Source organism: Podarcis pityusensis (genome assembly GCF_964106645.2).
Source record: "Podarcis pityusensis genome assembly, chromosome: 17".
In the NCBI taxonomy this organism is placed as follows: Eukaryota; Metazoa; Chordata; class Lepidosauria; order Squamata; family Lacertidae; genus Podarcis; species Podarcis pityusensis.
In genome coordinates this window covers 33,942,296-34,085,392 of record NC_138042.1, presented here as the reverse complement: position 1 = coordinate 34,085,392, position 143,097 = coordinate 33,942,296, and the positions used below count along the sequence as shown (strand labels likewise).

The 143,097-nt window shown below is 45.6% G+C and overlaps 2 protein-coding genes and 3 long non-coding RNA genes across 15 annotated transcripts; 4 read left to right on the top strand and 1 right to left on the bottom strand.

Annotated features, from left to right (window-relative positions):
• Window positions 1-37,939: 37,939 nt before the first annotated feature.
• MFHAS1 (multifunctional ROCO family signaling regulator 1) lies at window positions 37,940-91,120 on the top strand. The gene is made up of 4 exons (XM_080986698.1): window positions 37,940-41,570; window positions 80,686-80,962; window positions 82,742-83,148; window positions 88,014-91,120. Exons 1-2 carry the CDS (start codon window positions 38,252-38,254, stop codon window positions 80,814-80,816), a joined length of 3,450 nt encoding a protein of 1,149 aa, XP_080842824.1. The 5' UTR covers window positions 37,940-38,251; the 3' UTR covers window positions 80,817-80,962; window positions 82,742-83,148; window positions 88,014-91,120.
• LOC308466305 lies at window positions 52,853-59,928 on the bottom strand. Of its 3 annotated transcripts, none has more exons than XR_013980704.1 (3): window positions 56,989-59,907; window positions 54,761-56,871; window positions 52,853-53,276 (listed from the first exon to the last, which is right to left on the bottom strand). It is a non-coding gene; the product is annotated as an uncharacterized lncRNA (long non-coding RNA). The 3 variants fall into 3 exon arrangements; XR_013980705.1 differs by having other exon boundaries at window positions 52,853-55,100; window positions 55,193-56,871; XR_013980703.1 differs by having other exon boundaries at window positions 52,853-56,871; window positions 56,989-59,928.
• Window positions 91,121-95,770: 4,650 nt separating the features above from the next.
• LOC308466106 lies at window positions 95,771-99,680 on the top strand. The gene is made up of 3 exons (XR_013980671.1): window positions 95,771-96,441; window positions 97,166-97,220; window positions 99,442-99,680. It is a non-coding gene; the product is annotated as an uncharacterized lncRNA (long non-coding RNA).
• A 1,089-nt stretch (window positions 99,681-100,769) lies between these two features.
• ERI1 (exoribonuclease 1) lies at window positions 100,770-111,113 on the top strand. Of its 4 annotated transcripts, none has more exons than XM_080986989.1 (7): window positions 100,770-100,962; window positions 103,981-104,155; window positions 105,717-105,927; window positions 106,891-106,974; window positions 107,861-107,970; window positions 108,926-109,040; window positions 109,902-111,113. In XM_080986989.1, exons 2-7 carry the CDS (start codon window positions 104,031-104,033, stop codon window positions 110,139-110,141), a joined length of 885 nt encoding a protein of 294 aa, XP_080843115.1. In that variant the 5' UTR covers window positions 100,770-100,962; window positions 103,981-104,030; the 3' UTR covers window positions 110,142-111,113. The 4 variants fall into 4 exon arrangements, with proteins under 4 accessions (XP_080843115.1, XP_080843113.1, XP_080843112.1 ...); XM_080986987.1 differs by lacking the exon at window positions 100,770-100,962 and adding an exon at window positions 101,071-101,194; XM_080986986.1 differs by lacking the exon at window positions 100,770-100,962 and adding an exon at window positions 101,219-101,426.
• Window positions 111,114-135,374: 24,261 nt separating this feature from the next.
• LOC308466304 lies at window positions 135,375-140,182 on the top strand. Of its 6 annotated transcripts, none has more exons than XR_013980697.1 (6): window positions 135,375-135,441; window positions 136,972-137,183; window positions 137,320-137,388; window positions 137,471-138,315; window positions 138,758-138,823; window positions 139,361-140,182. It is a non-coding gene; the product is annotated as an uncharacterized lncRNA (long non-coding RNA). The 6 variants fall into 6 exon arrangements; XR_013980699.1 differs by having other exon boundaries at window positions 135,383-135,441; window positions 136,972-137,040; window positions 137,119-137,183; window positions 137,320-138,315; XR_013980701.1 differs by lacking the exon at window positions 135,375-135,441 and adding an exon at window positions 135,521-135,536 and having other exon boundaries at window positions 136,972-137,040; window positions 137,119-137,183; window positions 137,320-138,315.
• Window positions 140,183-143,097: the final 2,915 nt, after the last annotated feature.

The window sequence follows — 143,097 nt, the reverse complement described above, 5'->3', positions numbered from 1 at the left end:
AAGTTCTTGTGTGGAACACTCCTAGAGTGCCGCTGTGAAAGGGTGCGTCTGAACGCTGACCTCCGTACAGTTTTTCAGTAACTGTTTGAAGCAAGCTTGTTCATGTTATACTGATGAAAAGCCCACGCTTCAGTGACTTACACTAAGATGAGGTTGATGTAACAGAATTCCTGACTGAGAGTTCTCAAGATGCACGTTGATGTGATCTGGTTCTGGGAAGCTGCCCTGTCGTCATTCAGGGCCAACTGAGGTCGTGTAACATGAACTTTTGTATAACACAAGCAACAAGGGGTGCTATTTCAGGTTTAAGGGGAAGATGGGAAAGATAGCCGCCTGAAGCCAGGAGAGCAAGACCCTCCTGGCTTCAGGGATAGCCGCCTAAAGCCGAGCTCCTGCTGCGCTCCGGAGGCTTCGTGTTGCTTTGGCTGAAGCCAGGAGAGCAAGAGGGATCGGTGCGCACCGATCCCTCTTGCTTTCCTGGCTTCGCTGAGGGGGCGCTGCGCAGAGAGTGAGATAATTTTTTTTCTTGTTCTCCCCCTCTAAAACTAGGTGCGTCCTATGGTCGGGTGCGTCCTATAGAGCGAAAAATACGGTATTTCAGCATGTTTAATGTTGAAAGGTCTGTGAATGTATTTATTCAACTTACCAGTCCCCAAGCCCAGGCATTTCTACTTGGGTCACATTGATTTCCATGGGACTTACTCCCAGCTAAATGGGTCAGATTGCAGCCCTAATCTCCATCTGATGGGGGAGAGAAGGCAGCTGCTTATCCTCCACAGTTTTCTCTGTTCTTCCCTACTCTCTTGTCCTGCCACTGTGGGTTAGATTGAAAAGCAGAGACACAAACATCCACTCATGCTCTTGCCACGCTTCTTGAGTTTTGTGATGTAGTCAGTGAAACCTAGTGAGTACACAGAGAACTGCTCAGTATTTTGCATTCTTAACACCTCCAGAGGCTCACCACCACTTCCTCCTTTCCGTGTTGGGCATCCTGGAAGGTAAAGGAAATGCTAAGGTACAGGTGGTGGAGAGTGCTTTGGGCACTTTTTCCTTCCTAGACTGGCTCAGGAAACTCTTTGCATATGCGCTTCCGAGGGGGAATGTTCCTAGCCAGAGATGGAAGCAGAGTCTTCCCCTAAGAGAAGCATTTTTGCAAGAGAAGCATTGGCTGTGCTCAAAAAGCGAGCCCCATACAATCAGTGGTGTCTGTGGTCAGATAAAAGCAAAAAAGGGCCGGACTCCTACCACTTTAACAATGGTATAGAAGGGGGAGTTTCAGCAGGTGTAGTTTGTCAAGCAAGCAACACCTGCTGAAAAATCCCGTTTTTGTGTTTTTTAAAAAATCTGGCCTCTCTACTAGGAGATGGCCCATGAGCGAGACTTCCACTGAGCTTCAACACATCCAGAAATGTCATCTGTTGCTTGCAATGCCTGCAGGAGAGAGCAAGTTCTTAACTAGGAAACTGCAGCTGTGCAGTTTCTCAAGAAGAGAACTAAGGCAATGAGGAAGGAGGAGCTGCCTGAAAGCTGACTATTCTGTGATTCCACACAAGTTGATATAGTACTGAGTGCAGAATTGTAGCAAGCTGTGAATCTCAGCTTTGTCTCCCTCTACCCACCCCACAAAAATAATTAAGGAAAAGTAAGCATTATTTCCTATCCATTGTAGCGATGCAAGTAGACATCTCTGACATGCTTTGAAGCCTATCAAAGCATCAGAAGCAGAAACTGTGGCTGAGTATCTTGCACGTTGCCCTAGGGCGGAGTTCTGGGTGGTGTACTCCCTGCCCCCCCCTTGCTCTCCTCCTTGAGTAGGAGTAAAATAATGTATATGTAAATATACAGGCAAAATTTTAACAATGCAGATCTTTTCCCTTTGCATAATTTATAGACACTGCTAAGTTTTGGTTTGCATGGGATTTTGTTTTGTCATGGGGCAGAATTTTAATGGGGAGTGGAACCCCTGGGGCTACTCAAAAGCTGAGTTTGCAAGGGAAGGAATTAGAGCAGTAGCAAGAGCTCACTCCAGCTGCAGGCCTATACACACACTTACCTGGGGGTAAGTTCCATTGACTACAACTACCATCATCAGACTATAAGCCATGTTGATTAGAGCTGATGAGAGTTGGAGTTGATCAACAGGCTGCCCATCTCTGCCCTAAACCATGCATTGTGCCTTGTCAGGTGTTTGATAACCCTCTTGATTTATTTTGTTTTGTAATCTCAAGCAGATTGCAAAAATAGATTTATTGTGTCGCTGATGGCCTGCCATATTAGAAGTGTGTTAGTCAGTTAGGTGGGTCACAAATTCTGCAGGGATCTGACCGTCTTTTTCTCTTGTGCATAGGATGACACTCGAAGTCTGGGAATGAAATAGTAACCCAGTTTGTACTCATTCCATTGGCTGAGCAATGACTTTGTTACCGTAATCCCTTGATTAAACTTGGCTCTGCACAGTAATCTTACGCCACAAACTTGGCTGGCTTCAGCTTTCTACATTTCTTCTGCATTCGGAGCCAGCTTAGTTCCTGGTACAGGCCTGCAATGATCTACAGTAATACTGGAGAGTTATATAATCATCTCAGAAATCTATACTGCATTTCCTTCGTGCCAGGGAAACTTTGGATGCTGATTGGTTGAGTCAGAGAGATGCTGAGGAATGTCCATTAACATTCCAAGTTCCAGCTTGATCAAGGAACAAAGCTTGACAGCAACAAAATGTTCCCAGCCTGGCTTCTGTGAGAAGGAATATATCAGTCTGAGTTGGATTAAAACTTAACACATAGGCTCTGTATAGGCTCTGTAGATGGAGGATCTGCGGGGGTGGGTAGCTAAGCCCACTTCAGAGCTGAATAAGAGATGACCAGAAGTACAAAACCTGGTGGGCTAAAAGCACAGAGGTAGAGCAGTGGAAGGAGGGGAAGAGCGAGTGGTGTATATAAGAAACCTGAAGGAAGACCCTGAGTTTGAAACCTCCCAATACCCATTGTATTACTTGAGAATTGCTTCTCTTGTTTTCTTCACATTCTGAAAATAGGAGTGTAATGCTGAGTTTAGTAAGATCCTGATTGTGCAGGCACGTTTAACATGTAAAGGTAAAGGGACCCCTGACCATTAGGTCCAGTTGTGACCGACTCTGGGGTTGCTGCACTCATCTCGCTTTATTGGCCAGGGGAGCCGGCGTACAGCTTCCGGGTCATGTGGCCAGCATGACTAAGCTGCTTCTGGCGAACCAGAGCAGCGCATGGAAACGGCGTTTACCTTCCCGCCAGAGTGGTACCTATTTATCTACTTGCACTGCGTGCTTTTGAACTGCTAGGTTGGCAGGAGCAGGGACCGAGCAACAGGAGCTCACCCCATCGCGGGGATTTGAACCGCCGACCTTCTGATCGGCAAGTCCTAGGCTCTGTGGTTTAACCCACAGCGCCGCCCGCGTCCCTTACTTGTAAAATGTAGCTGCAAGTGATTTCATTCATAGAAATCATTGGCTTAGTTCACACATGTAAACTGCCCTGTGAGTACGCCCTGCACACACACAAAAATCTGGGCACTATATTTTAGCCTTCACAGAGCTACAATTTCTACCACCCTTAACAAATCACAGTTCCCTGGACTTAGTGGGATGCGTGTGTCTGCGTGCTTTAAATGTTTGGTGTGTACACCACCATTAAACCAGAGCGTCCTGTAACTCTCCAACTCAAAAGAAATTATCTTGCCACCTTTCCACTCAGCTGCTGAACTGAACACAGCTAAGTTTTGCCTAACAATTTCAAACTGTATTATTTTAATTAGAAAGTCATTGTTCCTTGGCCTGACCTCAGTAGTTATGGTCAACATTTTCCCCCTCTTATTTCAGGCTTCTAATATTGTTCAACTGCAACATGTTCTCTAACCTCAGTGTGCCATTCGTTTTACCAAAGGCAAATTACACCCGATTCCTTCATTCGATTCCCCAGCTGGCTTCCCTTCTAGACTTTGCATTGTCCTTTTATCTCTCTCCAAATTCTTTCCAATTTGTCAATGTCTGCCTTGAATTGAGGCATCACTGGAATTATGTTCAATAGTACAATGAAGCATTTATTACAGATATTGTTCTGTGTTTGGCTCGCTTCATCACTGTGAATGGGTGGTCAGGGCCTTTGACAAAAGAAATTTGATGCTTATTTAATGGGTCTAGATGCCCACCCGCCCGGTGGACAATTAACCTGATGGGTAGAGTCTTGGATGTGTGCACTGCTGGGCATGTGTGTGAGAAGCAGCAATTTTGCAAATTTAAATGGACAGAGAGGGAAAAGGAAAGAGGAGGAGGAAGGAGAAGAGGTATGGGGACATAGGAGGGAGGAAGAAGGGCTTCTAACTGACTTAGCTGAAACTGCTAGTGTTGCATTTCTGAAGAGCTGTCTTTAGACCTTCAGCTCTGGGGAAATGGGGAATCCACAACAAGTTACAACATTAAACAATCTTTGGGATTTGGCCTGTACATCATCCAAAACCACTTAGAGTTCCCTGCATGGCTTTTTGTTTTGGGGTTTCACAAAAGCCTCGGTACAAGTTGGTCAGCAGGTTTAGTCTTCGTGGAGCCCTTCGGTTTCTCTTTGGTCTCCCGTCTGGCTGTGGATCAGAGGCTCCAAACTCACACTCCAGTGCCAAATCAGTCTCCGAAGCTGCACAAAGGGCCTCAAGACGCGATTCCAGGATCAGATCTGATTTGCCACTGGCACACCACGGATCCCCTTTTTTTACTCTTTCTGTCCCTGGGCCAGCCTCCTTCCTCCCCTGCCCCAAACTGCAAATTCAAGTCCTGCCACAAGTCTTTGTTTGGGGGCACTTTTTTCAGGAGCAGCTGGCCCACAATATCACCTGGGTTCAGGAAACCTGACTGTGCAGGGAGGCTGGTAAGTGTGTCCAACCAAGCACGCTCAGAATCCCCCTTCCAACTTTCCTGCCCAATGCAGGAAAGTCAGGGTGGAGGAGGCAGGGGTGGCACATGACATATGATCCCATAGGCCCTCCACGGATTTGAATTTAAAATGCTTAAAGAAGGCTAAAACCTCCCATTGAATTAGATTCATAGAATAGAACCATAGAATTGTAGAGTTGGAAGGGATCCCAAGGGTCATCTAGCCCAACCCCCTAAAATGCAGGAATCTAAACTAAAGCATCCATAAAACTCCAAACTCTGCTTTGCAGGCAAGTATTTCTCCACTTGAGATTCTTATTGTTCTGCCTGAGGTACAGGTCTCTGAAATGGATAGAGAATGGTGGAAGTGGTGAAGAAGTTTGGGGACGCGGGTGGCGCTGTGGGTTAAACCACAGAGCCTAGGACTTGCCAGTCAGAAGGTCGGCGGTTCGAATCCCCGCGACGGGGTGAGCTTCTGTTGCTCGGTCCCTGCTCCTGCCAACCTAGCAGTTCGAAAGCACGTCAAAGTGCAAGTAGATAAATAGGTACCACTCCAGCAGGAAGGTAAATGGCGTTTCCGTGCGCTCTGGTTTCCGTCACAATGTCCCGTTGCGCCAGAAGCGGCTTAGTCATGCTGGCCACATGACCTGGAAGCTGTCTGCGGACAAACACCGGCTCCCTCGGCCAACAAAGCGGTCACGACTGGACCTAACGATCAGGGGTCCCTTTACCTTTACCTGTTTCTCCACTTGAGATTCTTATTGTTCTGCCTGAGGTACAGGCCTCTGAAATAGATAGAGAATGGTGGAAGTGGTGAAGAAGTTTGTGGATGAGGCAGGGTACAGAAAAGAATGTGTCTCACCCACCTCTCTCTTTCCTTTGCTCCTAGTTAATAACACCCCACTCCACCCCGCTCTGTGTTGTCACGGACACCATCTGGAGCTGAAAACCCATCCAGTTTGCAACAGGATTAAATAAATGCTTTAATTTTTATCTCTTTATTAAGTGTGCAGTGTTTTTAGCTTGCACTTATAAATGTTCCCTTCTCCCTGTGGGAATGACAAAATACAAGACAGAGTGGGTCAGCTGTGGAAAGGGATGAACAAAGTAATCTCAAAGCTGTTTAATCTCATCTATAGACATCAGTCAAAACAGCTGGGCTCCCCTACCCCTCCAAACCTGGTGCTTTGGTTTTATTAGGCCATGCTGTGTTTTTTTTGCAAAGAATCAACGCAACAGCCCTGAGGTCATTTTACTGGTGGATCTGCAATTTCAGTGGCAAAACACATCACCAATTTTAGCAGTCCTTTGAAAGCCCTGGACAAAGTATAGATGGGAATAGCTTGGCTGAACTCCATAATAATGAGACACTGCAAGAAATGAGATCATCAGTCCCAGTTTAGAAGAGAGTGAGAGCACACCACAACTCTTATTGTCGCCCTTGGCATGTCGTGGGCTGGAAAAAAGAGAGGTGGTTTCGTGGGTGGGTTGTTGTTGTTCTGGTGTTTTGAATAGGCCAAATGAGGTGGTTGAATTCAGGCTGCTGGAGGGCAGGGGGTATCACAGCAGCTGGCACCGGCCCTGCTTGCTCGTTACTGGCCTTGGCTGTCTTACCTAGTTATAGTCTCCGAGTGCGTTGCAGACATTTCATTAGGAAAAGCCCCTCCCCAAACAAGCAGGCAGAGTTGCAGGCAGCCCAGGCCATGAACTCCAGCAGTCACCGCATGGGCACATGCATTGGTCATGTGACTCGCACTGGTGCTGCCCGGCCACTGCTGCATTGCAGCGTTTGTTCAAACAAGCAGCAAGCATGTAGCATTAGTAACTGCCCACATGACGCTGGATTTGTGCACTGGAAAAGGCTGGCTTCTGAAAGGCAGTATATGCTGTGCAAAGTGAGCACATCTCTCTAAATTATTATGCATAGTTGATTCTGATAGAGGGAGAGGATGTAGGCCCCCCCCCTTAATAATCTTTTGCAGCTTCTCCTTCGGCTGCTGCGGTTTTAGCAGATGTCACAAACACACATACTTCCAAGCATGGGTTTGCAACCTCGAGAGCCAGAAACACTCTTTTGAAAAAGGAAAACAGCTTTCTAAAGTTGTCAGGTTCTAAAATCTGCTCTTTGGGTGAGAGGGAGAGAAGGAAGGGGAAAGCGGGGGAAAGTGTGCACTTAGAATTTTAGTGTGAGACCCAGTTTGTTACTCAGATTGGCTGAAACTGTGATTCTGGAACTGGTACAGTGTGTACCGGGGCTGCATACATTCTTAAATCTCTGCAAATCTGATGCCGGATTAGCAGCTGTGCTATCCATTCGTAAGAGAGTACAGTGGTACCTCGGGATGCGAATGGGATCCGTTCCAGAGCCCCGTTCACATCCCGAACAGAACGTAAGACGCAACAGCGTGTCTGCGCCTGCGTGGGTCACGTTTTGCCGCTTCCACGCATGCGCGTGACGTCATTTTGAACATCTGCGCATGCGCGAGCAGCGAAACCCGGAAGTAACTCTCTCCGTTACTTCCGGGTTGCTGCAGAGCGCAACTCGAACGCACTCAACCTGAAGCACATTCAACTCGAGGTATGACTGTACTTTGCCTCCACACACTATCCTCTGATTGTATATTTGCAAATTAAACAAAACAAAAGAAACCCTCCATGAATCTCTGCTGGAATCTCTCGCTACTTGGGAAACTAAGGAGTGGCTAATGTTTAATTGGAAATAACTTCCTCTGCTTTCAATGAGGCTGACTCCCAGTGAAGCATGCATGGGATTTCAGGTTAGCACTTTGCCCTTCAGCTTGTTATTTGCTTGATTCTTCATTCATTGATTTCTGTGCAACTTATTTCCAAGTATGCTTAGGACTGCAGCCTGAAAAAGGTAAGACTAGAATCCTGTGGATACTAACATGGGTTTAATCCCAGTGAACACAGTGAAACTTACTTTCAAGTACCGTATTTTTCGCTCTATAAGACGCACTTTTCACCCTCCAAAAATTAAGGGGAAATGTGTGTGCGTCTTATGGAGCAAATGCAGGCTCCATGGCTTCAGCGAAAGCAACGCAAAGCCTCCAGAGCGCAGCGGGAGCTCCCGCACCGATCCCTCTTCCTCTCCTGACTTCGCTGGAGAGCCGCTGCGCAGCTTTCCCTCTCTGCACAGTGCCCCTTCAGCGAAGCGAGAGGATAAATGGAAGGGGTTCCGCTTCTCCTGCCGCTTCGCTGAAGGGGCGCTGCGCAGAGAGGGAGAGATTTTTTTTTTCTTGTTCTCCCCCTCTAAAACTAGGTGCATCTTATGGTCGGGTGTGTCGTATAGAGCGAAAAATATGGTAAACATACAGTATATTGACTCAGATTGTTAAGCGAGGGCTTCTTCCATGTTGATGCAGCGTCCGTCCAGGTTAAAGAGAACCACACAACAATATTGGCACACAAAAGGGGTGGGTGGGAGGGAGTTAGGCTTTCAAACCTCAATAGCAGCCCCCCCCCTTGCACACACACATGCATATAGCCATGGGGGGCAGGGGGGCAGCTGCCCCCCAAATCAAATAAATAAATAAAAATACTTAACTGACAAATCATGTCTCAGATAGCTTGGTTCTGCCCTCCCCAAACAAAAGTCCTGCCCGCCCCACATAAATCTTGGCTACGCCCATGCACACACACATACAATACCGCATAACATTCTGCTTTGAGAGAACTGATGGGGTTTTTCAAGGGCATTTTGTCGTGTGGCATGTGGATCAGCTGTTTAAAGGGGAAAGAAAATTTCAAAAAAATCTCTCCAGGCATATCTAATCCAATACACCCTGCGTAGCTGAAACAAAACAGCTGGTTTCAAGGTAGGAGAAGCTGCTGACTAACGGTCTTTGTCAATTCGATTGACCGCCCTAGTGTGAAGTGAGCAACATCACTGATTTTTTTATGGATGCTGCCCAGAAATTTGTCCTGCTCTTACCTCATTTCTTTTCAAACATGCAAATGCGATTTTGTGACAAGGTTGCTCACATCAACCATATAGTAATCTATGCCTGCATACGCACTGTGCCTTTAAAGCACCTTCAAAGCCCTCCTCAAAGAATTCTGGGTAGTGTAGTTTCTGGGAATTGTCACTCTGCCCATTCTTTGAGGTGGAGGAAGGGCTTTGAAGGGATAGTGTGTGCACAGCCTAAGTCCCATATGTTTATCGTAGTTGGTTAAATGCGATTGTGCAATCTGTGTGGTGAAATGTGCTGTTGAGATGGAATCCTTAATTGGAAGTTCTTAATTAAGCAAGCCGGAAGTAGAGCTGAAACATATCTACGTGACAAATCTACATGGAAATTTGTCCACCCAAAAACTTGCAGGTGGAAACGATATTGAAAATCAGGCCCCTCATAACCATCCTGATACCATCATGAGGACAAATAATCATGAATGTGCAATGAAAAAGACATCTGGAGAGGTCCCCTCTTTCTCCAAAATCTGTCACTCTTTAGCAGGACAAAAAAAGCAGAATCTGTTGTTGTTGTTTAGTCGTTTAGTCATGTCCGACTCTTCGTGACCCCCTGGACCAGAGCACACCAGGCACTCCTGTCTTCCACTGTCTCCCGCAGTTTGGTCAAACTCATGTTCGTAGCTTCGACAACACTGTCCAACCATCTTGTCCTCTGTCATCCCCTTCTCCTTGTGCCCTCCATCTTTCCCAACACCAGGGTCTTTTCCAGGGAGTCTTCTCTTCTCAAGAGGCGGCCAAAGTATTGGAGTCTCAGCTTCAGGATCTGTCCTTCCAGTGAGCACTCAGGGCTGATTTCCTTCAGAATGGAGAGGTTTGATCTTCTTGCAGTCCATGGGACTCTCAAGAGTCTCCTCCAACACCATAATTCAAAAGCATCAATTCTTCGGCGATCAGCCTTCTTTATGGTCCAGCTTTCACTTCCATACATCACACATCACTCTGTCACTCTTTAGCAGGACAAAAAAAGCAGAACCTAGAACTGTACAAAGGTGCAGACGAGGGTTGGTCTTCATTCTCAGTGACTCAGGTTGAGTTCTAGGAGATAAGCAAGACTCGGGGAATGACTGTTATTCATTGCTGTCAGAGGGCAAATCCTGATTCTTGCAACTGATGCATGGATAACGGGGGTGGGGGGTGGGCTGGGGGCTGGGCAGGAATCATATCAAACACTCGCACCAGTTGTGTTCCTAATTCCTACCCTCAGACCGTAATCAGTTTAGAGAAATAGAAGGCAGGGACAGATTTGGAAAAAGGAACTTTGTCTTCACCGCATGCTCTTGCCTGACGTAACGGTCTCAACAGTGGAAGGCAGGGTGGGGAGTAGGGCAGAAGAGGCAATGAAAGGAAATGGAGTTTCGAAGGGCTCTGATGGTATACCTCTGATGGTATACCTTTGAAAGCACATTTTTCCTCTCAAAGAATTCTAGGGACGGTAGCTTGTTAAGGGTTGCTGAAAATCGTAACACTGAGGGATAAACTACAGTGCCCAGAATTCTTTAAGGGAAAGGTTGTGTTTTGATTGTGTTTCAAAGATACAAGGTGTACACAGCCTCTTTCTCCATCCTTCGCATATCCTGTGAAACTTGATAAATCTTTAAAAGGTAAAGGGACCCCTGACCATTAGGTCCAGTCGTGGCCGACCCTGGAGTTGTGGCGCTCATCTCGCTTTACTGGCCGAGGGAGCCGGCGTACAGCTTCCAGGTCATGTGGCCAGCATGACTAAGCCACTTCTGGCGAACCAGAGCAGCACACGGAAACACCGTTTACCTTCCCGCTGGAGTGGTACCTATTTATCTACTTGCACTTTGATGTGCTTTCGAACTGCTAGGTTGGCAGGAGCAGGGACCGAGCAACGGGAGCTTACCCCGTCGCGAGGATTCGAACCGCCGACCTTCTGATCGGCAAGTCCTAGGCTCTGTGGTTTAACCCACAGCGCCACCTGCGTCCCTAAAAAAAAAAAGATTTATCTAAAGAGAAATCTTTAGCAAGTGATAAATTCAGGAATGTATCAATCTAAGCAACATTTGCCTTATTTGATCCTGGCTTTTATTCACCACTGACTTGTTTATATTTGCCAATAAAGCCTCTGACAGTTTAATTTTATTTTTCTTTGAGAAGAATTCTCATTTCAAGATATGGGATCCCATCACTGAAACTTTCCTCAAACCACACAGTTTGTAGTTCTCACTTGAACGTGCCATTTGCAAAACGTGATGCTGCACTTACGAGTTGTTTTGGCTTTCGGCTTTCATTTCAATATTTTATGGAATCAATTTGATATGATGCCAAACTCATTCTTGCTATAGGCTCATTAATATCATATTGACCCTGGGAAGAGTCTTCCAGTGTCTTCAAGTGCCAGAGATTGAGATTGTCCTGGAACAATTTGGAACTGTTTGGCAAAGACCAGTAATGAGCACAGGGTAAGACTTGCCATTCATGGCGGTCTTGTGAAATAGTTTGCACCTCACTTGGTTCAGTGCAGTGGATTGAACTGCCCGTGTCTGAATCTCCAAGTAAAGAACTCTAAAGAGAAAGAATGCAAGAAGTTTGGTAGACATGGGCTGTAGTTGGCTTTTTCACATGAACTCGGGTGCACTAGCTCAAGTCCTCTCTTCCAGGCAAATATTTATTAATACGGGAATCTTTCCACTGCTACATTCCAGCCATGATGGTTGTGATATATTTCTGAAGTTATTTTTACATTTCCATTCATTATAGTCTGCTTGGGAAATTGTGTGCTTGTGTGTTTTAAGGGCACATCACAAAATTAAGACTCAGTAGTGGCTGGTGTGGTTGGGTGAGTGAGTGAACCAGTTTGCGAACGTTCTTTGGAACCAGAACATTTGACGTGGCTTCCACGGCTTCCAATTGGCTGCAGGAGTTGCCAATCGGAAGCTGCACTTTGGTTTCCAAACATTTTGGAAGTCGAATGGACTTCTGGAACGGATTCCATTCGACTTCCAAGGTACGAATGTACTTGTTTATATATATATATATATATATATATATATATATATATATATATATATAGACACACACACACACACACACACACACACACTGTCTGATCAGCTTGTACAGTGGTACCTCGGGTTACATACGCTTCAGGTTACAGACTCCGCTAACCCAGAAATAGTGCTTCAGGTTAAGAACTTTGCTTCAGGATGAGAACAGAAATCGTGCTCCGGTGGCATGGCGGCAGCAAGAGGCCCCATTAGCTAAAGTGGTGCTTCAGGTTAAGAACAGTTTCAAGTTAAGTACGGACCTCTGGAACAAATTAAGTACTTAACCCGAGGTACCACTGTATATGCAAAAAGCACTATGAGGATACTGCCATTACATAGCTCAGTTTCTACATGACACTGGAGGCTTCTGTTGCTGTTCTTTCTTTTTTAAGAGAGGCAATAAAGTTCTTGCGCAGTGTCCTGGATGGGCTGTCCACTCTAAGGCTTCCTTCCATGGCAGGTACCATAATGCTCCAGTGCTTTCTCCATACTAGGGGAACTGTCCCTATGAATTGCTGCTTCCTGACCATTTTTCTGAATCAGGAAATGGGAGCATAAAACAATATTTAATGGGTCCCCCCGTATGTTTAGTCCAAGGGCGTCTGTGCTCTCCGGAGAGCCGCTTCAGTTTTGTCCAGCAAGGGGATGGCCAAACTGACAGAGGAAATCATTTATTGCTGTAGATATCTGTAGGCTGCAATTACAGAACTGCTTTCCGTTTTGCTTTTGGCCAAAGTTTTTTTTTCTTCCTCCAAGTTCCAAGAGCCAGTCACGGAATCCGGTTTAAACTCACCACCCAAGTGACTGATTAATCATATCTCAGCAGCAAGCGAAGTTATAACAGAATGCTTTTCAGGCAACACCCAGCTGAACTAGACTAAACCGGAGGAACTGTTTAAATATTAGCCATCAGTGGTGTTGCAAGCGGCAACATGCCCAGAAATGCGTAGCGACTGCCTCTGGGACAAACGTATATAGGAGTGAAGTTTTATCTATCTGAAACACAGTGGTTACTCTGTGAGGTCTCAGCTGGCCACCCACTATGCGTCATATGCAGAGTGTCACCTTAATTTCAATCTGAAAACTGATCTCAAGAGTGGCTAAAGCTACAGGAGGTGCTATAGCTACAACTGTGGCATCAGTCAATCTTAGAGAGCATTGGACATCTAAGGCGGATGGCAGTTGTAGCAACTTAAGTACAGTATTGAGTCTGAACCAGTGGCACAGCGTGGGGGGACCCACGGGCAGTTGCTCCTGATGCAAAATTGTTAAAGGTAAAGGTACCCCTGCCCGTACGGGCCAGTCTTGCCAGACTCTAGGGTTGTGCGCTCATCTCACTCTATAGGCCGGGAGCCAGCGCTGTCCGCAGACACTTCCAGGTCATGTGGCCAGCGTGACGAAGCTGCTCTGGTGAGCCGACACCAGCGCAGCACACGGAAACGCCGTTTACCTTCCCGCTATAAAGCGGTACCTATTTATCTACTTGCACTTAAGGGTGCTTTCGAACTGCTAGGTGGGCAGGCACTGGGACCGAACGACGGGAGCGCACCCCGCCGCGGGGATTCGAACCGCCGACCATGCGATCAGCAAGTCCTAGGCGCTGAGGTTTTACCCACAGCGCCACCCGCGTCCCTATGCAAAATTGTTAGGGGCGCAATATTTCAACACCCGGTGCTGCCTCAACGCAACTGCACGCTGGGCTCCATTGAAACGGCTTCTCCATGCAAACCAGGAAGTGACCTCTCCAGACAACAAAATTACTCATCTTTTCTTATCTCTGCAGTTGCCATCTCCTGGGTGATCCAGACGCCTTTAGGCAGTTGAATGTGTGTGTGTACTCTGTTTCCCTCACTCCTGCTTCCCCCCCCCACCTGTGCAGCCCCAGACGCTGGCAACCCATGCTACACCACTGGTCTGAACACATGTTCAGTGCTCTGGAAACGTACTTCAGAATGTGTGTACCGCTTTGAGCACACTTAAAATGTAATGCCTTCCTTTGCTCTTAGTTCAAAGGGGCAGTCAGGTCACTCAGTAAGCCAAATGTAATGCTTTATGGTGTCTTTGCATTCTGATTCTTTACATAAAAAGGGTAAAGGGACCCCTGACCATTAGGTCCAGTCGCAGATGACTCTGGAGTTGGGGTGCTCATCTCACTTTATTGGCCGAGGGAGCCGGCGTACAACTTCCAGGTCATGTAGCCAGCATGACTAAGCCACTTCTGGCGAACCAGAGCAGCGCACGGAAACGCCGTTTACCTTCCCACTGGAGCGGTACCTATTTATCTACTTGCACTGGCGTGCTTTCGAACTGCTTGGTTGGCAGGAGCAGGGACCGAGCAATGGGAGCTCACCCCTTTGCGGGGATTCGAACCGCCAACCTTCTGATCGATAAGTCCTAGGCTCTGTAGTTCAGACCACAGTGCCACCCGCGTCCCTATTCTTTTCATAGGACTCTTTACATAGGATTCTTTACATAGGACCCTAAATATCTCCCCGCACACAAGTTTTTTCTCCTTTTAACAGGTGTTTGTTGGGAACTGAGCCCACCTTAACCTGGCCTCTGAGGTCGAGTTCCGCTCTGAGCTGCAATATCAAAGAAGCTCAGTGGTGTCTCTGCTTGACATGAAGAAACTGAAACTGAGTTCCTTGAAGGAAGAGTTGGATAGAAATGTAATGAATACCTAAGACCAGGGGTCAGCAACCTAAGGCCCATGGGCCAGAAGTGGCCTGCAGAGGTCGTTTGACTGGCCCACAAGCCGCCCCCTGAACCAAGCTGCCTGCTTGCACACTGCACTAAATCAGCGCAGCGCGGGGACTCACTTCTGCGGCACCAGAAATCGCATCTGCGCACAGACACTGAAAATCATGGGCACCGATCTGAGCCAGGCAAGATAAACCTTGCTGACCCCTGCCTAAGACCATAATCCTGGGCACACTCACTTGGGAAAAATGTCCCACTGAAATGAATAAACATTCATAGGATTGGCTGTAAGTCAACCTGGCTGTGAGAATCAACTTCTGCCTTTAGTCTCAGGACTGGATTCACATGCAATAATCCTTTTTCAGCTGGCGTGGAATGTTTCTCAGCGTGCCCTGGCCCTGGGCTACATCACTCCCCTGGCTTGGGCTTTAACGGTTATTTCCCAACTCAGTGCATACTTGCAGCACTTAAAATAACTGCCAACTGAAACTCCTGCCTTAACTACACCTTAGTGTGCTTGAGAGAAAAGGCTCACTGCACTACCGCTACATCCCCACTTCAAGGAAACAAGGAAATTATGGTGTTAATTGGTTGAATGAAGAAACAGTTCTGCTAAATATGCTGAGGGGGCAGGGAATAAATAGCCGCAAATCTAGACTTACTGTTCTGATTATAGTTGACTTTCTCATAGTACAGTGGTACCTCAGGTTAAGTACTTAATTCGTTCCGGAGGTCCGTTCTTAACCTGAAACTGTTCTTAACCTGAAGCACCACTTTAGCTAATGGGGCCTCCCACTGCCGCCGCACGATTTCTGTTCTTATCCTGAGGTAAAGTTCTTAACCCAAGGTACTATTTCTGGGTTAGCAGAGTCTGTAACCTGAAGTGTATGTAACCCGAGGTACCACTGTATTGATTTGCAGAGGAGGCCCTATCGTGAGATAACGACCTCAAGTGGTAGAGTTTGGGCACCATAACAGGCATTGTTGGCAGATGACGACATATGTTGCACTGGAAGACACACAGGTGAATGAACCTTTGATGTTGTGTTTTTGTGTGAATGTCTACTGCTCGTTACAACCTCCCTCCCTCGTGTGTGTATTTGTACCTGCAACTCAGGGCAATAATTCATTCAGTTTGATGCAACAGTAGTCACTAACCGCCATTTATCAATGAATTGTATTAAAATTATTATTTAAATACTGAACAAGATAATAAATCTACCGGCTGACTCAGTGCCTTCCATGCATATGGTGCTTTAATGAGAGGTGAAGCTGAGACTCCAATACTTTGGCCACCTCATGAGAAGAGAAGGCTCCCTGGAAAAGACCCTGATGTTGGGAAAGATGGAGGGCACAAGGAGAAGGGGACACAGAGGACGAGATGGTTGGACAGCGTTCTCGAAGCTACCAGCATGAGTTTGACCAAACTGCAGGAGGCAGTGGAAGACAGGAGTGCCTGGCCTACTCTGGTCCATGGGGTCACGAAGAGTCAGACACGACTAAACAACAACAACAACAAGGTGCGTGTGTTTGTGTGTCCTGAGGAACTTCTGAGCTGAATTGCCACAGTGGGTGAAAACAGGAGGAAAGGAAATGGGGGGGGGGGGAGTAAGACAGGATGAACAGGAAAAAATACAATTCAATCTGTACTTAAGTTGGGCATGAGGACGAAAGGATTTTTCTTATGGGCTTTGCTTTTGCTGCAGATAGCAAGAGAATAATGTGCTTCCCAGGCATTTCCCCAAGAATCTCTTCCATTCCTGTCTTCACGAAAAGGGGAACGCTTTGTGGTATTTATGTGTTCTGTGGAAGCACTCACCTACTTTTGCGTTTCAGAGAGGCATGAATAATATATACACAACTGTCTCAGTTCAGCAGCACTCAGCAGACTCCCAAGGGGACGGGGAGAAGAGAGGAAATCCTACCGGTGTACTGCAGCAAACTGTTTGCTCATTAGGCAGGGAAAGAGAGGAGGGAGAGAGGAGGAGGGATAAAGAGATCCGTTTATATCAGTGTGTGAGCCATTCATCGTAACAACTCTTGGGTGCATTTGCAAGCTCAGATCACACTGATGATTATTTGCGTTGGAGTTGTTACTGAGGCAGCCGTTCCCATGTCCCCCTGCCAAATCCATCCTCACTCAGGATTGAGAGAGCTGTGTTAATTAAAACCACTCCCAGCCTAGGGGCCGAGGTCTGTTCGGCCCACCTCCCAATAAAATATTTGAGGGGGCCGTCGCACCCTCCCAAGTTGATGGGCGTTGCCAGTCAAACGGTGTGCATGTGCAGTGTCATGTGATCAGTTACCTGGGCTCCCCAATATTTTATTCAAGTTGGCACCCCTGCTCCCAGCTGATGCTAGGAATAGGAAAAAATAGAATAATAATAATAATAATAATAATAATAATAATAATAATAATAATAATTTATTATTTATACCCCGCCCATCTGGCTGAGTTTCCCCAGCCACTCTGGGCGGCTCCCAATCAAGTGTTAAAAACAGTACAGCGTTAAATATTAAAAACTTCCCTGAACAGGGCTGCCTGCAGATGTCTTTTAAAGATAGGATAGCTGCTTATTTCCTTCACATCTAAAGGGAGGGTGTTCCACAGGGTGGGCGCCACTACCGAGAAGGCCCTCTGTCTGGTTCCCTGTAACCTCACTTCTCGCAGTGAGGGAACCGCCAGAAGGCCCTCGGTGCTGGATCTCAGTGTCCGGGCTGAACGATGGGGGTGGAGATACTCATTCAGGTATACAGGACTGAGGCCGTTTAGGGCTTTAAAGGTCAGCACCAACACTTTGAATTGTGCTTTGGAATTGTTTCTTTGTAGCCAGCCACAGCTTTCTTTCTTTCTTTCTTTCTTTCTTTCTTTCTTTCTTTCTTTCTCTTTTTCCCCCAACTGAAAGCAGATGGACACCATACCAAATTGGGCAGACGAGTTGCATAGATGCATTTGTTTTCGTCTTTAAAGTACCACAACATTCTCTGCTGTTTTTCTTCAACACAACTATGCCTCCGCATTTTGACTTCAAGACTACAGCCAGAAAACGTGTTGCTCCTTAGGGCTTGCTAAGGATTGCCCCAGTGGAGCGCCAGCCTTGCAGTGCAAATGAGTTGGCATAAGTGACCAGCCTACCATCTTGGTGATTTAAATATGCTGCATAAATGTCATATGAGCAAACCAAATGAATAAACTCAAGAGTTGTATCCAACTAAAGCCCCACTTGCACTGTACACTTAAAGCAGTATCATACCATTATAGTCAAGGGATGCGGGTGGCGCTGTGGGTTAAACCACAGAGCCTAGGACTTGCCGATCAGAAGGTCGGCAGTTCGAATCCCCGTGACGGGGTGAGCTCCCGTTGCTCGGTCCCTGCTCCTGCCAACCTAGCAGTTTGAAAGCACGTCAATGTGCAAGTAGATAAATAGGTACCGCTCTGGCGGGAAGGTAAACAGTGTTTCCGTGCGCTGCTCTGGTTTGCCAGAAGCGGCTTAGTCATGCTGGCCACATGACCCGGAAGCTGCACGCCAGCTTCCTCGGCCAATAAAGCAAGATGAGTGCCGCAACCCCAGAGTCGGTCACGACTGGACCTAATGGTCAGGGGTCCCTTTATCTTTACCTTTACCATTATAGTCATGGCTTCCCTCAAGGAATCGTGGGAACTGTAGTTGGTCAAGGCTTCCAAGAGTTGTTGGCATCCTCCTGTCTCCAGAAACAATGGAGTGCACCTCCAGGGGTGAAGTCACACAGCTGCGCTAGCGGGACCGAAGTGATGCCCTCTCTATCATCTAGGTCATGGAAACGCCAGGGCAAATAGCTCAGTCAGCTGAGCATGAGACTCTTAATCTCTGAGTTGTGGTTTTGAGCCTCACATTGGGCAAAAGATTCCTGACTTGCAGGGGGTTGGACTAGATGACCCTCAGGGTCCCTTCCAACTCTGCAATCCTAAAATTCTATTAATGATGCCATTGTGGCTACTCCTAGTGCAGGTCTTCTGCTGATGGGACTCATTAAGTGATACCTGCCCTGTGCCTTCAAAGCACATTGTTTCCCTCAAGGAATTCTGGGCACTGTAGTTTGTTAAGGGTTATAATCATAGAGTTGGAAGGGACCACAAGGGTGATCTAGTCCAACCGCTTGCAATGCAGGGAATTTTTTTGGAGGAATATGTTTTGAACATCTGTAAATGTATAGTGCGTACAGAGTGAAAACACTCGTTTCATTCCAAAATTGAAAGCTCATTGCAGATTGATTTTTTTATTCCCCTGCAGTGTGTCCATTTGAAAACAGTTGTCGGCAGTCCTGACAATTTGCGTGTGGGTGTGCACATCCACATCTGCCCAATGATGTTGTGAGTGGGTGTAGATCAAGATTACAAGCACCACTTCCTTCTTCGTTCACTTGGACCATGTGCAGGGAGGGAAACATGTGGATATCCTAAAGAAGAGGAGGGTTTTCAAACACATAACAAGTAGGCACATCCAACCTCATGAATAGCAGAATCTGGAAACACTCTAAATTGAAAGCAGCATGTTGGGGATGAGCATGAATGATTCCAGATTGGGAAAATCTACATCTTTTGTAGATTTTAAGAACCTTTTAATGAGGGTGAAAGAGGAGAGCGCAAAATATGGTCTGAAGCTCAACATCAAAAAAACGAAGATCATGGCCACTGGGCCCATCACCTGCTGGCAAATAGAAGGGGAAGAAATGGAGGCAGTGAGAGATTTTACTTTCTTGGGCTCCATGATCACTGCAGATGGTGACAGCAGTCATAAAATTAAAAGACGCCTGCTTCTTGGGAGAAAAGCAATGACAAACCTAGACAACATCTCAAAAAGCAGAGACATCACCTTGCCAACAAAGGTCCGTGTACTTAAAGCCATGGTTTTCCCAGTAGTGATGTATGGAAGTGAGAGCTGGACCATAAAGAAGGCTGATAGCGAAGAATTGATGCTTTGAATTATGGTGCTGGAGGAGACTCATGAGAGTCCCATGGACTGCAAGAAGATCAAACCTCTCCATTTTTAAGGAAATCAGCCCTGAGTGCTCACTGGAAGGACAGATCGTGAAGCTGAGGCTCCAATACTTTGGCCACCTTGTGAGAAGAGAAGACTCCCTGGAAAAGACCCTGATGTTGGGAAAGATGGAGGGCACAAGGAGAAGGGGACGACAGAGGACGAGATGGTTGGACAGTGTTCCCGAAGCTACCAGCATGAGTTTGACCAAACTGCGGGAGGCAGTGGAAGACAGGAGTGCCTGGCGTGCTCTGGTCCAGGGGGTCACGAAGATTCGGACACGACTAAACGACTAAACAACAACAACATATTTTGTGCTACAGATGGGTTGGCTGCATACCCACCAAGTCTGAATGGAAAAGCTGGGCTGTTGAAGGCCGTATGTCAGCAATGCTATACTTTACATTTTAAACCAATACGCTAGGATGAATTGCAGAGGACAGTGTTCCTTAATAGTAGAACAGAAGAAGGCATTCTGATTGGTAAAGCTTGCTATGTAGGGGAGAGAAAATCTGTTCAACTATTAAAAGGCACAGGACTCAAGACAACTTTTTCTTGCGGTAACTCCTACCAAACAAGCAGGAGGCACGACTTGTGGCTTTAAAATGCATTCACTGGTCAAGTTCAAACCTTTTCCCAGTCAGCATAACCTGAACTGCAGTGATCTCTGAAAGCAAACAGAATGTCCATATAGGGCTTTGCTTTCAATCATCACTGCTAATTATGTTGAGGCCTTCAGTTCCAAGAAGGGGGACTAGCTTAAATCATATCTTCCTTTTCATCACTTCTAAATCTGTTCCTTGAACCACTCAGGCATATTCTCTGAGAATATCGCTTGCTTGACTAAAATAAGAGTGCTTATGGGGGCAGGCAGGAGAGACGGTTGGTCAATGGCGTCCTTCAAACCTTTCCCATCCACCAACCAGGTATTATATTTCAACAAAGCAATTTTCAAGGGAAAGAGAGCCAGTATGCTACAGACAGGAGCAATGATTTAAAATCACCCACCACTTTTTCTTTTTAAGCCAACTTTTTTTAAAAACAAGCACCCAGTCTTCATTCATTCTATCATAGAATGTTCTCTATACATAGGAGTGAGAAGCAACTGCTGTCCTTTCCAACTGTACCCCAGATTACTTTTCCAACTGTATAGCCCATTTACTTTGCTCCATAGAATTCAATGGGCAACACTGAGATCCAAGCCAGCCCCTCTTCCCATAGTCTTTCCCTTATTCTCCTGTGCAGGTGATGTTCCTGTAGTTTGTAATCCATGAGATTTAGGTGGATTTCAAATTCAGTTCCCTTGTATTTCCAGAATGTTTTAATTTTGAATGAAAATACTCATTTCCCATCAAAGCCCTGAAGTGACCCCCGTCAAAAATAAAGACATTTGCACCCACTGTATAAATGCTGATAGGGACTTTTTTATGTGTCATTACGACAGGTGGTGGAAGGAGCGAGCTGCATTCCAGTGAGTGAGCCTGTCCCTGGCTATAGTACTGGTTTTAGCCCTCTCACTGGTCAGAGCTGAAGGAGTTAAGGGGCAGAGGGATTAGGAGAGGGAGGCTGGGAAGATGAAACAGGTTTGAAAAGGCAACTGAAACCAGCTTAGGTTAGATGCTTTTGAAAACTATTGGAATTTTTTTTAGAGTAAATGAAGGGATTTCACTCTGCTGAAATTCATCATTTACAACTTTAAAAAGGGACACAGGTAATTTTAACCTGTGATCTCTTTCGTGGTTGATTTCAAATACTGCACACATATATCTTAATCAGGTATCTGTCCCTAAAAGGTGTTAGGAGAGGCATTAAATTTCAGATTAAAAGGAAACTGAAGGTAAATAGAAGATCAAAGAAGACTTAATCCTAATAACACAGGGACAGTAAATTGTAGACAGATGATGGACCTTGAGAAAGTCCCCCCAAAAAGAGTTTAGCCAAGCAAAATTTAAATTGAAAACTCAGAAAAATACCAAGATGGAGATTTTAAAGAGAATCAAGAAAATCAAAAATACTTAAATGGAAAAGCCAAGAGAAAATGAAGATAAATGAAGGATGAAAAGTGGAAGTACATGAAAGGGCACATGAATATGACGTTTGCTTAAAGAAGAGGGAAGATGAGTATGGAAAATAGAAGGCATTTCTTTTAAAAGGCAACCAGAGAAGTCATTTCATGAAGGGAAAGTTGGGGGTTTTTGTTACTGAAGCTGAAAATGTGCAGGTGGGGGAAAAAGAAAGAAGACAAGGAGAGGACAAAGCCATTCCTTCTAATTTCATGTGGGCTCAGGTTGCCTTGTAAGGAGAGAAAGGCAGGTAAGTTAAAAACTTGCTGAAAAGGCAAATAAAGCATTTTGAGGATGAACCTGCTGATGGCGACTGGAAAGTGACTGCTCAGGGACATGGCAAGTCCAGGATCCTGGGGGAAAGTGCTTTCTTCAAAGGAAGTTCCTGAGAGTGGCTAGAGTGCTGGATTAGGACCTGGGAGACTCGAGTTCAAATCCTCACTCTGCCATGAAGCACTCTATCTCTCAGCCTTACCTACCTCACAGGTTGTTGTGAGGATCCAATGAGGAAGCAGACTAGAACATCAACTCCACTAAGCCTTTCCAGCAGAACCGGCAAGATTACGAAAAGATATGGGAAATGGAGCTCAAAAGGTAACTATGGAACAGGCCAGGCAAGATCACCCCTGATGCATAACGTGGTTCTCTGGTGGTAATCACCAAGGTTTTTGGATTTTATTTTATTTTTGCTAAGCATCTTCTAGGAGCAGCTATTTAGCACAAAGCTCAGACAACACAAAGTGTTGACTCTAAATAATAATAACAAAAAAACTTGGTTCCTCCAGGACTGAAAGTAATATATTTAAAATATCCATTTTAAAACCAGATCTAGCAGTCAGCTTCCTTTGCCAGTAACTTCCCACCTGGAAACTAGCGCTGCAGTTGAAGGAAGGTAACTATTAAATACTCTTGACTTTTCAGAGGTAGCAAAAGGCGCAAATCTCTAACAAGTAAACTTGAAATGCTACATCATAATTAATGTAACAGTGCAGTTATATGCATTCTGATTGAAGGGCTTCTAGGTGAATATCCCGTGTTTGGCTGGAGAGAAAATCTCTTTTCCACTAGGTAAGTCTCTCTTGCTTTGCTGGGAAGGAAATTTACCGTATTTTTCGCTCTGTAAGACGGACTTTTCCCCTCCTAAAAAGTAAGGGGAAATGTGTGTGCATCCTATGGAGCGAATGCAGGCTGCACAGCTTTCGCTGAAGCCAGGGGAGCAAGAGGGATTGGTGCGCACCTGTCAGAGTTGCTTCCAGATCCTAGCTCACAGAGGATCACGCTAGCCAGCGATCATTAAATAAAAGTCTTTATTGAGTTACAGTTTCCATTCTCAAGCTGCTGCGTGCAACCCTACGTCTAATGGTTAGATCGGCGAAGCTCCTTCTGAGTCTCCGCCCCTTGTACACCAACTTAATATCCTAGCCTTGCTCCACCTTTTCCGCCTGACTGTTCTTCTCTGGGTCCCTCTGCCCCCCGGGGTCTCTTCCTTCCGGGATTCCTCTGACGCTGACGCTGACCCCCCTGACTCTTCTCCCTCCTTTCGGCGGGCTTTAGGACCTGGCTCCCTTTCCGGGCTGCCTACTGCGCCACCTTCCTGTGCATTTGAACTTGTCGCGCGCGCCCAACCTTCCACCTTCCGTCTGACCGTTTCTTCGCTCCCCGATGGAGGTGTGGCCACTCCTGACTCGTGCCCTCCCCCCTGTTGTGAGCTGCCAGCGCTTGATCCCTGGCGCCCTTCCTCTTCCCTGCTCTCTGGCGGTGACGCTGGTCCCGATTTCCAACTGCTCCCCTCTGAGTCCCCTCTGGCTCTATCTTCCTGGGGTGTCCCCCTAGGCTCCCCCCTTGCCCTGGCCACTGGTGCTCCTTTCTGTGAATCTTCTGATTCACTGGAAAGACTCGGAGATCTCGGGTCGTCGTCATCACTCATCTTTTCTTCTGCCTCCTCCCCCTCGCTCTCTGTTTCCTCCCTTGCCCTTGCCTCTGCTCCTGAACCCCTGACATCCATCCCCCCCTCGAAGCCCCCTCTTCCCCCCTCCCCTCCTTCCGGTGCGGGATCTGGGTGCTGCTGTGTCAGGGGGACGAATGTCGGATACAGTTCGCTTCCCGTGGCGGGCCGCCATCCGAAGTCTTCCGGTTCTTCCTCCCTGCTCTCGTTGACGACGGTCACCTCCGCTTCCATCTCTGTGCCGCCGTGCTCGAAACCCGGGTCGTCCCCGAAAACGTCCATGTCCATCTCTCCCTCGTTGCCTTCTGGAGACGTTGCTCGTCCTGGACCCTCCAGCCACCTTCTGCGGAACTGCTCCTCTGGTCGATCATCCCACCAATACGAGGGTTCTGAAGCAGATCCCGAGGGTGACCCCTCCGGGGAACGGGCGTCTCGTGTCGGTTCCTCGTCCGAGTCGAACCCCCGGAACGTGCTGGCTGAAAGCGTGGGCGTGAAAAGCCAGTCGTCGAAAAAGTCTGCTGGCATTGGCCTGTGTGGGAAGAGGGCATGAAACTCTTCTTTGAGCAGAGGTTCGTCTAAAGCGTAGCCCGGCACCCAGCTGTTGGCACTGGCCGGGGTGCCCTCCTTGGCGAGAAGGTATTCTACCCCCTCTTCCCCCCATCTGGAGTCCAAAATCTCCGTGACTTCGTTGATGCGCTCCTCCTGTGCCACTCCCCCTTGCCCGGTTCTCTCTCGGAGCGGACCCGGTGCCGTTCCTGGTTCCTGAAACCTGTGAGGTGCCTTGTAGGGAGTGAGCACCGATCTGTGGAACACCGGATGCATTCTGGAACCCTCCGGAAGAGCCAGCCTGAAAGCCACCGGGTTGACCTGTTCTTCGACTTGGTAGGGCCCCAGTTGTTTATGCCCTAGTTTCTTCTTCGCCAACGACCTGGCCGGCACTGCGTGGGCTGCTAACCAGACCCAGTCTCCCACATGGATCTCTTCGCCAACCCTTCTGTGTTTGTCCGCTTGTACCTTGTATGCGTGTTTAGCCAGCTCCAGGTGCCGCCGCAGCTGATCGTGGACCTCCTGCAACTCCGACGCGAACGCATCTGCTGTCTGCGGCTCCCCCTCCCCCATTCTTTCCAGTCCCGGGAAGGTTCTGGGGTGCCTCCCGTTGTTGGCGAAGAACGGCGTGACCCCCGTGGACACGTGCTTCGTGTTGTTGTAGGCGAACTCGGCGAGAGGCAGGTAATCCACCCACGTCGCAGGCTGTTGATTCGCATAACATCTCAGGTACTGCTGCATGATGGCATTGACCCGCTCCGCTTGCCCGTTGGTCTGCGGGTGTCTAGCCGACGCCAGGTTGATCTTGACGTTCAGGAAGCCCATCAGCCTCTGCCAGAAGTTCGAGATGAACTGTCGCCCTCGGTCGGACAGAATAGACCGCGGCAGACCGTGAACCTTGAACACGTGGTCTATGAACAGTTTGGCGGTTTGTTCCGCCGTGGCCACCTTCGCACACGGAATGAAATGTGCCATCTTGGAGAACAAGTCCACCACCACCAGCACAGCCGTCTTGCCCCTCGAGCTGGGCAGATCCGTGACAAAGTCCAGGGCCACTCTCTCCCATGGTTCGAACGGAGTTTGCAGCGGTTCCAGCAGTCCGGCCGGCGGTCTGTGCACTGGTTTGGCCCTCTGGCAGGTGTCACACCTCGCCACGTAGTCCGCGACTTCCCCTCTCATTCCGGGCCACCAGAAGTCTCTGGCTACTAATTCCACCGTCTTCTCCTTGCCAAAGTGCCCGGCAGTGGGCGCGTCGTGCAGCTGCTGCAGTACCTTGGCGCGAAGTTCGTCTCCCGGCACGTAGATGGCCCCTTTACGGATGAGCAAACCATCTCGCAGCTGGAACTCGTCGGTCGCTGCCGTGCCCCTGTGCACCTCTGCCATCTTTGCTTGCGCGAAGGAGTCATCCTGCAACGCTCGTCGCACCGCATCCAGGTCAACTGTTGCCGCCGCGCACGCCCACACTGTCGGTGCGAAGATGTGCATGGCGGCCGCTGGCGTTGCCTCCTCCAGATACTGTGGCTTACGGGAGAGAGCATCCGCCATGATGTTGGTGTCCCCCGGGACATATTCTATTCGGAAGTCGAAATTCGCAAAGAACTCAGCCCAACGTATCTGCCTCTGGTTCAGGAACTGTGCCGTGCGCCAGTGCTCTAGATTCTTGTGGTCCGTGCAGACCTGCACCGTGTGCTTGGCGCCGATCAGGAAGTGCCTCCACGCTTTGAACGCTGCATGAATGGCCAGCAACTCCCTGTCCCAGATGGTGTAGTTCTGTTCGGACTTGCTGAGCTTCCTTGAGTAAAACGCTCCCGGCCTCCAAACCCCCTGCGGGTCTTTCTGCAGCAGGACTGCTCCCACGGCTCTGTCTGAAGCGTCTGTCTCCACCCTCATCGGCCTGCTGGGGTTGACATGAAGCAGCTGCTCTTCCGACGCGAAGAGACGCTTGAGTGCCTGAAAGGACTGCTCCGCCTGCTCTGTCCAGATGAACTTCTTTTTCTTGGAGCTGAGCGTGTCCGTGATGGCCGCTGTCTGCATCGCAAAGCCTTTGATAAACTTGCGATAGAAGTTCGCGAAGCCGACAAACCGTTGGACCTCCTTCCGGTTGCGTGGGCTTTTCCAATCCAACACTGCTCGGACCTTGGCGCTGTCCATGGCGAGCCCTTTATCAGACAACTTGTAGCCCAGGAAATCCACCTCCGTCACGTCGAATTGGCACTTCTCCAGCTTGGCGTAAAGCCTATGTTGCTGTAGCCTGCTCAGCACTTCCTTGACGTGTCTGTCATGCTCCTGCTGCGATTCCGAAAAGATCAGGATGTCATCCAAGAAACAGACGCACGTCTTGTAGAGGAGCCCCGCCAACACGTGATGCATGAAAGCTTGAAAAACGTGGGAGCCATTTTGCAATCCAAAAGGCATAACTCTATATTCGTAGGTGCCCAGGGGCGTGAACATGGCTGTCTTCCACTCATCTCCTTCCCGCATGCGAATGAGGTTGTATGCCCCTCGCAGGTCCAACTTGGTGAACACTCTGCCCTTCCGTACCTTTGCGAGGAGGTCGTCGATTCGGGGCATGGGGAAGTCCGATGGCTTGGTCACACTGTTCAAGATGCGAAAGTCCACTACAAGTCTTTTTTGGGGCGTGTCCCTCTTCTTAACAAAGAATACCGGACTGCCCCCCGCTGCCTTGGACTCTCGGATGAAACCGCGCTCCAAATTATGATCTATGAACTCTTTGAGTTCCTGCAGTTCGTCCTCAGACATAGAATACAGCTTCCCTTTGGGCAGCGCCGCCCCCGGCAGCAGGTCAATTTTGCAGTCATATGGTCTGTGGGGGGGTAGCCTGTCTGCCTCCTTCTCGCAGAAAACCTCCAAAAATTCTGCGTACTTGTGGGGAACCGCTTGCAGCGTGCCTAGCTGCAGCTGTGACTCCTCTTCCTCTCCTTCCTGCCTGGGCACGATGCAGTGTTCAGCGCAAAAGGAAGAGCCGAAGGTCAGCTGCCTCTGGTACCAAGCCAGCGTCGGGCTGTGCTTGTCCAGCCAACTCATGCCCAATACAATGGGCGTGTCCGATAGTTGAGTGACATTGAAGCTGATGATTTCCCTGTGATTCCCAAGTCGCATCACCATTGGTGGCGTCTGCTTCACCACTTGCCCCCCTAGCAGCTCCCTGCCATCCACCGTGACAACCTGCAGGGGCAGCGTGGCAGGCAGCAACTGTATAGCGTGCCGGTCGACAAAGTCCTGCCCTATAAAGTCCGCATTGCTTCCGGAGTCAATGGTGATTGGCACGTCCATGGTGATTCCATTGGGCAGCTGGAGCGACGCGGTGAGCCTCACTACCGGTTTGGGCGGGAGGGGGTCCATGGGCTGTAAAATCTCTGGGGACTGCTTCACTGACACGTCTGGCTGGGCCCCAGTGCCTCTTCCAACCAGACTCCGTCGTTTCCCTGCTGTGGTTGTCCTTGCTGCGTTGCTGCAGTTACCATTGCTGAGGCTGCAGTGTGCTTGTGGAGCCTCTGGGGACACTCTTTCGCCATATGCTGTGGATCATCGCAGATGTAACACTTCCTGTTCCCTCTAGGAGGCTTCGCTTTCACTGCTGCCGGTGCTAGGGCTCTGGCTGCTGACTGAGCCCTTGCACCTCCAACCTCCATAGGTTCCGCTCCTCCTCCTGGCGGAGGCGTGGATTGCGCACGCGCTGCTTCTCTGGGAAGGAAGGAGGAGCCCCTGGCTGGTTCGCGCCCTCCACGCCCTTCGCCACTGCTCCACGGACGTCCTTCCAGCCGCACCCCCACCGCCAGCGCCCTCTGAACGATCTCCTGCGTGGTCCGGGGTCTCTCCCCCCTCGCAATTTCATCTTTAACCGAGCCGTGCAATCCCTCCCAAAACAGGTCTCTTACAGGAGCCGAATCTCTGTCCCATTCCAGAGCACTGACCAAAGCGAAAAAGCGGGCATGGTACTGCCTTACGCTGGCCCTCCCTTGCTTCAGTCCATGTATCTGCTGCCGAGCAAGATCCACGTCAATGCTTGACAAAAAGCACCCATCCATCGCTTTAATAAAGGCATCCGCGTTTTGGAGCGCCGGATCCTTATCTCTCCACAAATTGCGCAGCCATGCTTTAGCATCTCCATGCAAATGGGACATGATGAATCCCACCTTCTCTTGCTCATCTCTAAAGTCTTTGTTCAGCAGTTGCAGTGCACACATTACATCTGCTCTAAAGTTGGGGTACTGTTGCAAATTCCCATCGAAGTGAGAGACCAAACCGCCTGTTCGTCTCCCCAACCCAATCCCCTCCAGTTTGGGTGTCAGTTGCCCTTGCTTCGTAAGCACTTCCAACCTGACCTGGAGATCCCTGTAGGCGGCAGCTGCGTCCTCCTCTCTCTTCCTGGATGCAAGAGCCTCGGCATTCAGGCGCGACACTGCTTCTCTGAGTTCCACTATCTGCTGTTCGGCCGTCATGTTGTCTGCCGTTCGTGAGCTCGCTAGTAGGCACCCGCTTTCTCTCCTCTCCGCGAGGCTGTAGATGCCCACAATTCATGAGAAGGAGCTTACTGTCAGAGTTGCTTCCAGATCCTAGCTCACAGAGGATCACGCTAGCCAGCGATCATTAAATAAAAGTCTTTATTGAGTTACAGTTTCCATTCTCAAGCTGCTGCGTGCAACCCTACGTCTAATGGTTAGATCGGCGAAGCTCCTTCTGAGTCTCCGCCCCTTGTACACCAACTTAATATCCTAGCCTTGCTCCACCTTTTCCGCCTGACTGTTCTTCTCTGGGTCCCTCTGCCCCCCGGGGTCTCTTCCTTCCGGGATTCCTCTGACGCTGACGCTGACCCCCCTGACTCTTCTCCCTCCTTTCGGCGGGCTTTAGGACCTGGCTCCCTTTCCGGGCTGCCTACTGCGCCACCTTCCTGTGCATTTGAACTTGTCGCGCGCGCCCAACCTTCCACCTTCCGTCTGACCGTTTCTTCGCTCCCCGATGGAGGTGTGGCCACTCCTGACTCGTGCCCTCCCCCCTGTTGTGAGCTGCCAGCGCTTGATCCCTGGCGCCCTTCCTCTTCCCTGCTCTCTGGCGGTGACGCTGGTCCCGATTTCCAACTGCTCCCCTCTGAGTCCCCTCTGGCTCTATCTTCCTGGGGTGTCCCCCTAGGCTCCCCCCTTGCCCTGGCCACTGGTGCTCCTTTCTGTGAATCTTCTGATTCACTGGAAAGACTCGGAGATCTCGGGTCGTCGTCATCACTCATCTTTTCTTCTGCCTCCTCCCCCTCGCTCTCTGTTTCCTCCCTTGCCCTTGCCTCTGCTCCTGAACCCCTGACAGCACCGATCCCTCTTGCTCTCTTGCCTTCAGGGATAGCCGCCCGAAGTCTCTTGAGCGCAGCGGGAGCGCTCCCACTGTGCTCAGGAGGCTTCGTGTTGCTTTCGCTGAAGCCAGGAGAGCAAGAAGGATCGATCCCTCTTGCACTTCTGGCTTCGCTTCGCTGGAGAGCCGCTACGCAGCTTTCCCTCTCTGAGTAGCGCCCCTTCAGCAAAGCGGGAGGAGAAATGGAAGGGGTCCCGCTTCTCCTGCTGCTTTGCTGGAGAGGCGCTGCGCAGAGAGGCAGAGAACATTTTTTTTCTTGTTCTCCTCCTCTAGAACAAGGTGCATCTTATGGTCCGGTGCGTCTTATAGGGCAAAAAATACGATATATTGTCTTCCTTCTGCAACTCTTTGTGCAAAGAATTTTTCAGGTCACAGGAGAAGGACGATCACACCGCCATGAACTCACTGGAGAAAAGGTAGGTTACTGATGTAATAATACATAAAATATACAAGTTCCTAAGGAGCTTGCACTTGGCAACATTGGTCATTCAGTCATTTTTTTCAGATGAGCTGGGAACTGAAGACGCCAGGTGGCCGCCATTCCTGTTTCCAAGGGAACTTCTACTGTCGAGATGTCACTGCAGAGAAGGCCTTTTCCTGTGTCAGTCCACAGTGAGGTACACTTGCGGGTGGGACAACACTCTTTCTTTTGTTCCAGATCTTCTGATTTACAGACGCCGCAGAGTTCACTGTGTCTGAGGCAGAGCTGTTTTGTTAACTCCCAGGATGCAATGTGAGTAAGAGCTCTCGATACATCAAGTAAAAACCTCCAGCAGTGTATTATTGAGAGAAATATGCATTTTGATTGCGTGGCTTTAGGTAACCTGCTGTTTTTGTTTCTCTGTTTCTGTAGGAGAGAGAAAAGGGGCTGAAGACCCCGGTCTCTTCCAGGTGCGAATCATCGACACCCTCTCTTTACACTTGTGTCTGAAGAGCCCACAACACTCAGGTGAAGCCACCTCTTCCTGCAGAGTCACAGAGGTCATGGTGGACGTATTTTACAAACAAACAAACAAACAAAAACTGAGGAAAATACCAAAATGGAGATTTTAAAGAGAATCAAGAAAATTGAAAATACTTAACTGGAAAAGCCAAGAGAAAATGAAGATGAAGGAAGGAAGGGGGGAATCCAATTTTGCTTACATTTCAAACTAAGGAGACTTTGGATGAACAGAAGGAGCACATGAAAGGGTACATGGATATGAAGTCCGCTTAAAGAAGAGGGAAAATGAGTAGGAAAAATAGCAGGTTTAAAAGGCAACTAGAGAAGTCATTTCATGAACGGAAAGTTGGGGTTTTTTGTTGCTGAGGCTAGAAATGTGGATGTCGAGAGAAAAAAAGCAAAGAAGACAAGGAGAGGACAAAGCCATTCCTTCTAATTTCATGTGGGCTCAGGTTGCCTTGTAAGGAGAGAAAGGCAGGTAAGTTAAAAACTTGCTGAAAAGGCAAATAAAGCATTTTGAGGATGAACCTGCTGATGGCGACTGGAGAGTGGCTGCTCAGGGACATGGCAAGTCCAGGATCCTGGGGGAAAGTGCTTTCTCCAAAGGAAGTTCCTGAGAGTGGCTAGAGTGCTGGATTAGGACCTGGGAGACTCGAGTTCAAATCCTCACTCTGCCATGAAGCGCTCTATCTCTCAGCCTAACCTACCTCACAGGGTTGTTGTCAGGATCAGACGAGGAAGCAGACTAGAACATCAACTCCACTAAGCCTTTCCAGCAGAACCGGCAAGATTTTGAAAAGATATGGGAAATGGAGCTCAAAAGGCAACTATGGAACAGGCCAGGCAAAATTATCCCTCATGCGTAACATGGCTCTCTGGTGGTAATAACCAAGGTTTTTATTTTATTTTTGCTAAGCATCTTCTAAAGGTAAAGGTACCCCTGCCCATACGGGCCAGTCGTGTCCGACTCTAGGGTTGTGCGCCCATCTCACTTAAGAGGCCGGGGGCCAGCGCTGTCCGGAGACACTTCCGGGTCACGTGGCCAGTGTGACGAAGCTGCTCTGGCGAGCCAGCACCAGCGCAGCACACGGAGACACCATTTACCTTCCCGCTATAAAGCGCTACCTATTTATCTACTTGCACTTAAGCGTGCTTTTGAACTGCTAGGTGGGCAGGAGCTGGGACCGAAAGACGGGAGCTCACCCCGCCGCGGGGATTCGAACCGCCGACCATGCAATTGGCAAGCCCTAGGCACTGAGGTTTTACCCACAGCGCCACCCGCGTCCGACGCATCTTCTAGGAACAGCTATTTGGCACATAGCTCAGACAACACAAAGCGTTGACTTTAGACAAAGAAAAATTTGGATCCTCCATCACTGAAGGTGATACCAGTTTACCAAAATACCAATTTTAAAACCAGGTCTAGCAGTCAGCTTCCTTTGCCAGTGACTTCCTACCTGGAAGCTAGTGCTGCAGTTGAAGGAAGGTAACTATTAAATACTTTGGACTTTTCAGAGGTGGCGACAGGTGCAAAAGTATTCTGATTTAAGGGCTTCTAGGTGAGTATCTCGTGCTTGGCTGGAGAGAAAATCTGTTTTCCACCTGCAATTCTTGTGCTGAGACACTTTAAGGTCACAGTGAGAGGGATCATCACAGCAGCTTGGGCGCATTGGAGGAAATGTACAATATAAATGGAATAATACATACAAACCAAGGCAGCCAAGGAGTTTATATGGAGCGATTTTGGTCATTTAATGATTTTTTTTAATAGAAGAGCTAAGCAAGTTCCACGTGGTTGCCACCTGAGCTTCCAGCAGGAAGAACCTTATTCAGTCAGGACACAGTACAGATCCTTTCCTGTGTCACTGCCAACTGAGGTCTATCTGCTGGTGGGAAAACTCTGACTTATTCTTTTGCTCCAGCTCTTGCTTTTTACACCCCTCCAAGAACTCCATGTATCTAAAGCAGTTGATGCAACGTGAGCTCAGTTCTTGATACATCAAGGAGAACCCTGCAGTAGATGTTTGAGGGGCACCTGAATTTGACTGTCCAACATTAGGTAATCTGCTGTTTTTCCCAACTACTCGGTGATCTTTTTCAGTGCAATGCTTTTGTACTGGTCTCTCCTTTTTAATCTCTTCACCCGCTTCTTGAAAAAATGACTGTCAAAATGGCACTCTGTTACTGAAACACATCTAGGTGAGTATAACTTGCTTGACTAGGGAGGAAATATCTAGACAAAATGGTACTCTGTGATTCCTCATTCATTTTAAGGTTGCGGCAAGATAGTTTGCGTCTTTTTACCACAAAGGATTCTTCTATATATTCCCATCCTAAAATGGAGCCTTTAACTCTCGAATATGTTTCCAGTGTGTCTTGCAAGTGGAGCTGGACTGAAAGGACTGGCCTTTCCAGCAGCAACGACAAGATGACATAAATCCCTTGCTTGGCTAGGGAGAAAATCTCTATTATGTTCCGTCTGCAACTCACTGTGCTGAGACTCTTTCAGGTTGCAGTGACAGAGTTGTCAGAAGAGGCCCTATTCCGTGTCACCACATTGAGGCTCACCTGCTGGTAAGATAAACTAGTGACTAGATCGCAGACCAACAGAAGGAGCTGCCAGAGACATGAAGTCAAATGGACAAACAAAAGGGTGAGCATTGAGCAATCTTTCCTCTTTCCACACACTAAGCTTAATGGCAGAGATTGAAGTCTGAATCTTATCTCTCTTTTGTGCCCTTCTAGATCAATGGCTCATCTAGCTTCAGACAAAAATGGCAGTCAAAATGGTATTCCATTGTTCAAGGATATTTAGGTCAGTACCCCTTGCTTGACTAGGGAAGAAATCGCTTATCGTGTTCCATCTGCATCTTTTTGCACTAATTGTTTTCTGCTAAGACTCTTTCAGGTTGCAGTCCCTGACTCGTCAGAAGTGGAAGCCCTTTGCAGCAGATTTCTTCATAACTCTTAAGGTTTTTCTTTTTCCTGAGAGAACATTCACAGAATGTTCTCTCGGGTTTTGTTTTTCCCCTTGTTGCATTGCTCAAAAAAAGAAGAAGCAAGAGACACTGGTGGTTGGCGCTCCTGGTTCCCAGGACGGGGTTCAAATCCCTGCGGTGTCCATGGTCACTTCCAATGCAACTGCTATCTCCCTCTATCCCTCTCTATCTCTCTATCCATCTCTATCTCTCTATTCCACACTGACCAAATAACGAAAGGAAACAACACGCACCCAAAAAAATGCAACCTATTTAAATTATGTGGAAAATGGACAAGGTCTCCATGACAAAGCAGCTGGTACCACATGCACACATTAGCAGAACAAGCAGGGCAAAGACAGGGTGGTCAGTGTCCTCCTTTGGAGAAGACTTGTGTCCATTTGAAGGGCTATCAGAAGGTTAGGATAAGGAGAGGTGGCAGGATAAGGTTAGGATAGGGACGGGTTAAGGACAGATAGCCTTTCTCTGTATAATGTCCTCTGTTTGAATGGCTGTCCATTCCAAATCTGGTTTAAAAGTAATAATAACAACAACAATAATAATAATAAATTTTATTTATATCCCGCCCTCCCCAGCCGAAGCCAGGCTCAGGGTGGCTAACAACAATCAAATAATCAAACAATCAAATAATCCAACATTCTAAAAACATTTCATTATAAAAATTAATTAAAATCAAATTAATGCCAACCGTTAAGCAAAATTCTGTGCAGGTTGCCAGAGGAGGGAGTCAGGCTGGGCCCTGACCAAAGGCCTGGTGGAACAACTCTGTCTTGCAGGCCCTGCGGAAAGATGTCAGGTCCCGCAGGGCCCTAGTCTCTTGTGACAGAGCGTTCCACCAGATTGGAGCCGCAGCCGAGAAAGCCCTGGCTCTAGTTGAGGCCAGCCTAACCTCTCTGTGGCCTGGAACCTTCAGGATGTTTTTATTTGCAGACCGTAGGTTCCTCTGTGGGGCATACCAGGAGAGGCGGTCCCGTAAAGTAAAGGAAAGCAGGGGCCCAGGAACTGGCCATCAGAAGCGAGCACCTTGGCAGACGACTGAGCAGATGCACAAAGGCCCTGGTCCTCCCCACTACAGTGAGATGTATTGCATTCCTCTATAAAAATTATAGGGTGATATCTAACATTAGTCATACTCAAGAGTAAAATCATGCATCCCGCTAATTCATACTCAGACTCACCGAAACCAATGGGTCTACTTTGTATGACTCAGTAGGGTAGTAATCATTTTTAAATATGCATCTGTATACAGCATTTGCAAATTAATCTCTCTCTTTTTTTAAGCCATGTGTCAGCGGCCAGTATAAGCAAAGACTCCAATTTCTGTAATTCGGAGAATCTAAGGAAGCAACAAATGCTGAAGGGGCAACAAAGTTTAGTGAGCAGGAAGAACCTGTGGAAGGAAGCAGTTCAGACTCCAAGGCTGAAGCAGAGGAGGGGCGTCAAGAGACTGATGAGGAATCCAGGGAGTCTCCCAGTCTCCCTCTCCTGCTGCGACAAGCTCCCCTCCAGCCTTGTCTCCAAGAACGCACAGAATAATGAGGAGAGTGGAACAGAGGCCAAAGATCCTCAGATGCTGTTTGAGACTGCTTGGGAGAGGAAGAGCCTTAGAAGGCAGGGACCTCAGTCCTGACAACTGCTCCACCGGGCCAAGACTTACTGGGAAGTGTCGCTGAGTTGTATATTAATTTCCTTGAATAAAAAGTTGGCTGAGCACTGACAACTGGCCTTGCTTCTTTGTGCTGTCCTGCATCTGACTCCAGCCCTGGCAGCCTGGCCCTTTGTTTTCCCCCTGATCATGGGAAGTGCAGTTTGACCCTAACTCTGCTTAGAAGGAAGTCCCAGTGATCCGGCCAATGTGCTTTGGGGGCACAGCTATAACACAGTGGGGGAGTTGTGTGTTGTAGGGAGGAGGTCACAGATTTCCAGATATGGCTGCTGGAGGAAATCCTTAGAGAGAGACTGTCAGTCATTGATACAAAGCCAGGTGGGAGAACTGGCCTAATTCAGTTATAAGGCAGCTTCCTTTGTTCCTATGCTTAGGGCTGCAGCCATGAAGCTCAATTCCACGGATGAATTGGGTGGGGCTTCCTCCCAAGGAAGCATACACAAGATGGCAGCTTTAGGCTTGCAGTCTAGGAGTAGCCACAGTGGCATCATTCATAGAATCGCAGAATTGCAGAGTTGGAAGGGACCCCGAGGGTCATCTAGTCCCACCCTCCTGCGATGCAGGAATCTCAAAATACATCCATGAAAGGTGGCCATCCAACCTCTGCTTCAAAACCTCCAAGGAAGGAGAGTCCACCGCCCTTTGAGAGAGTCTGTTCCACTGCCTAGCAGCTCTTACTGTCAGAAAGTTATTCCTTACACTTAGTTGGAAAGGCCTCTATGACTGCTTGGGAGAGGAGGAGCCTTAGAAGGCAGGGACCTCAGTCCTGACAACTGCTCCACAGGGGCAAGACCTACTGGGAAGTGTTGCTGAGTTGTATGTTCATTTCCTTGAATAAAAAGTTGGCTGAGCACTGACAACTGGCCTTGCTTCTTTGTGCTGACCTGCATCTGACTCCAGCCCTGGCAGCCTGGCCCTTTGTTTTCCCCCTGATCGTGGGAAGTGCAGTTTGACCCTAACTTTACTTAGGCAGGAGAGATTATTGGTCAAGGCCCCGGGTGTCCTGGTAGTTGTCCACCATAAAGGAAGGCTGTAGCTCAGTGGGCAGAGCACATGCTTAGCATTTAGAAGGACCTGGGTTCAATTTCTGGCATCTCCAGGTATGGGTGGGTCCAACTCACAATATCCTTTCATATGATTACCTGATGAAAATCTTGGCATATTGCAGAGATGGCAAAATGGATGGCACTGTTAAAACATACAAATTTAGAATATTTTAAGGAAGACTGGAAACCCTTTCCAGTCTAAATAAAAGGTTATTATTTCTCCTATTCAAGGATCACAGCGGATCATCAGTGGATGATCACAGACACATCTCACCCTGAACTACGGTAACCTCACAAGGCTGCTGGGGTGAGATAGAATGTGAGCTCCTTGGAGGAAGGGTTAGCAAAAGCAAAAGCGAAAAGTAAATAAACAGACACCTCTGTGACCCTTGGTCTCTAATAGTTAACTGCTATCTTTTCTTCCTCCACAAGGAAGTGGGAATAGAACTCAAGAAGCTTGGGTTGGGCAGTGTAGAGAAGGACAAGGAGGCGAGGCCACTGTCTAGTTGCAGTAGTGATCCCATGTTGCTCTCATTTATTTCAGTAGTGCTGGTGTCGGGAATCTTTGGGCTGCCAGATGTTGCTGAACTTCAGTCCCCATCATCACTGGTCGCTGCACATACTGGGGCCGATGGGAGCTGTACTTCAGCAGCACCGAGCAGGCCAAAGGTTCCCCCACATTGGCAGTTAAGTATTGTTCCTGAGAACTTCCCCCATGGATTGAACCAGTTCACAAACACACACAGAGAGAGGTATGGAGTGCTCCCCAAAATGAATTTAAAAACTCTCAACTTCTACTAAATGGTTGGCTCTGCCTTGCATGTGTGAATGGGTGGCACTGTGGGTTAAACCACAGAGCCTAGGAGTTGCTGATCAGAAGGTTGGCGGTTCGAATCCCGTTGCTCGGTCCCTGCTCCTGCCAACCTAGCACATCGAAAGCACGTCAAAGTGCAAGTAGATAAATAGGTACCACACTGGCGGGAAGGTAAACGGCGTTTCCGTGCGCTGCTCTGGTTTCGCCAGAAGCGGCTTAGTCATGCTGGCCACATGACCCGGAAGCTGAATGCTGGCTCCCTCGGCCAATAAAGCGGGATGAGCGCCGCAACCCCAGAGTCGGCCACGACTGGACCTAATGGTCAGGGGTCCCTTTACCTTTACCTTAATTATCATTATCTTTTTTACACAGATGGAACTTTCACACTGCAGCACACCTGTCCCTGGAACACCCTGGCTTCCTGCAGGTCTGAACCTTAGGTGACGTCAGGAATGCCAACTTGAATAAAATATGGGGGGGGGGCAGATAAGCCCCACCCCACCTAATCAATCATAGGACACGCAAGGGCATAGCCAGGGGAGAAGGGGGGCAGTTGCCCCCATAAATCAATAAAAATACTTAACCGAGGTTCTGCCCCCCCCCCCATAAAGCCTGCCCTCCCAACATAAATCCTGGCTCGGGCAGGCACACTCCATTTGAATGGCAATGACCATCAACTGGGGGGCCTGGCTCCCCTCAAATATTTTATGGGGGGTGCTAAGGGACTTTGGCCCCTCGGAGTTGCCTCCTTTGGGTGAGGAGGACGAGCCTCGCTCAGGGATGTGAGCCGGCAGCAAAGGGAAGCGAGGAAAAGCTCGCGCTCCAGACTGGCGCGCCCTTTCCTCCTGCAAGGGCGGCTCCGACCAGGCGTGCACTGACGTGCCGAGGGGCGGCGCTGCTGTTGCCGCCGCCGCCGCCGCCGCCACGGGCACCTCCTCCAGTTTCCTCCCCTCAGTCCCGGTTCGGGAATCCGCCGGCGCCGCCTTGCTGGGAGCGGCCGCCCAGGAGAAAGGATGCTCCTCCGGGCGCGGCGGCGGAGGAAGAGGCGCGGCGGACGGGACATCCCTGCGGCCGGCAGCCTTGCCTAGCGCAAGACGCGCGCAGCCTCCTCCATGGCGAAGCCCCGCGCTACGTTGCAGCGGCGAGGCCCGGCTTGCGGCGGGGAGCCCGGCGGCGGCGGGGGCGGCGGCGGCGCCCGGGCCCATCTTTCCTCTCGCCTCGGTGCGCCCTAAGGACTGCGGCGGCGGCGCTATGGCCGAGACGGAGCGGCCGGAGGAAGCGGCCCGGCTGTGGCGAGACGCCGCCCTGCGCGCCGGCAAGCTGCGGAGCGACCTCGGGCAGCTGGAGCTGGGCTCCCGGGAGGAGAGCGGCCCGCAGGCAGAGCCGGAGCCCAAGTCCGCGCTGCAGGAGCAGGAGCAGCAGCCGCCGTCGCCGCTGGAGACGCTGAACCTGAGCGGGCGCGGCCTGGAGGAGCTGCCCGAGGGCTTGTGCGCCGCCGTGGGCAGCAGCCTGAGCGTGCTCTCGATGCGCAGGAACCGGCTGGCGAGGCTGCCCTCGGCCGCCGCCCTGGGGCACCTGGCCCGCCTGGCCGAGCTCGACCTGAGCCACAACCGCCTGCGCTCCCTGCGCGACGACGGCCCGGCGCTGGCGCTGCTGCGCGGGCTGCGCAAGCTCAGCCTCAGCCACAACCAGCTGGGCGCCGGCGGCGACGGAGCGCTGCCCGAGGCCTTGGGCGAGCTGCGGCAGCTGGAGGAGCTGGACTTGAGCTTCAACCGCCTCAGCCGCCTGCCCGGCGAGGCCCTGGCCCGCCTGCAGCAGCTGCGCGCCCTCGACGTGGACCACAACCAGCTTCCCGCCTTCCCTCCGGCGCTGCTGGCGCTGGGCTCCCTGGAGGAGCTGGACTGCTCCGGCAACCGGCACCTGCGGGCCCTGCCCGAGGGCATCGCCGCCCTGCGGCGCCTGAAGATCTTGTGGCTCAGCGGCACAGGCTTGGCTGCCCTGCCCGAAGGCTTCTGCCAGCTAGGGGCCCTGGAGAGCCTCATGCTGGACGGGAACCACTTGAGAGGCCTGCCCGCCGGGTTTGGCGGCCTCCAGCGCCTCAAGATGCTGAACCTCTCCTCCAACCTGCTGGCCGACTTCCCCGCAGCTGTGCTGGCCTTGCCTGGCTTGGAAGAGCTGTACCTGAGCCGCAACCAACTGACCCTGCTGCCCGCTGGGCTGTGCCAGTTGGGCCAGCTGCGGACCCTGTGGCTGGACAACAACCGCATCCGCTACCTGCCCGACTCCATCGTCCAGCTGCATCACCTGGAGGAGCTGGTCCTGCAGGGCAACCAGATCGCCATCCTGCCCGAGGGCTTTGGCCAACTCAACCGCATCAGCCTCTGGAAGATCAAAGACAACCCTCTGATTCAGCCACCCTACGAGGTCTGCATGAAGGGCATCCCTTACATCGCGGCCTATCAGCAGGAGCTGGCCCACTCCCAGCCTGCCCTCAAGCCCCGGCTCAAGCTGGTCCTGATGGGCCTGAAAAACGCAGGCAAGACGCTGCTGAGGAAGTGCCTCGTGGAGGACGAGGATGAGGGACAAGGGCATGGAGAGCTGTCCTTCGCTGCAGCCTGCAAAGACGCTGGGAGAGCTCGGACCAAGGGGTGCTTCATGCAGACCCTAAGAGACCTGCCCCCTCAGCCTCTTTCCCCCAAAGCACAGCCACACCGTCGCCCCATTGTCGAGCAGCCAGAGGCTTCCACTATGCCAGCCTCAACCCTGAAATGTTCCCATTTGGGATGTATCTCCAGTGAACAGTGGGACATGCTCTTTTACCCTTCCCCGAAAGCTGCTGGGCAGACCCAGGTGGGATGTTTTGCTGCTCAGCGGCAGGACGATGCTCCGCTGGCCCCGTCACCAAAAATAAATGGGGAGGCGCACTTAAGATATTACCCTCCCCTACGGCCCATTAGGCCCCCAGCTCCCTACGCAGCAGGGTTGCCAGGCAGCAGCAAAGGCATAGAGGTGACCGACTGGACTGCCGATGTGGAAAGGGGCCTGACTTTCATTGTGTATGAGCTGGCGGGAGACCCAAGTTATGACGTGATCCAGCCCTTCTTCCTCTCTCCGGGAGCCCTCTATGTGCTGGTGGTGAACCTGAGCACTTATGTGCCGCAGTGTTTTTATCCCTCCGTGGGGCACTTCCTTCACTGGCTGGGGGCAAAGGTGCCCCATGCCGTGGTGTGCATGGTTGGCACCCACGCTGACCTGTGCGCTGAACGGGAGGTGGAAGAGAAGTGCTTAGACATCCACCGCCAGATATCCCGGCAGGAGAAGTGCGACTACGAGGGCCTGCAGAGTCTGGCCCAGCAGGTAGACGAAGCCCTGGGGCAGGATTTCGACCTGCGCTGCTCCAGCCCCCACGTCGCCTTCTATGGGGTGTCGGACAAGAACCTGCGGCGCAAGAAAGCTCAGTTCCAGTATTTGCTCAACCACCGGCCCCAAATCCTTTCCCCGGTGCTGCCTATCAGCTGCTGGGATTGCTGCCAGGTACGCCGCTTGCGAGAGAAGCTCCTTTCGGTAGCCGAGCATAGAGACATCTTTCCCAATTTGCACCGGGTGCTGCCAAGGTCCTGGCAGGTGCTGGAGGAGCTGCACTTCCAACCGCAGGCTCAGCAGCTGTGGCTCAGCTGGTGGGACTCGGCTCGGCTGGGCCTGCAGGCAGGGCTGACAGAGGACCGTCTCCAGAGCGCTCTTTCCTACTTGCATGAAAGCGGCAAGCTGCTCTACTTTGAGGAGCACCTCACCCTTCGGGAATACGTTTTCCACAACTTGCCCAGGCTCATTGACATCCTCAACGTCTTCTGCCAACGGGATGCCACGGTCTTGCTCCAGAAACTGCTTGGCAATGTCCACGTGGACGAGCTGAAGGCCACGCAGCTCCACCACTATGTGGAAGGCTTTTTGCTCCACGGGCTTCTCCCCGCCCATGTCATTCGCCTGCTCCTCAAACCCCACATCCAGAGCAGAGAGGACCTGCAGCTGATCCTGGAGCTGTTGGAGAAGATGGGTCTCTGCTACTGTGTCAACAAGCCCAAGTCCAAGCCCTTGAACGGGGCGACGGCATGGTACAAGTTCCCTTGCTATGTGAAGAACGAGATGCCCCACGCAGAGGCGTGGATCAATGGCTCCAACCTGGGTGGGCAGTCCTTTGTCGCTGAACAGCTGCAGATTGAGTACAGCTTCCCCTTCATCTTCCCCCCGGGGCTCTTCGCCCGCTACAGCGTCCAGATCAACAGCCACGTGGTTCAGCGGTCTGATGGGAAATACCAGATCTATGCCTACAGGGGGAAGGTACCTGTCGTAGTAAGTTACAGACCTGCCAAAGGCACCCAGCAGCCAGATACTTTGTCTATCGCTAGTCATGCATCCTTACCAAATATATGGACAGCCTGGCAAGCCATAACCCCACTAGTGGAAGAACTGAATGTCTTGCTTCAAGAATGGCCAGGCCTGTACTATACTGTGCATGTCCTCTGTTCCAAGTGCCTTAAAAGAGGGTCGCCCCACCCGCATACTTTCCCAGGTAAGAATATTTTAATGCTCAAGTGTTTCTTTTGTGTGTGTGTGTGTGTGCGCGTGCGCTACTGGGTTAATATCGAGTGTGCGCATGTAATTGCTTTGTAAGCGGGTGGATAGATAGATGCAAGCTGTCTTTCCGCAGCTGCTTGCCGCGTTGCAAGATGATGCAGGTAATCTCACCTGGAAACCTGACTACCGCCAGGTGAGAGAGGTTACCCTAGGATAAGTTTGCTTACCTATTTGTGCTCTGTGTTCCATCCTGCCAAGCGGCGAGGAATCTTTGCACTTCTCTGTTCCCCCCAGATTTCTGGCCAGGGTTTAAAATTTCAATTTCTCCCTCGTCACTTGGCAGAATATAGGATTCACCTGCGCTTTGACGTAGGCGGTGAAATTCTTACTATGGTGGTGCAAATAAGTCCATACAGAATACACCCCCACCCACCCCAGCGAACTCTGTTGCCGTGAAGCATATTAGTCATCCGTATTTTCCAGTCAAGTGATAAGTTGGTGTTTTGTGAACATCAGGTACAGATACGTGGTTAAAATGGCTGTCTGCATCTTGTCCGAATAACAGTGATACCTGGCGTATTTTTATAGCCTCACTTTATAGCCTCACCCTTGTCACAATTATGTCGCTTGGTCAAAGGATCATCTTTTCCCACCCATTGCTGTGTTTAGCAGGCAGTATTGTGAAAAAATCCTGCCTCCCTTTGTGCGGCTTTTGCATATGCTGATGTACAAAACAGCCAAAGGAACTGATTTACTTCTGCTGGCTCCGGTACATGTTTTCACAGAGAGTTCATGTTTGTTGCTTCATTAGATTCCGTATTCTGTTCTTCCTTCAGTCAGGTTGGCAACTTCCTATGTGTGCAGCATGTGTGTACTCACATATGTTGAGGCTCTGAATCTTAACAAGCCTCCAAAAGCAACCATATATTGCGGCCAGCCAAGTGTTTGGTATTCTCCCAGCCCGCCCACCACTCCCGCCCCTGCCTGCGACTAAATGCTGAGGATTGAAAAAAGCGGGGGGGGGGGAGCTTGGGAAAGCCACAATAGATGGTTGGTGGGCCTGTGCATTGTGCAGACCTGATGAATCATAGAATCATAGAGTTGGAAGAGACCACAAGGGCCATCGAGTCCAACCCCCTGCCAAGCAGGAAACACCATCAGAGCACTCCTGACATATGGTTGTCAAGCCTCTGCTTAAAGACCTCCAAAGAAGGAGACTCCACCACACTCCTTGGCAGCAAATTCCACTGTCGAACAGCTCTTACTGTCAGGAAGTTCTTCCTAATGTTTAGGTGGAATCTTCTTTCTTGTAGTTTGGATCCATTGCTCCGTGTCCGCTTCTCTGGAGCAGCAGAAAACAACCTTTCTCCCTCCTCTATGTGACATCCTTTTATATATTTGAACATGGCTATCATATCACCCCTTAACCTCCTCTTCTCCAGGCTAAACATGCCCAGCTCCCTTAGCCGTTCCTCATAAGGCATCGTTTCCAGGCCTTTGACCATTTTGGTTGCCCTCCTCTGGACACGTTCCAGTTTGTCAGTGTCCTTCTTGAACTGTGGTGCCCAGAACTGGACACAGTACTCCAGGTGAGGTCTGACCAGAGCAGAGTAATATGAATAGTATGTGAATGTATTCTTAATACTTTGGAATACTTGCAAAGTAAATTGATTTAGGGAATGTGTTTCAATCACTGGCTTTTAAGATAAAAAACCCCCAAATAATATCTGATGTTAGAATTTTCATCAAAATTGCCTGTAAGGGGGGGGGGGGATGTTAGGTGGAGGTGATTGCTTTTTTGGTTTCTTAATGTTGACAGTGGCCAACAAGAAGGATTACTGCATATGGCATGTACCATATTTTTTGCTCTATAAGATGCACCAGACCACAAGACGCACCTAGTTTTTGGAGGAGGAAAACAAGAAAAAAAAAATTCTGAATCTCAGAAGCCAGAACAGCAAGAGGGATCGCTGCGCATTGAAAGCAGCGATCCCTCTTGCTGTTCTGGCTTCTGGGATAGCTGCACAGCCTGCGTTCGCTCCATAAGACGCACACACATTTCCCCTTACTTTTTAGGAGAGAAAAAGTGAGTCTTATAGAGCAAAAAATATGGTATATTCATCCCCCTTTCCCCTCAAGTCTGGTAGGTTTCTGTGTTGTTTCAATACAAATGTTGACCAGAGGTGATATCGGGGGTGCCCTCTATGGGAAGCTGTGCCTCTCTCAAACCCCATCAGTTGTCTTAAAGATAATGGGCCGGATCTAGCTATGTAGGTGTGCTCATGGCAGCCAGGGCAACACATTCTGCTTGCGCAGGGCGGTCCAACTTTTCATACCAAGTGGGCCGCAAGAGTATGGAACCAACGGGCTACACTTTGCCATGTCATGCTCCCCCCAACAAGGCCAAAATTTGACAGCTTCCCAAAGCCCAGCATATCACTTACCCGGATTTGGAAAGGTGGTACAAAGGGCATCAAATCTTGCCAAGGGCTGCCAAAAAGGCCTCGAAGGTTAAGTGTTGGATCACCTTGCCGTAGTGAAACGGGGCTCCCTCCAGCCCCTGGGTGCCATCCCAGATCGGCTCTGGGGTGTCTGGAGAACTCCTAGAACAGCATGGAGGACAGAGAGGGGAGACTGGTCTGTTGGGCAAGCTGAAATGTTTGCACTGGTAGAGCCATCTTGTTGTTGTTGCTGTTGTTGTTTAGTCGTTTAGTCGTGTCCGACTCTTTGTGACCCCATGGACCAGAGCACGCCAGGCACTTCTGTCTTCCACTGCCTCCCGCAGTTTGGTCAAACTCATGCTGGTAGCTTCGAGAACACTATCTAACCATCTTGTCCTCTGTCGTCCCCTTCTCCTTGTGCCCTCCATCTTTCCCAGCATCAGGGTCTTTTCCAGGGAGTCTTCTCTTCTCATGAGGTGGCCAAAGTATTGGAGCCTCAGCTTCACGATCTGTCCTTCCAGTGAGCACTCAGGGCTGATTTCCTTAAGAATGGATACGTTCGATCTTCTTGCAGTCCATGGGACTCTCAAGAGTCTCCTCCAGCTCCATAATTCAAAAGCATCAATACTTCGGCGATCAGCTTTCTTTATAGTCCAGCTCTCACTTCCATACATCACTACTGGGAAAACCATAGCTTTTACTATACGGACAACAACATGGAATTCCTCCCACGCTATTGTGCAGCCATACACCTGAAAACTGTTCAGGTTTAGTCTCCTTTTAACTGTGTCCTAGCTTGCTTTATCCCCATAGAATTCAAAGGGAGCCACTGATAAGTCACTCAGGCCCTCTTTGGATAAACTTGTCCGGGGTTCTTTTCCCCCGCTATGACACTAGCCAGTGATGTGGAGCAGAAAATAACCCCAGCAGACTTCCATGGAAAAATGTCTATTTCATAAGTCAATTAGCAGCAGTGAATGGATGTCAGCTGATAATAGAATATTTGAAAATACAATATGTGAAACTTGACGGTTTCAGAGTTTTCAGTTTTGTTTACTAAATGCAGGAAAAATAAACAATAAGAAAAATAACAAATTAGTAGCAATGAATGGATGTCAAATGAAAACACAACATTTGAAAATACAGTATTTGAAACTTGACAGTTTCTTAGTTTTCAGTTTTGTTTCCTAAATGCAGGAAAAATAAACATGAACACACTATCTAGGGACATCTGAATTTTTTGGGGTGAAAACTGAAAATTTTATAGTGCACGTTGCCCTAGGAAAAGTCTCCCAATTCAAGCTTTTTTCCGGAAAGTTTGCATCACTGCAAATGACCTTTATGCAGAGAGGCAATTAAGGAAAAAAACGATGCACTGGTTTGCTGGAATGATTTCTTCCTTAATTATGAAAGCTACTTCCACTGTTGTGGTCCCCTCTGAGCCCCAGCAAAGAGTGATTCTGAGTCACTCACTGCAAGAGAGAGTTGCAAAATGACTGCCTCGCTCTCCTCCCCTAGTCTAGGTTTCAATTGTGGGAGCAGGCGAGGGGACAGCCAACACAAAGAGATTGTGGTTGTGGTGGTGACTCACAGCTTCTCTTCAGTGTGATAGCTGGAGACTTTCTGATGATGGTTTGTTTTGAATTCATTACTTGTGTGTAACCAGTTGATACTTTCCTGCTTTAGTAATGCAGACTTGAGTCAGAACGCCGGAAGAGTATTTTTGGCAGGAGGAGCGTATGTTGGCATAAAATCAAGTCAAACTTCTGACCTTAATAAGCAATGTGTTTATGGGACTTTTCTTTCAACAAAGTACTTGGGAATGTACTTCATAAAGATGGAGGGAGGGGGGATGAGTTAATTTCACTCTTATTCAAATGTGTGTTTTGGCTCGTTTGCGTTTTTCTTAGACTGTGGTTAGTTTTTGACCTGGCTTGCTGCTGCTGCTTCTACATACCTGGAAGTAAGCGCCAGTAGAAGTCATTTCAGAGGACGCAGTGGTCAGATTCATGACATAAAGCTTGCTCTTTCCTGCATCTGTTAATGCACTAGGCCCTTGTTGATTTGCAGGGTGAAGCTCTTAGGTTAGAGTTTCTGCTGTCAACATAACAGGGTCTGATCAGGGACTTGCTGATCAGAAGGTCGGCGGTTCGAATCCCCGCGACGGGGTGAGCTCCCGTTGCTCAGTCCCTGCTCCTGCCAACCTAGCAGTTCGAAAGCACGTCAGAGTGCAAGTAGATAAATAGGTACCGCTCCGGCGGGAAGGTAAACGGCGTTTCCGTGCGCTGCTCTGGTTCGCCAGAAGTGGCTTAGTCATGCTGGCCACATGACCCGGAAGCTGTACACTGGCTCCCTCGGCCAATAAAGCGAGATGAGCGCCGCAACCCCAGAGATGGTCACGACTGGACCTAATGGTCAGGGGTCCCTTTACCTTTACCTTTAATCAGTGTACTGGGTGCTTTAGAGAGCAATACAGTGGTACCTCTGGTTGTGAACAGGATCCGTTCCAGAGGCCCATTCGCAACATGAAAAGAACGCAACCTGAAGCATCATATCTGCACAGGTGCGCGGCACGATTTGGTGCTTGTGCGCCTGCGCAAAACGCGATTTAGCAATTCTGCGCAAGCAGTGAAACCCGGAAGTAACCTTTTCTGGTACTTCCGGGTTGCCGCAGGACGCAACCTGAAAGAACGTAACATGAAGCAAACTTAACATGAGGTATAACTGTAATGACAGTTCTTTGCCCTCAGGGTGGTCACAATCTGAGTACAGTGGTACCTCGGGTTACAGACGCTTCAGGTAACATACGCTTCAGGTTACAGACTCCGCTAACCCAGAAATAGTGCCGCGGGTTAAGAACTTTGCTTCAGGATGAGAACAGAAATTGTTCTCCGGCAGCGCGGCGGCAGCAGGAGGCCACATTAGCTAAAGTGGTGCTTCAGGTTAAGAACGGACCTCCGGAACGAATTAAGTATTTAACCCAAGGTACCACTGTATTGACTGTGACAGAGACATCAATGATAAACAAGGGGCAATAACTGAGAAAACACAGTTAAGAATCCCTTCAGCCCAATGCTATGTTCCTGCCATTCTTAAATTTATAGTATCTTGTTAACCAAGCCAATCATCCCATAAAGAAAATGAGCATCTGTTTGTGAGCAAAGTTCATTATCCCTCTCTAAAGTGCTTTTTCGAAATGGGCGCCCCCTCCGATTTGGCTTTCTGTTGATAGATACAAAAATTGCATCTAGGCACTAATAATTCTGCAGATAACTGCTAAACAAGATTTTAGTTTTAAGTATATGCGAACTACTGAAAATGTGAACCACACTGCAATCATTCAAGGACAAGATGAGCGCTCTGAGCCCAGAGGATACTGATTAAAGGCTCTGCTATTTTCAGGTCACCTTCATCATTGGATTAAAAACATACAGATGAAGCCATCTTATGCCAACTCAAACCACTGGACATCTAGCTCAGTGCTGTCGACATAGACTGGGAACAACTTCCCTGGGTTTCAGGCAGGAAACATTTCCTACCTTACCTGGAAATGCTGGAGTTTGAATCCTAGGGCTTTTAAAATGCAAAGTGCATGTTCTGCCAGTGAGCTAAAGCCCTTCCTCTAGGGTTACAGATTGCAGGGTCAGAGGAACTCCTTCCTGGGAAGAGACTGGTGAAGTTCATATATGTTTGGTCCAGGCCTAAATAGTTCAGCTGGTGAGACACCCTTTGTTTCATTCTGAATTTCTCACCCTGTTTGGAAATGTGTTCCTCTTTCCTTCTCAAAAGAAGGAAGAAAAAATACGATTCAGAGCATAACTACATACAGTCATACCTCGGGTTGAAGTTGCTTCAGATTGAGCATTTTCGGGTTGCGCTCTGCGGCGATCCAGAAGTAACAGAATGCGTTACTTCCGGGTTTCGCCACTCGCACATGCGCAGACGCTCAAAATGACGTCATGCGCAGAAGTGGCGAATTGTGACGTGCAGACACGGGTTGCGTTTGCTTCAGGATGTGAACGGGGCTCCAGAACGGATTTACGGGGCTCCATTACTGTACTTGCAGTTGGTTGTAGTGAAGCCCAACAGTTAGTGCCAACCGTGGTTTACAAATCCACTTAAAGTCATGGTTTCTGTTTCAGGTTTATGGTAGAACCATAGTTTATATTAAGGGTTGTGCTTGGATTGGTGACTTTAAACCTAGGTTAAGTCTGACAAGGAAAAGAGGCAAGGGAAATCACTTGGAGAGGAGCCTTGCATTTTCAAAGCTGGTGCTGCATTTAAAAACTGTTTTCTGGAGAGCCATTATTACGTGGCATTGGAGTGTTGCAGCATAGAAAACCCTAGAGCAGGGAGTGGCTAACAGTGCTAGAAACTCAGATATAAAAGTTAGGCACCAAATGGCTCGTTAAACCAGGGTTACAGCCGCCAAAACGGAATGCCTGGTTGCCAGTTTGGGGCCAGACAGCTCAAAAGACACATTTTTCAATATGCGTTATTGGTTCCTAACATTTACTCTGTGCAGATAAAATATACCGTATTTTTTGCCCTATAAGACTCACTTTTTCCCTCCTAAAAAGTATGGGGAAATATGTGTGCGTCTTATGGAGCGAATGCAGTCTGCGCAGCTATCACAGAAGCCAGAACAGCAAGAGGGATTGCTGCTTTCACTGCGCAGCGATCCCTCTTGCTGTTCTGGCTTCTGAGATTCAGAATATTTTTTTTCTTGTTTTCCTCCTGCAAAAACTAGATGCGTCTTGTGGTCTGGTGCGTCTTATAGAGCGGAAAATACGGTAATTTTACAGGATGCATTGCTAGTATGTGAAAACAGTCAAGATCCAGGGATCCCCAGGCATGCACCTCCAGATGGTGACGTCATGTGCCATCCTGGTGAATGGGCATCTTCGCTTGGTCACAAGCGGCCAATAGCCAGCTGCAAAATGAATTTTGAACACTGGTGGCCCTCTAGTGTTGTTGAACTCTATTTCCCACTATCCTTGATGTGTTAGCCATACTGGTTGGGGTTTATGGGAGCTGGAGTCCAACAGCCACAGGAGAGCCACAGGTTAGTTAGCACTGCCCTACGGGAACAGTGTTACATTATAGGGTCACTGTGGGGAAAGCATATTCGCCAACTGGAATATTTGCCAATGGGACCAGGGGCAGGGTGTGTGTGTGGGTTTTAGGAAATGGTCAGAAAAATTATTTTGAGCACCCTGATTAAGAATGATCTTCTATGTTAAAAAGACCACCTAACTTAGCGTTTATTTAAGGCCTGAGCTTTTTATGTTGAACTTGGGGTTCTGGTTTTAGGTATGCCTTGTGAATTTAAGAACACCAGACAGCATGATGTGACAATAAAGGAGCATGCAGAAGATTACCGATGAGATAAACACATTTCAGAGACTCTCTTGGATACCCCATTGAGGATTTGCATTGCTGTCTTTTTACAATTGTCTCATTGTGCGTCTGAATATATTCTAGACTAAAGAATCTAATGCATGCTGTCTGAGTCACTAAATGATGCAAAGAGTGCGGCTTCCAGGATCTCCCCAGTCAGCCGGATTATGGGAAGAGTAGTGGGTTAAGGAGTTAACTGATTGGTTAAGTGGTTTTTGAGAAAGTTCTGTAAAGTGTGGAATGGTTATTATGGTCCTAATCCCATTTAGTGACTAAAAGGGTAGGATTTAGGGTTTATGTTTCTTCCAGATTAATTAATTTGTGCTAAAGTCATGGAATCTTGTGAACACCCCTCTTGAAATATGCAGATCGTTTTCTAGTGTATGCTTATGTGGTTTGGCTCTGTTGAGACGCTAATAAAATTTTCTGTAAACAATTCCCTGAATTTGTGTTGCTGTCCTATTCATGCTTATTTGGTGATAAATCCTTCTGAAATCAGTGAAGTTATTTCTTGAGTAAACGTGAATGAGATCTGATTGTTAGAAAACTAGCTCATAAGGGAGAAAGGTTCTAGCCTAGCCTTCAACCTGAATTGTTTTTCTACATGCAAAAAAAGGTTCCTGGGCAGGTATCAAAACAACACGCAGAGGTATCAAACATGCAGGTTTGAGGTGCAAAGTTACAGGATTGTTGAGAGATAGAGACATTATTGTCAACAGTTGTGATCGTTTCTGAATTAGAGCATTGTGCTCACAATTTGTTCAGATACAACAGCAATGGAGGGGTGGGGAAACAGCAATGGCCTTTATGAAGCTTCTTTGTTTTTTAAATTTATGAGGAACTGCATCTTTAGGAGAAGCTACGTCTGTTTTCTCCCAAATGAAAGCAATCAATGAAGTTGTTCATACTATATAGCTCATCTCCATCTTCAGAACTCAAGAATCCAGCCATTGCATCAGAGAGCTGACTATGAAATACAAGAAACATATTCTTCGAAAGTGTTTTGCTGCCTCTCATGGAAGAGGCAGAAGAACTAAACCTCTCCAAAGAGCCTCCATAATAGGCAAATACCACTATGAGTGAAAGGAGAAGAGGTCCAGTGGTACGAAGTGCCATGCAGATGGATGCTGAGGACTAAAAATATCTAGGAGAATGCTGGTCCTGTAATGTTAAAGATGCTGCTTTGAGGCCTAAAGCTGACACTGAACTATACTGATAACAAAATCTCTTAGTTTTCAAGAGTCTAATCTACATTCCAAATATCACATGGTACAGGCCTCTCAGAAAAAGGTACCGTATTTTTTGCTCTGTAAGATGCACCCAACCATAAGACACACCTAGTTTTAGAGGAGGAGAACAAGAAAAAATATATTCTCTACCTCTCTGCGCAGCGCCCCTTCAGTGAAGCGGCGGGAGAAACTGAGCCCCTTCCATTTCTCCTCCCGCTTCACTGAAGGGGCGCTGCACAGAGAGGGAACGCTGCACAGTGCCTCTCCAGCGAAGCGAAGCCAGAAGTGCAAGAGGGATCAGTACTCACCAATCCCTCTTGCTCTCCTGGCTTCAGTGAAAGTTGCACAGCCTGCATTTGCTCCATAAGACGCACACACATTTCCCCTTACTTTTTAGGAGGGGAAAAGTGCGTCTTATAGAGCGAAAAATACGGTATGTCAAAATAATTGATCCTACACAAACTACAGTGTCACGAAGAAGACTAGATTAAAAGGTATTATAGCTTTTAAAAATGTTAAATTCAGTATTAAAAACATTTTAGCATAATTTCCCCCAATTTAGAACATCAACTTCCATGTTTACTTTAAAGTGATAAACACAACACAATCCTGGAAGTCAGTCCAGTAGTATTTAATCCCAAGTAAATGTGTCTAGGAATGCAGCCATCACAGTGTTTTTTAAACCCAAGTTTTGATCTTTGAAAAAGTGTTTGTTTACATTTGTAAGGTTGCACACCACTCACTACCTGCTGCAAGTACTCTTGTAAGATTAATTCTTTGCAACTCAAAATCCCTGGTGCCCTTACTAGTAATGTTTGAGCCAATGGAAGACTTCCCCAGGAGCAATCCCAGACCCCCTGTGTTCCCCCTGCTCTTAGGACTTTCTCAAGTGTTTTGCTTGTAGCATGGTATCAGTTAGAAGGAAATCATACTCCAGCCTTCCACTTTAAAACAAAAGACCCTAAAGAAATTTGCAAATGCCGTCACATATTTGCAATACTTAATGAGCTCACGTTTACATTTGTGCTCCCAAACATGTCTAGTGGGGAGAGTGTAACCAGCCTTGTGTGACAGAATAGCGTCTGTTCACGGTTGCTGGGTCAAGCAGTTGCACTGTTGATCATTTGTAAGTTTCAGCAGGAAGCTGGGAAACAGCATGTTCCCTGTTAATCCCTTCCCAACCAAAACTGCACTGGCTAGCTGTTACAGCTTAACTTTAGTGCACCTACCCCATCTTCAGTTGTTAAAAACATCTCATTTTCCAATAACGTGAATGAGTCTGCACAAGTGTCAGGCGTGTTTGCTTCTCTTCATTTGCATGCCACTGGAAGAGATCAGAAATACGTGCTTTTGATTTCAAACTAACTGCAGTTTCCCATTACATCCACCCTCAGAGGTATATGGTTTGACTGTAGTTAGTGAAATAAATCAGGAGCAAGCATGATTTTATGTCCTGTTTTTTGTTGTTCTCAAATCAACTTACGTAGAGTAGGGGACCAGGGTAATGCCATGCTGTGTGGCATCGGTTGCCAACAATGCCCATATATGCCCATAGAGGCCTTTCCAACTAAGTGTAGGAAGAACTTTCTGACTGTAAGGCAGTGGAACAGACTCTCTCAAAGGGTGGTGGGCTCTCCTTCCTTGGAGGTTTGAAGAAGAGGTTGGATGGTTGCCTGTCATGGATGTATTTTGAGATTCCTGCATCGCAGGAGGGTGGGACTAGATGACCCTTGGGGTCCCTTCCAACTCTGCAATTCTGTGATTCTATGGATGATGCCATTGTGGCTACTCCTAGACTGCAAGCCTAAAGCTGCCATCTTGTGTATGCTTCCTTGGGAGGAAGCCCCACCCAATTCATCCGTGGAATTGAGCTTCATGGCTGCAACCTAAGCATAGGAACAAAGGAAGCTGCCTTATAGCTGAATTAGGCCAGTGCTCCCATCTGGCTTTGTATCAGAGACTGACAGTATCTCTCTAAGGATTTCCTCCAGCAGCCATATCTGGAAATCTGTGACCTCCTCCCTACAACACACACACTCCACCACTGTGTTATAGCTGTGCCCCCAAAGCACACTGGCTGGATCACTGGGACTTCCTTCTAAGCAGAGTTAGGGTCAAACTGCACTTCCCATGATCAGGGGGAAAACAAAGGGCCAGGCTGCCAGGGCTGGAGTCAGATGCAGGTCAGCACAAAGAAGCAAGGCCAGTTGTCAGTGCTCAGCCAACTTTTTATTCAAGGAAATGAATATACAACTCAGCAACACTTCCCAGTAGGTCTTGCCCCTGTGGAGAAGTTGTCAGGACTGAGGTCCCTGCCTTCTAAGGCTCTTCCTCTCCCAAGCAGTCTCAAACAGCATCTGAGCATCTTTGGCCTCTGTTCCACTCTCCTCATTAATCTGTGCGTTCTTGGAGACAAGGCTGGAGGGGAGCTTGTCGCAGCAGGAGAGGAAGACTCCCTGGATTCCTCATCAGTCTCTTGACGCCCCTCCTCTGCTTCAGCCTTGGAGTCTGAACTGCTTCCTTCCACAGGTTCTTCCTGCTCACTAAACTTTGTTGCCCCTTCAGCTTCCAGCTAGATTCTTTGAATTGCAGAAATTGGCCTCTTGGCTTATAGTGGCCACTGACACATGGCTTAAAAAAGAAAGAAAGAGGAGACTGATTTGCAAATGCTGTATATAGATGCACATTTAAAAATGATTACTACCCTACTGAGTCATACAAAGTAGACCCATTGGTTTTGGTGAGTCTGAGTATGAATTAGCTGGATGCATCATTTTACTCTTGAGTATGACTAATGTTAGATATCAGCCTATAATTTTTATAGAGGAATGCAATACATCTCACTGTAGTGGGGAGGACCAGGGCCTGTGTGAATGTGCTCAGTCTTCTGCCAAGGGGCTGGCTGCTGATGGGCAGTTCCTGGGCCCCTGCTTTCCTTTCCTTTTAAACCAGATTTGGAATGGACAGCCATTCAAACAGAGGACATCATACAGAGAACTGCCACCCGTCCTTATTCTGCCACCTGTCCTTATCCTAACCTTCTGATAGCCCTTCAAATGGACACAAGTCTTCTCCAAAGGAGGACACTGACCACCCTGTCTTTGCCCTGCTTGTTCTGCTAATGTGTGCATGTGGTACCAGTTGCTCTGTCATTGAGACCTTGTCCATTTTCCACATAATTTAAAAAGGTTGCATTTTTGGGAGTGCGTGTTGTTTCCTAAACAAACATAGATGTGAAATTAGACTCTCTTTAAAAAAGTACTAGGGGAGTAGTACTCCTTAGTACCTGGGAATGCTAGGATAGGAAGCACCCACATGATCCAGCCTATCTAGACACACCTTGTGATGCATCAGGGGAGCATCATTAGAGCAGCAGGCACAGTGCACAGGTTGTTGAACTGGTCCTTAGATGCCATGGCAGAGTTCAGAACCAAGCTTATTCATTGAAATCCCCACACAAAAACACTCCCATGCTAATACTTTGGGATTTGAGTGATATAGGGGAAAATAGAGAGGCATGATGGTTGCATTAGAAGTTAGCGAGGACACTGCAGGGACTTGAACCCTGACCTGGAAACCTTGAAGGTGGTGCTTGAAATGGTCCTTAGGTGCAATGGTGGAGTTAAGAATCAAGATCAGTCACTGGAGTCACCACCCTCCCATGCTAATACTTTGGCTTAAGAAAAAGGGAGCCAATTGTTATTTGGGCAGTGTGAGATAGAGAAATAGAGAGGGATAGAGAGAGAGAGGATAGCGAGACATAGAGAGAGAGGGATAGAGAGCGATAGCAGTTGCATTGGAAGTAAGCATGGACACCGCAGGGATTTGAACCCCGTCCTGGGAACCAGGAGCGCTGACCACCAGTGCCTTTTGCTTTTTTTTTGAGCAATGCAACAAGGGGAAAAGCAAAACCTGAGAGAACATTCTGTGAATGTTCTCTCAGGAAAAAGAAAAACCTTAAGAGTTATGAAGAAATCTGCTGCAAAAGGCTTCCACTTCTGATGAGTCAGGGACTGCAACCTGAAAGAGTCTTAGCAGAAAACAATGTTAGTGCAAAAAGTTGCAGATGGAACACGATAAGAGATTTCTTCCCTAGTCAAGCAAGTGGTACTGACCTAAATATCCTTGAACAATGGAATACCATTTTGACTGCCATTTTTGTCTGAAGCTGTATGAGCCATTCATCTTTGTTGTTGTTGTTTAGTCGTTTAGTCGTGTCCGACTCTTCCTGACCCCCTGGACCAGAGCACGTCAGGCACTCCTGTCTTCCACTGCCTCCCGCAGTTTGGTCAAACTCATGCTGGTAGCTTCGAGAACACTATCCAGCCATCTCGTCCTCTGTCGTCCCCTTCTCCTTGTGCCCTCCATCTTTCCCAACATCAGGGTCTTTTCCAGGGAGTCTTCTCTTCTCATGAGGTGGCCAAAGTATTGGAGCCTCAGCTTCAGGCCATTGATCTAGAGGGGCACAAAAGAGAGATAAAATTCAGACTTCAATCTCTGCCATTAAGCTTAGTGTGTGGAAAGAGGAAAGATTGCTCAATGCTCACCCTTTTGTTTGTCCATTTGACTTCATGTGTCTGGCAGCTCCTTCTGTTGGTCTGCGATCTAGTCACTATCCTGCCAGCAGGTGAGCCTCAATGTGGTGACACGGAATAGGGCCTCTTCTGACATATACAGAAGAATCCTTTGCTGTAAAAAGTCGCAAACCGTCTTGCCGCAACCTTAAAACGAATGAGGAATCAGAGAGTACTATTTTGACTAGATATTGCCTCCCTAGTCAAGCAAGGGATACTCACCTTGATGTGGTTCAGTCAAAGAGTGCCATTTTGACAGTCATTTTTTCAAGAAGCGGATGAAGAGATTAAAAAGGAGAGACCAGTACAAAAGCATTGCACTGAAAAAGATCACTGAGTTGTCTTCATCCAAAGACTAGTTAGTTTGTAAGGTAAACAAAACTTTAAGACTTAAAAGTGTCTTAGCACAAGAATTGCAGGTGGAAAAGAGATTTTCTCTCCAGCGAAACACGAGATACTCACCTAGAAGCCGCCACCTTTTGAAAAGTCAAAAGTATTTAATAGTTACCTTCCTTCAACTGCAGAACTAATTTCCAGGTGTGAAGTTACTGGCAAAGGAAGCTGACTGCTAGACCTGGTTTTAAAATTGGCATTTTAAATGCATTACCTTCAGTGCTGGAGGAACCAAGTTTTTTGTGTAGAGTCAACACTTTGTGTTGTCTGAGCTATGCAGCAAAAAAATAAAATAAAATCCGAAAACCTTGGTTATTACCACCAAAGAACCACGTTACGCATCAGGGATAATTTTGCCTGGCCTGTTCCATAGTTGCCTTTTGAGCTCCATTTCCCATATCTTTTCGTAATCTTGCCGGTTCTGCTGGAAAGGCTTAGTGGAGTTGATGTTCTAGTCTGCTTCCTCATCTGATCCTCACAACAACCCTGTGAGGTAGGTTAGGCTGAGAGATAGAGTGCTTCATGGCACAGTGAGGATTTGAACTCGAGTTTCCCAGGTCCTAATCCAGCACTCTAGCCACTCTCAGGAACTTCCTTTGGAGAAAGCACTTTCCCCCAGGATCCTGGACTTGCCATGTCCCTGAGGAGTCACTCTCCAGTCGCCATCAGCAGGATCATCCTCAAAATGCTTTATTTGCCTTTTCAGCAAGTTTTAAACTTACCTGTCTTTCTCTCCTTCTCTCCAACCTGAGCCAACATGAAATTAGAAGGAACGGCTTTGTCCTCTCCTTGTCTTCTTTGCCCCCCCTATATGCACATTTCTAGCTTCAGCAACAAAAAACTCAAACTTTCCCTTCGTGAAATGACTTCTCTAGTTGCCTTTTAAAAGAAAAGCCTTCTATTTTCCCTACTCATTTTCACTCTTCTTTAAGCGGACTTCATATCCATGTACCCTTTCATGTGCTCCTTCTTTTCATCCAAAGTCTCCTTAGTTTGAAGTTTCCTTCATCTTCATTTTCTCTTGGCTTTTCCAGTTAAGTATTTTCATTTTTCTTGATTCTCTTTAAAATCTCCATCTTGGTATTTTTCTCAGTTTTTGTTTGTTTGTTTGTAAAATACGTCCACCATGACTTCTGTGACTCTGCAGGAAGAGGTGGCTTCATCTGAGTGTTGTGGGCTCTTCAGACACAACTGTAAAGAGAGGGTGTCAGTGAGATGGACCTGGAAGAGACTGGGGTCTTCAGCCCCTTTTCTCTTTCCTACAGAAACAGAAGACCAAAAACAGCAGGTTACCTAAAGCCGCGCAATCAAAATGCATGTTTCTCTCAATAATACACTGCTGGTTTTTACTTGATGTATCAAGAGGTCTTACTCACTTTGCATCTTGGGAGTTAACAGTTCTGCCTCAGACACAGTGAACTCTGCGACGTCTGTAAAACAGAAGATCTGGAACAAAAGAAAGAGTGTTGTCCCACCCGCAAATGTACCTCACTGTGGACCGACACAGGAAAAGGCCTTCTCTGCAGTGACATCTCGACAGTAGAAGTTCCCTTGGAAACAGGAATGGCGGCCACCTGGCGTCTTCAGTTCCCAGCTCATCTGAAAAAAATGACTGAATGACCAATGTTGCTAAGTGCAAGCTCCTTAGGAACTTGTATATTTTATGTATTATTACATCAGTAACCTACCTTTTCTCCAGTGAGCTCATGGCGGTGTGATCGTCCTTCTCCTGTGACCTGAAAAAGTCTTTGCACAAAGAGTTGCAGAAGGAAGACAATATACCGTATTTTTCGCTCAATAAGACGCACCCGACCATAGGACGCACCTAGTTCTAGAGGAGAACAAGAAAAAAAATGTTCTCTCTCTGCGCAGCGCCTCTCCACCAAAGCGGCAGGAAATGGAAGGGGCTCCGTTTCTCCTGCCGCTTCGCTGAGGGGCCCTGTGCAGCTTTCCCTCTCCGCGCAGCTCCCCTTCAGCAAAAACCTTGGTTATTATCACCAGAGAGCCATGTTACACATCAGGGGTAATCTTGCCTGGCCTGTTCCATAGTTGCCTTTTGAGTTCCATTTCCCATTTCTTTTCAAAATCTTGCCGGTTCTGCTGGAAAGGCTTAGTGGAGTAGATGTTCTAGTCTGCTTCCTCATTGGATCCTCACAACAGCCCTGTGAGGTAGGTTAGGCTGAGAGATAGAGTGCTTCATGGCAGAGTGAGGATTTGAACTCGAGTCTCCCAGGTCCTAATCCAGCACTCTAGACACTCTCAGGAACTTCCTTTGGAGAAAGCACTTTCCCCCAGGATCCTGGACTTGCCATGTCCCTGAGCAGTCACTTTCCAGTCGCCATCAGTAGGTTCATCCTCAAAATGCTTTATTTGCCTTTTCAGCAAGTTTTTAACTTACCTGTCTTTCTCTCCTTCCAAGGCAACCTGAGCCAACATGAAATCAGAAGGAACGGTTTTGTCCTCGCCCTGTCTTCTTTTTTCCCCACCTGCACATTTCTAGCTTCAGCAATAAAACCACCAAATTTTCCCTCCGTGAAATGACTTCTCTAGTTGCCTTTTAAAAGAAAAGCCTTCTATTTTCCCTACTCGTCTTCCCTCTTCTTTAAGCGGACTTCATATCCATGTACCCTTTCATGTGCTTCCTCTTTTCATCCAAAGACTTATTAGTTTGAAAGGTAAATAAAACTTGATTTCCCCTCCTTCACATTCCTTCATTTATCTTCATTTTCTCTTGGTTTTTCCATTTTTAATTTTCTTGATGGATTTCTTGATCCATCTTGGCATTTTTCTGAGTTTTCAGTTTAAATTTTGCTTGGCTAAACTCGTTTCGGGGGGACTTCCTCAAGATCCATCATATGTCTACAATTTACTGTCCGTGTGTTATTAGGATTAAGTCTTCTTTGATCTTCTATTTTCCTTCAGTTTCCTTTTAGTTTAAAATTGAATGTCTCTCCTAACACTTTTTAGGGACAAACGCCTGATTAAGATATATGCGCACAGTATTTATAATCAACCACGAAAGAGATCACAGGTTAAAATTACCCGTGTCCCCTTTGAAGTTGTAAATGATGAATTTCAGCAGTGAAATCCCTTCATTTATTCTATAAAAAATTCCCAATAGTTTTCAAAAGCATCTAACCCAAGGTGGTTTCAGTTGCTTTTTCAAACCTGTTTCATCTTCCCAGCCTCCCTCTCCTAATCCCTCTGCCCCTTAACTCATTCAGCTCTGACCAGTGAGAGGGCTAACACCAGTACTATAGCCAGGGACAGGCTCACTCACTGGAATATGGCTCGCTCCTTCCGCCACCAGTAGGTCATAACCACACATAAAAAAGTCCCTTGCAGCATTAATACAGTGGGTGCAAATGTCTTTATTTTTGACAGGGGGTCACTTCAGGGCTTTGATGGGAAATGAGTATTTTCTTTCCAAATTAAAACATTCAGTAAAGACAAGGGAACTGAATTTGTAATCCACCCAAATCTCATGGAGTACAAATTACAGGAACATGACCTGCACAGGAGAATAAGGGAAAGACTATGGGAAGAGGGGCTGACTTGGATCTCAGTGGCCCCCATTGAATTCTATGGAGCAAAGTAAATGGGCTGTACAGTTGGAAAAGTAATATGGGGTACAGCTGGAAAGGACAGCAGTTGCTTCTCACTCCTATGTATAGAGAACATTCTATGATAGAATGAATGAAGACTGGGTGCTTGTTTTTAAAAAAAGTTGGCTTAAAAAGAAAGAAAGTGGTGGTTGATTTTAAATCATTGCTCCCGTTTGTAGCATACTGGCCGTCTTTCCCTTGAAAATTGCTTTGTTGAAATATAATACCTGGTTGGTGGATGGGAAGGGTTTGGAGTGACTGAAATAGATGTACAGCTCCACTAATTACAGAAGAAATTTAATTTCACTCTGAAGATTAAAAACCTCAGTGTTTGATGCTTAAGAATGCCTTGTGTGGTTTAAAGTTAAGTGCTCTTTTCTCTCTTCTATCTCTGTCTTAACTTTAACCGCCATGACATGATTGCATAATTATTGTAACTTGCAAAACCGGATGAATCTTAGCACAATGTGTAAAGTTACTTTCCAGATAAACATCTCTGAAGTTGGACTGTTATTTTACAGGAAAGCAGTTAGAGGTGAAAGACCGTGTGAAATTGCTTTGGATATGGTTTTTATCCTGCTGTAACCACAGTTGTGTAATGCATGACATCATTAATCTGTTTGCCATTGCCAGTAGATTTAAAATTCTCCTAATCAAATGCATTCATTTTAAAGGAATTTGCCTTGTTTGGTACACTTCTTTCTTGCATTGGGCAAGAGAGAGCAGAAGGCTGATCTATAAGATGGTCTATAAGATCCTTTAACATTTTAGCAGCCACTGGCCCATTTGAAAATGGGGGCTGACTGGTAGTATTCCAGATAAGCCCACACTTGACTTGTCTAGCTTGATATCCTAACTGCATATAACGTGACTGCAATGAAAGGTTTTTGCTTGAGATGATAGCTTGTTTGCATAACTATTCAGTAGTTCCTCTTTTAATACCTGACAGGAAAATGTCAGTGACATGACAGATGATTTCTCACGGGGAGAAATGTTTCATTGGGGGTCCATCTGGTTCAGTGTTTATATTAGTGCACTCTGAGAGACAGCCAAGATTCGGAGTAAGGTGTTATTTTGCTCCGTTGTATGTGTAATTTTCCTGCCCACCTAGCGGTTCGATAGCACGTCAAAGTGCAAGTAGATAAATAGGCGGGAAGGTAAACAGCGTTTCCATGCGCTGCTCTGGTTCGCCAGAAGCGGCTTAGTCATTCTGGCCACATGACCCAGAAGCTGTACGCCGGCTCCCTCGGCCAATAAAGTGAGATGAGCGCAGCAACCCCAGAGTCGGTCATGACTGGACCTAATGGTCAGGGGTCCCTTTACCTTTACTATGTGTAATTTATTTTTATTTTTATTTTTTGCATATCCAACAAATGTGTATCTTTGAAGGCCATGAACAAACATGCCTGAATCCAAATCCTTGTACAGTGGTACCTTGGGTTACATACGCTTCAGGTTACATATGCTTCAGGTTACAGACTCTGCTAACCCATAAATAGTGCTTCAGGTTAAGAACTTTGCTTCAGGATGAGAACAGTAATCATGCTCCGGCAGTGCGGCAGCAGCAGGAGGCCCCATTAGCTAAAGTGGTGCTTCGGGTTAAGAACAGTTTCAGGTTAAGTACGGACCTCCGGAACGAATTAAGTACTTAACCCGAGGTACCACTGTAGTCAGTTCTTGAAGCCTGAAGTGCAGAAGGCAAGAAGGTTCTGCTCAGTTGATCAGGCAAAGGTTGAGATGTGAAAGCCTGGAGGTAAAAATAAAATAAAATAAAGAGCAAAGGTGCAACTGCTTATTTCCCATTTTTTTCTGATTTTTTCCCCCCAGGCCTTCACATCTCTAAGCAAGGGTAAGAGGCAGGATCACTTAAAATTCTAGGGCTAGACTACCGCAATGTGCTGTATACAGTACTGCCCTTGAAGTCCATTATTGATCATGTAGGTGCTCCTTTAGTCCAGGCATGGGAGCCTCAGGCGAAGGGGTTGAATGTGGCCCTCCAGAATCTCTTTTCTGGCCCTCGGGACTCTTTTCAGGTGACACCCTGCCCTCATGCACAGTTCTTCCCAGGCCACACTCCTCACTAGACTTCCTTTTCATCCCCTTTCAATGGCTTTGCCTAGCTGGGACGTGTCCTTGAATCACTGTCATCATTGTTGTTGATTGTATAGGCTACTCAGAGCATAAAGCCGTCGAAACAGTAAAACAGGATAAAACAAGCTCTAAGAACAATAACATTGATTCGGGAACAATAAAACCATCCATCCAAACTCTAGAAAAAACACCCACTGATACTATAAACCGGCCAATAACTTAGACAGGAAGTCCTGGGTGAGCTTTCTTAGGAGTGGATGCGCCGCCACCAATTTCAAAACAGTGGGAACTACCTCATCCTGTAACAATGCCTTCACCACATCCCAAACCCACCCAAACATGCCCTGCTGGGTAGATTTTATTAACCATGAAGGACAGGGATCAAGGGAGCAACATGGTTAGATGCATCACTGCAAGCACTTTCTTATAATGCTACAGTGGTACCTCAGGTTAAGTACTTAATTCGTTCCGGAGGTCTGTTCTTAACCTGAAACTGTTCTTAACCTGAAGCACCACTTTAGCTAATGGGGCCTCCTGCTGCCGCCGTGCTGCCGGAGCACAATTTCTGTTCTTATCCTGAAGCAAAGTTCTTAACCTGAAGCACTATTTCTGGGTTAGCAGAGTCTGTAACCTGAAGCGTATGTAACCTGAAGAGTATGTAACCCGAGGTACCACTGTACTTGCTTGCCTGGATGGAATATAAAGAGGGCTGTGTGAGTCTGTGTAGAAAGTAGACTTGTACAAATGTACAGTTTTCCATTTGGTGCTCTGCTAACTTTTGCCCCTGGCCTTGCCCCATGTTGACATGTAGTCCCCCGACATTTCACAGATGAGAGGACAAGCCCTCAGCCTGAAAGATGGTCTCCTGCCACTGCTTCAGTAGATTATAGGGTCTGTTCTGGCTATGATTTAAGACTGCAGGTTTTGACCTTGCAAAGACTTGAAGGAACTTGAATCTTTATAGCAAAGAAACCTCTCCTCTCCTTTTGTAGGCGATTCTTATACAGCGAATAAGAATCATGAGGCATATAAGTGTCCCTAGTGGCTGTTGCTCAGCTCTCAGTTCATTGTCTCTGGAAGTTAGCCAATATCTGAGCTTGGTATTTTCTGGAAATGATGCAAGATGTTTTAATTATAGCATTGTAATATATAAACAGGGAAAAAACAGTTTTTAGTTTCTGTATTTCTTGTAGGTTAGTTCTTTTAATTGTATTGTGAAAACTTCAATTAATTTTTTTTAAAAATTCTACACAGAGAGACATATATATGAATGAAAAGATTGAAGACACTGGGATGTATAAATAATAGAATATGTATTTTAAATGTCATGATTTTCGTATTCCAAAATGGTTGTTGCTGACACTGTCTCAGAGAGAGGAGAGAGAGTGACAAGGTAATAAATCTGAATAAATAGACCAAAATAGGTTAAAATAGTAGTCAGCAGTCATAATACTTTTAAAGCTTCACATGAGAAGCGATGCTTGGCATTTATATTGCTTTTTTTTTTGCTGCTCAAAGCATTTCATATTGTCTTTCATATAGATTACTTTCATTTTTATGGGGCTTCGTGGGGCAGACTCTTAAATGCTTATTCAAATACAGTGGTACCTCGCAAGACGAATGCCTCACAAGACGGAAAACTCGCAAAACGAAAGGGTTTTTGGTTTTTTGAGTTGCTTCGCAAGACGATTTTCCCTATGGGCTTGCTTCGCAAGACGCAAACGTCTTGCAAGTTTGTTTCCTTTTTCTTAAAACCGTTAATACAGTTGCGACTTGACTTTGAGGAGCAACTCATAGCACGTGGTGTGGTAGCCTTTTTTGAGGTTTTTGAAGACTTTGGTATTTTTGAAGCTTTTCCAAAACTTTTCCGACACCGTGCTTCGCAAGACGAAAAAAACCGCAAGACGAAAAAACTCGCGGAACGAATTAATTTCGTCTTGCGAGGCACCACTGTATAAAGGAACGAGGTTACCCTTACCAATAATACCACAATGATGAGAGGGCAGTAGTCATTTAAAAAACAAACAAGAAACACTTGTATTACTATGCTCAGTTTTGTTCTCTCTAATGCCATTTTCTGAAATGCCTCCTATTACTTGCCACTTTTTCATTGTAAACGTCTAAATCGCTTTTAAATCTCAACTCCCCTTTTAGACCTCCCCAGTGCCTGTTGGTTTTATTTGGTGGGGAGACGAAGGCATTGACTGAAACTAAATGTGCAGGCCAGTGGCATCCAACTTCATGTGGGATGTTCATGTCTACTGTTCTATGCTACCTCTAAATTTTGCGGTCTCATCTAAACCTGCATTCTGCGCATTCATACTAGATTATGCACATAAAAAGGTAAAGGGAACCCTAACCATTAGGTCCACTCGTGACCAACTCTGGGGTTCATAAGGCTCATCTCGCTTTATTGGCCGAGGGAGCCGGCGTACAGCTTCCGGGTCATGTGGCCAGCATGACTAAGCCGCTTCTGGCAAACCAGAGCAGCGCTCGGAAACGGCATTTACCTTCCCGCCGGAGCGGTACCTATTTATCTACTTGCACTTTGATGTGCTTTCAAACTGCTAGGTTGGCAGGAGCAAGGACCGAGCAACGGGAGCTCACCCCGTCGTGGGGATTCAAACCGCTGACCTTCTGATCAGCAAGTCCTAGGCTCTGTGGTTTAACCCACAGCGCCACCCGCGTCCCTTTTAGATTATGCACACACTCCCCTCCCTATTTTAAGATTCACTGATTTCTTGCTTGCTAGCATTTCTCTAAAAGCCCATCTGTGAAAGCCCAGGCAACACACTACATTTTCCGTCGGCAGATGGAGGTGGAAATGCAATGACAAAAGTCATGTTGATCTCATTCCAATAAGTATCACTTTGGAAGACTTCCTACACAATTATTTTGGTTCTGTATACTTAGAACTGCCTTTATTTATGCCACTTCTCAACCCCTGCCCATGTTTGAACAGCTCAGGAAGTGCCTTGCATGCATGCAGCACCCCAGGTGGTCTCCCATCCGGGCAGCATATGGGACAAGTCCTGCTTAGCTTCAGCAGTAGATTTTCGTCATGTGCCTTCTAAGCATTCTCTGGGAAGAAACACTCCCTTGCTGCTTACAAGGGTGGGGGGAATCAAAGCTCTTCCCCAGCAATCAACATTCATTAGGAAGTCACAATGTTGTTTAAAAAAGCAAAACATCTATTGCAGGCATATGGCATTATCTCCTACCTCAATTCATCAAAGGAGAGTTACATTCAGAGATAAGGAGATCCTTAAACACATGGAGAAAAACACTGGGTCCCACCCACGGAATCTGTCGTCTTTGCAATTGCATTAATTAATGTTAATAATAATAATAATAATAATAATAATAATTTTTTATTTATACCCCGCCCTCCCCAGCCAAGGCCGGGCTCAGAGCGGCTTACAAGCAATAATAAAAACAAGATGAATGATTACAACTTAAAAACAAAAATAAAATACAACATTAAAATAATGGAACATTAAAATATTAAAATGTAGCCTCATTGCAGGAGGAGAAGGAAAAGAAAAAAGAAAGAGAGGGAGGGAGGGAATCAAATTGGCTCCAAGCCAAAGGCCAGGCGGAACAACTCTGTCTTACAGGCCCTGCGGAAAGAAATCAGATCCTGCAGGGCCCTGGTCTCATGAGGCAGAGCGTTCCACCAGACTGCAGCCAGAGTTGAAAAGCTGCTCTTTATGATGAAACTGAAATGCTGTAGGTGACAAGCGCTACCTCTTTGCCTGCTCCGTCCCCATAATACATTCCTTTACAAAAACCATTCAAACATATGTAATGAGAAGCAGATTTCTTCTGTTGGGACTGCTATTAGTACTGTTGCTGTTTCAGAGAACTAGGGCAGTTTGGGGGCTGAGAGACTGAGTTGGGAGCCAGGAAATATCTGGTTCAGATTTCATCGAGTTGACCCTAGACAAGCTCCTCTCTCTCAGTCACAGCCCCCTTTCCATGGTCTAGAGATCAGACTTACCCCCATTGTAATGTTTACTAAAATATGTGAAGGAAAACTTGGAGCCATGCAAAAGCATTCTTATAAATGTTTGACTTGGTTTGTTATATTTCTGTGCCACTTTTGTTCAAATGAATCCCGAAGCGGCTTACAAACAATAAATAACAGTAACGTGATAAAACATAATAGAACAATGCCAAGCGTCATTAATTAAGATTGGCCCCCATCTGTGAGCTAAGCTGATCTTGATTCCATATGAGAACGATGAAGAGGTTTAGAATGCAGCATGAATGTCACATTTTGTAAATAAGATGGTTTGAGTTTTGTGTCTCTTGTTACTTGGGAGGCAGTGTTTATTGCTCACATTTGGTGGGTTGAATACCCACAATAAGCAGCTGGTGTTTCTCTTCTGTAATAATTATTCAAGACCATATTCCATAGTTGGAGATTTTGTTGTCGTTTAGTCGTGTCCAACTCTTTGTGACCCCATGGACCAGAGCACACCAGGCACTCCTGTCTTCCACTACTTCCCACAGTTTGGTCAAACTCGTGTTGGTAGCTTCGAGAACACCGTCCAACGATCTTGTCCTCTGTCATCCCCTTCTCCTTTTGCCCTCAATCTTTCACAGCATCAGGGTCTTTTCCAGGGAGTCTTCTCTTCTCATGATGTGGCCAAAGTATTGGAGCCTCAGCTTCAGGATCAGTTGGAGATTAGGCTGCTGGAATTAGTGCTCCCAGCATATTGAATACATTGAGAGCAAGAATCTGAAAATGGTGATCTGATAAGTTGTACGAGCATCTTTTTAGATTCTTACCTTCTCCTTCCTCACAGTATTATATTGTCAAAATAGATCTGTCACTTGATTCCACCATGAACATCTCACCTTATGTTTATTACTAGAGACAGTTGAGTAGTTTTTTTAAAGAGAATTCAAAGTAATTTGAGAGAGGCATTGTTTCTCGTGGTGTCTATCAGAGGCAACATGAAACGTCCGTACCGAAACAGTTCAGAAACTTGCCAGACCTGATTATCAGAGGCAAAAGCAAGAGAAATATACATGCCATAAGCAGAACTCTTTCCTTCAAACTGTCTGGAGAAAAATGATGTTTGTCTTCAAAGCTGAGTAATAATAACCAAATGTGAATAAAATGAGCAGGTTTTGGTGTTTCTTTCTCAAAGGGAGGTTAGTCCAGGCCCTTCATGCAAACTGGGAAATCTTCCATAAACTATAGCTTCCTGTTTTCCCCCAAACAGGTTAATATTTCAGAAGTTGGTTGGGCAACTTGTGGCTTATTTGCCCACTTGCTTGTATGAAGGGAGAAGTGAAGGGACTGCTTGTATGGCAAAAGCACTCGTACATATCTTGGCTTATTCAGATGAGATACGTTCATCTGAATGCAACCGGTGTTTAATACAGATCTTTTTTGAGGCAAGCACAATGCCAAAACCTGCCTCCCATCCCTGGAAAGGCAGGGTCAGGGTTCATCCCTGTATTTGTAAGGTGCCTTGATTTATTTATTTGTGATATTTATGTAGGCTGCCCAGTAGCATGATTCTCTGGGCACTTTGTGAACTTAAAATAATAAAATACAATATTAAAAATCCCAGTCGTAAAACAGTAATTGTAGCGTGAAAAACTACCAGCACGTCCTGAGTTATCCCACATCCTTCCCTTCCATGCTCTTCTATTCCCTCTCATTTACAGGAAATATTACAGAGTTCTTATTATCCATTAGCTTCCTGAAGAAAGTGAAATGTAACCGCTAAGGCAGGTGTATGTTACCTGTGCTTAAGTAACCGTACTATTAAAGTTTAAAGATCTGTGTGTGAACTTTCAAGGCCTATTAGGAGTATCACTTGCTACCTCACAGGTGACTGAAGAGCAAGCTTTTTTCCTGCACTCCCTCTCTCCCTTTCCATTCCCACAATAAAGAAAGGCGGAAACAGTTGTGTACTTCACCCATAATTAATGAATGGTGCACAGTGTTTTTCATTATTGGGTATGTAGAGCGTTGCCGGTAATTCAGGGCTCAGTTATTTTATTTGCTTCTCATTTTGCTCCAGGTGGCTAGAGATGGCAAGGAAGGGATTCAGATGTAGCCACTCTCAAATAGAGTACCAGACATTAATTCCTAGTTTCCAGTTGGGAGTGGGGTGTAGAATCATTCTGAATGAGCCTCCATACAAAACAATTTTAGCTTTCTGTGCAGGGGTTTGCGTCGGGGAGAGCAGGTCTCTGCAAGTGGTCCAGAACAGATACAGTCATACCTTGGCTCCCGAACGCCTTGGGAGTCAGATGTTCCAGCTCCTGAATGATTGAAAACCGGAAGCAAGTGTTCCAGTTGTCAAACTTTTTTGGGAAGCTGAACATCCGACGCAGCTTTCCCTATTGTCTCTGGCGCACCTGTGCAATTGGAAACCAATTGGAAGCCGCTCTTTGGTTTCCAAACATTTTAGAAGTCAAAGAGACTTCCAGAACGGATTCCATTCGACTTCCGAAGTACAACTGTACTGGTTTTACCTCCTCAGTGGGAACTATGCCGACTTTCCAGAGTACGATAGAACAGTGGCTCTTCAAACTCTGTTCTAGGGAATCCACGGATCCTTGGAGAGTTACCAAAGAGTTCCACTTTCAATGATAATTCCACCATCCAACTTGTAGTCTTTGAATTCAGTGCAGAGTACAAAACGACACAGAGATGGTACGGAGAGAGAATACAGAGCTGCTCCATTAACTTGACTGTACAGATAAAAGGGGGCGAGAGCACTTAACTCAATGAGAAATGTGAAAGGCCTTTAAGTGGCAATATTATTGCATGCATTTGGACAGTCCTCTAACACTAATGCAGAAGCAGAGTGGTGCTTATTTCTGCAGCAGCATTGATTGCATTATGTATAGAGCAATCTTCTTTGTCGTAGTGGCTTTTGGATTACAGATCCCATCACCACTGACCATTAGCTATTCTGGCTAGGGCTGATGAGAGTTGTAGTCCAAAATATCTGATGGGCACCAGGTTGGGGTAGGCTGTTATAGAAAGTGCATGTGAGATAATTTTGAAAAACACTCCTGCCTACCATAATGTCTCTCTTCCCGGCCTCCCTAAGAATGCATCATCCATGTGTATTGCAAAATACTGCAACTCTCAGGGCCATGGCAGTCTTGAAATTTCATTTATCTGTATAGAAAATGATTTATGAGCTGCCCTTTGTTCTGAAATCACAGGCTGGAATTTGGGTTTGTGTGGGGGTTGGGCAATGACTTGCTAGTTTTCCAAAGTGGCTTTCAGATCCAGCATTCCCCCATCTGCAGTCTGAAGCAGTTATTGTTGTTGATTAGTTGTTTAGTCGTGTCTGACTCTTCGTGACCCCATGGACCAGAGCACGCCAGGCACTCCTGTCTTCCACTGCCTCCCGCAGTTTGGTCAGGCTCATGTTTGTAGCTTCAAGAACACTGTCCAACCATCTCGTCCTCTGTCATCTGAAGCAGAACTGTCTCATAAAAGTTGTGTAGCATGGTTGTGCTGCAGGTTAGAGTGTGTCTTGTGTTATGAAAGGGTAGTTGGAGGAGAAAGTTGATCTGCCATTCATATTCAGGGCTGCTGCTTCTGTTACCTTTAAAGACATGGGTGTGTTCATGCAAGTCCTCCCTTATGTCTGGAGAACTCATGAAAATGTCATCTGGGGCCTGCAATGCCAGTGTCACTCTCCGAGGTAATGAGCTTTAGAACAATTTCTGGAGTCTTGGTGAGCACAGATCTTGTCTCTTGGTAACTGTGTGGCGTAGTCATGGATCCAGTGCTAATCATCACCTTGGTGATGGTTTTCACCTTGGATAACAGAGGATGAAAGATTAGGAATCAGAACTCAATCTCTACTGTAGTTGTGTCCTCCCTGATTAAACCGCAGTGACGTCCAAGAGAAAAGAGGGAGACTTTGGAATGAATTCCTGGTTTAGTTTGTGGATAAGAGCCCCAGGTATCATGAATCTGTCTCACTCTTGACTATGATGCAGAAATCCTTTAAAGGCTGGAAGTTCTTAGTACTACTTCAAGGAAAGCAAAATTAGCTCTTATAAAAGGGGGGGGGCATAAAATGGCCTCTTTTCCCAAGGACATCAAATGATAAAAACAATTTTTAAATAGCTTCAAAATGGATTCTTCTGTTTACACTGCCTTTTTATGTGAGTGCTCGTTAGATAGATGTCTTACTGGCTGCATACAGGCAAGCAGCAGTGGTCAAAGTGGTGTGTTTGGTGATGAGCAACCCATCCTTGATTTCTCTCAGAACCTATTTTCTCCCTGTGAGGTCCAGTGGGTCCTTCCACTTTTATTTTGCCTGGTCTCAGAATCCTCTCCCTCTCTCCAGTTGTGCCCTTCCAGTTCATCTTCAGTGATAACATTACAGCTGGTGATGCAGTATGAAAGCGACTTCGGTCATAAGTGATGAATGTCTGACGATAACTTGACATGACTTGCTGAAACTGGAAGGGGCAGCTGTGCCCCTGGACATAAACAGGTTCCCTGACACATTGATTTAGTTTCCAGATGTTACTTGTTTCAGTGATGCTGTAGCTAGATATAGCAAAGACAATCTGTGAGATTTGGTGGGGAGGAAGAGCTGCCTCTTTTCCTACAGTTCCTTTCAATGTTTTGCTCTACGCTGTACCAAACACATCTTTAGGCACAGTGAGGAGGGACCTGCTGCAGATAGATATTTTGGGGTACCCTTTAAATGCCAACAAAACATTTATTTAGATTTTATTTTTTACCACTGTGGCAAAATGGTGGTTTGGAATTTCTGCCCTGGGTGCCAGAATGTCTTCTTGTTGCTCCGTCCAGTGCAGCAAAAATTCCTTCTGGCCCGTGCATTCTCTGTAATTTACATATATATTACATATTATATATTGAGAGCCAGTGTGGTGTAGTGGTTAAGAGCGGTAGTCTCGTAATCTAGGGAACCGGGTTCGCATCTCCGCTCCTCCACATGCAGCTGCTGGGTGACCTTGGGCCAGTCACACTTCCTTGAAGTCTCTCAGCCCCACTCACCTCACAGAGTGTTTGTTGTGGGGGAGGAAGGGAAAGGAGAATGTTAGCCGCTTTGAGACTCCTTAAAAGGGAGTGAAAGGTGGGATATCAAATCCAAACTCTTCTTCTTCTTCTTCTTAATTAGGGCAAGGCGGAAAGCTGACTTCTGAATAAATTACACCAAGTATGCATGCTTTTAGTATGTTGTTGTTTAGTCGTTTAGTCGTGTCCGACTCTTCGTGACTCCATGGACCAGAGCACGCCAGGCACTCCTGTCTTCCACTGCCTCCCGCAGTTTGGTCAAACTCATGCTGGTAGCTTCGAGAACACTGTCCAACCATCTCGTCCTCTGTCGTCCCCTTCTCCTTGTGCCCTCCATCTTTCCCAACATCAGGGTCTTTTCCAGGGAGTCTTCTCTTCTCATGAGGTGGCCAAAGTCTTGGAGCCTCAGCTTCAGGATCTGTCCTTCCAGTGAGCACTCAGGGCTGATTTCCTTAAGAACGGATAGGTTTGATCTTCTTGCAGTCCATGGGACTCTCAAGAGTCCCCTCCAGCACCATAATTCAAAAGCATCAATTCTTCGGCGATCAGCCTTCTTAACTCATGCAAAATGGTAAAAGTTGTAGAATAATTCTTCTGCTGCTAGACATGAGGATGAGTAAGCAGTTTTGCAGGAGCACTGAAGCCCCTGTTGCCCAAACTCACTTGAAATTTTCATCAGCTATAGTCTGGTTTCACCTGGAGGCATATCTGTGCAGCCATAAAAGATAACTTTCAAAACAAATGAAAAGCGAGATGCTCAGAGAGATGAGTTCTACTGGACCCTAGACTTGAATGGGCCCGTAAACATTCCTGAAATGATAATTGCTTTAACTACATACTCTTCATCTGTAGCTTTGGGAACTTAAATTTGTGGAAACAAGGTGCACCTGAGGATTGAAAAGGGTGAGGCCAAGACTACAGAGGTCCCAAGGCAGGAAGAGGAGACCTAAACCTGGGACTGCAGATAGAGTAGGAGGAGAGAAGAAACTGGAGCATTTTTTGTCTGCATTTCGGTAACGTTGGACAGCCTTTTGAGTCAAGATGGCAGCCCAATCTGTTCCAGATGTCACTGATTTGGACAGTGGAACCGGCCCTGATCGCCTCGGTTTGACCCACCTGGAGAAATCCCGGATTGTCGTGAGGCAAGGTGTCTGACACTGAGCAGTAATTGATCATACACTGAGGTAATATTCATGATGTAAAACAATATACCCCCTGCCCCTGGCTTTCATCTGTCAGCGTAATTCCTTCAAACTGCATGGGGAGGTCAGCACCATCTTGAACTAATAAAAATAAAAATAAATTATTATTTGTACCCTGCCCATCTGACTGGGTTGCTTGCCCCAGACACTCTGGACAGCTTCCAGCATCTAAAAACATATATTTAAATAGGTACACAATCATTAATAGCTTATGATCTTAGTAAAATTATTAACTGTTATTATGGTCATTAATGAGCACCTTTTGCTTTGGGCACCTCTGAAGCAGGTTTTTTTTTAATTTTGGTTCACTTTTTGGGCCAGGGGAGGGTGCAGGAGGTAGAGGAGAGAAAAAGTCTCATTGCACTTGTGGAGTTCCTGTTGTATAAGTGGGTGGATAATATAATTGCATCTCTATCCTCTTTGCGTTAATTTTATATTCCCCATAATTCATTTCTATCTTGTTTTCCACTCTCTGTACGGACATTCTTGCAGGACAGAAGCAGCTCAGCTGAAGAGTCTGATGACCTTGCTCAGTCATCAGCAATAAGTGCTTTCTAAATCAGTTACATAATACATTATCAACATTGGCAAAATTGCGTGGCCTGGCAATTACCTTAAGTCCAGCCTAGAGCTTTTCAAACAGCATTTTCCCTTGGGATAAGGCATTTTCGCATGCTGGGTTAAGTGGGTACAAGCAGTACGGTTTGAGGCAGCCTGACTGCCCTGGCTCTGTTTACTAGTTGTAAAATGTAATAATTTTGCAGTGCAATGTGTGTGTGGTGGAGAGGAGGGTCATAGTGGACTGTGTGCTTATGTGTGTAAGTCTAGATCTAGATCAAGGGAAGTAATAGTGCCACTGTATTCTGCCCTGGTCAGACCTCACCTGGAGTACTGTGTCCAGTTCTGGGCACCACAGTTCAAGAAGGACACTGACAAACTGGAACGTGTCCAGAGGAGGGCAACCAAAATGGTCAAAGGCCTGGAAACGATGCCTTATGAGGAACGGCTAAGGGAGCTGGGCATGTTTAGCCTGGAGAAGAGGAGGTTAAGGGGTGATATGATAGCCATGTTCAAATATATAAAAGGATGTCATATAGAGGAGGGAGAAAGGTTGTTTTCTGCTGCTCCAGAGAAGCGGACACGGAGCAATGGATCCAAACTACAAGAAAGAAGATTCCGCCTAAACATTAGGAAGAATTTCCTGACAGTAAGAGCTGTTCGACAGTGGAATTTGCTGCCAAGGAGTGTGGTGGAGTCTCCTTCTTTGGAGGTCTTTAAGCAGAGGCTTGACAACCATATGTCAGGAGTGCTCTGATGGTGTTTCCTGCCTGGCAGGGGGTTGGACTCGATGGCCCTTGTGGTCTCTTCCAACTCTATAATTCTATGATTCTAAGTTATAATTCCTGTACAGACACTCTTCTGCTGTATTACAACCAGCAACAGGCCCTTTCCATTCCATACGCTGAATCTCCACAAGTTAGTTGAAACAGCCCTCAGTAATGGCTACAGCCATGCCGTTCAGACACTCATTTTCTCAGTGCTCCATATAATGTGGTTGGCCTTAGTGCAGATATTCTGACCCACACCCAGAAAAGTCGATAGGGACTGAAATGCCTTTTAATATCATTGAGAAAGTACTGTGTCTGTGATGCTACGGAAGTCCTGTTTATGGCGATGGATTTGCGATGAGCTCATTCATGCTGGTAAGACAGGTATTGAATATGGATGCATGAACTAGCTCCCAAGAGGTCAGTCACTGAAGTGGCTCACCCGTTTTGTTTGTTTATAACTGGGTTTCCCAAAATTTTGCGTTCATGGACCCCTTGATAAAGTCATCCTTTACCCAGAATCTTAGGGATGCAAATGGAATAAAGTCAAGGAATATCAGCATATACCGTATTTTTCCATGTATAACACGCCCCCGTGTATAAGACACCCTCTATTTTTTGGGACTCCAAATTAAGAAAATGGGAAATTGCCCCATGTATGAGACGTCCCCCTTTCCTTAACATAATTTTTAAAGAAAAACTCCTAGTCTTATACTCAGAAAAATACGGTAATCAACATTTACTAATCTCCAGTTGACATCACTAGGAATCATAAAATGTTAAAAAAGTGAGATAGGATAATAAAAAGTAAAAGTGAACGTGTGTAAACATTTTTTTAGCAGCAAAGCAGAATGGTCTGATGCGGTTGTTTTGTGGAATCATCTTATGAAATACAGAGGTTCCTCGTTGAGAAGGAACTCTGTACATGCCCGAGGCTCATAATCTCTAATTAATTTTTTTGCAGTATACCTCGTAAACTTCTTTCCCACCCCTCAGCCTTTGTCAGCCCCAGCTCTTTAATCATCCCCTGCACAGTCCCATCAACCCCAGGGGATCAGTATTGACCGCTTTTAGGAAATCCTGACTTACTGTAATACTTCTTTCTGTCCCCCCTTTCTTACGAGAGGCACAGCAGTTTAAAAGGTCAATACAATTCCACATGCAAAAATAAAAGCAGTAAAACAATTTGGCATCCCAGTGTTGAAAGAGCGAAAATAAAATTTCAGTCTGTACCTCTGGGTTCTTGGGGTGTTTTTGTGGGTGGGTTAGAAGGAGGCTATTTCTTGGCAATAGAAGAGTTCCTTCACTTTCTGTATTATCTCTCATTTTTATGAAATGGCTTGCCGTCAGGAGCTGGGGTTTCCAATTGTGTGTGACATGCCTCAGAAAGAATGTACTATCCAAACACAGACGGGTTGCAAAAGGTCTAGTCGATGAAAAAAGCTGGAGGGATTTGTGTCTGTGGTTGTGTGTGTGTGTGTGTGTGTGTGTGTTACCTTCTCTCTTTCCTGCCCTGTCCCCCTGCTTTCCCTTAATGCAATGAGAGGAAAAGGAGCCAAGAGTTCCTTCTGGCAATGTGACCTTTCTTGACTTTGATCTGCAGAACATTTCTAATTCCTCTTGGACTCCACTGGGGCTTAATTCAGCAGAACAGGAAAATTGTTATTTTCCCCCCCCTTAAAGGATGAGTTTATATAATGCTTGGCACTGATTACTCGGGCATGTGGTAGGCTTGATAATGTGATTGGGGGAATGGTCCACAGAGAAACAAATAAGGCTGCTGCATGTACTCAGAAATGTAATCATTGTGGTCGTCATCCCAGACGCCACTGCTGCTGCGGCTGTTATTAAACTCGTCATAAATTGTATGTGGCGTCCGCCACCAGAACATATCATCATCCTCAGCATATAGGTCACTGACATGTCCGGATTCCCAGTTGAGAGGAGCGGCAGTATAAAAATCAAATAAGCAAACAAACTCTGGCCAAGGTGCCAAGTGTACTTTTCAGAATTGCAAGGGAAATAGAAGAAAAAATAATGCAAAAACATGGCAGCAGGAGAAGAATCTGCTCCCGTGTTCTTTTCATACCACAGATTATATGTAACACTAATAGGTATAAACTATATTATGGCCAGGGATGTGGGTGGCGCTGTGGGTTAAACCACTGAGCCTCTTGGGCTTGCCGATCGGAAGGTTGGCGGTTCAAATCCCCGCGACGGGGTGAGCTCCCGTTGCTCGGTCTCTGCTCCTGCCAACCTAGCAGTTTGAAAGCGTGTCAAAGTGCAAGTAGATAAATAGATACCGCTCCGGTGGGAATGTAAACAGTGTTTCCGTGCGCTGCTCTGGTTTCGCCAGAAGCAGTTTAGTCATGCTGGAAAAACTGTCTGCTGACAAATGTCGGCTCCCTTGGCCAGTAAAGTGAGATGAGCGCCACAACCCCAGAGTCGTTTGCAACTGGACTTAACTGTCAGGGGTCGTTTATTAGGCATAATATAAAGGTAGGCAGGGTTATGAGTATTCCGTGCTGCAAATATAAAAATCCTGCAAATTAGAAATGGATTTCTGTGGTCTGTGCAAATTGGGAGTGGGAAAGCTATACCCCTCCAGATGTTGAGCTGCAACTCCCATCAGCCTCAGCCAGCATGAGGCAACATCTGGAGTGCCACAGGTTCCTCACCCCCAGTATAAATGATGCAGATTGGGCAGATTCGCACTATTGATTTTGCTTAATTTATTATGCATTTTAAAACTTGTTTGCGGAAATGAATCAATATATTATTTTGCTTCTGCAAGTAGGGATGAGGGTGAGTCTACTACATTAACTACGGAAAATCTTGCTCAGAGAAACGGAGGATAATCACAAACAACCACCACCACCCTTTCATAGGACCATTTGTTATTCTCCAAGCTGTTAGTGGAGGAGTGTAGGGATATCGCGGAGTGGACAGTGAGGTCCGGAGGGAGCACACTCTCCACCAGCAGGCAGCCACAGTCTGCCTGCACGCGTGACCTTGGGGTGCAGGGAAACCCCCCCCCCCCAGACAAGCCACGGCTGTCGGAACATCGTCCCCTATGTCTGACCTTTTGCGGTCTCAGCAGTCAGCGGTGTCCTGTCTGTAACCTTTTGTCCCTGAGACCTTTGTCTCCTTCGTCATACACTGTGCAAGGGGAAAATGACGCTGTGGAAAACAGGTGCCAAAATAGCTTTGAACCACTCCACGATCTCGGGACGGAAGATGTGTAAAGGTCACAGCCCAAAATGTATCTGCCTAGCTTGCATATTTGTCTCAATAAAAGGAGGCTCCACAGGAATGGCAGTAGCTCGCTTGCTTCAGACCACCTGTGCGCAGCTCACATCATGATCAACACCTGTCTTGGGCCTTCACTTCAGAGGAGAATATCAGAGACTTGGGAGAGTGGGCTGGTAAATTAAATTCCACTTTTGGGAGGGGAGACATACTTTTTGACAAAGTGGCCAGGGGGTGGGGCAGCCATCTCCCCTCCCCCCCAAATGCAATATCCTCACCTACCATTGTTCCCATTGTCCCACATTTTTGAAAGAAAGGCAGCCAGGCTTCTGAGTGCGGCCAATCAGCTGCATGAAGCTGCAGTTTATTTTTCTTTTAATTAAGAGGGAGACAGAGCTCAGAGGACCCTTGATCATCTTGTCAAAACACAAGCCTCGCCCCACCCAAAGTGATGTGACCTTCCCAACCCTGAGATTAATATGACCTTTGGAAAGGTTGTGTGTGTGCATGCGTGCGCAATCACAGAATTGTAGAGTTGGAAGAGGGACCACTTTCAAGCATATCTTTACATCTGCAAGGCCTGGGAATTTGGGGTGTTGTTGCTGAGTGTCGCGAGAAGCCAAGTTGTGCACCCAACGCTATTTTTTGTGCTCTCCCCCCCCTTTGCATTCCTGTGGGATCTTACCATCACACACACACACACAGCCCTGAACTCAGGCGACGTAGAGAGTTCAGTGATTTTTAAAATTTCTGTCGGCTTGTAGCCTCTCTGGGCTTCTTTGCAAGGCCAGCTTATGTCAGTAACATGAGCAAGAACAAAAGAGAGGCTGCAAATGCAGAAGAGGGAGAGCAAGCCAGAGTTCCCCAGTAGGAAAGACAGATAATAAGTTCCAGTGGTGACTGTTGCATGTGGGGAAAGTTGTGGCCACATACCATGTTAATATCTATGACGTGCCACAACTGTCCCCACCCGCTTCAAGTTTTCTTTTGAGCTTTGGTCTCAACTAGGGCCAGGGCCTTTTCAGTACTGGCCCCGACTTGGTAGAACGCTCTGTCACAAGAGACTAGGGCCTTGCGGGACTTGACATCTTTCCACAGGGCCTATTCCGCCTGACCTTTGGTTTGGACTCAGTCTGACCCTTATGTTTCCCTCCCCTTATGGTTTTGATCTATGGGCTACATTTAAAATGAGGCTGCATTTTAAATTGTATTTTTAACCTGTATTTTAAATTGTTCCCCCCCCCCATTATGTTTTTATTGTAATTTTACTGGTGTTAGTCGCCCTGAGCCCGGCTCTGGCCTGGGAGGGCGGGGTATAAATAAAAAATTATTATTATTATTATTATTATTATTATTATTATTAAGTGTGACATGCTCCTTTAGGATTGCATGTGCTTGCTATTTTAAAGACGAATGCACGTTATTGAACTCTTTATTCTAGCCTATTCATGGGGACTCCAAAGTGCAGGCTGTGTCTACAACCTATTAACGTTCATATTGCCTTGGATAAGCATGTCCGTTTTATGTGGTGGGGGGGTGGGGGTGGGAATTATTCAGAAGTGACGAAATGCAATAACAAACCCTACGTAAAGCTACTTATTGCTTCATGAAACAAAATGTCACAGTAGTCTCAACAAATTAGTAATTAACTCCTGGAGGGAAAATTAGGTGGAAGGATTTTCCATCCTTTGAAATCTTTAAATTGCTGTTTGCGTTCTTCAATTAAAAAAAAAAAAAAGTTTCCACAGCCTGGAAGTTGTGGGGCTGGATGCAGGAATTGCTGAGGATGTTGTTCTGGCCTGTTTAGCACAGAACATCAGATGAAATTGTGTGAACGGCAACTTCCATCCTTTAAACTAAAGAATCTTCAAACTCTTAATATTGCTGTCTTTATTGTTTTGTTTCCTTGGGGAATAAGGGGGGATTCCCCCCCCTTCTCGTAACAGTGCTATTTAATGCTATTGTGTCCCACCCTTCCTCAAACAAACGGAACACAGTGTACAGTGGTACCTCAGGTTAAGAACTTAATTTGTTCCAGAGGTCCGTTCTTAACCTGAAACTGTTCTTAACCTGAAGCACCACTTTAGCTAATGGGGCCTCCCACTGCTGCCACGCCGCCGGAGCACGATTTCTGTTCTCATCCTGAAGCAAAGTTCTTAACCTGAGGTAATATTTCTGGGTTAGTGGAGTCTGTAACCTGAAGCGTATGTAACCTGAAGTGTATGTAACCCGAGGTACCACTGTACATGGCATGTTCTCTCCCCCACCCACCCAACATCCCACTCCTCACTTACACCCATGACACTCTGTGATGTAAGTTAGCCAGAGAGACCTTGACTGGCCCAAAAAACTTAAAGTGAGATCATGGTCAAAGCTGGGATTTGAATTTGAGTCTCCCCGACTTGACGTCTGACACATTAATTTGTAATCTCCCTTCACTGTATTCACCAATATGGTACTTCAGGTTGTAAGCTCATTAGGTCATAGGATCATAGAACTTAATAGTTCAAGGGTCATCTTGTCCAACCCCCTGCAATGCAGGAAATGTTGGCCCCCATGGGACTCGAACTCATGACTGAGCTATTAGGTCAGAATCCCTCTTTTTCTTTGCTAGCATTATTTTGTAAAGTGCCATGTACACTTGGAAGTGTTGTACACATACTGTATCCTCTTGTTATTATTAGCTGATCTAAATGTTGACATTATCAGCTAATAAGACTGTATTTTTTATATAACATTGTTTGAAATACATTTGAAAGACTTGAAGAGTTGTTGTGTTAATTCTCTCCTCTTCCTGTGCCCTCTGGAGCAGATTTTGAGGGTGTACAGGTAACAACAGTGTTGGACGCAACCCAAAGAAGCTAAAGAGACTCCAGAGGAGAACTGATACAACAAAGGTTTTGGAATCCATTAATGAGAGCCTACATTTATTGGGGGTATTTAGATCAAGACCTTGAATTATTAAATATCTCCAGGAGGGAAACGTCAGCATCTGGATACCAGGCCTACCTGGGAAAACCTCCTCAACAACAATCACCTCTTCTGTCTGCATTTACTCACCTATCTCGTTACCATAGACTCTCTCATTTATTTTCCCCTTTTGTTATCTTCCCACACCGTTGAAAGGTGCTCAACAGCTCCTTAGAAACAGGCAACTGCCTTTTTTTATTTACCGTATTTTTTGCTCTATAAGACTCACTTTTTCCCTCCTAAAAAGTAAGGGGAAATGTGTGTGCGTCTTATGGGGTGAATGCAGGCTGCGCGGCTATCCCAGAAGCCAGAACAGCAAGAGGGATAGCTGCTTTCACTGCACAGCAATCCCTCTTGCTGTTCTGGCTTCTGAGATTCAGAATATTTTTTTTCTTGTTTTCCTCCTCCAAAAACTAGGTGCGTCTTGTGGTCTGGTGCGTCTTATAGAGCGAAAAATGCGGTACTCTGATGGCACTGAAGAAGCAATAATTTGAGGAGGAGAGATGGTTGCAAGCCATTAGCACAGAAAGGTCTGGGCTGAAAATAGATAATTTCCTAGGGGAAATTACAAATGTCTGATCCCTAGAAGAATTTAGGGAAAGCGCTTGCATCCAAAGGCATGTGCAGAGGGTCTGTGGAGGGCCTCTCTCACTTTCCATGGCTCTCTTCCAAGGCCGTTGAGAAGGAAGACTGAATTCAGTGCACCCCTGCACTGGAACATACCTAGGCAGGGGTTTAAAGTGTGACTGTGTGTCTGGCTCTTACCAATTCTGCTCATGGCAGGTATAGTTTAATTCATTTATTAAAGCCTTCATTGAGTCAGAGCCCATCTACCCCTAAAACCTAATGGCAATTTCTCTTTTTCTCTGTAGGCTTTCTTTCATTAGACTCTGGGAGTGCACGCATTAAATGTTCAGATTCTAGATAAAGATCTCTAGAGTCCGTCTGTCTGGTGGTGCAGGTGATTGGATAGGGGAAGCGATGACAGCTGCTTGCTTTTGTCTTGCTTATAATCCTTCAGACGTTCAGTTTGTCAATATGATAATTGTGTCGGGTGACATTTTTGCATTATTCTACTCTTCAAAAGAGGGACGCGGGTGGCGCTGTGGGTTAAACCACAGAGCCTAGGACTTGCCGATCAGAAGGTCGGCGGTTCGAATCCCCACGACGGGGTGAGCTCCCGTTGCTCGGTCCCTGCTCCTGCCAACCTAGCAGTTCGAAAGCACATCAAAGTGCAAGTAGATAAATAGGTACCGCTCTGGCGGGAAGGTAAACGCCGGTTCCGTGCGCTGCTCTGGTTCGCCAGAAGCGGCTTAGTCATGCTGGCCACGTGACCCGGAAGCTGTATGCCGGCTCCCTCGGCCAATAAAGCAGTATGAGCGCCACAACCCCAGAGTCAGTCACGACTGGACCTAGTGGTCAGAGGTCCCTTTACCTTTACCTTACTTCTCTTCAAGCAGTTAATGATCGCTTGAGTTGTGTTTTCCTTATCCACGCTTGGGAACCTACCCTTCTTGTGACTCGAGACCTGAAGCAAGATGTGTCGTGGCTGTCTTAACACCCTCGACCTTGTTTTCCGCAGGAGAATTGCTGAGTCAGCCCAGGCCAGAGGGAGTGACTGAGATCATCTGTCCGAAGAACGGTAACGAGCGAGTGAATGTGGCTCTGGTTTACCCCCCTACGCCGACAGTGATCAGCCCTTGTTCCAAGTAGCATCTGGAAGACACCTGCCTTTGCCCCCATATAAGGACACACCAAACACCCCTTAATCGAACAAGCCCTTCCTAAGCATTTTTGGAAATGTACAGCCCAGAGATGATTACTGGTGGGACCTGGACAACACAGCTTGGGAAATAAAGGTACAGCTATGTTGTTTTCCTTTAGTGAATGGGAAGGTATTTGCAGTGTTGGGTTTTTAGGCTAGATTGCTACAGCAAAGCTGAATTTTGGTGGAGGGTGAGTATTTTACGAGGGTTCCTTGTTTTGCTTATTTATTTATGTTGCAGAATTTACACCTTAAAAGCTTCCGTTTGTCTGTGTTTTTGAAATCCACTTGCAACTCCTGTTCTGGGCAAACATCAACCACGGCAGAAAAAAAGCCTCACTAAGGAGCATCTCGCAGTTAGCGGCACATGGTTTATTTTTGCATGAGAACCAGCGCCCACACCGCTCTGCTGACATGTGCATGAAAGAACTATGTCAGTAATACACAGAGCAGACGAGTAGCGTCCAGTTTAGATTTGGGATTAAGCAAGTTGCAGTTCTGCAAACGGTTTCGAAATATCCTCCAAAGCAAACTTGGTTTGTTTGCTTCAACTGCTCATTTATCATAAATGTTTGTTCATTCCCATAACGTACCAGGACTTATTAAGCTATTAAAGCCATTATTAAATAATGAAGCCATTATTAAGTAAATAATAAGTTTGGTAATTGCCTAACACAGAGCTGTCTCTAGGTGATTTACATTCAGTTTTAACTGTCAATAAGTCCAAAGATCCTACTAGTGTCCTGTGTTTTCGATGCACCAAGCCATAAAATCCTCTTAATAAAATTATTTATGAATTTAAAAAATAATGTTGCAACTTGATGGTTGATCATTATTCAAATTGCAACATTATGGAATGGCTTTGTGCACATTTAGATTTTAATAAGCTTAAGTAAGGTTGGGTTTTAATAAAATCAACCAATACATTGTCCTGTTATTCTTCAGACAACCTCCGCTGAGATTCACGGTAGATTTGCCTGTCAAATACATTTTGACACTAGCAACCTCGTACCTGGAATTGCTCAGAAATTTTAAGAAAGCAGTTTTGAAAGGTCCAGCCCACAATCTTTATTCAAAATGGTGTCCAATTATATCCAAACAGGCAGAAACATACTCCTTGAGCTCAGAAACCATGATGCAAAATTTGGTTGGCAGTATCTAAAGGCATGTCCAGATGCATAGCAAACAAACAGCTTTCCTAAATACTTTCCTAAAAACCTTCTTGTATGACCAGGCCTCTGTCCTTTAACTGTCTGTGGCCTTCTAGAAGTGGGCGGGATGTTTTTAATGTATTTCTCTAATGAATCTATGTAGGGTCTGGGACGTGGGTGGAGCTGTGGGTTAAACCACAGAGCCTAGGACTTGCCGATCAGAAGGTCGGCGGTTCAAATCCCTGCGACGGGGTGAGCTCCCGTTGCTCGGTCCCTGCTCCTGCCAACCTAGCAGTTCGAAAGCACGTCAAGTGCAAGTAGATAATTAGGTACTGCTCCGGCAGGAAGGTGAACAGCATTTCCGTGCGCTGCTCTGGTTCGCCAGAAGCGGCTTAGTCATGCTGGCCACATGACCCGGAAGCTGTACGCTGGCTCCCTCGGCCAGTAAAGCGAGATGAGCGTCGCAACCCCAGAGTCGGTCACGACTGGACCTAATGGTCAGGGGTCCCTTTACCCTTTACCTTTATGTAGGATCTATTATCTGTCTGTCTGGTTGTAAGTCGCTTTGGGTTGCCCCGGGCTAGATAAAGCAACAAACAAAGTATTAGATGAAGATGATAGACATGTGCAGATGCAGGATAAGTATATTATGGTACAGAGAAGGTGGATCCTTGGCGCCATGAACCTTGAGACTTTCTGTTTTGTCTTCTTCAAACACGCAGATTAATGGGAGCAGGTGTGCTGAAAGGCTATGCGCTGGGGTGGACACAAATCTTTAGCCTGCCTGAATTGATCCTTACCATCGGCTGGGGTTGGAGTGGTGTGTTTCCAAGAACATTGTCCAGAGGCTTATTGAAGCAAGAAACACAGCAAAGCATCCTCATCCTGTGCTGCTCTTGGAACTTTTATACACGACAGTCTGAAAACTCTGGGTGGTTTTAATTGCTTCGTAAGCACGGAAACAAGAGCATTGTTGACTGACGGCGATGCGCTGGGATTGAGAACTTTGTGGACCCGTATTGTGCACTTGTTTGGACCCATTGGTGAATGTAAGATTGTTCTCGGTGTGGTCACTGTTCAGCTGCAGCTGAAAGATATATCTGCTGAAAAGGCACTGTTGGTAACTCGGGTAAGTTTTGACTTTGTCATTGTGTTCCTCAGGGCTTACTCTGGGTTTGCAAGGGCAAGGCACCTCCAGTTGGCCTTTTCTGCAGGGAATAGACCTGCCATTCTTGCAATGACAATATCCTTAGTTTCTCTGCTGATCTCTTGATTGCCATTAAAGCAATATGAAAGATGGCTTAAAGCAGTGGTGGTGTAGCGTGGGTTGCCAGTGCCCGGGGCCACAGGGAGCGGGTGGGGGAGGGATGGAAGAGGACAGAGTATGCATGCACATTCAACTGCCTAACAGCACCACCCAGGAGATTACAACCACAGAGATAAGAAAAGAAGAGTCATTCCCGTTGTCTGGAAAGGTCACTTCCTGGTTCACACGGAGAAGCTGTTTTCAACAGAGCCCAGCAATGGATGCACACAGCTGTATGGAGCTAGCACTGGGTGTTGAAATTTTGCACTCCTAACAATTTTGCGCCTGGGACAACTGTCCCTCTGCCCCCCCCCCCACTATGCCACTGGGTTTAAGGGTTGCACTTCGTTTCCAGGGCAAGTTTACATACAACATAGAAAGAACACTTGTTTATTTGTGTGTGTGAGCTCTTGGAGATACAGTGGTGCCTCGCAAGACGAAAAGAATCCCTTCTGTGAGTCTCTTCGTCTAGCGGTCTTTTCGTCTTGCGAAGCAAGCCCATTGACGGATTAGCGCTTTTAGCGGCTTTTAGCGGCTTATCAGCTTATCGTATAAGCAGATAAGCGGCTTAACGGCTTAGAAAAAGGGGGGGAAGGGGAAAAAAACCGCAGGAACTCGCAAGACATTTTCGTCTTGCGAAGCAAGCCCATAGGAGCTTCGTTTTGCGAAGCACCTCCAAAACGGAAAACTCTTTCGTCTAGCGAGTTTTCTGTCTTGCGAGGCATTCGTCTTGCGGGGCACCACTGTAATAATTGCAGGTAGAAATTGTCATGTTACCATTGTCAACTCTAAAAGTACTTTTCAGTGGAAATAGTCCATTCATGATTTTATCTAAAGAGTCATATAAGAGTCCAGGTGATAATACGTGGATGTGTGAACGAGCCTGAGATAAAATATTCTGTCGGATAATAATTGGGGTCCAAAGTTACCACAATTTAACTGGCTCTGGCTTTTCAGTTAATTTTTCTCTCTAGTAATGTTAGTGATTGCTTTCTTTGGTTTGCTCACAAGCTCTTGGTATTTCCTTGAGGAATACCTTTGCTGGTCACAACATTTATTCCTTGGCAAATTTTACAGTTAGGGATAACATTGATTATTATAGTAACTCTTTAAGTAGCAGCAGAACAAAAAATCTGTTCCCAAATTAATCTTTCTTAGCAAAATTAAACGATTGTCTTTTGTTTTGATACTGTCATGGCTTATTACAAATATATTACTGGTTGAGGTAAAAGGGAGAAATGCATAGACATTTCATTCCATAAAACAGCTCAATTTGGGGCGCAGTTTGATTAAAATTTTCTCCTTTTTATTTCAAAATAGACAGAAAACCAACATATTGTTGAATGCCACATCCTCCATCTCACAGATTCCAGCATTTTAGTTGTTTAATTGTCTGCCTTCTAATGACCAGCTGCTTAGGTCATCAATTTAATAATAATACTATGTACAAAGGTAGTGTACAAAAATTAAAAACAAAAGGCAACCCCCGCCCACAAACTTACAATCTAGTACATTTAACTAATTTTGTATACTACTGAAACTTCACTAAGTGCTTTTTGAGATAATGAAGTAAAAAAAAAGTAGGATTAAAGAGCAAAAGCTATTAAGTGTTGAAAAGAAAGAGCATCCGTATGACAGCAATGCCAAAAGCAAAATGACCTCTACACAGTTTTCCTAATAGGCAGCCCCATCCATTTAAAATGTGCCGCCCCTTTCGCTTAACATTGCCACCTACTAATTAAAGCATTTGTTGATTAAGTGAGATGGATACAACTTTACAACCCTACCTATAATAATTCCTAATTATTATCTGAAAGTTAGACGCTGGCTTTATAACCAGTACAATTGAGGGCGGGGAAATGACTGCGGTGGAGAAAAATTCATTACTGTGTAATGAAATTGCTCACATGAAAGGAAAGGAAAAATGTCAGCTAGTCTACTCAGCCTTTTTATTCTGCGCTTGTGTGCAGATACTTATCTGGCTAGTTTAGCTGCAAGCTTAGTTTGTCTTGTTAGCCTGGTATAGGTCTGGGTTCTGCTCAGGCTTGGGGATCAGAAACCTTTGTTGTCTGCAAACAGAAGTGGATCTCTTTTGTCCTCGAGAATAATTTCAATGTTTCGTATATCCTGGCTTCGTTTGTGGGGAGGGCGGTGGAGCTGGCAGGTGAGTTGGGGAGAAAATTCTCACTAATAAATGCTTGACATCAATTCACCAAAACGCAACAAATGCAGATTTTCCTGCTTAGTTTTGCATGTTGAAGAATAACCGTGCCCTTTCTCTAAGCATGTACTTGCACAGACTGATGTGGTTCTCAACCGTAACAATGGTAAAATTGCACCCTGCCCTTCTGCCTTTAAAAAGGTTCTACGGTAGATTAAAGTGCATATAAAATCACACAAGCGTAATCGGCTAAATCCAATCAAATATAAAACCAACACACTAATATCACATAGCAGCAAGAAGAAGAAGAAAGTAATATTTGTATATAAATTGCATCCCTCCCTCCTTCATAAATTATTTGGAACAGAAATACTTACCGTATTTTTTGCTCTCTAAGACTCACTTTTTCCCTCCTAAAAGGTAAAGGGAAATGTGTGTGCCTCTTATGGAGCGAATGCCGGCTGCGCAGCTATCCCAGAAGCCAGAACAGCAAGAGGGATTGCTGCTTTCACTGCGCAGCGATCCCTCTTGCTGTTCTGGCTTCTGAGATTCAGAATATATTTTTTCTTGTTTTCCTCCTCCAAAAACTAGGTGCGTCTTGTGGTCTGGTGCATCTTATAGAGAGAAAAATACGGCAAATTGATTTCCTGAAGCAGAGGAAAATGGGTGACAGGAGAGCAGGCCTGGGGGATCTTTGGCCCACTAGATATTTGCTGAACTGCAACTCCCATTAGTTCCAGCAAGCATGGCAAATGGACGGGGAAGATGGGAGTTGTAGTTCAGCAATACTTGGAGCACCACAGGCTCGCCATATCTGCTGATACATGATGGTTGGGTGGTCATCTGTCATGTGTCATCTAGTTGAGATTCCTTCATTGCAGGGGGTTGGACTAGATGACCCTCGGGACCCCTTCCAACTCTACGATCTGGTGAGCAGGAGTGGGGACAAATCTGTATCCCAGTTTCTGAGCTTCAGCTAGCCACAAACTCTATGCTTCATATTCAAGTATCTTCAACTGTATGAACAGTCTTTTCCCCTATTAAAAAACATGCTCCTGTCTTCGGTTTAATCTGAAGGGAACTATCTCTTCCTGCACAAATTATGTTTCCTTTCGGTTTGCTTTGGGGGCGAATTTGAAGGCTGGCTTCCATCTGCTTGCTGTCTTCAATGTGTTGGAGGCAGCAGGGAGGGAGGGAGTTGAGTAAATCTTAGCAAGGCAGAGTTATAACACCACAAAATCTGGATAAGAAGGTCTGGATCAGGGATCAGCTGGATATTGATTATAAGCTCCTAAAAGCCCCTTGAGCTTCTTTGGAGAAAGGAAAATGCTTGCTATGGAATGTAGGCTAGTTGCTCTGCAGACAAGAAGCGTTCTTCCTTCCTCCTGTTGGTTGGGTTCTGTTTGGCTGTCCTAGAGGCCTGGGGAGAAAACGATGACTTCTCTTTTTGCTGCTTCGCTGAGAATAGTCTTTATTGGGCCCTCTGTCAGTTTTGTTCGGAACTTCCTTGAGTCAGCAGCTCAGCGCCAACAAGACTGCTGAGCTATGTGGAAATCCAGGAAACATTGGTTACCAAGATAGCAGAAACTAGATATGCCAGTGGTTTACTAAAGGACTTGGGTCATCCCAGGCCTGGCAGAGAATTCATCGCTATCTACCAGCAGCAAGTGAGTTGCACTCCAGCTACTGATAACCAGCCACAAACAGGCGGAAGAGTATTACAGGGCTTATTTTAAAACTCAAGATGGTCAACCCTACGCACCCTTAGCTGAGACTGCAACTGGGATCTGTGAGCATTATCTGAGAATGCTAAAAACAAAAAAGTGGTTTTGGAGAGGTGTCTGTGTGTTTTGAATTGGTTTTACATCTCCTTAACACTGTTTTATAGGAACTGTAATAGGAGTGTTTGCCTAAGTCTTCCTGGTAACTTCCCAAGTTTGTACAAATGGGGACATTAGCCTTGTCTGATGGATAGGCCCCCTAATTTCTTTGAGAAGTATAATGTGAGAAGTTTTGCTCTTCAAAGGCAATGCTCTGCTTATGACAATCAGAGCCGTCTTTCCCATAGGGCTTAGTGGTGCGTTGCGCCAGGGCGCCAGCCTCTCAGGGGCGCCCCAGCAAGTGGGGGAACTGCGTGGCTTTGCCGGGGACCTCCCCTTTCCCTGCACGCCTGCCAGCTGCGCCCCGCCAACCATAAGGCTGGCGGGCGTGCAGCTTCCTTCCCAAGCCTCTGCGAGGATCACTCTCCTCCTGAGGAGGCCTGGGAGAGGCGCAACTTCACTCCCAAGCCTCTGTAGGGATCACTCTCCCACAGAGGCATGGGGGAGGGTTGCGGGGGCCCCCCCCATGGCTGGCAGTGCGCAGCTACGGCCACCCCAACACTATCTGTGGTAATTTGGGGGCTCTGAGTGGATATTTGCACCCCGGCGCCACATCTGCTAAAGACAGCCCTGAAGACAATTATGAATATGTGGAATGTTTATGACTTGCTTCTTGTATATAAACTTCCTCTTGTTCTTTCTTTTAGTTTCCCCATAGGAAGAAATTCATAATTCTGTGGCTGTAGTGTGCTGTGGAAAAGGACGCAAAATCAAAACTGGAAAATACCTCTTCAGATGGATGCTTTCCCAGGGACTGAGCATATAACTTAACCCCAGAAGTGAAATGGTTTTTAAAGTAATATATTAAGTTGCAGATGAATGGTGGACTAAAGGATTCATCACTCGACCCTCAGCCTCAGGATCATTCTCTAGCGAAGAGCTGCTTGCCAACAGAGTAGGATGAAAAACTTCTCAGGGATTATGTTCAATGTGCAGTTTAAAAGCCGCAGCTGCCGTTGATGACAGCAGTATCGGGGGGCTCTCTGTTTCCAAGTCTGTCAAATGTGAAAGAGGATCACTGCTGAAGTTCACTGCTGTTCAGCAATTTGTTTGTTGTGGTTTTTTTTAAGTGTTAATCTTTATTTTTCTAAGTTTTTAATTATCTATGCAGTTTAGAATTAATTTGACACTGGGTACAAAGGTCAGCATGGAGATTGTGCTAAATCAGTTGCTGGGTTCTGGATGTGATGTCAAAACAATGCATGTAGGTCTCTATTGTTTAAACACCTGGTTTGTGCACATACACACACATCACGCACACACACACAGATACACACACACACAAACACACAATCTTCAATTTCACTGCAGTTTCATGGTAAAATCCACCTAAATAAACACTAGCACAGATTCTTCTGGGAATGCCTCTGCCTCCACACAACAGTTGAAGCCGTACTTGAAAGAAGCAAATGTGGTTTTGAGTTTTCTCCCTCTTGTGCATGGAACATGTCAACGTGGTGGAGAAGCTTTAGTTAAATTTTATTTGTGGAGTATGCAGAGTGGACAGCCGTGAAGTAAGCCAGGAATCATTCATCCCTAAACAATGCCAAGAATAATTGACCAGGAAAAAAAATGGAATAATTGAGTTGAGGCAGACATGATTGACAAGGAGCAAAGAGCAGCGTGGAGATGGACACACCTCAGTCCTCCAGCCACTTGGGAGCCAAGAGAAAGCAATTCAACAATTGGTGACAATGTGCCACAAAGATTGGGCTTTATTGCTAGACCCGGTTTACCTTCGGTGTATTGAAATTAAGCACTTGGAATACCAGCAGCTAAAATGCAGCCCATGTTGCAACGAAGTTGACCACCTCAGTTCCAGAATTTTCTTTTCTCGACTATGGATCACACTGGCTTTATTCATAATGTCCATCATGCTGGGGTGGGGATTGGTTCAGTGTCCTATGAAACGTGGTTTGTTTTCAAAAGAATGTATTAGTCTGGGCCCCACTTTAAACATCGCCTGAGTTATGTATAGTTATGGCACTACACTTTAAGCCATTCTGATAATGGTAGCGCCTTCTGCCCATATGGTTAGAGCAGCATTTGTGCCACATTTGCTAGATTAGGAAACTTAATTACGACACCACCATCCAAACCTACAGCACAGTCTACCTTCAGCGCATCGATGGAAGATTTTGGTGTTACTGGAATGGTTCAGGAAAGCCACAGAGCAGAGGAAACCACACTTCTCAGACCTCAAGATTATTCCCTTGTTTGAAGAATGCAGCCAACAATCTGTAATATACACTCTTACAAGTAAACATCACATTTAAAAAAATGTTGGGCATTTTAACATGCAACTTGGAGGTGGATTTCCATGGGGAAATCATAAAAACAGCTGTTGAATTTTAAGTTTAGCTGAGGAAAAAATATACCTCATTTGAAAAGTGGTTGAAAAGGAGACATTAATCAACAAATGTGTCTGGTGTTATGAGTGAGCTTTTGAATCCCAGTGGCTAATTTTTGTCAGTGTGTGTTGAAAGATGCCCCCCCCCCCCCCCGCTTCAGAGTCACTCCATTTGACAACTTGTGTACAAGAAGGTTAACTGGGGGATTAGCTGCAGTTTTCTGTTGTATTTTGGGTCTTGTGGGCCATTTCAGGTCTAGTGTGAATTTAAGTGGAACATTCCCAGATCTTAATTACCTTAGCGCATCAGGGGCATGTGCTAAGAAGACGTTCCCAAGCAGATTTCGGTGCCACATCACCTAGTAAAATAGTTTGGGCTTCAGAAATGTATTGTTTAGGTTTGCCTTAAGTAGGCTTGAGCAAAACTTGGCCATTCTGTGGGAAAGTGCCAAAACAGCAGGGCTTAACCAGGCTTCAGCACCACTGAATTTCTGGCAAATACTAGTTGAGATGAGTTTTCTAAGTGTACCTTCATTCTTCAGTGCAACTTTCTAGGTAGCTCTGACTTCTGTAAGGAGGAGCACAACTTGACATGAGTTTTCCCTCTCAAGGCCAAAATGAAGGGGTTTTTTTGCACCTGTTAAAGTAGATCTTTGCCAGCAATGGGAGATTGACTCTTTCCTGATGTCAGCCTAAACATGGGTGGCGTTCAGTCATTCATGTTTTTCAGGCTATTTGCTAAAAATGCTCAGCAACATCTCACTGGAGCGGCTGAGGCGAAACACTTGCTGCGGTTGTCTGAGAACTTTTAAGAGCAAATATAATTTTTTTTTAAATCATTTTTTTGCTATGCAGGACATTTCAATACAGACACTGCAGCCAGACAAAGATATTTTGGCTGGCAGAGTGTCTTGACAAGATCCTGTTGTGATAGTATCGGCGGAAGACTTCTGCCAGCTTTTCTGGGAAGAGGGCGAGGTTTTGCTCTGTGAGGCACAAAAAATCAATCAAGCTATTCCTCTTAAAACTGCTGGAGAATTGCCCTTGGAATCAGTCACGTTTTCTATTCCTAGGTTCCATGACAGGAAAAGCTGTTTCCTGGATATGCACCACAGTGCTGCCAAAGAAAACGTGTGCTGTTTTTAATTCCTCAAAAGATTCTCTTCCCTTTGACCCATCTTTGATTCACTTCTGGAAGGCCAAAAAAAAGGGGTGTTTGGTGTAACATGGGTGGTGATTGTTCAGCAAGGGGCATGGGGGGGGCGGCGGCTATACTTATAGCTTATCTGTTAATTCTCCATATTACAGCACAGACTTCTTTTTTTACAAGAAAAAAGAAAAAAAGATGAAAAAATATTCTCACCAAGACGAAAACCTGAGAATAAAAGTAATATTACAACTTGAGTTTTCTCTGACTATTTATTGACTGAACTGTAATTTGTATTTTTGCCTGCGCAGGCCACAAATAAATAAGTTGAAGCAGGCTTCTTTTTCCCCACTTTCCAAATTTGCATTGCAAAATGTGAACAGCAGTACTTTTTATTTATTAAGGAAGGGTTACAGATGGCTTAATTGTAAAACTCTTAGGCAGTGTGCACAATAAAATTAGAATAAAACAACCAGTACCATAATACCTTTACTGGGGGATTAATTTAAAAGCCATAGTAGTAAGCAAGCTTTTGACTTCAAGCTGAACTCTTGTTTTGGCCACACGTTAACCAAAAGAAATGATGGGCATGATGCAAAGTTTGCTGTTGGAATGCCTGAGGCGTTGTGGAGACTTACACTAGTTTAGGTTGTACTCTGTGCAGAAAGATCAAAGATTGTGATTCGAGAACCCGATCCCCGCTTGGGGAATAAAGACAAATGGACACAGAATGTAAGGTTAATGGGTAAGGTAAAGGCCACAACTTTATTGATTACAGCATGTGAGAAGGTATTGGCTTAGGCATTGGACCACGGAACATTAGACTCCACCCACTCGTAGAGGGGTGAGTCTGAGGAGGGTTTAACCACCAGTAGGGGAAGCCTGTTGATGCTAATCCAACTATAGGCTCTCTTCCTGATGTCACTGAGGGTCATGCCATGGGCCCCCGCGACACGGGCATCAGACAGGATCCACGACCGCCGGATTCCTTTAGCGGAATACCCAAAATTGTCGGGGAAGGCGATGGCCACACCTTGCCCCCCGAAACACCAACAACACATTCCAATGCCTAACCGCCAAATACCACGAAAGTTGTGACTGTTGCTACGAGGTAGGCGGAAAAAACCAAGAGGCCGGGCCAATTTAGCCAATTGGAAAAAACTCCTACCAGGCCCCCTGGTTAAACAGGGCGACCAACCAGAGGTCCATAGCAAAGTCTCAGGAACAGCTAATCTAAAGGGAGTGGAGGGTGGGTGACTCGAAGAAAATGTGTGTGCAATGGTGGGGATGGCTGGCGCGGCTGCGTTTGAGCAGCAAGCCACGCCCCTGCCAAGCTTCCCTATTGGGTGCCCAACTGGGGAGGGGCGTGGCACGCCAGCCCTGGAGTTGAAGCAGGGGGCGGAGCACCCCCTGCATGACGCGGGAATCGTCTCCCGCTCACAACCCCTCCCCTCCTGTGAGGAGGAAAGGCTTTGCAGCCCAAGTCCTGCCAGGGCAAAGAAGCAATGGCGGAAATTCCCTTTGATGATACAAAAACCAGCAGTGATTCAGATGTCTCTCTAGGAATACACATATGGAAAATGTAATTTTGTAGGAAGCGGTCGCTACTGAACTTTAAAGTACATAGCTGCCCTTTAATTGCATTCTAGAGATCAAGGTTTTCCTTGTTGCCTACAGGAAGTGATGGGACAAATCCAGAACGGAAAAATTAATTTTATGGAGGCAAACATCCACATTACAAAACGTGGTTTTCAAGAGACTTCCACCAGTAAATCTGAGGAGAAGGACTCCACTGAATAATGAGAGACAGTTTAGATTTTCCTGAAGTTGGAGAAATGCCCTGCTACTACTGTTTTTGGCTTGCATAAATGTGAATCCAAATCGCAGTGCTGTTGCATGCATCCCTTCCACGAGATTCCCAAATACCATCATATGCCCTCCAGATTTTTTGTGATCAGAGCCTTATGCAGACAACCCTGTCGGTTTGGACAGGAAAGATGGAATTAAATTCCCTACATTGCAGATCTTCTACAAACTGATGAAAAACATGACCCCAAGCAATACTAACATAAATTTTTAAAAGAAGCATCTAGTGGGAAAGCTATTATATTTATGGGTTATAAATTGACGGTGAGATAAAAAACAAACAAGCAGGGTTTTTCTGCATTATACAGCAAAGTGTATAAAGTCGCTACACTCTTAACACAAGCTCTTTGTGTTTTATGAACTGGTTATACCTTTGCACCTCAAGAGGAAATCTCTGATTCCACACCAGCCAATAACTGCTAAAATCTCTTCAGCTATTTGAGGTCATTTTAGCAAATGACATTGGCAATCATGGTTGCCTTGGCAAAGTAAAAACCTGTTGCTAGAGAAACCAGACATGTCATTGTTCACCTGGTTTTATCTCTTTGTAATCTAGACTCCTGTCCGTCAATGGCATTTTTATCACTGTTTATATTTCTCTTTCTCACTGCTGAAGTCGGCGGTTCGAATCCCCGTGACGGGGTGAGCTCCCGTTGCTCGGTCCCTGCTCCTGCCTAGCAGTTCGAAAGCACGTCAAAGTAGATAAGTAGATAAATAGGTACCACTCTGGCGGGAAGGTAAACGGCGTTTCCGTGCACTGCTCTGGTTCTCCAGAAGCGGCTTAGTCATGCTGGCTACATGACCCGGAAGCTGTACGCCGGCTCCCTTGACCAGTCAAGCGAGATGAGCGCCGCAACCCCAGAGTCGGCCACGACTGGACCTAATGGTCAGGGGTCCCTTTACCTTTTAATCTAGACTCCTGTCCGTCAATGGCATTTTTATCACTGTTTATATTTCTCTTTCTCACTGCTGAAGAGGTTACCAGCTAGAATTGATGTTTCAAGAGAACAGACAAGTTCATGGATGAGAAGGCTAACAATGGTTACCAGTCATGATGCCTATGCTCTGCCTCCTCTGTTAAATGCTGTTGCACTCAGGTCCTGACTTGCCAGAGGCATTTGGTTGACTCCCTATAAGAACAGAGTGCTGTACAATATAGGCCCATTTGTTGTTGTTTAGTCGTGTCCAACTCTTCGTGACCCCCTGGACCAGAGCATGCCAGGCACTCCTGTCTTCCACTGCCTCCTGCAGTTTGGTCAAACTCATGCTGGTAGCTTCGAGAACACTGTCCAGCCATCTCGTCCTCTGTCGTCCCCTTCTCCTTGTGCCCTCCATCTTTCCCAACATAAGGGTCTTTTCCAGAGAGTCTTCTCTTCTCATGAGGTGGCCAAAGTCTTGGAGCCTCAGCTTCAGGATCTGTCCTTCCAGTGAGCACTCAGGGCTGATTTCCTTAAGAATGGAGAGGTTTGATCTTGCAGTCCATGGGACTCTCAAGAGTCTCCTCCAGCACCATAATTCAAAAGCATCCATTCTTCAGCGATCAGCCTTCTTTATGGTCCAGCTCTCACTTCCATACATCACCTTGACCCAACTGCAAGGCTCTCTCCATGTTCTTATAAGAGTTCTGGGGCCCAATCAACAAATTTCTTGCTGAGCAGCAATTTCCCCTCCCCACAGCAAACCCACTCAGAAAAAATTCTGGCATTTTCCAGAAGGCCTGGAGGAGCAGTTAAGAATGAGAGATGCTGCAGGCAGAGAACGACTGAGCCTGAGCCACAAACCATGAATCAGAAAGTCCCCATTTCTTCCATGACCTCCCTAGGTGACTTTAGGCAAACCATTCCCCCTCAGCCCAACCCCGCTTGCAAAAACACACAGTCACTCGGCTTTTTGCTCAGATACTGGAAGGGAGTCAAGTTATGAGGCAGGTGGTGCTTTTCTCAAAAGGAAAATAATTGGATTGCTCCAGTAAGCTTGCATATTAAGCACTGAAATAATTCTGCTCCTGAAGGAAAGGAGCACAGGGCAGTGCATACCCTGCTGGGAATGTTTTGAGGAGGTTCTTAATACGTTCTACAAGGAAAAGAAAACATGAGATGACATGCACTCGCAGCATTTTTCTAACATTTCTGTCAGCCAAAACAGTTCTTGCCTTACTTTTTGCAGCAGGTATGCATATTCCAAGTTTGGCAGGACACTGGTGTTAAGTTGTGGGTGGACATATCAGACGACACAGCGATTCTTCAAGCAGCCCTTGTTTATTCTCAGGCCAGAACAGAACTGAACTGAAGGGTTCAGCCAGCCTGCTTATATAGAGCTCCACTAGAACGCAACAGTAACCATTTTCTGTAACTAGCCAATCACTGAACGTCACTTTCAATTCCTTATTTGCATATGTGGACCTGAACTATCTACAGTATCCCCCCGCTGGCCCAGGGTGAGAACTTCAGTACATAACACCTGGCAACTAGACAGTGGCGGTAGTGGAGAAACAAATGGTTATTTCCCCTTGTCTTTTCAGGGCAACTGACAGTTGTAGCAGTGTTGTTCCTAGAAGGGTGGGGAAAGCTGGTTCCCAGCAGCTGTGGGTTTTCCAAAGCCAGGATACATTCACATGCATAAAGGATACCTAAAGCCTTCCATTCACCTACTGCTGTAAAAGTGGGTGGTGTAGTAAACATTTTCCAGCGGAAGCTTATTATCTTATCAAGTGATGGATGATTAGCTTTCCCCCATTCCCACTGGCAAGTTTGGGAAAGGGGTTTATTCCAACACACAATTCCCCTCGTGGGCACATCTGCCGCCTACATGCTACACAGAACAGGATTTGATTCTGCTTGTGTAAACTGGCTCTAATAACTACTTGTGAAGGGAGATACGATCTTCTACACAATGCCTGCAAGGGATCGAAGTGTTTAAAGAAATAAAATAAGGGCCGCGGGGAGGGGAGAGGAGGGGAGATGAGTTTGCCTATACTTGTTGCTATGGGCACCATTATCACTGGATTCCATTCCTTGTCAAGAATGTGCTTTATTTCTTAACTCGCGCTCCGCAATTACAAGCAGATGCAGAGACAGATTAGCCAATCGAAGAAGTGCTACTATCTTCTTGATTTGCCACTGCCATGAACTGTTTTAGGAATGCACACGAGCAAATGTAATGAGGATTCCTATAGGCCATTATCTCTTGAGAACGAAAAATAAAACGCAGCGTTTCCTTCTGTGCAGTGAAGTTTAGAAGAGTTAAAATAACGGATTTAGCTTCCTTGGTAGCTGAAGATTTTTGGACTGAAAAATGCTTGCGCTCTCTCTCTGTCTCTCTGTCTCTCTCTCTCTCTCTCTGTGTGTGTGTGTGTGTGTGTGTGTTGCTTGCAAGCGAGTCACTGTTTCCTTGGCTACCACAACAAACAAGGCCACAAGCAGGCACTGGAGCCAGAAGAAAGATAAAACTCTAAACTCTACTTGGCAATTCCAAAGAGTGCGGAAAGAGCAACAGGAAGAAAAATTAGAAAACATCAAGGTATTTGGTATGGACACATCTAGCTGAGACATTTCTGTTTCTTTACCATCTCCAATGAGGAAACCATGCCTATTTCTTCAGGAGCTCAGGGACAGGTTGGATTTGGAGTCGACACATCCATTCAATGGCATCCCAAAGGAGATCAAACACTCTGTATGCCACTATCTTTCAAGGTTGACTCCTATCGCCAGAGGTAAGCGGTCCGCTTGTTGTGCCTGGGAAATATTTCGCCCCAGACAAAAATGGCACTTAATTAAAAAGTGCTTTGAAATGAGTGTCTTAATGAATAAGTTGCTGTCATTTGTCACTTACGAAGCACCTAAATATTTATAGGTGCTGTACGGAAATTAAAGGACAGGACAGTCCCTGCCTGCAGGCACTCAATCTAAAAGTCAAGGAGAGACTAGAGGAGACAAGAATAGGGAGGGAAGAGGGAAGTAAACGAGTCCAGGCACTAATTATTGAAGTTACATCATCTCAGCAGTATCATCTGTCCTGGACATGTGGGCCTCCCTCTCTTTTAAGCATACACACAATCCAGCGGTCCTTACTAGTTTCCTGACTGATGGCTTCTCTTCAGTTTTGCAGTCTCAGAGCAACTGACAGCTGGAACCCAGTGTACAGTACTTTCTGGCAAGGAAGGGAGAAGGGCGTTCCTTGCATCTGCTCCTTTTCTAGCCTACAGATGGGGGCCGTGTTGGTCTCCATATTGCCACAATGTTCTCCTTTGAGAGCTGGGGTGCTGTCTCTTGGTCCTCAAGTTGGGCAGAGCCTATGATGCCCTTCCTTTCAGTTCAGAGAGTGTTGCCACACCAAGTTACCACTAGAATGTACAGAGCAAAACTAGGACAATGAGGCATTAAACGACATTGCAGCCTAAATACAACATCTATGCTCCATGTTCACGTTTTCTGCAGATACTTACGCTGCCACCCTGAAGCCAAAATCAGATGTTTCACTCAGCACTCAGAAGTAAGTGGCACTCTTTGAGAAGAAAAATGATTGGTTTCACATTTGCTTTGAAAACCTTTTATTATAAATGTTAAGAAGTACAGTAATGGATGAGCAATTCTTCATACCCAAATGTGCTGCATTGCTTGCCCTCTGGTGGCAAGAAGGTGGAAAATATTAAGAGCAGGAAGTGGCCTGAATATGCTCTTTTTAAAATGTACTGTACATAAATTGTTTCAGACTCTCTTTGCATTCCACAGCCATTTCACCTATGTTTATACTTTCTCTGTTTAATATTTCATACACACATCAGCCAACTAAGGATAACACTTAATAAATCTGATGAAGCAAAGTGAACACACACACACACACACACACACACCACAAGCCAGTTTCTGATTTAAGATTACTGCTCTTCCTACCCATTGCTAGATTGTTGTTATCTAGTTAATGCACTACAAAGTGGGGATCCTCAGGCCCAGGAGCCAAAAGTGACCCTCAAGATTATCCCCGGGCCATGCCCCATTTCCCCATACAGTGATACCTCGGGTTACACACACTTCAGGTTACAGACTCCGCTAACCCAGAAATATTACCTCGGGTTAAGAACTTTGCTTCAGGATGAGAACAGAAATCGTGCTCCGGCGGCACGGCAGCAGCAGGAGGCCCCATTAGCTAAAGTGGTGCTTCAGGTTAAGAACAGTTTCAGGTTAAGAACATACATCCGGAACGAATTAAGTACTTAACCTACGGTACCACTGTATCTTAATACCTTTTCTCCCCATAAGCCCCAGTCACCCACTACTGTACTTGTTGACCTGATTCTATGTCCTCCTTGGGTGCTTTTACCTAGCTGGAATGCGTCTTGTATGTATCCTGATAGCCTGGAGGATTTTTTTGGTGTGCGTGTTCATGCACATATGCGTAAAAACCTCTGGCTTTTGCATGGCTAGAATTTATCTTGCTTCTCAGTTCTGTTGCCTCTGACCCCAGCCACCACTGGCAGAAGGTAACCCACAAGGGAATGTGACCTACTGAGGTGAAAAACACTCCCCACCGTGTTTTAGCTCTGCCTTACAATTCCTATTCTTTGGCCATTTTATCTTTTATTTACTATTTTATTATTACATTGTACATTACTTTTGGGAGACAAAATGCCCCATGGTGACCTCACTGAAGGCTGCATCTCAAAGTTGATGTGGCAAAAACTTACTTTTTATAGGACACATTTTGGTGAGATAAGGTGGTGACACAAAAACCTTTTGTCATAGCACCTGCAGGAGCAGCCAGTAATACATATTTAAATCTGAAAATGGGAGAATGTGTGAAACCTTGACTAGTCAGAGAAAGCACCTCTTGAAATCACAGCAAGAAATCTACATATTATTTTTAAAATTACAAATTTTGGAGGGGCCCTTGGGGAATCACAAAAAACTGTCCCCATGGTATTACAGCAGGAAACCAATAAAATCAGTCACTATCTTAAACCAACCAACCAACCAACCAACCAACCTGAAAGATCCTTTCAAATTAGGAAAAAGGACTTGGAGGCCACAAAACACTCCAAGGGTGTCAGATACAGCTCACGTGCTGTGGCTTAGCCATTATGTTTTAAAACACTGATTTTCCTTAAGGATTTTTCCAATGCAGGCACAAAGCCACAGCCTGCCTGCGGGAAACCACTTTCTCCAAAGCAGGGGTCAGCAAACTTTTCCAGCAGGCCCTCAGACCTTGTGGGAGGCCGGACTATATTGGGGGGTGGGGAATGAACAAATTCCTATGCCCCACAAATAACCCAGAGATTCATTTTAAATAGAAGCACACATTCTACTCATGTAAAAACACCAGGCAGGCCCCACAAATAACCCAGAGATGCATTTTAAATAAAAGGACACATTCTACTAAAAACACGCTGATTCCTGGACTGTCTGCGGGCCGGATTTAGAAGGCGTTTGGGCTGGATCCGGCCCCCGGGCCTTAGTTTGCCTACCCATGCTCCAAAGGAACTATCAAAAGGAGCATCATTGATATATTAAGAAAAAAACCTACATTCACCCACTTACTTGAAGCAGTCTTCCAACTGCTAGAGGATGTTAATGTCCAGCAATGCAAAAATTATTGGTTGATAAATATCAACATGGTAACATGCATTTATTTAAATTTTATGGATCTGTTTAAGAGCAGATCAGTGGACACGTTTATTTTCAAGGAAGTCATAACAAATTATGTAACTTCTTAACAGGTGAAGAGACAGTGCAAAAAAAATCATTCAGGATATGCAGCACTCCAAAGTGGAAACCATTTAACCATTCCAGCTACCAAAAGTACATTGCTTACCAGTGCAAAAACCGAAGGCACAAGCCACAGAAGGAAAGATGGCATTTCCAGATTCTCGCTTTGTACCCTACTATAATTATGAGAATGTGATGAAATAGAAACTGTATTTGATATTGCCACATTAAAAATGGAGATTAAAAAGAAGTCAGTGCCATACTTCGAAAGCTCTCCTAGGTAGCTATAGGTTTTCTGAAGTTTGTACACATAAGATCAGCAATCCTCTTGTGTGGATAGCATGACAGTACTAGAGGAGTCTCCTGCCAACCTAGCAGTTCGAAAGCACGTCAAAGTGCAAGTAGATAAATAGGTACCGCTCCAGCGGGAAGGTAAACGGCGTTAGTCATGACAATTTAGTGCTTCTGCACATGTGCCGAAACCCGGTACTTCCGGGTTCGGCGCAGTGCACAACCCGAAAACACGCAACCTGAAGCATCTGTAATCCGAGGTATGACTGTACTTACTGTTATTAAGGATTCAGGGCACCAAGTTTTGGAAAGGAAGTAAAATTAATAAAGGTATATTCGAGATATATATATATATATATATATATATATACACACATATATATACATATATATATATACATATGCCTGGGCTCGGATTTAGGGTGGTGCAGGCAGTTCCCCCGCACAGGGCGCAAAATAACAATATATCAATGGCAATATCAATAAAACCAATATTTATACGAAAATACTCATTAATATATATAATAATATCTATCGATCTCTATATTAATGGGTATTTTCGTATAAATATTGGTTTTATTGATATATATTTTAATGGGTATTTTCGTATAAATATTGGTTTTATTGATATTGTCATTGATATTATTTTGCGCCCTGTGCGAGGGAACTGCCTGCAACCACCCTAACTCCGAGCCCGGGCAGAGGGCGGGGCAAAGCGGGAGTCTGAGAGGAAGGCCCCGCCCCCTGACGTCGAGGCGCATTGCCTAAACACTGAGCGGGAGTTCTCCACGTGACACTAGACGGGCCGCGGATTGGAGGAGGAGCCGCCAAACGGGCGCTTTCCGTTCTGAAATGGGCGGGAGGAAAAGAGAGGCGGGGCGCCGGACAAAGACGCGCGGCCGCGGCGGCGCGCACGCGCACTTCCCCCTCCAGGCGTTCTCAGTCTTAAGAGTTGTTAAGATCAGGGGAGGGGCGTTCCTATCCTAGGTCCCGCCTACGCGTCAATCGTCAGGTTCAGGTAGGCGGAGCCGTGCGAGCAGAGGCTCTCCGGCCAGCTTGCGTCACTTATCCCGCCCCCTTGTGTGACGCCGCTGCTGCTTTTGATCTTCTGGCGCCCGCCCGCGCCTGCCGCGCTACAGCGGAAGAGAAGGGAGCGGCGGAACGCGAACGTGCCGACGTCGCAGCAGCAGCAGCCGCTAGCGCTAGAAGAGAACGGAGGAGTGACAGAAGCCGGCTTGCGGGTGAGCGTTGCCGCGGAGAGGCTTCAGAATGGGAATGGCCCTCCCTCCTCCTCCTCCTCCCCACTGTGGCGTCATTGGTCCAGCTCGCGCGCGGCGCCCGGCGAAAGTCACGTGAGGCGGCATTAGCCGTTTGAAGGAGGAATGGCGCTCGCGCGCGAGGGGGGAGGGGGAGGGGAGGAGAACGGCCCTGTTTAACGGTCTCAAATCACCACCACCCCGGGCCAGACTTGTGGTGCTTCACATTATTATTATTCTTCTCAGAGCGGTTCACAACATAAAAATGCCCTAGGAAAAACCCCACACAAAATAATAAAAACAAACCAATAACCACTCCCACAACACATTTGAAAGCGTTGTGCTTCCATTAATACTCGTGAGAGCAGCACCGTTATGAAGTCCGCCAAAATGCCACAGCATATCCCGCAAGGTTTCGGGTTCTCCAGAGCTCCTCGTCAGGCTGGAGGGTAAACAAATATGGGGTGAAGTGGGTGGAGCAGCGTGCATGTTTATTGTGAAGGAGGTGAGGACAGGTGCGCCACCTAGGCCCGAAGTCACCCTAAGCCTCAAACTGTCCAAAATTCCCTTTCTCTCTCCTAAAACAGCTTTTCTCTGCTCTTCTCTGCTTTCTCACAAGATGCTGTTGCATAGGCAAAATGTTACTTTTATCAGTACGAGAGAGCTTCAAAAAGGCGAATGAATAGGCTCTGTCAATGCCAAGCATAAAGCAAGCCTGGGAACTGAGTCTTATCTCACTCTACAGTGGTGCCTCGCAAGACGAAATTAATTCGTTCCGCAAGTTTTTTCTTCTTGCGAGTTTTTCGTCTTGCGATGCACGGTTTCCCATAGGAATGCATTGAAAATCAATTAATGCGTTCCTAAGGAAACCGCCTTCAGACCAGGTCCGGGGACAGTCTGTCCCCCGACCTCTTCTGAAGGCTGGGGGGGGGGACAAGGGCTTTTCTTCCCACCCCCAGCATTTTAAAAAACCCCGGGACAGCGGAGGACTTCTCCGCTGTCCGGGGCGATCTTAAAATGCTGGCGGGCGGCATTTTAAAATCGCCCGGGACAGCGGAGGACTTCTCCGCTGTCCGGGGCGATGTAAAAGCCCCTGGGAAGGCAGGCAGGGGGGGACAAAGACTTTTGCCCCCCGCCCGCCTTCAGAAGAGGTCCTGGACCTCTTCTGAAGGCGGGCGGGGGGCAAAAGTCTTTGCCCCCCCCCCGCCTGCCTTCAAAAGCTCTCCCGGGAGGGCAGGCAGGGGGGAGCAAAGACTTTTGCCCCCCGTCTGCCTTCAAAAGCTCTCCCGGGAAGGCAGGCAGGGGGGAGCAAAGACTTTCGCCCCCCGCCCGCCTTCAGAAGAGGTCCTGGACCTCTTCTGAAGGGGGGCGGGGGGCGAAAGTCTTTGCCCACCCCCGCCTGTCTTCAAAAGCCGTCCGGGACAGCGGAGAAAGGCGCTGCCTTTCTCCGCTCTCCCGGGAAGGCAGGCAGGGGGGAGCAAAGACTTTCGCCCCCCACCCGCCTTCAGAAGAGGTCCTGGACCTCTTCTGAAGGCAGGCGGGGGGCGAAAGTCTTTGCTCCCCCCCCCGCCTGCCTTCAAAAGCCGTCCGCGATAGCGGGAAGCTCTTCCCTGCTATCCCGGACTGCTTTTAAAATGCTGGCGGTGGGGAGCAAAGCCTTTCGGCCCCCGCCGGCCTTCCTGGACCTCTTCTGAAGGCCGGAGGGGGGGAAAGGCTTTGCTCCCCACCACCAGCATTTAAAAGAGGTCCCCGGAGATTTCCCTATGGGCTTTCGTCTTGCGAAGCAAGCCCATAGGGAAATTCGTCTTGCGAAGCGCCTCCAAAACAGAAAACCCTTTCGTCTTGCGGGTTTTCCGTCTTGCGAGGCATTCGTCTTGCGGGGTACCACTGTAGTTGCAACACATCTTGGACACTGGACCACAAGGCTCCTCAACCCCCTTGGCTTCTCATCCCCCTTTCCTAGGAAGGGCGCCAAGAGTCCCAAAGACAGGAGCTTTCTGTTCATGCTCAGGAAACTCATCATGGGGCAGGGCTCCTGAGGAGGAGGAGAAAGGGGAGGGAACTGGAGGGGAATATATGCTCTGTGCAAATGGCTGTGAACTTGTGCTTGTTTGTGAAATTATCACACTAGCTCCTTCTACCAAGCCTGGATGGTAGAAATAAAGCTGTTTCTCTGAAAATTATCCCTTGAGTGTCTGTTAGACTCCCATTTCCCTGTCCCGGGCACAATTCTCTTCCCACCCGAGGGCAAAACCTGAAAAGGCTACAATTGTAGACTCTGGTGCTGCTTGTGTGTGGCAAGGTGTGTTTTTTTGGTAGCATTTTGTTGAATGGTCTATTATTTTTTCCAAATTTTTATTATTAATTTTCCAAAAGATTTTTCAAACAAACAAACATAAATCTCAGCTGTATTTAAACCAATCTTAGTAACATTGTTAAGTGACTTCCTTGTATCCCCCTGGTTGAATTTCAGTATATATCATTTTAACAGTTTTCCAAAACCAATATTCTTATAACATGAACTTCATTACTTATCATCTTTCTTTCTTTCAAATTTGGCATTAAACATATTAATTCATCACATTACATATTTAAATCCTAAGCCTATCTGATATTTGCAAGTTTGGGTACTGTGACCAAGAAGGTTCTGCTATGATATTGTGGCACCAGCCACAGTGGAACTATCAGCAAGAACTCCCCAGCAGATCTCAGACTATTGACTGGTAGACTAAATCCGACCCACAAAGCAATATTGACCATCATTTCCTTCATAAAAGAAAAATGATTTCAAAAGTTACATATCTATGAGGGGGAGAGAGGTTCCAGACTATTACAACTCTGGGGTTTTCTTTATATAATGCCCTGGATCAGGTAAAAAGTGTTATTAGTTTATATATGGATCAGCAAATCAGCATGAATGTGTTGAATAAAATACTTATTTTAAGCTTTGGAAGTTGAGGTCGACTGATAAAAACTTGATTGTTTTGTATCATTATCACATAGCCTTCCAGAGTAAGCGGCATTATATATATTATTGTCAAGAAAAGAAAACCATGTCTGGTTCAAGTGACTTCAGCGACCCAGTTTACAAAGAGATTTCTCTGACGAATGGCCATATCAACAGAATGAGCCGAGATGAACTTAGAGCTAAACTTGCTGAATTCAAGCTTGACACCAGGTAAGCATTTGTCAGGTGTTTGTCTTTTTTGAGGATACATATGCATTTCTGATTTCATATGTAAGTAATAATAATAATTTTATTATTCATATGACGTTCATCTGACTGGGTTGCCCTAGTCCTAGCCAATGTGGGTAGCTTCTAACAAAATACAGTCGGACCTCTGCTCCCGAACGTCTTGGGAGTTGAACGTTCTGGCTCCCAAACAATCGAAATCCGGAAGTGAGTGTTTCGGTTTTCAAACGTTCTTTTGGAAGCCGAACATCTGATGGGGTTTCCTATTGGCTGTAGGAGCTTCCTGCAGCCAATCAGAGGCCGCGCTTTGGTTTCCAAACATTTCAGAAGTTGAATGGACTTCCAGAATGGATTCCATTCGACTTCCGAGGTACAACTGTATTTAAAAACAAAACGAAACATCAACCATTAAAAACTACCCTGAGCAGGGCTGGAATGAGACCGGTATGGTCACCTATTATGCATCCCTATTCCTACAAGCTTTTTACAGCCTGAAGAGTAAGTGAAATTAGAGGGAAAGTTTGTCATTTGTTAGTTATTTAGAGTACATTATAAATGGAATGGAACTGAAGACTTGTGGAGAAACTGAGGATTTGATAGTTACAGCTGCTACTGGTAATGTAATTTCTGAACACATGACTTGTTGCATAATTTGTAATTCTAGAGTTTCTAGAGAATATAAGTCTGTATATTCTTCAGTTATACAGCAAAAGGAACATGTAAGAGAAGTTCCATATAGCCTTCTTGAAAGGTTAACTGGTAAGAAAAGGGAATTGAAGGGAGAATGACAGCTAGGAAGAAACTCAATAGGATGGTTTGGATGTAATTATAAACAGTTTACCGTTGTGGGCACAAGTCTCAGAATTGCATGCTCCTCCGCTATACTACCCATGCTAGCTGGAGCTGATGGGGGCTGTCCAAAGGATCTGGAGGGCACTAGGATGGGATTGGTGGTTTAGCATTATAGCCAAACCCTAAATTGGTTAATGAGCTATGATTAGCTGAAATAAACTTCTTAGCTGTGTACATAATTGGTACTATTCCTGTTTTGCGATTAATTCCTGTCCTATCATCTATCTATCACTGCAGCTTGCCTGGATATGCTTAAGCTTATATGAATCATGAATCAAATGATTGTTATTTTTTTAAGTGTTTCCATTTCACTGCTGACTTCCTTTGTAAAGAACTGGGGTAACTCTGAATAAGGTGGTCTTTCCATTTTCGAAGACTTGCGATTTTTCTGATTCTTCTAGAGAGATTTTTGGACTTGCTTTAAGGTGGTTATTCCTTTCTCAAGAGAAGACTGTACTGTAGGAGCAACTGCTTTGTGTGGCCTGTGGATCAGAACAGCTCATTGTAATACCTTTTAGGCATTGGCATTTACAAGAGGCAGGGCTAAAGTTTGCAGAGGGAGCCAACCAACAAATAGACCATGAGATTTCTACACTTTGTATTCTACAAATACCATGGCATTTCTACACTCAGCACTTTGCTGAATAAACCTTAGGTGATGGTCAAGCACTGATATATTTTTTTCCTTTGGCAGAGGAGTGAAAGATGTTTTGAAAAAGAGACTGAAAAACTACTATAAGAAAGAAAAGTTAATGCAAAACCAGACTATGAATGCAGATAATTACTACGATTACATCTGTGTTATTGACTTTGAAGCAACATGTGAAGAAGGAAATCCTCCTGAATCTACACATGAAATCATTGAATTTCCTATTGTCTTGTTAAACACTCGGACATTAGAAATTGTAAGTGACCCTGTTTCTTCTTACTTTTTTATGGGTAGCAAACATTAGATACAGTGTGTTTTGTAAAGGAGAATTTGGGCAATACAGTGGTACCTCTGGTTACAGACGGGATCTGTTCCGGAGGCCCAGCTGTATCCCAAAAACTCCGTAACCGGAGGTGCCTTTCTGGGCACATGCGCGGCGCAATTGAGCATTTCAGCACACACACGTGACGTGTAGATCACTTCTGCGCATGTGCGTGTGGCAAAACAGGAAGTATACACTTCTGGGTTTGCCGCATTCGCAACCCGAAGAGTACGTATCCAGAGGGATAACCCGAGGTACTACTGTATATCCTTTTCTTACAGATATTGTTTAACCTCTTAAAAATAACTTTTAGTTTTTGCTCAGCTTTCAGTTTAAAAGCTTTTTACAGGAATTTAAAAGTAATCACATGTTTGTTCCTGCAACAAAGGTAACTAGAACCTTCAGGTTTTTTTTGTGGAAAAGCAGCCAGCAAGAAAAATGTTAAGTTATTACACTGCCACTCCTATATTAAAAACTGCAGCATCCTGCTTTTCATTTTTCAAAGATCTGTTGAGCTTCATTACACATATGTAAGTTTGTCCTCGATAGTGCAAAAAATCACATCTGTACACATGTTCAGTGGCTCTGATGATGTGTCCATAGTTCTTTAACAGCTACTGTATGTTAAAAAGGACTCAGCACTACATATCAGCTGGCAAAGATACCCAAAATGGAGGCTGTTGAGAATGTCCCTGTCCATAAGAAAATGAGTGTCAGGTTTTCTCTTTCATAAAATGTTGCCATTTCACTGCTTGTGTTCAAATATAAAAAAGCTTGGATGTTGACTGCTTGCATGCTAGTTAATACCTTAATTATTACTCTTTTCTTCTAAAGCATTATACATTTTCTGTGATTCTTTTGCATTGTTGCCAAGTGAACTATGTTTTAATATTATAGGAGGACACATTTCAACAGTATGTGAAACCAGAGATTAATCCTCAGCTTTCAGAATTCTGCATTAATTTGACAGGAATCTCTCAGGTAACATTCTCTGCAGCTGACCACAGTTATGAGTGTAAATGAAGCAAGTGCTTGTTATAATAGTCTTGGCTCCTAGTTCCAAGCATATTTATTGGGTATGTTGATGATTAATTAAGTGTGCTTAGGACAACAATGTCCCCCTTCCTTTCCTGTTTCCAGATTAACATTTCGAAAATCAATATTTCAAGTACATTAATTATGTGTCCATGATTTTCAGCCTGTGTTCTTAGGATTCCTAAAGCTCCTTCAGGTCCTTATCAGGGTTTTCTCAATAAGATTGTTGATGGAAGATAGGATTCCCTAAAAGGTAGCTTGAATGATATTGTATCATTCTGAATTTTCCCACACAATGTGCTGGAAACTGTCCCTGGATGGTGTTCAGAATATTCTAGACTGTGCCTCAAAGTAAGAGTTAATCAGCAGGTGTATAATGGTTTCTATGCAGACAGAGGTTTAAAAGAAAGTTAAAGAGCATTGTTCTGTGAGATAAAAAGGGAAATGTATTGCTCCAGCTATAAGGTATATTCAGATTGTGCTACTATTTTAAATTCTATGGGGATTATGTTGATGGATTGATTTAAAGTTTGTTTTTCCAGTATAAGTGTTAGGAATGCAGCTCCATCTAATGTTGTCAGTCTGTTGTGCAGGGAATGGTTGAAAGTAGTTACTATCCACTGAATGCAATAGAAAACAATAATGTTTTTAGTTACGTTTTGTTTTTTGGAAATCTGTTGTAGACTTGCTAGCAAGCTTTTAAAGATTTATCTTATCCAAGTCCCAATTTGTGTTAATCTTGCTTTTCACAGTTTCTTGCACAATGTTTTTTTAGATCATACCTTGTACAATATTTTTATTTTTGCTCATTGCTGTTGTTACATATTTTCAGGACCTTGTAGATAAAGCAGATGAATTTCCAAAGGTTCTGCAACATGCTGTGGACTGGATGAAACAGAAAGAACTGGGAAGCAAATATAGCTATTCCATATTAACTGATGGGTATGTATTCAGTTGCTTAAAAATAATATTTTTAACATTGCAAAACCATTAATTTCCAATCAAGAAACATATATTGTAAAAATTAAGCCAAATTGATAATCTTAACTCTGTGCTATTGTTTTATGTTGCATCTTTGGAATTATTCAGGTAACTGAAGCTGTTTTTGCATTTTTATCTGAATAGCATGTCATGATGAATAGTTCTGTAAAAGGACTTCCAAACAAAGTTGAATTCAGTGGGGATAATATGTGTAACTATTTCAAGCATGTTAGTATTCATATGTAAGTATTTAATCCAAGTGGTTCTTACAGCTAGTGTGCTGGTCGCAACCATGCTCCATTATGTTCCTATCCATATCCAGAATTATGTTCCTACCCATAATTAGTATAGCAAAAAAACAAAAAAAAACTCTTCTGCATAAAAGTTGCAATTTTGCTATTTGAGTCCTACCTCTTTAATTCTAGCAAGACTGATTCTATATAAAGTAATGTCAAACACCATTGCACAGTTACAAAAACAAAGTTAGTTAATACAGTGACAGAAATTTTAAAAATCCAGCAGAGTCACATAAAACATCAGCGCATAAATGCAATTTTTATCTCACTGTTAAATTAAAAGATCAGGCAAATAGAACTGGTTTTACCTGGCCTCAAAACTCATTGGTTAAAAGGAGTTTTGCCAGTGCAAGGATTTATCCTTGTGCAGTGGAATACTCTCCCCCTCTCCTCCCTGCATACCCACTAAATCTGTTCTAGGGGTTTCCCCAACCTTCTAGAAAAGGAAAGGGGAGAAGACCGGTTGCCACCTGTCCAGCCTCTGAAGGTGCCCAGAAGATGACCTCCAAAGTTCATGTAATCAGAGACACAGGGGAGATCCTCATGTGTTGGTCCTATTAGCATGAAAGGGACACCTAACTCACTCTTAAGATACTATGCATGTTTTTTCTTTTTTTAAGATCTTGGGATATGAGTAAATTTTTGAATATCCAGTGTCGCATTAGCCGTCTGAAATATCCTTCTTTTGCTAAGAAGTGGATCAATATTCGCAAATCCTATGGGAACTTCTACAAGGTTTGTGTCTCTGTCACTTACATTGCCTGAAACTCAATGCTAGGTATTTAAAATTTAAGTATATTGTAGACTTATATTATCAATATGATCTGACATACATCATTTTTTGTTCAGAGAATTTGTTTAAGTTTGTTTAAAAGAGGGAGCATTCCTTGCTAGTTTTTTTGTTTTTGTTTTGCTGTTACAGTTATCCCTGTAGGGATAACTTGTTTCCTGTAATGATGATGATTTGTGTTTTCAATATTTATTTTTTCCTCTCTGCAAAAACAAAAATATGCCTTTTTCAGTATTATAGCTAGGAAGCATTTTATGTTCTTAAGCTCTAAATGTAAGTTTATTACTTTCTCAGAAAATAAGTGTTGCATATATTTCAAATTTCCCACCCCAAAACCCCACATTTCTATCTCCATGGCTTCAAAATTTGTGGGAATGTATACATCAAGTCCTAGCTGGCTAGAACTTAGTTTAATCAAAGCTCTGTTCCAGGTGAGGTATACCTCTGGCCAAACCGTTAGCAAATGGCAACCTAGCCTGTAACTGTTGCCTACTGTGCCTTTAGCTCTTCTAAATTGGTTGAGAAGGGTATTATCTTCGTTATTTTGGGTTGTATTGATATTTGTCATACCCAGAGTAGACCCATTGAAATGAATGCATATGGCTGATTTAGGCCTATTATCTTCAGTTGGTCTACTATCAATAGAATTTAGTTGCATATAACCCTTTGTTTGTTTGTATTGTGGCATTAGGCAACTGAACAATTTAATAACAGCAACAACAACAATAATAATGTAGGTGGGTGTATACATATTGGTTCTCTTTCCTACCTCCTCCTGCTTTAGTATCTTTTATTTTCTTTATCAGGTTCCAAGAAGCCAAATTAGACTTTCAACCATGCTTGAAAAGCTGGGAATGGACTATGATGGACGGCCTCACAGTGGGCTTGATGACTCTAAGAACATTGCACGCATAGCAATACGTATGCTTCAAGATGGTTGTGAGCTTCGGGTGAATGAAAGATTGCATGGTGGGCTGTTACTGACAGTCTCCTCCACTGTCCCAATAGAGGGAGCTCCTGTACCACTAATGCCAAGTTTACGATAAAAATTAAACATTGAGTTACATTACGTTGAGGACCATACCCAAGAACGCTAGGACTTCAAAAGACTTCCAAGGAGCTTAAAAACTGGTATCTGTTTCCCAGTTTAACAACTCACTGGAATTTAAAATTTGTCACAAAACCACTGGTGTTAATGTTGGGTTGTTTTTATGGCCGCCTCGGTTCGTTGTGCTAGGTTTGGTATAAAATATCCAGGTAGTTAAGATGGCTTTCTGTAAAATGTAAAGTCAAAACTAGAAGCATAGAATTGAGTCCACAGGTGTAATACCGTTCTTTTCTCCTTCAATATGAAATAGGTAATTGCAACACTGTTGAACAACACCATTGAATGTGCTGTATCTCTTTTGTAGCATACAAGGGTCTGCTTGACTTTGTGAAACAGTGGCCAAATTGACTTTACCTTCTGCTCATATTTCATAACTTACCTGTTACTTTTTGCAAGTCTTTCTCCAGGAGAGGGAGATTCAGTTTTTAAGTTTGCCTGGCTTTAGCCCAACTAATAGCAATTTCATACAGTAATAACAAACGTTTTTCTTTTTCGTATTCAGAAATGTTTAGGCCTTTAATTGGCCAAAATTAAGCACTTTTTAGACACCTTAAATTGTTGACTTTAGCATGTGCTTTATGCTCTCCCATTTAAATAAGTGGAACTAGAAAGGGCTTGATTTTGGCTGGAATAGGTTTCTGTTTATTTTTCTTCCTTCCATTATGAATCAAATAGTTTGGTTTGATTACTCGACCACTCTACCTCTGTTGTAAAAGGATCAGTGGAGAAGCTTATTTCCACAATATTTTAATAAGATCTGGACTTGATGTGATTATTGCATAAGTTTATTTCTATGACCAAAGACAAACTCTTACATATATAACTATGCCAAACAGCCTGCAAAGTGTATAAAGCTTTGTTTTGATGTTGACATAATAAATACAAGTCAAGTTTCTATTGGTACATAAAATATTACATAAAAGTGCACATCTTTTTTATCTTGTGTTGATGAGTGGATGCTTGTCTTTTGAACTATCCTCCCCTTCTCAAGTAGCTCTGATTTGCTTATATGCACGTTACTCTATTTTATCTTCAAAACAACCCAGAAAGAGTGTTTGAGTAGCTCAGATTTCATAAGGCTCTTCAGGGCTGAGCATGAATTCAAACCCATATCTTCAGTTTCCAACACTTATCCATTCCCCTGCACTGGGTTTTTGGTTCTACGTGTAGATAAACTCACAATAATGTTTAACAGTCTATGGTATTTGTTTAATACTTCAAAAAAATTAGAAAGACCATCCAAAGCAATAAAATACAGTAAGCCCGCAACTTACATGTGGGTCACATTCCAGGGATAATGTCTAAAGCAAAGATTGTGTGTAGTAAAAAAACAATGGGTTCAATAGCAGATGGGATTGCCAAAGTCTTTTCCTGGATGCCTGCTCCTTTCTGCCTGCTAGCTAGCTAGCTAGCTAGCGATTGATTGATTGATTGATTGATTACCAAACACATAAAGCTGAATGTGCCCAAGTTAAACGTGCATAAATTGCAAGATTACTGTACGCCAAAACAAAAGATAATGCATATCCTGTACAAAATATTCCTGGGCTATAACTATCTTCTTGTGCAAAATACATAAAAGTCCTCAAATAAACTCTAAGCTAAATCATAGTCACAGCAATACCATAAATACTGTATTTTTCTGTGTATAAGATGCCCCCGTACATAAGACGCCCCGTATCTTGGGGGACTAAATTTAAAGAATATGAGGGGAGCTGCCCCAAAGTTGTTGAGCTTTTTTAGGGTAATTGCATGTGTGCCATCACCCCAGCAGGGCCATTGCGGAGGGTTGGCAAAGTGGGCAGCCATTCCCCCTCCCCACGCCACTGTGGGCAGGAAACAGGGTGTGGGCTGCCAACCAGCTGTCTGGCTGTGCGCAGATTCCCCTCCACACTGCTGCGGGAAACACTCCCTAGAGCGCGCACCTCCCGCAGCGGCATGGGGTGGAGTTGCGTGCACACCAACCTGCAGGCTGGCGGCGTGCAGCTCCCTGCCCCCACTATCCGTGTATAGGATGACCCCAGTTTTTTGACATGATTTTTGAGTCAAAAAACCTCATTTTATACACGGAAAAATATGGTACTCATCATCTGCTATGAATTCATAGACAACAGAGTCTTGTGGCACCTTACAGACTAACCCATTTTATTATGGCATAAGCTGTCCTGGTTTGCTGTCCACTTCATGAGAGGCGTATGTTACCTTGAGTTGCAGATCAAATATGATAGCTAACACTGACATTGGTAAGCCGATAAAATAAAAGCCCATCTCAAGCCCTAAAATCATTAAAGATGCATCACACTACCAGCTATTGACTTTTGATGTTGATAAATTGATTCAAAGAAGCTTGTCTGCTATTGCTGCAGCAAATATTTCTTTTCACATTACAGTGGTACCTCGGGTTAAGAACTTAATTCATTCTGGAGATCCGTTCTTAACCTGAAACTGTTCTTAACCTGAGGTACCACTTTAGCTAATTGGGCCTCCTGCCGCCGCCACGCAATTTCTATTATCATCCTGAAGCAAAGTTCTTAACCCAAGGTATGGACTGCAAGAAGATCAAACCTCTCCATTCTGAAGGAAATCAGCCCTGAGTGCTCACTGGAAGGACAGATCCTGAAGCTGAGGCTCCAATACTCTGGCCACCTCGTGAGAAGAGAAGACTCCCTGGAAAAGACCCTGATGAATGGGAAAGATGGAGGGCACAAGGAGAAGGGGACGACAGAGGACGAGATGGTTGGACAGTGTTCTCGAAGCTACGAACATGAGTTTGACCAAGCTGCAGGAAGCAGTGGAAGACGGGAGTGCCTGGCATGCTCTGGTCCATGGGGTCACGAAGAGGCGGACACGACTAAACGACTAAACAACAACAACTATTTCTGGGTTAGCGGAGTCTGTAACCTGACGTGTCTGTAACCCGAGGTACCACTGTACATTTCATGCCACAAAATGTGGTGATGCCCTCTAGGTTAAATGGCTTTTAACGGGAGAGATAGACATATTGGCTATTAGGCATGATAAGGGGGACCAGCAACAAAATATAGTGCAGTGTTCCTGTTTAGTGCCCCAGCCAGCCATTGCCCTCTTCCTGGCTTTCTGATTTCCCCCCACCCCAACATTAGCATCCCATTCCCACTAAGCATGCACAGTCCTCATTAGGCTGTTCCTGGGATTTTCCCCACCAGGGTTTCTCCGCCATTTTTAAAATACTTGATACCTCCCTCCTGTGCATGAATGGCATTGTTTTAGCTAGGATCAAACTCAGATAATGAATTCATTAATATAGAGGATAGCTATTGCTTTTATGCCCTGTTTGTGGTCTTGGAAGCATCTAGTTGGCCACTGTGGAATGCTAGACTAGACCTTTGAACTGCTCTAGCAAGACCCTACTTATGTCCTTTAGTTCTTGTGTTTACAGTGTAAAGCCCCTGATGTTCCCTTGAACATTCTTGCATGAAGGGGACTTAATTTTTTTCAAGTGAAGCATGGCAACATACAGTATTAAGGCAGGGGGAACAAGAGAACAAGACTGCCAACTGGGAATTATCAGACATTCCCAATAAATTATGTTCAGGGTAAGCACAAAGTTCTCAAACTTCGGTAAACAAGGTAATAGACTGCCAATGTGGACACCTGCCTGCAGAAGGTTTATGGGATAAAGGCTAAAAAAAGAACTCTTGCCACAGGGTAGTCTTTATGTAATCTGTTGCAAAATTCTTTTCTTTTGGGTTCTGATCCAGCCAAAGTTAAGCATTTAAGTCCCACTGGCTTCAGTGAATGAGGGCATCTAGAAGGATATAAAAATGCCTAACTTTGTTGGGACTGTGTCCTAAATTTTCAATAGAGTCTACAAACATGAGTCAATGGTCTCATTCACACTTCACTTAAAACCATGGTTTCAACTTAACTGTGGTTTCAAGGTGAATGCCCAGTGTGATAGTGCATGCTGCTGAAATTGCAGTCACTTTGTCCCCGCTCCGCTCCTGCTGCTGCACTACAAGGAGCTAAGTCATGGTTTGGTTTAGTATTATGTCTGAGCCCAGGCTCATGGTTTGTCAAGAACAAACCATGGTTACTGGTTGTGGTTTATTACAAGTCCCATTGGGATGTAAAGCTAAGCCAACCCATGGCTTAGCTTACACTAGTGTGGTAGCACCAGGAGTGGCCACAGTTTTCTTCCTGTTCAGCAGCACATTACACAGTCACAATTAAGTCATAGTTGAACTTAACTGGTGTAAAGTGATAAGCAAACCAGGCCATTGAGTCACATCTCCAGGTCCAAATGCCAATAAACTGAAGGCACATCCCCACTGAAATAGCAGTAGCCATGTCTGCTGATCTGATGCATCTGTGGATGCAAATGGAGATTTGTACCTGGCACCATTACCAGTGGCCCATGACTGTAGCTTGAGCACAGCTTCTATTTCACTCGTGGGACTCTTTAAAACACACTCCCTTTAAAGCTCTTTAAGAAGTGTGGTTGCTTTTATGCTTATTTTGTCTCTTACCTGATTTATTTACTTTACCACTGCAGTAGCAAAGTCCTAGTAGCCAGGTTACTCAATAGCCAATGCAACGCAAACAATTCCACTGAATACCATGTTCTGACCTCTATTACAAAATTAATAAAGTATGATTCACCACTGCTAATTTTAACTGTGCTGCTTATTTGTTTTAAAGCATTCTAAACCACTTAATTTTTTTTTTAAAAAACTCGAAGCAGTATACAAAAATACAACATAAAAACAGTATAATAAAAACAGATACATCATAATAACCAGTACAATGGCATTAGAAAAAAAACTGATAAAAGTCAAGAATTCAATAATAATATGGTCCAATCTGATAGGTTGGGGGAGAATATGTCATTACAAGATGTCTGACACAATGCGTTTCAAATAGAAGGGCATTCCACAGTGCAACAAAACTGCCTGTTTTGGGTCACTGATATTCTGTAAGGTACAGTGCCACAAATAAAAAAATGTACGTTATCCAGATCTAAATTGGCTTTAACCAATCCAGGGAAGAGAACCTTAAATTACATGATCAAAACTGAAACCATTTCAGTGTTAGAAATTATTAGGAAAAGGGCTGAATATAAAACAGAAAGTATAATAAAGTCACTATATTAGTTATGGTGCATATACAGTGGTACCTCAGGTTACATACGCTTCAGGTTACAGACTCTGCTAACCCAGAAATATTACCTTGGGTTAAGAACTTTGCTTCAGGATGAGAACAGAAATCGTGCAGTGGCGGTGCAGCAGCAGGAGGAGGCCCCATTAGCTAAAGTGGTGCTTCAGGTTAAGAACAGTTTCAGGTTAAGAACAGACCTCCAGAACGAATTAAGTTCTTAACCTGAGGTACCACTGTACATGGAAGGGCTAATTAAACAGAAGCAATGAGAGACAGATTATGATTATTGTTGATTTCCATATTTTCACAGTCTGTTACCTTCAGTGCTTCATTCTAGGCCAACCTGTTATCTGTCTGAGATCTGCACAATCTTGTCTGCGCAGGAAACCCTCACAGGAAAACACCATCTTATGATCTACACTGTAGCCACACGCACTGCACGTATATTTTTCTCACCATGTCTGAGGAAGAATGCTGCAAAACTCATAAACTTGCCTAATATAGCATAACTCACTTGCTTACATGAAACAGTATTTGCGGTGTTAACGCCCATTTGCCCAACTGAGAGATGTAACAAAACGATGGCTGCAGCAATACAGTGGCATTAATAACATTGGAAAGCCAATAAACACATTGATATCTGCATCAGCTTGGCAATTAAATGGCCATGCCACTTTGTCTAGGAAGTTTTCCTCCATGTCAGTTTGGAAGACTTTTTGTCTAGTGTCGAAGAATAATATCCTAATATTAGTCCTAGAAGGGGGATGCCATTTAACTGAGTACTGGTAGCCTGCTAGGGGCTGCATGCCACAGAACAGCCAGATGACACATGATCCCAACCTTCCAGAGTTTAGTAAACAGACATGGCTACTGTGAGATTGTAGATTAATAGTAATGAGGAGAAAGGAGGGAGGTGGGCAGTTGCCCAGTGAATCCATAAATTAAATCTGGATTTGACTGCAGGTTGCCATCAGCCTTTTCCCAACCTTCCCTCAGCTAAAGGTCATTCACATGCATGCAAATGAGCTGACAAGCTGAAATCTGAGCTTGCTCTTGCCCTGCCAGTTTGGTGATCTGAAGGATGGCATGACTGGAAAGGGAAGAGTCAGGGTGCCCCTGTCTTTTCCCCCTTTTTTAATGGGCTCCACTGAGAGGCTAGAGCTCACACGCTATGACTATGGAAACCTTGGCTTGGCATCGCCAATATCTTCTGGTCGAGTTGCAGCTGTAAGTAAAATTTAATGAAGAAACAGACTCCCCTGAGAGAAATGAATGGCTAGAGAAATATATTGGCAATGAAGTGATGGATATCAGACCAGCACTACATGCATCTGCAGAGTGGCCACGCTAAAACACAATCCTTGCCAGTAGCACATGTGAAAAGGATCTAGGGGTCTTGGTGGACCACAAGCTTAACATGAGTCCACCGTGTGATGCAGCAGTAAAAGAAGCTAATGTAGGCTGCATCATCAGAAGTATAGTTTCCAGATAAAGGGAAGTAATAAGGTAAAGGTAAAGGACCCCTGACCATTAGGTCCAGTTGTGGCCGACTCTGGGGTTGCGGCGCTCATCTCGCTTTATTGGCCGAGGGAGCCGGCGTACAGCTTCCGGGTCACGTGGCCAGCATGACTAAGCCGCTTCTGGCGAACCAGAGCAGCACACGGAAACACCGTTTACCTTCCCACCGGAGCGGTACCTATTTATCTACTTGCACTTTGATGTGCTTTCGAACTGCTAGGTTGGCAGGAGCAGGGACCGAGCAACGGGAGCTCACCCCATTGTGGGGATTCAAACCACCGACCTTTTGATCAGCAAGTCCTAGGCTCTGTGGTTTAACCCACAGCGCCACCCGCGTCCCTAAAGGGAAGTAATAGTAGCACTCTATTTTACTTCAGTCAGACCATACCTGGAATACTGTGTCCAGTTCTGGGCAGCACAATTTAAGAAGGATATTGACAAGCTGGAGCGTGTTCAGAGGAGGGCGACCAAGATGACCAAGGGTCTGGAAACCAAGCCTTATGAGGAACAGTTGAGAGAGCTGGGTATGTTTCTCCAGGAAAAGAGGAGACTGAGAGGAAATACGGTACCCACCTTCAAATATCTAAAGAGCTGTCACACTGAAGATGGAGCCAGCTCGTTTTCTCCTGCTCTGGACGACCTTACTGTGAGGGCTAAGCTCCCATTGACCCCTGCTGTAGAGAGGCACAACTCCCACTGGCCAGAGATCCTGCAGAGGATATGATGTACTGTATTTCTTCACCCCACCAGGCAGGGCTCGGTGTGATATTCCTTCCACATGCTTCTTTCCTATCATTTTGGTGGACTAGTTAATAAATAAATAATCCCTTATTTTTTTGTAGTTACGAGTTGCTCCCATCTGAAGTACAACAGGTGACCCCAGCAATAACTCTGCTTCTTGAGAACTGTGCTGTATTCATAGATCTCTCTTCACGTGAGTTGTTGTTGTTGTTGTTGTTGTTATACCCCACCCATCTGGCTAGGTTTCCCCAGCCACTTTGGCTGGCATACAGCACATATAAAAACATAGTAAAACAGTCATTAAAAACTTAATAATAATAATAATAATAATAATAATAATAATAATAATAATTTATTATTTATACCCCGCCCATCTGGCTGAGTTTCCCCAGCCACTCTGGGTGGCTTCCAATCAAGTGTTAAAAACAATACAGCATTAAATATTAAAAACTTCCCTAAACAGGACTGCCTTCAGATGTCTTTTAAAAAGAAGATAGCTGCTTATTTCCTTCACATCTGAAGGAAGGGTGTTCCACAGGGTGGGCGCCACTACCGAGAAGGCCCTCTGTCTGGTTCCCTGTAACCTCACTTCTCGCCAGAAGGCCCTTGGCACTGGACTTCAGTGTCCGGGCTGAACGATGGGGGTGGAGATGCTCCTTCAGGTATACTGGACCGAGGCCGTTTAGAGCTTTAAAGGTCAGCACCAACACTTTGAATTGATACAGTGGTACCTCTGGTTACGTACTTAATTCGTTCCGGAGGTCTGTACTTAACCTGAAACTGTTCTTAACCTGAAGCACCACTTTAGCTAATGGGGCCTCCCGCTGCCGCCAGAGCACGATTTCTGTTCTCATCCTGAAGCAAAGTTCTTAACCCAAGGTACTATTTCTGGCTCAGCGGAGTCTGTAACCTGAAGTGTCTGTAACCTGAAGCGTATGTAACCAGAGGTACCACTGTACGGGGCTGCCTTCAGATGTCTTCTAAAAGTTATGTAGTTCTTTATCTTAAAGGCGGTGGGGCTCAGTTCAGCTTTGAAGAAGCCTCTGATTTGTGCACTTGAGTGACCTGCTTGCCTTCCTGAAATACTGTCAATTAACTTATTATTTGCCACCCTGGTCATGTTCTGGGTACTTTGCAACCTTGCAATACAAACATGCCGTTGTTGTACTTGGTCCTTGTTCCCAGCCAGGACAGCTGTTCCCTTAGCTGGTGCCACCATTAGCATTGGCCGCATTACCACTGCCTTTTTATTTACTGTCTGCCCTGTGATGCCAAAGAGGCGTGCCGTGGCTGTAATAGGTCGACTGGGAAGCCGTGGTGGCAAGCTTCCAGTGGGAATCTGACAAATGCCTTAAGAAATTTTTCAGATACCAGGCTGTCAATCTGTCATACTTCAGCATCTCAGTCCACACATTATTTTATCTATAGAATGGTGTTATCAAGGAACATCCTGTCTTAAAGAGGCCTACTTTTCACAGAGGCATCAAGGCTTTAACAGGGCTGCTCTGCCTCAGATCAGAGGTGGGAGGCTTCACAATTTAAATATTGTGCATATGTAATAAATGAAATAAATCCCCTACATATAAGAAACTGGCATATCAGGGACAAAGCTGGGCTCAAACTTTCTTCCTTTACCCTTGTTTTCTGTGTGAATGGTTTTTATTTTATTTTATGTATGGAGAAGCATTCAACTATTTATTTATTTTATTTATTAATGCATTTTAAACCCTAGCTTTCTTCCAGGGAATACAAGGGGACATACATGGTTCTCCCCCTCTTCATATTTTCCTCACAAGAACCTATTGGGGTCGGTTAGGGTGAGTGTTGGTGAGATTTGCCACCTCAGGGAAAAGTAAGTTTGGGCAAAAGAAGACCATAATCGGGCAACACAGGATGCAAAACAAAACCATACCATGTCCACTTGGCTTACAAGAGCATAATAAATTATGCTATACATTTAATGTTGCTGAAAAAAGAGCAGCAGGTCAAACGCATCTAAGCAAATGTGTATTTCGATTATTTTTTGCACAAGCATATTGGTCTGTAAACTCGTATATGATCCAACATAAATTCCATACCACCTATTTCATCAGTATTAACTAGTCATTTGCAAGTTTTTTTACTGTATTATTATTTCATAAATGTAAAGGTAAAGGTAAAGGGACCCCTGACCATTAGGTCCAGTCGTGGCTGACTCTGGGGTTGCGGCGCTCATCTCGCTTTATTGGCAGAGGGAGCCAGCGTACAGCTTCCGGGTCATGTGGCCAGCATGACTAAGCCGCTTCTGGCAAACCAGAGCAGCACACGGAAACGCCGTTTACCTTCCCGCCGGAGTGGTACCTATTTATCTACTTGCACTTTGAGGTGCTTTCGAACTGCTAGGTTGGCAGGAGCAGGGACCGAACAACGGGAGCTCACCCCGTCACGGGGATTCGAACCGCCAACCTTCTGATCAGCAAGTCCCAGGCTCTGTGGTTTAACCCATAGCGCCACCCGCGCCCCATTCATAAATGTATATACTGCTTATTACCAAGGCAGGCTATACCAAATACTATCTATACCAGGGTCAGCAAACTTTTTCAGCAGTGGCCCAGTTCACTGTCCCTCAGACCTTGAGGGGGGGGGGACAGGCTATATTTTGAAAGGGGGGGGGAGAACGAATTCCTATGCCCCACAAATAACCCAGAGATGCATTTTAAATAAAAGGACACATTCTACTCATGTAAAAACATGCTGATTCCCAGAACCGTCCGCAGACCAGATTTAGAGGGCGATTGGGCCGGATCTGGCCCCTAGGCCTTAGTTTGCCTACCCATGATCTATATCCAAGTATTCAAGCCACAAAGCGGCAAAACTACAATAGCAAATCAAATCCCCCCAAAAGCTAAACATAGCACAATTTAAAACCATCTTATCCTGTCTGAGAGAGTTTTCCACCAGGTGTGCAGCTCCAGGAGGGACACACCAAGAGGGAGAGTGCACCCACCTAGCCAGCCAGAGCAGCCAAATCAACCCTGGCGATCAATAGGTTGACCAATGTCATGGCCCAGTCGCCCTCACAAGAACCTTGGTTGCATAAGCAAAATATCTATGGTTGGTAAATCCATGTTTGATCTAGCAGGAGTTTCATACAAAAAGTTGCATCACTTTATTTCGTAAAAGTTTTAAGTGATTCCTTTTTTAGCATGATTATATTGAGTAAATTTAGCATGTGATTCACCCATTCCTACACATGTGGGCTACGCTACATCTGTGGAGGCAACAGACTGTTGCACCTTCCTATTTCCCAACTAGGCAGGGCAGTGTTGAGCCTTAGACACTGTCTTGTTCCCAGCCACCATGGACAACGCTTCCTCTTAAATCTTAGTGTACAAGCTACTGCCAGGAGGAATGTGATTAAGACTGCATGCCTACATGAAGAGGAGCAGGCCTTTCGATACTGTATGGGAAACCTCCCGTTATGGGGCGTAGCTGAGCATATTGCAGTCTGCCCAGGACAGCAGCAGCTAAGGATTAAGGAGAGGGAACCGGAGAGATCACTAATGTGGGAACATAGGAGACTGCATTATACAGAGCCAGACCATCTAGTGCATGAGTAGTCAACCTTTTTATACCTACCGCCCACTAATGCATCTTTCTTGATGGTAAAATTTCCTTACCACCCACCAGTACTCGATGGAAGGAGGATTCAGCTTGTGCCGTAGAGCCCTCTACCGCCCACCTAGAATCCTGAAATGCCCACTAGTGGACAGTAGGGACCGGGTTGACAACCCCTGATCTAGTGCAGCATTGTCTATATGCCATGGGTAGGCAACCTAAGGCCCGGGGCCGGATCTGGCCCAATTGCCTTCAAAATCTGGCCCGCTGATGGTTCCGGGAATCAGCGTGCTTTTACATGAGTAGAATGTGTCCTTTTATTTAAAATGCATCTCTGGGTTATTTGTGGGGCATAGGAATTCGTTCATTATTATTTTTCAAAATATAGTCTGGCTCCCCACAAGGTCTGAGGGACAGTGGACCGGGTCCCTGCTGAAAAAGTTTGCTGACCCCTGGTCTATGCTAACTTCAGGCTTTGATGGAGATCTGTTAGTTACTCTCTGTTGTGTCAGCAGTCGGGATGCAGAAATAAGGGAGAACTCTGCCAGAGCCTCTGCTGCTGTTCATAGCTTGGAAACAATCCACTGAGTTGCATTATGGGGAGACGAACGCCAGTAGCCAGATTAGAAGTTACCAGGGACCAGACATAGTCCCTCGACTGCTGGCAGCCTCTCCTGATGTGTTTGTTTGTTCCTGGGCTCCACAAGCACAATGCAGAACTATTTTATTACTGTATAATATTTTTTAGGGGAGAGGGTTCAATATTGGTTAACTTTTATGCCCCCCATCTTGTTTCTAGGGATTTTTTTCCGGCCTTCTCTGCTTCAATTCGCCTCCTACTCTTCCATGAGCTCCACTGCCCAGAGAAGGATTTAGGAGAGCACGTCTGGTTCGGTTGCACTGGTGCAGAGCCTTGGGGTGCCCCTGGGGACTCCGCAACTATTATTTAGAATGGGGCGTGAGAGGCGGAGGGGCACCACATTTTAACGTTGCACATGGCGCCACTGAAATATGACACCGCAAGATCTGCCACTCATGCCCCATTCTAAATCATAGTTTACAGTATGGTGTGGTTAAGAGCAGTAGACTCGTAATCTGGGGAACCGGGTTCGCGTCTCCGCTCCTCCACATGCAGCTGCTGGGTGACCTTGGGCCAGTCACACTTCTTTGAAGTCTCTCAGCCCCACTCACCTCACAGAGTGTTTGTTGTGGGGGAGGAAGGGAAAGGAGAATGTTAGCCGCTTTGAGACTCCTTAAAGGTAAAGGTACCCGTGACCATTAGGTCCAGTCGCAGACGACTCTGGGGTTGCGGCGCTCATTTCGCTCTATAGGCCGAGGGAGCCGGCGTTTGTCCGCAGACAGTTTTTCCGGGTCATGTGGCCAGCATGACTAAGCTGCTCCTGGCGAACCAGAGCAGCGCACGGAAACGCCGTTTACCTACCCGCCGGAGCGGGACCTATTTATCTACTTGCACTTTGACGTGCTTTCAAACTGCTGGGTTGGCAGGAGCAGGGACCGAACAACGGGAGCTCACCCCGTCGCGGGGATTCGAACCGCCGACCTTCTGATCGGCAAGTCCTAGGCTCTGTGGTTTAACCCACAGCGCCACCCGTGTCCCTTGAGACTCCTTAGGGTAGTGATAAAGCGGGATATCAAATCCAAACTCTTCTTCTTCTTCTTCTACACTGTCATCTCATCTTCCTCCTCCTCCATCATTTAGAATAACTTTCCCAGATGTTTTGGACAACAACTCCCAACAGCCCCAGCCCGCCTGGCTGTGCTGGGAGTTTTAGTCCACAGCGTCTGGAAGGCACCAGGTTGTAGAAGGCTGACGTAAAGCAGCCCACATGGTTCCATGGAGGGCAGCCAGCCCATGGCATAGACATTATCATGCTTTGTCACACTTCCTTCTTCGAAAAGTGCGGCGTCTAGACTTCATTCTAGACATCATTGTGATGCGAGTTTATTTAGGCCTCTCTCTGGATGAGAGGCTACAAAAGTGCAGATGAGAACTTTGCCAAATGAAAAGAGTTCCAGAGCTGCTGTTTGCTGTGCAGCAACAAGCCAAAGGGGTTGCACGGTCCGCCTGCCTACGGTTTAGTTCTCTTCTGTTTGTTTTACAAAGCAGGGCCTGAGAATAGCTTTTGCTTCCAGGCCCTCCTTTTGTGTGCACGCTTCTTAATGTTTGCTTTTTGCCCTTGCAAAGATTAACTAAAATATGGTTTTTGCTTCTCATTGACAGAAGTGGCTCAACTTGGAGACTTAACAGTGCATATACAAGCATGTCTGCTTAGAGGTCAGCCCAAACAAACGGAGCTTACATCCAGGTAAATGGATATATATAGGTTTGCCGCCACAGTGCAGCAATAGATTTGGGGCATCGTTAGGTGGAGAGAGATCTGATCTACAAGCTCAGTTTAAATGAGACCTGTTGCCTCCCTTGTTATCAGCCCTTTCAATTACAGCTGTGGGTTTATAAAACAGTAACAGAAATCCTTCAAGAGAGCAAGCTAATTCTGAGGATTTAATTGGCAATTCCAAATTTTATAAGATGCTATATAAAATAAATAAACTGCGCAATGAAGCCTTCCTTGTGCACTAGATGGGGGAAAAGGTTTGGGGGGAAATTATCTCAGAAAATATATGACAATATTTATTAACATAGGCAAATAAATTATTAACCTGAAAATTATAAACTATTAGTTTGCTGGCATTTTGTACCACAGAAGCTGAATAACGTTCAGTCTAATGTAGATGCATTTTACTACCTATGAAGTCATGCAAGGAAAGACATAATAACACAGCCTTTCCCAACTTGGCGCCCCCAGATGTTTTGAATGACAACTCCCATGATTCCCAGCCACTGACCTTGCTGGCTGGAGCTGATTGGAGTTGTATTCCAAGACATCTGAAGGATATCAAGCTGGAAAAAACTGATGATAGAACATATGATGGCAATGTCCAAAAATACTAAGGATGTGTTTCACAGACATATTATTGGTAATGAAACAATATTTCACATTATCAAAGCAGCAAGTTGTCAAAAGCTCAACACTACCGTTGTACCTCGGGTTAAGTACTTAATTCGTTCTGGAGGTCCGTTCTTAACCTGAAACTGTTCTTAACCTGAAGCACCACTTTAGCCAATGGGGCCTCCTGCTGCCGCCACGCCGCTGGAGCATGATTTCTGTTCTTATTTTGAAGCAAAGTTCTTAACCTGAAGCACTATTTCTGGGTTAGCAGAGTCTGTAACCTGAAGCATATGTAACCTGAAGCGTATGTAACCCAAGGTACCACTGTACTTTAAAAAGTCAATTTAAAAATAGGGAAGCAATGTTGGGTTGTTATCAGTTGCTTTAAAATGATGTATGAAATTAGATGAGGTCGGTTCAAGGATATTAAAAACTTGAACGTATTGGAGCAGTTATGATTATATATGGTAATACTGGCTTGTTGAAATGATTACTTCATGGTAAATTTTTATATTGCATATAATTGATTTTCTGCAAGGACGTGGTTGGGGCCATATTTTCAAATGAGCAAGAGCTCAAGAGCATGCAGTATCACCACAAAAAATGTACTGTCTGTTCTGGCCAAACAGAACTGACATGAACATTAAATTGTAGGGCTAACCCACAGCTACTTAGGTTTTTTCCCCAGGAACGTTTTTCTGCAATCTGGAGGGAAAAAATATTCTCTCTTTGCAGTGTGGATCTGCAAACCCGAGGTACCACTGTATGAGCAACAGAAGGTATGTTGGTTATGACAGAAGAGAGAGAATATAAGGTGCAGCAAGGGGGAGAAATTAAAAACACCATGGAAATGGGAGGGGAAGTAAAAAAAAAATATATTATTATGTTTTGCAGTTTACATGTGGAATTAAATATAATAAATGAAGGGAGTGGGGGAATATGCACCAAAGCAGCAGCTGCCAGGGAAAAGCAATAGTACATAACAGGAATATATAAAGATAAAACACTGTGGACTTTATTTTCAGATAAATCTTACCCACTTTTTGAACGCCCTTCTTCAGCTTTATAATGGAACATATTCAGGGCAGATCTTGTTAAATTCTTAACCATTCATTTCACTTACCCGCCCCGCCCCCCAATGTTTCATACTTCCCAGGATTTCAGCGGGGCCGCGTATTATGATGACTAAGTTGCTGGGTTGTGGCCACTGAGGTCAAAGACACTGTCTTGCTGGCCTATTATTAGAAGCCAGGTTCAGTAACTCTGCGGCCCCAGAGAACCACAGAGGCCTGCTGACTTACCCTTTTACAGATCCTGGATTCTTGAGGCAAAGCTTGCCAGCGTTCCGGAGGAAAGCATTGCTGTTTAATTATCCAAGCTGCAGAGTCATTAAACAGCGGTATAATAAGCGAGTCTGAGCTCTGCTTCTTTCGCAGTTTGTGAAGGCCCATTGTGGTTGCTGCCAAGTAAATACTTCTCTGGGGCATCCCCACAGGGTGACATTCAGCAGCGAGCCAGGTTACACGTGCTCTTGCATGTATTCCTCCTCTTCCTATTGGGAAGTGTGCAAGCACCAGGAGACTCAGAAGAGTGCCAGATCTTCCAAACTCATGGGAACTGCCACTGTCCCTTTTGTCATCTGGGGCTCAGCATTCATGGAATCATAGAATTTCCATTCATTAATGCAGGCGCTGAAGATTTTTAAGCCAAAGAGGGGTGGCGTGAGCATGTGCCTAATCCTTTCAGGCCACCATGCCAAATCTGTCCTCCTGAGAAGTACTCACCCACAGAAAAGTGGGGCATATGATAAGTGTGATGACTATGGCAACAGGACAGGCTAGTAGTTGACTTCAGAAGATGGGTAATATGGTCAACAATTTCCCATTCTCCCCTGAAAGTAGCCTTTCCCATTAAACCTCTTGCTGGCCAGGGATACATTACTCTGGTTGGGAAATAATTTTATGAGTTCTGACCTCAGCCTTTTTCATATAAGATGGTAAGGAATCTTTTTCAAATTAGGACCACGTTACCTTCTGCCACAAAGGGACGTGGGTGGCGCTGTGGGTTAAACCACAGAGCCTAGGACTAGCTGATCAGAAGGTCAGTGGTTCGAATTCCCGTGACAGGGTGAGCTCCCGTTGCTCAATCCCTGCTCCTACCAACCTAGCAGTTCGAAAGCATGTCAAAGTGCAAGTAGATAAATAGGTACTGCTCCGGTGGGAAGGTAAACAGCATTTCTGTGTGCTGCTCTGGTTTGCCAGAAGCGGCTTAGTCTTGCTGGCCTGGAAGTGTACGCCGGCTCCCTCGGCCAATAAAGCAAGATGAGCACCACAACCCCAGAGTCGTCCGCGACTGGACCTAATGGTCAGGGGTCCCTTTACCTTTACCTTCTGCCACATGCTGATAGTGGGCTGGGCCAGAGGCAAAGATAGACGGGGCCACAAAGGTAAATTTTACCTTTGTCCATTAGATCCACACATACCTCTCTAATCTTCAGACAAGCAAGAGTCATGATCAAGGACACATTTTGGTCCAGTAAAAGTACTCAAAGAAGGGGGCAGAGCAGAGCAGGCGCATGGTGTAGCAGAAGAGGGGATGTAGCCTGGGGAAAGTCCAGCAAGGGCCAGATAGAGAGCTATCTGGGAGCTGAAGTTTCCCATCCTGACTAAACAACTAAGGCTACACTCCTCTACCCAGTGAGGAGTAACTCCCAGTGCCTGGAAGTAAGCCCCACTGAACTCAACAGGCCAATAGGTTTGCACCCTAAGGCTGCATTCTGATGTTCACGTGGGATTCTATTAAAGTCAGTCGGACTAACTTCTGAGGAAAAACACAAAGGATTGAGCTGCAGCTGCCAGAATGGTTGCTGCAGTGAAGATGCTGGAAATAAGACATTCACATGCAATGCTAAGCTGAACAATAAAAGGTAAAGGGACCCCTGACCATTAGGTCCCGTCATGGCCGACTCTGGGGTTGCGGCGCTAGTCTCACTTTATTGGCCGAGGGAGCCGGCGTTTGTCCACAGACAGTTTCCGGGTCGTGTGGCCAGCATGACTAAGCCGCTTCTGGCGAACCAGAGCAGCACACGGAAGTGCCGTTTACCTTCCCACTGGAGCGGTACCTATTTATCTACTTGCACTTTGACGGGCTTTCGAACTGCTAGGTTGGCAGGAGCAGGGACCCAGCAACGGGAGCTCACCCCGTCGCGGGGATTCGAACCGCCGACCTTCTGATCAGCAAGTCCTAGGCTCAGTGGTTTAACCCACAGCGCCACCCGCATCCCTCCAAGCCAAACAATGGCTTAGCACAAATCAGCCAATGTGTGGATTCCCAGAGAGAAAATTGCGGCTGCTATAAATACTCCTCTCCCAGCACTACTCTTGCTGCACTTCTCCAAGCTGACCCATGGTTTGGCTTAGTGTGACATCCACACCTGGTTTTGTGCTTTGTCTCACTCCAGAGATACCTCAAGTTGTAACCAAGGTTTTTCTTGGTTTATGGCTTGTGGGAATTTGGGGGAGACAAACCATGAGCCCAGATTTTGATGGATTGGAGTCATAATGTCTCCGTTTGTACTTTTTAAAACAAAGTACAAAATTAGAAAACAAATGGCCTGTTTAGGAGGTTTGTAGCAATCCTACCTTACCTTCTCTTCTGCCATTTTGTCATTTGTAATCTTCTTTCTCTGCCTATTAGCTATGGAGGCATTTCCTCATTCACACTCTTTTTCTTTTTACTCCTTTTAAGACTTAATAATGCATAAGAACGTTTACTGTCTTTAAATCTTCATAATTCCTGTCACATTCACTTTTGTTTGTGCTGGATGCAGAAGTGAAGAGGAAATCAATGAAGGGAATTAAGAAAAAGGATTACATGTATGGACATTGAGAGAAGTGAACGAGTTTCAGAACAGGAAGTCCTGTGCAGAGATGAGAGGAATGAGATGTGCCAAAAGAAAGCCAGAGACAAGATATTAGATACATTAAAACTTATCACCTTTCTCCTTGCTGTGGGTACTGATTAAGGGTGTGCTTCAAATTACAGCCAAAAGCACAAGCAACTGTCACTCGGGGTCCTTTAATCCATGGGTCACCTGCTAAAATGAAAGGGCTGCCGAGTGGCGCCAAGTGCTGCCCTTTGTGAAGGGACTTGGTTTCCTCGGCAGCTGAGCTATGTTGTCAAATAACAGACCGGCCGATGGCTGCTAATTTTCAGCAGACCAAGTCTAAAATTGGTTTGTGACTTATTTGACGGCCCCTTGGCTGCACGAGGCGAAGCCCTCCTGACACGCTGCAAACCTGATGCAGTAGCAATAGAGTAAGTTGGTCTACGAGTGCCAAACATCACATTTGGGATCCACGTGCTCACTGGATCAAGTGACCACATCGGAGTTAGACACGGTGGCCTCGGCTGCCTTCAGTGGGCTGGGCCTTCCAAACATGACAGGTCGAATTCTTGTCGTTACTGTACTATGAAATGATTTAGAACTGTGTGTGTCGCCTGAGGTAATAACGAAATAACGCTGAGTAATATAAAGATCATGTGCTGTGTTTTACTTCTGCTCATGGCAATGGAGAGAAAGAGAAAGGGAGTAAAATATAAAGTACCGTATTTTTCGCTCTATAAGACGCACCAGACCACAAGACGCACCTAGTTTTTGGAGGAGGAAAACAAGAAAAAATATATTCTGAAAGCAGTGAAAGCAGCAATCCCTCTTGCTGTTCTGGCTTCTGGGATAGCTGTGCAGCCTGCATTCGCTCCATAAGACGCACACACATTTCCCCATACTTTTTAGGAGGGGAAAAGTGAGTCTTATAGAGCAAAAAATACGGTATTCCCATGGGGCTTTTTGGCTACAACAAAGAGATTGCATTAGCAGAAACAGAATAGGCTTCCAGATATGGTCTGGTTTTTCTGTTCACTGCTAAAACAGATCAAGTCAGCTGCTTTTTCTTACCAAAGTGGTTTGTGCAGGGTGACTGGATGCCAGAGGACCAATGCCAAATATTATTTTTCTGGCCCGATACAAATTTATAACACTCCCCCGACACCTGTGCCACCAAAAAGCTTTGCCCATTTTGAAAAATTGGAGGATTGATTTGGTTTGTATTTACTACCAGACATGGCAATAGGACATGTACACATATTAAATGTGCACAAGAGACAGATGCCCTTCAACTACTGTTTTTTCCCCCTGGGATTTTGTGTTAGGGTTGTTTTTTATGCATTCTGGAGCCCAGAGGTCTAACTAATGTATTCACTTCCAGCAGGGGATTCCAGTAAATTCTGTTAGAAACATTTGTTCCCACTGTCTGTGGGATTTGTTGTTGTTGTTGTTGTTGTTTTCCCTCCCTCTACTCAATGTCACATCCTGTTGGCTTCTTCTGCCTAGGAAGAGAAAATGCTGTTACGCTGGACTCGTGGCCTATCTAGCAGGCTCTTGTGTTCTTAATTTGGTTTCAGAGTTTTCCTCATGGTTATGGGCTTCTAGCCCAGAGCAGGCCAGTCCCACCCTGGAACTAGAATAACGTATCCCCTCCCATGTTTTAACCAGACAGGGGTGGAGTTGTTGCTTCCCCTACCCCCGACACATTTTCTTCACTATAAAAGTTTCTGAGTCAGTCGCAAGTTAATATCTTATGACGCCAGCTGGAAAGCCTATACGCTGAACAGCAGAGACAATGGGAGGAGTATAAAAACAGCTGAGAGGTCAAAGTCATGACTCACAAAAATTATAGTGAGGAACAACATTTAACTTATTGTGTACCTATATGCGCATTGGCATTACTGCAAGAAAAGCCCTTCTGGATCCGACCACAGCAGTGCTGCACAACACTGACGGGGAGATTTTGCAAAGGCTCTCTGTATGAAAAACCTAATACTATTTGCACCACAGAAGCTGAAGAATGTTCAGTCCAATGCATAGCTGTCAACGTTTCCCTTTTTTAAAGGGAAATTCCCTTATTCCGAATAGGATTCCTCACAAGAAAAGGGAAAAGTTGACAGCTATGGTCTAATGTAGATGCATCTTACTGCCTATGAAGTCATGCAGGGAAAGACATAATAACACAGCCTTTCCCAACCTAGCGTCCCCAGATGTTTTGAATCACAACTCCCATGATCCCCAGCCACTGACCTTGCTGGCTGGAGCTGATGGGAGTTGTATTCCCAAGACATCTGAAGGATATCAAGCTGGAAAAACTTATGATAGCACATATGGTGGCAATGTCCACAAATACTAAGGACGTGTTTCAGAGACATATTATTGGTAAAATAAATGAAGTAAGCAGAATTACAGTCCCATTAAAGAAGTAATTCTGGCATAGCTAAAAGAACACAGTGAAACAATATTTCACATTGTCAAAGCAGCAAGTTGTCAAAAGCTCAACAGTATTTTAAAAAGTAGTACTATTTGTAATTACCGGTATATGTTTCAAATAATATGTTCTTTTCAAAAAGGTGAGGAAAGTCATTGGTTCTTTTGGTGGCAAATAAAGAATTATTGAAGATGGCCTGAATTTCGTAATGTCAACCGATGAGGACAGATAAAATACTAAATATGCTAAATTAATCTTAAACTCAGTAATTAAATATTTGATCAAAACTCCAAATCCTGTTATCAGCCAGAGTCCTGGTTTAAATGTCAGAGTGGTAAAAAAAATTAAAAAGGTACAGTTTTCAAACCTATTCGCACATGCTTCTGAAAAAGCAGCTTGATCTCCAAGAATATTAGCATGGGAATCAGGTTTAAGAGAAGCCTGGCAAAGATCCAGTCTTGCTTTCTGGTCCAGCAGTTAAAACCGGCCTCCACTGCCACCCCTGTTCTGGAGTCACCGTAGGGGCAGCGCAGCAGTCATTTGGCTGCTGGATCAACAATGAATCTTTTCATCGGGAGTCCCAGAGCGGTGAGCCACCTCCACATTCAAGTTAATGAGAGCCTTTCAAGCCACATTTGGAATTACAATAAATAATGTCCCAAATTATGCTGACTAAGAGATACCATCACCAAGAATGTGCTCTCCACAGAGTGCAACAGCAAAAGAAGGTCATCTACTCTGGAAGGCGTCCATACCTCCAATTATAAATCTGGTTGACAATGAATATCGCCCTTATGTATTGACTATGTTAATGAACCCAGAGAGCTACAGACGGTATGGCTGTTCCTCAACAATATTATTTGCACTAGGCACCAATATATATATATATTTAATGGTGGACTTGGCATATGAAGCCAGGATGAGGCAACATCAAATTGGAAAAGAATGAAGGCATGAGAAGAGAAGAGAAGAGAAGAGAAGAGAAGAGAAGAAAAGAAAAGATCTGCCAAAAAACATCTTCATGTATGTGACAACGGCTGCAAGAGTTTTAATAGCACAAGGGTGGAAGACTGAAGAAACCCCAACTAAAGAATCATGGCAAGAAAAATTGATGGACTATGCAGAACTGGCAAAACTGACATACAAGCTACGGGACAAGCATAACTGTGACTTTAAAGATGAATGGGAACCCTTTACAAAAGTATCTGAAGACGCAACAAAGCGAACTGGACTCCTTGGCTGGCTTTGAATAAACATTCACAAACTTTTTATTGATAATTATCAGCTAAATAGTTTGAGGATCTATACCAGTGTTTCACAAACTTGGGTCTCCAGACGGTTTTGGACTACAATTCCCATCATCCCTGACCACTGGTACTGCTAGCTAGGGATGATGGCCGTTGTAGTCCAAAAACAGCTGGAGACCCAAGTTTGGGAAACACTGATCTATACAACTGTGTAACATGCAGAAAACAGCATTTTTAGAGAAATCAAAGGCTGGAACTGAGGGAAGTCGGGGGGGTGGGGGTGGGTGGGTTATGTGGGGGGAGGGAGGGGGAGGGATGAAAAAAGGGGGAAATAAGGATGATATGTTTCTGGATAATATGTTTTGTTTTAACTTTGAATAAAAAAGTAATAAAAAAAAGAAAAGGGAAGAAAAGAAAAGAAATCTACTGAGTAAGAGAATGAGAGAAGAATCTTTGCTTTGGAAGCCACTAGGATAAATAATCCATTCTGAGGGGAAGCATGAAGGAGGAAATGTATGGCAAATGTCTGTGTGTGGCTAGTAATGTAATAACCGTCGCCCTCACCAGAATGGGTGTATTAAGGTCACCCACAGCTGCAGCAGGAACTATTGCTTAACGCAATCTGCACTGCAAGAAGAAACCAGTTAATGCAGTATGAGCTTGTCTCTCGGGACTGACGGCTGCCAACAACGGCTTGTGACGGCACACCACTCAGTAGCACTGCCATTGTTGAGTCCGTGCGTATCACAGAAGCGATCTTCGTTGGATTACTGTGGTGAGGGAGGCCACAATCAATGCCTGGAGAAGTGCCACAGGTTCATTCGTACCTACTTAAGCATGTCAGAATGAGACCTGTGAGGGGGCAGGTGTGGGAAAAACTGGGTGGCAGCAGCATTCCTCTCCCTGGGAACTTTGATGGGGGGGGTGAAGAGGTGAGAGCATGACTCTCTGTTTAGACACCACTCTGTGCTCATCTCTCTGATGACCCCTATTACTTATAACCTAGCTAGGCATAAACACTCTCTGCAAATTTAAAAAAGAAGATTTCTGTTAATAATGAACATTTATAGTATTCAGGTTTGAGGCTGAAGGGAGAGGGGAGGGTAAACCCCACCATGTATTAGCGCTCCAGCTAACAAGTGCTCCAGCTATGAAGGCCACCTATGTAGGCCGGCAGTGGTTTTCCTGTCTGGCTTCCTGCTTCAGTTGTGCTGAACATGCCCAGCTATGTAGGCCAGCTGTGGTTTTCCTGTCTGGCTTCCTGCTTCAGTTGTGCTGAACATGCAAACATATACAATGCAAAGCAAACAATATATGCAAAGGGGGGGCTTAGCTAGCCTAATAAGGTAATGAAGTGTATCTCTGCCTGTTGATTGGGGAGCAACTGAGGAGCCAAGCTTGCAGCTTCAGTATAAGAATGCTTGCAAGACAATAGGGGGGGCGGCCAGTCTTTGGAAGCTATTCCGCTGGCTGTCTCTGCGCAGATTTTGCAATAAACCTTTTTCTCTGTGAAACCCACCCTGGTGTCTGCTTGACTCCTTCACGCTCCCAGCGAGGGCACGAGGTGACTGGATCCGGACCCCTTAGGTTCAGATATCCTAACAAGGCGTGTGTGTGTGTCCCCTGCCCCTCCATGCATGCTGCTGAGGCAAGCAAAATGGTTCAAATTGCTTTCGTTTTCTCAGCCATCCTTACCACAGCCCTGTAAAATAAGCCAGTACTCTTATTGGTATGTTGCCAGAGTGGGGACATTTATGAGGCATAGAAACGGCAAGCATAGCTAAAGCCCGCTAGAGAATTCATGGCCGAGGTAAAATTTAAAGCAAGGCCTTCCCAGCGCATATCTTAATCTTCACTTATACACCAGTGTTTGCGGGCCCACGTGTTAACCCTGTCCTTGCCCCCCCCCCCCACAAAGGAAGAGACCAGACAACAAGGTATGGGTTTGAATTGGCCACAACTTTAGTGAATTCAGATTTCAGATGTAGGCAACCTGGCCTTGGAAGGTATCCTTCTCAACCCCACGAGGGGCTGAGGATGTGCAGGGAGACAGGTGCAATGTGAGGGGACTGCAAAGCGTGAATTTACACAGCATGCCCCCACACAGCACCGGATTGGGAGTCTGACATATTTGCCGCTGCTCTAGGGCCAGGGACTCCCACAAACACCCTTTAATGAGCCCTGCAAAAACGCCGCCGCATGGGGGTGCATGAGATGCCACCCCCTTTCACTCAAAGATAGACTAAAGGATACCTAACAAGGCCCAAAACCGCCACCCGAGGCCCAGGGGCCTCGCTTACAACTGAACACAACCCTCCACAGAACAAGCCCCTGAAAATAAGCTCCCTTTGGCCTGATCCTAGAAGAGAAAAGACGAGTGAGTCTTGCCCGGGGATCGGCCCCTAAAGGTATTCCCAGGCCACACCTCCACTGGCAGCCCATTGGCCCACCATGTGGGGGTGGGCCAAGCCCGCAGTTACCTGGTGGGTGCCACCTGGCCAGGTGGCTCCGCCCAGGGCCGCAAACTCTGCCCACCTGTTGGGAAGGGGTGAGTGGGCATTGTGTTTTTGCAGGGTATTGACACCTGAGGCATCCAACATTTTCTGAATTAAAATTAGAGGCACACTTCATCAATGGGATTTACTTTTAGAGAGGCCCCGTGGTCAAGAATATGAACAGGACCATACCAGCTGGGTCACAGATTCCAGAGCTAGCAGCCACCCATTCTAGAACCAGGTCTAATTCTAGAACCAGGTCTAAAAACAAGCAGCCAACACTTAACCAGCAATCTAGTCATACAAAAATGGTGCCATTTATTCACTTGCATGACACCACAACATCCCCATTGCAATGGTTTTTATTTTATGGTTGAAAAGATGCTGAAGGTAGCTCAAGCTTTGTTGCCTGAAAGACAAAATCCATCCCATTAAATTTAAGATACTGTTGAGGCTTGGTTGGGGATGAACACTTGCCTCTGTATTCCAAGTTGTTCATTTCCTTGGCCTTTGGTGTTTTGTAGCTTTCAATACACCTCAAGGAAATGAGAGCAATAAAGGAACGTCATAAACCTTCCAACAAGCTGCTAAGAATCAGGTGCTGGTGGGCTTCCTCCCCTCCCCTGAGATGACCTTTTGGTGGCCAGAGCACAGATGCCTCCCAGGAAGGACATCTTTTCCACCCTCCCCCTTCCAAGCCCAGCATGCTCCAACCACCATCAACACACCATTGCAAAGGGAAATTTGCTCCTGCTGGGCAGTGGGGATGAATGGGCACCAGTACAAAGAAGGAAGTCATATGCTCATTCATGTATCAGCTGATTCTTTGATTTCCCTACCTGAAGACAAAAGGCTACATAACTCGTAGGTTATGGAATGGACCCTGAAACTGACCCCAGAAACCCTTTACAAACTGCAGTGTCCAGAATCGATTGAGGGAAATAATATGTTTGAATGTCCTGTAAAGGTATAGGGTAAAGGTAAAGGGACCCCTGACCATTAGGTCCAGTCGTGACCAACTCTGGGGTTGTATTAATGCTGCAAGGGACTTTTTAATGTGTCATTATGACAGGTGGTGGAGGGAGCGAGCCGCATTCCAGTGAGTGAGCCTGTTCCTGGCCATGCAACTGGTGTTGGCCCTCTCACTGGTCAAAGCTGAAGGAGTTAAGGGGCAGGGGGATTAGGAGAGAGACTCGGCTGGGGAAGAGGAAACAGGTTTGTAAACACAACTGAAACTTTAGGTTAATTTTTTAAGTAAACAAAGGGATTTTACTCTATTGAAACATTACTGTTTACAACTTCAGAAAGAGGTACACATAATTTTCACCTGTAAGCTGATTGATATATATATATATACATAATGCATCTGTCTAAAAAGTGTTAGGAGGGACAATAATTTTGAAATCAAACGGAAACAGAAAGAAACTAGAAGACCAAAGAAGAATTAATCCTAATCAAAGAGGGACAGTCAATTGCAGACAAAAGATGGACTTCGAGAAAGTCCCCAAAAGAAAGCTCAGCCAAGCAAAATCTAAACTTAAAAATTCAGAAAAATACCAAGATGAAGATTTTAAGGATAATCACCAAAACAAAAAACACCTCATGACAACTAGAGAAGTCAAGAGAAAATGAAGGAATATGAAGGGTATAAATCAAGTTTTGCTTACTTTTCAAACTAACTGTAAAAAGGAGCACATGAAAGCACATAGATGGGTATGAAGTTTGCTTGAAGCACAGTGAAAAATAGGTAGTGGAAATGGAAAGTTTTTCTTTTAAAAGGCAACTAGAGAAGCCATCTGATGTTAGGAAAAGTGTGAAGTTTTCATTGCTGAAGCTAGAAAAGCCAAGATTGGGAAGACTTTAGCACAGGAAAGACTTAGAAGCAAGACATGTTGGTGGATCCAGGCTGATGAAGTGTAGCTGGTAACACAATAACTGAAAGCCCTCTGCAATGTTCTTAGTAATACTTTGATAATAAGTTTTTTACTGAAGCCAGAAATAGGAGAGATGAGAAGGGAGGGATTTTGGGAGCATACTGACTTCTTGTCTCTTGCTAGAAAGTCTGGAAAGTCCTTGTGTGTGCCACCTTCCTGAGGTTATTATAATAATATTATAATAATTTATTATTTATACCCCGCCCATCTGGCTGGGTTTTTTTAATTAAAAAAATACTATAAGTTCTTTGTTTTTCATCTAGCCCTGAGAGTGGCATCTAGCATCTGTAACTCTCCCTTAGAATGAGTGTGCCAAGATTTCAGTGGCTAGCAAGTGCCGCAGGTAGCAGCAGCAGAAGCAGCAGCAGCAAAACGCACTTGTCACGGATCAGAATATTTTACCTAATTGGTATCTATGGGGTGACGTGCCGATTCCAGTGTGGAAAAGCAAAGAAGGCATTTTGAGGATGAAACTGCTGGGGGGAAAAAGATAAGGTAGAAAAGGCATTTATCCTGCAATATTCTTTCTCATACAGTTTAGTGGCCTTAATTTCATGGGTAAAGTAACCCTCCAGGACTATATTGAAAGTTGCCCAGGTTTTCTGCAACATTAGCACATCGAAACACATTATATACTCGCAAAATGACTCACCCCCTACTTTCTTGGCCCAACCTGCTATGACTCTTTCAGGTTGCGGTGACAGAGTTGTCAGAAGAGGCCCTATTCCGTGTCATCACATTTCTGTAGGATTGGTGGAAGGTTATTGGGGACAAACTAGTGATTCTAGATCTCTCTCTTCTGCCCCTCTAGATTAATGGCTCCTCCAGCTTCAAATAAAATGGTGGTCAAAATGATATTCTGTGACTGAAGGACATTTAGGTGAGTATCCCTTGCTTGGCTAGGGAGGAAATTTCTATTGTGCTCCGTCTGCAACTCATTGTGCTAAGACTCTTTCAGGTTGCGGTGATTGAGATGTCGGAAGAGGCCCTATTCTGTGTCACCACAATGACGCTCACCTGCAGGTAGGAGAAGACTTCTTCTTTTCTTCCAGCTCTTCTTTCCTTCACATTCCACCACTCAGTTGTCTTTTTTCAAGACAATGTTTTTTCTATTGATCTCTCCTTTTTCCCATTTTCTTTTCTGCTGGTCTCTTCACAGTACTCTCCAAAGATCCTGCAACACTCAAATGAAGACAGCTCTTCCAGCAGAGTCCCGGAAGTCATGGTGGTAAGAAAGCTTAAAAAAATAAATAAATAAAAAATCTCATTTTCTGTTCCGTTTGCAACTCATTGTGCTAAGATTCTTTCAGGTTGCGGTGACAGAATTGTCAGAGGAGGCCCTATTCTGTGTCGCCACAATGAGGCTCACCTGCAGGTAGGAGAAGACTTCTTCTTTTCTTCCAGCTCTTCTTTCCTTCAGACTTCCCAGAGTTCACTGTTCTTGAAGTGAGAGTCACCAGCATTAGGACAGTGCTGCTTTAGGTAAGTTCACATTGCACCACTCAGTTGTCTGTTTTCAAAACAATGTCTTTGGTATTGGTCTCTCCTTTTCCTCATTTTCTTTTCTGCTGGTCTCTTCACAGGTCTCCCCAAAGAGCTCTTCTTAACCTCTTAAGGTTTTCTTTTTCCTGAGAGAACATTCACAGAATGTTCTCTCAGGTTTTGCTTTTCCCCTTGTTGCATTGCTCAAAAAAAAAGCAAAAGACACTGGTGGTCGGCGCTCCTGGTTCCCAGGACGGGGTTCAAATCCCTGCGGTGTCCATGCTTACTTCCAATGCAACTGCTAACTCTCTCTATTTCTCTCTATCCCTCTCTGTCTCTCTAGCCCTCTCTATCCCACACTGCCCAAATAACAATTGGCTCCCTTTTTCTTAAGCCCAAGTATTAGCATGGGAGGGTGGTGACTTCAGTGACTGAGCTTGATTCTTAACTCCACCATTGCACCAAAGGACCATTTCAAGCACCACCTTCCTGGCAATGTGCTGTTGCTGGGAAGATGCTCACTTGGTGTATCACTGGTTGTGTGTCTAGGTCGGCTGGATCAGGTGGCTGCTTCCCCTCCTAGCGTTCCCAGTCACTGGTGTGAGAAGTCTCTCCATGGATCTGGTCTGCCTGCATTCCAGACACTACTGGAGGAGCAATTCTCCCTGCAAAGGTAACAGACAAGGTGGCCTTATGGGGGAAACATGCTGTGGAGCTTGCTGTGTAGGGTGGTGTTTTTGTTTTTTAACAATTCATGATCAATAGCTTCCCAATCTTCTGTCAGTAAATGGTGGATCATGAACATAGCTGTCAACTTTTCCCTTTTCTTGCGAGGAATCCTATTCGGAATAAGGGAATTTCCCTTTAAAAAAGGGAAACGTTGACAGCTATGATCATGAAGCAAGGAGAATTGGGAGGAGACCTGGGCAAGGTGTGAGGCAGGTGCAGATGCAACTTTGATTACAGGTGTTCTGGCAACTTAGAAAGTTCAGTGTCTGTGTTTGCTTGCTTTCAGATTGGCAGATGCAACAAAACCATTGTCCAAGGCGGCCTCTGTTTCAAGGCCAGAATTGATTTGCATTCCCATAACTGTTACTCTCTTTCTATTTTTGCAGATCATGGTGCAAGACTGTAGATTTTTCCCCTTGCAAAGTTAAGCAACAGTGTCACAATTATTTAAGGTAGGCAAATCTGATAGGTAAAAATGGAGCAGCCAGAAATACTTTTGAAATCTGAAGGCTTGTTTGTTCTGTTGTTAAAAATAGTTCCTAACTGTTTCTTGTTCAGGAAATCAGGTTTTTTTGGGGGGGCAAGACTGCTATTGTACAGAGCATGGTGTGACATAAAACCAGCACATTTTCCGTGCTTTGCTTCTCTTCTGGAAGCTCAACAACTTCACCACCTTTTCTAGATGAAAAGGACTGCATAAAACCATTGTGGAGATGTGGGAGTAGGCCTCCCATAATCGTTGCTATCTCCTTCAAATACAGTAAATGTCTAAGCACAGTCGATGGAAATAGGAAAGGATGGGAAAGTATTAGAAATCAAGAAAAAGTATTTTACTGTGAGCAGCAAAGGATGGAGGGAAAATAAGCATCTTGAAAGACGGGTGTAAAGTCAACTTTTAAATTTGTGTTAAATTTGAATTAATTTGTTGTTAATTTGTGTTAAATTTGGAAAACTAATAAAAAACTAATAAAAACTGTTGGGGATTGTAGGGAGAGACCTGCCAAAAAAAGTTGAAAAACATCTTCATGTATGCGACAACGGCCGCGAGAGTTCTGGTAGCACAAGGATGGAAGTCTGAAGAAACCCCAGCTAAAGAATCATGGCAAGAAAAATTGATGGACTATGCAGAACTGGCAAAACTGACATATAAGCTACGGGATAAGGATAACTGTGACTTTAAGGATGAATGGGAAACCTTTACAAAGTATCTGAAGACGCAACAAAGCGAACTGGACTCCTTGGCTGGTTTTGAATAAACATTCACAAACTTTTTATTGATAATAATCAGCTAAATAGTTTGCCAGTAGTGATGTATGGAAGTGAGAGCTGGACCATAAAAAAGGCTGATCGCCGAAGAATTGATGCTTTTGAATTATGGTGCTGGAGGAGACTCTTGAGAGTCCCATGGACTGCAAGAACAAACCTATCCATTCTGAAGGAAATCAGCCCTGAGTGCTCACTGGAAGGACAGATCCTGAAGCTGAGGCTCCAATACTTTGGCCACCTCATGAGAAGAGAAGACTCCCTGGAAAAGACCCTGATGTTGGGAAAGATGGAGGGCACAAGGAGAAGGGGACGACAGAGGACGAGATGGTTGGATAGTGTTCTCGAAGCTACCAGCATGAGTTTGACCAAATTGCGGGAGGCAGTGGAAGACAGGAGTGCCTGGCGTGCTCTGGTCCATGGGGTCACGAAGAGTCGGACACGACTAAACAACAACAACAATAACAACAAATAGTTTGAGGATGTATACAACTTTGTAACATGCAGAAAACAGCATTTTTGAGAAACCAAAGACTGGAACTGAGGGAAGTCGGGGGGAGGGTGGGTTTTGTGTGGGAGGGGGGGAGGGAGGAAAAATGGGAAAACAAGGATGATATATTTTTGGATAATATGTCTTGTTATAATTTTGAATAATAATAATAATAAAAACCTAATAAAAACTAATAAAAATTAATTGGCAAAAAAGGAGGTAGTAATGGTTACCAACCTAAAAGAGTACACAAATTCGTGAAGGAGAGGGCATTGGATACCTACTGACCACGATGCCTCCACTCTGCCTCCACAGGTGGCAATGCCGCCTCGTTGTTGGCAGTTACTGTACAAAACTGTCAAAGTGGCATGGAGCTTTACAAAACAATAACATATTTAAAAAGAAAGTCTCCTGATTTCCCACTGTTGTTTGCTTATAAGGAGCAAAGCATACAAGCAAGCGACTCTTATTTAAATTATGTGGAAAGTGAAAATGCCGTGAATGCAAAAGGGCAAAGATCATGCACTGTTTACAAAAGAAAACAGTACAAGGAAGCTTCCTAGCTGCCATTTCACAGTGTATATAGACTCCTCTCCTTCCTTCTCTTAGTTTACATAATCTGCAAGGAAGGAGCCTTGCAGCGCTGCCAAGAAGTCCATGGAAAAAGTTACATTGGTCACTCCCAGAGCAGCACGGGGCCCTGATAGTTCTCACCCGCCTCTACAGCCGCAAGACACATGGCAGCGTTTGCAAATGTTTATCCTCATCTGACCCAGAAACCAAAACACAAGTGCTTGGACAGGGACGTGTCCCCTGGAGAGTAGGAAGGGGGTAGTTCTCTGTCGTGTCCAGGGACTTTGGAATGTCGCTGCTGCTTTAAACATACAGACATGCAATTAAAGTTTGAGTGAATGTTCAGAAATAGGACTACGTCTCCCTGGGAGAATTTCAACTCCCCGCCCCCAATTCATGTTTCTGAAATGTGAGGAGGAAAGTTGGCCGGGGTGGTGTGGGAATAACCAAAGGCACTAGTTATGTGTATAGATTCATAAGGTACAGTGGTACCTCGGGTTACATACGTTTCAGGTTACATACGCTTCAGGTTACAGACTCCGCTAACCCAGAAATAGTGCTTCAGGTTAAGAACTTTGCTTCAGGATGAGAACAGAAATTGTGCTCTGGCGGCGTGGCGGCAGCAGGAGGCCCCATTAGCTAAAGTGGTGCTTCAGGTTAAGACCAGTTTCAGGTTAAGTACGGACCTCTGGAATGAATTAAGTACCTAACCCGAGGTACCACTGTATAGGCAACTCCCTTAAGTGAAGTAATGAATATTTGAAACACAGTTGAATAAGCCTGCAAGCGCCCCACCCCTTTCCTTGACATTTTCATTACACTTCTTGGTTTGGCGCGATGCCTGTGTGTGGGGTTGCACACATATCAGTCGTGCCTGAAACGGATGCTGCCTGCATCTTGGAGGTGATCCAGACCAAACCCAGTTTAATCCAGGGTGTACTATACAAGATGCAACACCAGCATCCCTAACAGGTGGTCATCCAGCCTCTGTTTAAATGCATCTAGCAAAAGAAGGCATCCTGAGAACATAAGAATTTGCAGAGGTGTTAGATGCTGACAGGGTTTCCTTCAGCAACTGCACTGCAGCATTCTGCAGCTCCTGGATCAAGCCCAAAGGACGCCCCACTGCTGTGATCCCAATTTTGAAGTCACCAGTTCCTGAACTACTGGAGAAACACAGTAGTGGATAGAAATTGCAAAAAAATACAGAGTAAAATGCTAATACAGCCCATCTAAATGGTGTCACTATCTTGCTGGTCCTGTGCAGCGTGCAAATTACATTGTCTCATTTTGAAGGCTTTGATCTGTCCATCTTATTGAGAAGGCCCAGATGGAGACCACAGCCCATAGGCTGCATCCAAACTATATTTCATTGGACCCTTCAGTCTGAAGCATGAGTGCTATGTCCTGCTAGACATGTGAGACGCTGACCCTGTGCATTTGGTGGAGTCAAAGTTTCCAGGGCAGCTGTGAGGTAAGGACATGCAAATCCATTTTTTTCCTTTTTCTATAGAATGCCATAAACATGCCCCTTCGCAGGTTCCTTTACACGCAAAATGGAAATGTGTGGACTACTGGGAAAGCTTAGATGAGGGCAGACTTAATCTGAGTACGTGACGCTAAGATACTGCACTGCAGTTCTTCTGGCGGTTGCATAATGGAAATGTCAAGATTCATATCTGATAGCTGATGACTGGGCAGCAGCAGTCTATTTGGATTTTGTGCCATTGTGACTTTAATATGCAGGGATGAAAGCACTCTTAGAAAATGAGGTGCTGGGACACAAGATCCCCTGACCTTTCTCCTAATCTCTGGTGTATGATGGTGCAGGGATCTCCTGCTCTGAAGCTGCCTCAGACCATTAACTCCTCTAGTCCTGGGCCAGCCTCCAGGGTTAGTAGTCACTGGGGACCTGCTGAGGCCCCACTGCCAATCCCTGGAATCTTCTGGCCTTGTTGCCTCCAACCTTTCTCCAATGAAAATAGGGACATCCTATTAAATAACGTGGTGCTGGAGGAGACTCTTGAGAGTCCCATGGGCTGCAAGAAGATCAAACCTATCCATTCTGAAGGAAATCAGCCCTGAGTGCTCACTGGAAGGACAGATCGTGAAGCTGAGGCTCCAAGACTTTGGCCACCTCATGAGAAGAGAAGACTCCCTGGAAACGGCCCTGATGTTGGGAAAGATGGAGGGCACAAGGAGAAGGGGACAGCAGAGGACGAGATGGTTGGATAGTGTTCTCGAAGCTACCAGCATGAATTTGACCAAACTGCGGGAGGCAGTGGAAGACTAAGCGACTAAACAACAACAACAACATAGAAGAAGAAGAAGAAGAAGAAGAAGAAGAAGAAGAAGAAGAAGAAGAAGAAGAAGAAGAAGAAATCTTATTTTTTATACCCC

What these genes read in the sequence shown, in the direction of transcription:
- MFHAS1 (XM_080986698.1), top strand. Translation starts at nt 38,252, where the DNA reads ATGGCCGAGACGGAGCGGCCGGAGGAAGCGGCCCGGCTGTGGCGAGAC. An exon ending in CCACCCGCATACTTTCCCAG is followed by an intron (nt 41,571 to 80,685) that starts GTAAGAATATTT and finishes TGTTTTCCGCAG; the next exon opens with GAGAATTGCTGAGTCAGCCC.
- ERI1 (XM_080986989.1), top strand. Translation starts at nt 104,031, where the DNA reads ATGTCTGGTTCAAGTGACTTCAGCGACCCAGTTTACAAAGAGATTTCT. An exon ending in ACACTCGGACATTAGAAATT is followed by an intron (nt 105,928 to 106,890) that starts GTAAGTGACCCT and finishes TTAATATTATAG; the next exon opens with GAGGACACATTTCAACAGTA. An exon ending in TATTCCATATTAACTGATGG is followed by an intron (nt 107,971 to 108,925) that starts GTATGTATTCAG and finishes TCTTTTTTTAAG; the next exon opens with ATCTTGGGATATGAGTAAAT.